The 144,179-nt window shown below is 41.3% G+C and overlaps 1 protein-coding gene across 1 annotated transcript; it reads right to left on the reverse strand.

Moving 5' to 3' along the window:
* Window positions 1-9,057: 9,057 nt before the first annotated feature.
* PTPN20 (protein tyrosine phosphatase non-receptor type 20) lies at window positions 9,058-109,910 on the reverse strand. The gene is made up of 10 exons (XM_008149139.3): window positions 109,807-109,910; window positions 74,058-74,161; window positions 69,492-69,589; window positions 62,827-62,936; window positions 58,810-58,958; window positions 54,740-54,830; window positions 23,152-23,486; window positions 19,257-19,472; window positions 10,200-10,262; window positions 9,058-9,379 (listed from the first exon to the last, which is right to left on the reverse strand). Exons 1-10 carry the CDS (start codon window positions 109,838-109,840, stop codon window positions 9,293-9,295), a joined length of 1,287 nt encoding a protein of 428 aa, XP_008147361.2. The 5' UTR covers window positions 109,841-109,910; the 3' UTR covers window positions 9,058-9,292.
* Between the last annotated feature and the right edge of the window lie 34,269 nt (window positions 109,911-144,179).

Below are 144,179 nucleotides of genomic sequence, written 5' to 3' on the forward strand. Positions count from 1 at the left end.
CAAAGCTGTGGATGTCACTGGCTGTCAGATTCATTTTGAAGACTAGTATTACAAGATTTACCTGCCTGTTGTATGGAAAAGCTCTTCATTTTATGGACATGGAAAGAAAACATGCAGATCAAGATTATCTGGGTAAATGTTTAGTCATGTCACACTGTCCGGGAGGCTCACCACCTGCTAACTAGGAGATTACATCCTCGCTCCGTTTCTAGCAGTGCGTGTCAAACTAAGCATTGGTAATGGGATTGTTTCCCCAGTAAATGAGTCTTGTAATCAAATAATTGGATGAATGTCTTACCTTTGGTTAAGTATTTAAATGTAAAATGTGTAATTAAAGCTGAGTGAAAGTTTATGTTGTTTAAGGGAGATGAGAGCAAGATGGAGATGGGGTAGGGGTATAATTGGAATTTGAAAGGATATTGCAACTAAAAAATGGAGAGTAATGATGAGAATAAAGAAGGAACAGTGTGGCAGTTAAAGGTAAAAAAATAAGAAGAAGAAATAAATAAAAGTGAGTCGACAGTGCACGGGAAAAATTCTTCCTCCTTGATCCAACCCAGACCTTGTTGTCTTCTTGCTGTTTGTACAATTAATCAGTTAAATGAAACAATGAAACTCACTTACTATCATTTTTATAAGAATTATGTTTTCAACACAATAGATTCCCCCATGACAACATTCAATGCCAAGAGAAAGTAAGTGGGACGATGACTACAAAACCTTCCAAATGAGAAAAGCATGACGGGAACTTTATGCTTAGCCAATATGTCATAAATGCACACAGGCGTTTTCAGATTTGCCAGAAAGCAAGGACTATAGCAGCGGTCACCAACCAGTGGTCCATGAGGCCTGAAAGGTTGGTGAGCACTGGCCTGTTGGACCCGGACATTCACCTGGAAAAGATTTTTTCCGAGGATGAACTCTAATCAGCCCAGTGGACTCTCTAGAGGCCCTCTAAAGACATAAAAAACAAGTTTGCTGTTACATTCAGATATTTAATTCACTCTCCCTTCTTCCCACAGTCACAGCTTCACACCAGAGGCTGAGAGTGTGATGGCATTTACACATGCAAGTTTTCCTTAGGGTCCTTCAACCGCTAATCTGCACTGGGAACTCTAAGGGCATGTGGAATGTCTTTGGGAAGTACATCCCAAACTTCTTTGGTCAAAGAGCCCTTCTCTTATTGACTCTCTCATGGGACTAGTTGCTGCAGAACATGCCTTAGCATTTCACGATAAAACCAATGCCCAGGGTACGAGAAATCTTCCAAAATATGGGTATTAGGTGGGGAGGAAGGAATCCCTTCTCCGTGCAGTCATTCTCCATTCTCCCTTCACTGAGGACCTCTCTGTCCGCATCCTGCCAGGGAAAAGCACTCAGAACAGAAAAAACACAGGTGAGCCTTTGACAGCGCACGGGGAAGTAAGGCATCATAATGACACGATGCTGTTTGCCTGGGAACATACACTCGCTGTGAACGTGTGTGTCACAAATGGGCACCTACTTCCTAACTTTACTCACATTTGCTGGGAGAGGGCCATGAGCGGAATATGACTCTGTGCTCGCGCCCTGCTCAGAAGGCAGGTGTGCGGTGGGGCGAGTGGAGAAGCATCAGGAGATGCACAGCTATGTGAATGTCCTTGGGTGTGGATATGAGCAAAAGGAGAGGGTGAGCGGGAGAAAAGGAGAGAGACTAGAAGCACATCTTTATGACTTACCAGGAGCAGAAGCCACAGGAAAAGGCAGACTGTAGCCAGAGCTCCTCAGCTCAGATCTGTGCGGGATCTCCCGCAGGCCTCCTGCTCTGCTTTCCCTAGAGTTCCACCCACACCCATGGAGCCATCCTGTCCTCCTCATTACAGTGATGAGCCGAGGATGCTTTTCCTCAGTTACACCACAGAGGAAGCCCAATAGGGCAGTTGCAGGCTATTTGTCCTTATGGTACTATTTTGCTTTGTTTTTCCAGTTTATCATTCCATCTACTCACCCTCAACTTGACACACTTTTCCTGGAGGTCTAGGAAAACACAGGCCTCCCTGCCTGACCCCTTCCTGCCCACCTCGGCAGTCTCTTCCCTCCCCGGGAGGGCTCTCCCCGACGCAACCTGACCTGAGACGTTAGGGGCCCGAATGCCATGGCGAGTAGTAGAGCGCCACTTGGCTCCAGTGGGCAGGCCCCGTCCTGTCATCAGTGCTAGGTTTCTGCCTGCGGGAAGCTCCCATGTGGCTCCCTGACGCTGACTGGCCGTGCTTCTTCCTAGGGGCTGGCTGCCCGTGACCAGGCACCTGGAGCCTGAGCACCGTGCTTCTTCCTAGGGGCTGGCTGCCCGTGACCAGGCACCTGGAGCCTGAGCACCTTTAAATATATATAAAGGTCATATATTTCCAGGAGGTGTATTTCCCAATTGGCCATTTCTGTTTGCGGTGCGAGGTATTTTCACACACGTCGGGTGTATGAGAGGATTGTTTCTGGATTGCTAACATCTCAGCAGTGATCCTGAGATGTTGGAAAGGATACTGACAGAAAATTCTCAGGGTGCTCTATGGGGTATGATTAACCAAATCTACTCTGTCCATAGCTGAGAAAAAGGTTAAGAGTTGGCACCAGTGAGGAAGACCTGCTCTCCTGCAGAAGGGGCACAGCCGTCTCCTGGGCAGCATCCACGCCTGGCTGGCAGTGGACTCAGCCCCTTCCGCTCCCACCCATTTTCCAGAAGTCAAGGCAGGCTTGACCGCAGAGGGGAACAGCTTCACTCTTCAGTGGCTGTCTGCTGTAAGTCTGCCCTACCTATCCACGAGCAGAGGAAGGCAATTCCCTTCTATTTCTAGTTTGCTAAGAACTTTCTATTCTTTTTCAAAATTAAGAGAGAATATTAAATTTTATAATAACTTTTTTCTGTATCTATTGAGCTATCCACAGGGTTTCCTCTTTAATCGATTAGTGTGATGAATTGCATTCATTGATTTATCAAACTGATTCCACATTCCTAGAAGAAACCCCAACTTGATCATGATATATCATTTTTAACTGGGGAAAAAAAAAAATTGTATAAAGCTTTGAACGGGACCAAAAGGATTACTTGGTATTCTTAATAGAAAACAAGGAATTTTCTCATTTTAGGTTTTCTGATTTTGTGGGAACTGTGCCTTTCATGGTCTTTGAGCTGTTTTACAATACTGTGAATTGTTGACAACTGGTAGCAATGCAAATGATCCCTGTCTGTGGATATGCAGTTAACTCTGCCCAGTGAAGGGACCATTAATTCTTCCTAAAATCCATGGTAAATGTCAGTTTATGATCTATTTTTAAATTTCAGGATTTATGTGTGGCTTTAAAATTTTTCCTGTGAACCAGTCACAGGTTTCCTCATTAACTGAGCAATTAAATAAAATATTTGGTGTGTGTGTGTTTAATACTGAGTCATAATGATACTTTAAAAATTATCTTCTGGCAGTTTATTTCTGGGTTCAATTTGCTGTGCCTTGTTTAGGATGTATGCATACATTTTAGAGTGAAACAGACCTGCCATGTTCTCACAGTTTCCATTTGAGGTTTTGGTATGAACTGTCTGCTAAGCTTTTTCATTTTTTTCCAAAGAATTATATAAGTTTGGAGTCCTAATTATTTTTTGGAACGTGCAGTGAAGCCACCTGAACTTGAAGTGTTTATTGTGGAATGGTTTGAATTACGAATTAGTTTCTTTGAACTTTTAGACCTATTATAGTTTTCTATTTCCATTGTGTGGTTTTGGTATTTTTTCTAGGAATCTGTCCATTTCAAATTTGTTGGCATAAACTTTTTCATAAACTCTTCCATTTTCTTTTTTTAAGTCTTCTGTAATGAAATAAGCTTTTTTCCCCCCTCATTCTGCTATTTATTTGTGACCTCTCTCAATCAGCCCCACTGGGTCCAGCTTTTTAAATATATATGTGTGTGTATATATACATATATATATATACACACACATACACACTCACACACACACACACACACACACACACATATATATATTTACTGATTTCAGAGAGGAAGGGAGAGGGAGAGAGATAGAAACATCAATGATGAGAGAGAATCATTGACTGGCTGCCTCCTGCAGGCCCCCTACTGGGGATCAAGCCGGAAACCCAGGCATGTGCCCTGACCAGGAATCGAACTGTGACCTCTTGGTTCATAGGTCGACACTAAACCCCTGAGCCACACAGCTACGCTGGAATCAGCTTTGATGAAGCCAAGTCTATTCTCCATATTGCATATTTGTTTTCTGTGTCATTGATTCCAATTTGAACGCTATTACTTCTTTGGTTTAATTTTTATATTATTTAACTTCTTGAGAGTGATGCTTCTTTAGCTAATGTTGTCCTTTTCTAATAATTATGGCTATACATTCCTCTCTATATACTGCTTTACTGTCTCAAAACATTTTTAAATGTACTACTATCATTATCAATTTAAAGCATTTCCATTTTTATTATATTTTTCCTTTGTCTCATTATTTAAGTTTCAAGGATATGGGGCTTTTCCAGCTATCATTCTGTTACTAATTTTTAGCATAATTGCACTTGATTTAGGAACCACACTGCATATTATTCCAATACTAGAGGCCTGATGCATGAAATTCGTGCAAGAGTAGGCCTTCCTTCCCCCGGCTGCTGGCACCAGCTTCCCTCTGGCACCTGGGACCCGGGCTTCCCTCGCAGCCCCGGCTTCATCCAGAAGGACGTCCGGTCTACCAGTAATTAGCATATTATGCTTTTATTATTATAGATTTTTGACATAATTTTAAATTTGCTTTATGGTCCCAAGTATGAGCACTTTGGTGTGTGGGGGCATCTGGATTGTGTGGGCATTTCCGTGTGTGTCAGGAGAGCTGGAAAGGGACACTCTGCAGTATCCCTCTGCGGTGTGTAGAGTGTTCTCTGTGTGCTCTTTGGTCAATTGGCACATGATGTTTTCCTGTCGTCTCATTATTTTATTTATTTTATATTTTATTTTACTTTCTTTGGCTTAAACAACAAACCCTTATTGTCTCACATATCTGGAGGCCAAGATCAAGTGTCAGCAGAGTTGGTTTCTACTGAGGCCTCTCTCCTTGGCGTGTGGACGGCCGTCTCTCCCTGTGCCTCACAGATTTCTGTCAGAGCTTTCTGTTAATAACTAAGAGAGATAGGTTAAAATCCCCAACTATTACTTTGTGCTTGTTTCTTTACATTTTTCAATTTTTATTTATATGTTTCATTTATTTTGTATATACGCCTTATATTTTTTAATATCTTATTGGGTGGACACAAATTCAGAAAGGTCATATATTTCCAGGGAACTTCTCTAATGATGTTTTTAGCCTGAATTCCATTTTGTCTAAAAGTAATGCACCACACCATCTTTGTTTAGGCTAGCGTTGGAATCCATCTTTAGACTCTTTCATATTCAGCCTTCTTGTGTTCTTGTTTTAGATTTCTTGATATTCTTCATTTACCTTGAGCACCTGATCCACTTACAATGTATTGTAATTACTGATATTTTGGGGCTTCAGTCTCTATGTGTTTTTACTTGTACCCTTCCTTATGTTTCTCTTTCTTTCTTGTCCTGCCCATATGTTTCCTTCTCTTAGTGGAAATTACACACTCTTTTACTATTCTTTTAGCAGCTATAATAGAAATTATAAGAAGCATTTTAAGGCTATTAAAACCTAATATTGATAAATGTACCCTTTTCTTAAATAACTCAAGGATCTTAGAGCATTTTAAGCACATTTACATCCCTCCTGACCAATGTGCCAGTTTATAATGTATTTTAAATCACTATGTGTATTTTATTTTTTAAATATTTTAATTAAAAAAAATTAACTTTATTTTTTATTGTAGACACTATTACAGATGTCCCCATTTTCTCCCCTCAATTTTCCCATCTCCATCCAGCCCCTGTCACCCTCTTCCCTCTGTCCAGCACTCATGTAGTCTGTGTCTGTTATGTATATGTTTCTTGGCTAATCCCTTCACCTTATTTCATCCTTCCAAGGGAATCTACTAGAAAACATGTTTGAGATATCAATGCTTAGAGAATTATTGACATAATGGTATTATATATATATATAATATATATAGTTTTATATAATGTTTTCTTACAAATATATGCATATAAAAGAGTTAAAAGGGATAAATTATAATATGCAAATGATTATATTACCTAACAAGGTAGATATAATCACTTAAAAATGGGGAAGAATGGTATAATCCAAGAAAAAAAAGTTTAAGTATTTTTGGTAGTTGGTAATTGGTCTTTTATATTTAAGTGCAGTGTACCAAATGCCACAAGATTAGTGGATTACAATAATAGAAATGTCTCATCTCACAGTTTCCTGAGTCAGGAGTCCAGGCACAGCTGGCTGGGCCCTCTGCCTGGGGTCTCACCAGGCTAAAATTGTGGTCAGCCTGCTGCATGGCCATCCAGGGCTCCTTCAAGGCTTGACAGAATCTTGGGCTTTGCATTTGCGACATTGAGGTTCCCGTTTCCTTCAGAGTTGTGAGCAGGAGCAAGAAATTGAAAACCTCTTTGAAAAAATCATGACAGAAAACTTCCCCTAAGTTTTAGACATACAAGTCCAGGAAGCACAGAGAGTCCCAAACAAGATGGCCCTAAAGATGCTCACTCCAAGACACATTATAATTAAAATGCTAAGGGTTAAAGACCAAGAGAAAATTTTAAAAGCAGTAAGAGAAAAGCAGTTAGTTACCTACAATGGAGGGCCCATACAACTGTCAGCTAATTTCTCAAAAGAAACTTTGCAGGCCAGAAAAGAGTGGCAAGAAATATTCAAAGTGATGAAAAGCAAGAATCTACAATAAAGATTACTCTACCCAGCAAAGCTGTCATTTAGAATTGAAGTTCAGATAAAGAGTTTCCCAGACAAGAAAAAGCTAAGGAGTTTATCACCAGTAAACCAGTATTACATGAAATGTTAAAAGATATTCTTTAAGAAAAAGGAAAAGATAAATAATATGAACATTAAAATGGCAATAAATACATATCTATCAACAATTGAGTCTAAAAATCAAAATAAACGAACAGGGATTCTAATGAAAAAAATAAACTGATGAATAAAATAGAACCAGAGGCATGAAAACATGGAACAGACTGAAGAATCTCAGAGAGGAAGGGTGAAGGAGGGTGGAAAGAGATTAATAACTTATGTGCATAACCCAGGGAAGATCCTGGTGGAGGGAGGCAATGGGGAGGAGAGGCAGAGACATCTGCAATACTCTCAATAATAAAGATTTTTTTTAAAAGGAAGGAAGGTGGAGAGGGAGAAAGGAAGAAAGAATGGAAGAAGAAAAGACAAAATGAATGAATAAATAATACATGGTGGGAAAAAAGAAAAATAAATTACTAGGACATAAGAAAATAAAGCCTACAATGTTTATATTTGAGAAGATTTGGTCCAATGCATAAGTCCATCAAGCACATAAAACTTTTAAAATATGTATTTAAAGTTGAAAGGTAATAGATGCATATATGATTATATTTAAATATTTTTTTAAATTTTCCCCAAATAAGCATTCATATACTCACAAAGATGTCAATGGGAGTTTTATATTCATATCGTAGGCAAAAATTGATTTATTGTTGGTATGAAACTTTACAAGAATATTTTAAGGCCAAAGTAATAAAACACAAGAGACAATACATAGTAAATATTTCCATTTAAATAACAGCATGAAATACTCAGGAATACTGTTGTACATTATGTCTATTATTATACAAAAACAGAGGGAAACATTAGGAATACAAATATTAAAGGCCAATCATCAAAATTAATGTTTAGCATAGACTACTACTTATATGAATAATATAAAGAGGTTGATTCATCTATTTGACTTAATATAAAATAGATTTCTGGCATATAATTATTTTAAAAATGAGAATTATCATTTTAATTCATCCAATTCAAGTATTCATTCAGCCAGGGGAACAATATAAACCTCTTAAAAATTCAAGATCTCCAGCTTAATATTAGAAATTTTCTTAATATAATACATAGAATATTCTGATCTTTACTGAATTACACTTTACAAAGATGTATATCAAGTGCTTTATAGCTTATAATAAAATCTAACTGGTCACTAAAATTCTTTGATAAAATTATCACTGTAATTGTATGAGGCAAAGTCCTATAATAAGATGAATGTAATAATGGCCACAATCTTTAGTTTTCATTTTTAGAGCTATGAATTTGGTTTTCCAAAATTTGGTTCCCAGAGCCAGTTTCTAAATGTTACAGCAGAGGTGGGGCGGGGGGGGAGGGGGGGGGGGGCGGGGGAAGGAGGGCGGTAATAAAAAGAAATTATTTAATGGAACTCTGAAGAAAGAAGTAACTACTCTAGATCTTAGTTTGAAAAATATATCTGGCATAAGTGATTCAAAATTACATAATAATGCTTATATCAAAGTTTATTGGTTAGCTAAAGGGCAAAAACTAAGAAGCAAGTAGAATGTAGTATTTGCTTCCAACAAAGCAGACTGAGTAATATGTTAAGTGTTAGGGTGGAATAGGAAAGAACTCAGGCCAGGGAAAATTTCCTCTTGGACCCTCTCTGTAAATACCTATTTTAGTTTTGGACTGTTCCTCAGTGTGCTCATTGGTGGAGGGAGGAAGTCTGCCCACCCACAAAAAGCTCCCAGACCAACAAGTCTTTGTCCACTGGTTCTAGAAAGGCAGCTGGTCCTCTGAGCTCCCTGGGGCTCCAGGGACTTGGACATATGGAATAATGGAATCCAATTTGCATAACACATTAAACCATCCTAATAGGAATCTTTAGTGAACTGAGTTGTTCAAATGCCAGCTAATAGTATAGATTGTAGCTAAAAACCGTGGATAAATATCTGTCTTAAAAATGCCTGTAAGAAGTCAGTTAACTGGTTCTAGGTCCTCCCAGAATCAAGGCTGCCTAAGGTCTGGGAAATCCTCAGCTCCCTTTAGCTGTCTTTCCAGATATAATCTTAATAAATATAGTTTAAGTCTTTTATTGGGCTCTGTAATCCCTTCAACCAAATAGACTGCAGTTGTTTTAAGAAACTTTTATTTCGTTGGAAAATGTGGGAGGGTATTTTGATATTATCTCAGTAAAATAAGTGGGTAAACACTATTCACCCCAAACTAAATGCTTCGGCCTTCAGGGAGTTGTCGGAAAGGAAATCAAATGATACACCAAGGAAGCACATTGTGCACGAAGCAGAGCCCTTCCTTCGGCACAACCTGTCATGCTCTTTCTGAGGAAGCTCCAGGCCACCTGGTATGTCAAGTGTGAGGCAGTCTTTCTAAATCCAAAGTCGCAAGCTTCTGAAGAACTTCAAGCACAATTTTATAACAAAACCAATACTGCTCCTGTAGACATACATATGAAAAACAACAGGCCGTTAAGCAACTGAATACCAATATCCACTTTCCGAGTACACATTTGTAATTTTCAGCCACAGAGAAAATTCCTAAAGAGCACACATTTAACTATGAACTTCTTTACATAAACATATTTTTTAAAATATCAGAAACATAAATGAACACAATATAGTTCTTGGTCTAGAACTAAAGGCTTAACTGAATAGAGGGGAAACTGACTCTCAAACTCATTCTGCTTATATTTTCCCTGGATGAATCACATTTAAAATTTTTTTAGATATAGCCTCAGGTCTCTCAGACAACAATAGTTCAAATAAATAAAATGCTCCATATTACTCAACGTTGGCCTAAAAACAGGTCAGCCTGAAGATTCAGGGGTACATGTTTTCATTATCCATACTTTCTTAACCCCCCAAAATGACTAATAATTAACCTGTGACAGAAATGATAGTTTTATGACATGCTAATGACGTTAATATTTTAGTGGCAAGTAAATATCCCAGAATTGCTATCCATAAATTTATGAAAATACATTGAGACATGTTACTCTAACAAAGCTTGCGTGTGGGCACCGGGAGACTCGGTCTCAGTCTCAGCTCTTTCACTTGCTAGCTACCAGAATAAAGTGACCTCATGGAAAAGACTGCATTGCTCTGAACTTGAAGTTCGCCATCAGTAATGTCTCCCTCAAAAGTGAGAACTCAGTGAGATCATGTGGGTGAAAGAGCTTTATAAATTGTAATATGCTATACAGTGAATCTTTATATTCATTATTCTTCAAATTAGAATTTATGACGTGAGAGCTTACCTTTGTTTGAACCATGCCATGACGTTGTGCTCTCATTTGGGCCACGATATCTCTGATGTTGAACTGCAACAGGATGACAGTAATTCTGTATTATCCATGTGGGGGAACAGAAACCTACAGGTTGCCAAATGAGCACCCCATACTGCTTTCCAGTGAAAAAGATGTCAAGATTTAACCAGAAAGGTCTCATTTTCAGTCCTAAGAAAATGCACTATTTTAACCTAGTCTAATGGATAAGCAAGACTTGTATAGTGGGTTTCCAGGAAAAAGCAGGAAGCAATCAAATAACAAGAAATGCTCTCCTAAAGAAATAACAACAAATTTTCCCTTGTGTATACTTTTCTGTTCTCCAAAGAGAGACTTTAACTCTCGGCACTATAACTCTGGAAAAGTCTTGTTCTGCATAGAAGACTTGTTCTGGCCACAATAGTAGCACAGCTGTTTCTCATAAAGAGAGTCCTCTCAACTCAAATGGAGACCCTGAGCAACAGCTGGCCCAACGCCAGATTCTACACGTGTGCATGGAGACCTGCTCTGCCCAGGGTAGTCGCTGCCTGGGGCAGGCCTGCAAAGGGCTGTTGCTGGGCCATAATGCGATGAGTCCAGAAATGAGCAGTAAGTTTTAGAACATGGCAGTCTGCCACTGGCACAGGCTAAGAGGTGCCATCAGTGGAACAGCACACAGGCCAGCTAGGGCGTGGGTGCATTTTCCTCGAGTCACATTTGGTATAAGCTGAGGACCAGTCATGTGCAGCAAGACCATGCTGACACCTGAAAATTCCAAGATTTGTCAACCATAACCCAAAAGAATGTAAAAATCAGAGAATATAAGCATTCCTTTACTTTTATAACTTGTCATTTTTATAATAATTTAAAATCTAACTTAGCCTTAAAATTTTTATATTGAAATAATTATATATGCAAAGTAGGTTGCAAAAAAAATGTATCGAGAAATCCTGTATATCCTTCACCCAGTTTCCCTAAGTTAAACCATGCAAGACAGCGGCAGTATAACATCAAAAACAGAAAACTGACATTGGTACAACCCACAAAGCTTATTCAGATTTTGCCAGTTTTATGTGTGATCATTTGTGATTGTGTGTGCTTGTGTATCTCTGGTTCTGTGCAACATTATCACATTTGAAAATTCATGTAACTGCAACCACAATCAAGATTTCTGACTGTTACACCACCAGATTTCCTTATGCTATCTGTTAGAACTACCATCTACCACAACCTCTAACCCTTGTCAACCAGGGAATCTGATCTCCATCTCTATAGCCTCTTCTTTCAAAAGGATTATATGAATGGAATAATGAAATAGCTAATCTTTTGAAAAGGACTTGTTTTCATGCAGCATAATTGCCTTGAGACCCATAAAAATTGTTTTGCATATTAATAGATCTTTCCTTCTTATTGCTAAAATTAGAAGCCTGGTGTACAAAATTCATGCATTGGGGAGTGTCCCTCAGCCGAGCCTACATCCTCTGCAATCTGGGACCCCTCGAGGGATGTCTGACTGCCAGTAGGATCAAGCCTAAATGGGCAGTTGGACACCCCTCACAATCCAGGACTGCTGGCTCTCAACCATTCGCCTGCCTGCCTGCCAGCCTGCCTGCCTGATTGCCCCTAACTGCTTCTGCCTGCCAGCCTGATCACCCCCTAATCACTCCCCTGCCATCCTGATCAACACCTAACTGCTCCCCTGTCGGCCCAATTGCATCCACTGTCATGCCTTGAAGGCCTGGTTGCCCCCAACTTCCCTCCCCTGCAGGCCTTGTTCCTCCCAGCTGCCCTCCCCTACAGGCATGGTCACCCCTAACTGCCCTCCCCTGCAAGCCTGGTCACCCCTAACTGCCTTCCCCTGCAGGCCTTGTCCCTCCCAACTGCCCTCCCCTGCCGGCCATCTTGTGGTGGCCATCTTGTGTCAACATGGGGGCAGCCATCTTTGACCATGGGGGCAGCCATCTTGTGTATTGGAGTGACAGTCAATTTGCATATTACTCTTTTATTAGACAGCAGAGTATGCTATGGTCTGGAAATGTACCAGGTTTTTAGCCATCAACTTGCTGAAGGACATCCAGGTTGATTCCAGTTTTGAGCTGTTATGAATAGATCTACAGTGAACATTTGTGTACAGGTTTCTGAGTGAATATGAGTTTTTATTTCCCTGGGATAAATACCCAAGAGTGCTATTGTTGGGGATATGCGGTTAAGTTTAGTTTAGATTTATAAAAAAACTGTAGCATTATTTTCCAGAATTGGTATACTGTTTTTCATATCCTATCTAATAAAAGAGTAATATGCAAATTAACCATCACTCCACTACACCCACAAGCCATTCCCACCAGCCAATCAGGAGCAAGTATGCAAATTAATCCAACCAAGATGGCTGTGGCCATGGAGCGAGCAGGAGGCTTGGGTTTCCCAGGCAATGGAGGAAGCCAAGCTTTGAGCACACCCTAGCCGGCCCAGGCCTCCACTCAAGGCTACAAAGTTTCAATTATAGAAGATAAATAAATCCCAACAAAAATGGCTGTGGCCACAGAGCAAGCAGGAGGCTTGGCTCTGCTCAAGGCTACAAAGTTTCAATTATAGAAGATAAATAAATCCCAACAAAAATGGCTGTGGCCACAGAGCAAGCAGGAGGCTTGGCTCTGCTCAAGGCTACAAAGTTTCAATTATAGAAGATAAATAAATCCCAGATACCAGCGCCTACACTTGGGTCACCGCAGTGGGGGAGGGGCATAGCTGGCCTACAAAACACCAGAGGCCCCTCACCCAGGCCGCCCCACACCCCAAGGGAACCTCCACCCTGATCTGAGACACCCTTCAGGGCAAACCAACTGGCTGCCACCATGCACCAGGACTCTATCCTATCTAATAAGAGAGTAATATTCAAATTTACCATCACTCCAACACACAAGATGGCTTCCCCCATGTAGTCAAAGATGGCTGCCCCCATGTGAACACAAGATGGCCAGCAGGGGAGGGCAGTTGGGAGGGACCAGGCCTGCAAGAGAGGGCAGTTGGGGGGACCCAGGCCTACAGGGGAGAGCAGTTGGGGAGGACCTGGCCTGCAGGGGAGGGCAGTTAGTGGTGACCGGGCCTGCAGGGGAGGGCCATTAGGGGTGAACAGGCCTGCAGGAGAGGGCAGTTAGCGGCAAACTGGCTGCCACAGGAGCAGTTAGGCATCAATCAGGCTGGCAGGGGAGTGCTTAGGGGGTGATCAGGCTGGCAGGCAGAAGCAGTTAGGGGCAATCAGGAAGGCAGGCAGGTGAGCAGTTGGGAACCAGCAGTCCTGGATTGTGAGAGGCATGTCCAACTGCCCGTTCAGGCCCAATCCTACTGGGATCTGGCCTAAATGGGCAGTCAGACATCCCTCGAGGGGTCCCAGATTGGAGAGGGTGCAGGCTGGGCTGAGGGACACCGTCCCCCCATGCACGAATTTCGTGCACCGGGCCTCTAGTACATATATATATTTCAGAGTGGAAGGGAGAGGGAGAGAGAGAGAGAAACATCAATAATGAGAGAGAATCATTGATTGGCTGCTTCCTGTATGTCCCCTATTGGGGACTGAGCCTACAACCCAGGCATGTGCTCTAACTAGGAATCTAACTGTGACCTTCTGGTTCATAGGTCGATGCTCAAGCACTAAACCACACCAGCTGGGCAGAATGGGTATACCATTTTACATTCCCATAACTAAGGTATGATCAATCCAGTTTCTTCAATTCTTCACCAACATTTATTTGGTGAAGATATTTTATATCACTATTTTTATATTTGTCTTTCTGATAGATGTCCAGTGATATTTCAGCATGGTTTTAATTTAATTTTCCTAAAGGCTAATGAAGCTGAGCATATTTTCATGTGCTTATTTGTCATCTATATACCTTCTTCAGTGAAATGTCTGTTCATGTCTTTTACCCACTTTATAACTAGATTGATATATATATATATATATATATATATATATATATATATTTTTTACAATTGAGTTTTGAGGGTTCTTTATATATTCTTGATGTAAGACCTTTGGTGGATATGTGACTTTCAGTTTTTTTAGGTCTGCATCTTGTCTTTTCATCATCTTCATAGGGTCTTTCAGAGAACAAATAATTTTAATTTGCCTTCCCCCCAATATCAGTGATGGCAAGATGTCTTCTCTCACCACCTACAGTCAACACAGCACTGGAATTTGTAGGTTGTGCAATAAGGCCAGAAAAAGAAATAAGAGGTATATGGATTAGAAAGAAAGAGATTAATCTGCCCCTATTTTTTAATATAATGACTGTCTATGTAGAAAATACCAAGGAATCTAAGGACAAAACAGAACCAAAAAAAAGCCTCTTAGAACTGAGTTCAACAAGATCACAAGATATAAGCTCTACACCCAAAAATCAATTGCACTTCTACATCATAGTAACAATGAACATATGGAAACTGATAGTAAAATCATAATCCTATATAATAAAAGCCTAATATGCTAAGTGTCTGGTCATCCAGTCATCTGTTCAAGCAATCAAAGCATGATATGCTAATGATATGCTAGGGCTGCTCAACCGCTGGCTATGACATGCACTGACCACCAGGGGACAGACAGTCGACTGGTCAACCAGTTGCTATGATGTGCACTGACCACAAAGGCACAGATGCTCCAACTGGTAGGTTAGCTTGTTGCGGGGTTCTAGCCAATCAGGACTGAACAAGAATGGGCTGGACATGCCCTGGAGCCCTCCTGCATTCCCTCCCCAGCTGACCAACCTCCCGCATCTCTCCCCAGCCCCAATCATGCACCGGTGGGGGTCCCTCAGCCTGGCCTGCACCCTCTCACAGTCTGGAAACCCTTGGGGGATGTCAGAGAGCCAGTTCTGGCCCAATCCAGCAGGCCAGGCCGAAGGACCCCACTGGTGCATGAATTCGTGCACTGGGCCTCTAGTACTCTAGTACTATTTATAATCACTCCAAAGAAAATGAAATAAAATAAGCTTAACAAAGCATGTACAGGATTTGTATGCTGAAAATGCCAAAATGCTAATGACAGAAATCAAAGAAGACCTAAATAAATTGAGCAATATACCATGTTCATAGATTAAAATATTCAACATAGTAAAGATGTCAATTCTCCCCAAACTGATCTAGATTTAAAGCAATTCCTATAAAAATCCCTGCAAGGTTTTCTGTAGACATAGAAAACTATTGTAAAATTTATATGGGAAGGCACAGATCCTATAATTGTTAAAACAATTTCGAAAAAGAAGAATAATGTGAGAGAAATCACTCTACCTGATGTTAGGGCCTACAATATAGCTACAATAATCCAAAGCATGGCATCGGTAAAAGGATAGACACATAGATCAAAGGAACAGAATACAGAACCAAAAATAGGCTCATATAAACATGTCCAATGATTTATGAGAAAGATGCAAAAGCAATTCAATAATGGAAGAATGGCCTTTTCTACAAAAAATCTATATATATAAAAGCCTAAGTGACCATTACGACTGAACAACTGGAACGACCGGAATGACCAGTTAACCAGTTGCTATGTTGCGTACTGACCACCAGGGGGCAGACACTGATGCAGGAACTGCATCCTGGTGGTCAGTGTGCTCCCACAGCCAACCTCCTGCACCTGGCCAACCTTTCCCAGTCCCTTCCTGTGGCCACCAACCTCCCGCAGTCCCTCCCCCTGGACAGCTGGCCAACCTCCCACAGTCCCTCCCCCAACCCTTCCCGTGGCTGGCAGGCCTTGATCAGCCAGGCCTAGAGACCCCATCCATGCACAAATTTTGTGCACCAGGCCTCTAGTGCTGGAATAATTGAACATCTGTAGGACAAAAATAAAAAGAAAGAAAGTCAACCTTGATCTAAACCTCCACCTTATACAAAAAATTAACCCAAAATAGATTATGGACTAAAATGTAAAACATAAAAGTATAGAACTTTCAAAATATAGCCGAGAACAAATTCTTTGGGACCTAGGCTGATGAGTACTTACACTTGGCACCAACAGCACGAAATCCTGTGGGGGGTTTTAAATTTATAATTTAAGGTTAGATAAACTATGAAAATAAATTTGTATTTAACCTAAACTACTGATGGCAGAACAAGCTTCTGGACTGGGCTGTCAGGAAAAGCACAGCTTTCTGAATGCAGCTGCGGTGACTGACCACGTGAGGGTCATGGAAGTGACGCAGAGAAACAAAGGCCACAAAAGCTCATGGTAATTTTACCTGGAATTATAATTCCTTACATACTTTAGGGAGTTTTATAGCCATTATGTATTGTGAATTGCTAAAACCACACTAGTGTTATTATTTATTAATCATTGTATTATTATTTATTAGTATTAACCTACTTTATAGTTAAAGTACCATTTTCTAATGACACCATACCTTAATAAGTTCAGGGATTGGTTATTGCTGTGCAGTAGTACTAATTTATGAAACAGAAGTAGCAAATCATTTACCATTGTAACTTAATAAACACATAGATAATGCTTACACAGTGATGCTTTCAGTATATGTGGTATTTGAACATGATGAGATACGAAGGAAGAAGAAGTCTTTCTTTTCTCAGTTTGATTACTGACAAACACAACTAGCTCTGCACTGTATAAAAACGCAAAGTACAACATCATCAACAAATGTTTCTTGGAGTGTAAGTTTTGTGAAGGATTATGTTCTGATAGTAGAGCTGCAATGACCAGAAAACAGTCGAAGGTAGTGACACAGATTAAGGAATTTATGCCAGAAGGCAAATCAACACACTGCTTCGTTAAGACAGTGTTGGTTAAAACAAAGAAACAAACAAAAACACCTGCCAGATTAACTCAGCTGTGTGCTTAGTGGTGCAGTGAGAATTTGGACTACTCACTTCCCTATGTGATTGATAGCTGGTGACTGCCTGTGAGTGGCTGCTACTGCTGCAGGTGGTGTGAGGGAAAGCTGTGTGCAGAATGTCTGAACTCAGAGCGACCTCAGTGTCTCCAGAGTTTCAGGGATTTTAAGAAGGCTTGATTAACAATGAAAATAGTCTAAAAATAACAATTAATGAAAAGAAATAGATAGTTACATATTCTTAGATGTTCATATTCTTTAGGATTATAGTAAGTTAATCCTAAATGTCAGAGGTCACACTTGACCAGCCACATGTGGCTGTATGCAGCCTGCAAAATGTAAGCTCCCCATGCGAATTCCCAGCACGCACATGGTCTGCACCTGCTCACGCAGCCAGCACACTGCTCATGCTCCTAGACCATTTAGCAATGCACCAAACTTCCCTGAGTGCTTCTAAAGCTTCCTCTCAATTCCTGTAAAGCAATTTCTGCAAATATCAAACATCCACAGACTGATGCTGGCCAAGGCCACACCTCCTGGAGCTCTGGTGGAAAGCATTTCTGAAGAGTAGAGAGGGGCATCAGTACGAATATTTGACAGCTCAAGGCTTTATGGAAAACCAATAAGGAAACAAGGGTTTCCTTATTGTTTTCCATAGAGGTTTTCCTATTTTTGAACCATTATATCTCATCAAATCCAAGGCATTCTTGATTGTAAAATGCATCATTTTATGCACACTGTCAATTAAACAGACAGATGACATTATAAAACACATTTAGGATTTAAAGAAGGTACAATGTGGGAAAAAGACAGTGCTCCTTAGGGTTATGAAATAGAATATTTACAGTTTTACAGTTTCTATAAGGGATATAAAATAAAGATAAACATAAAACTACTTAAGAAATTATGATGAAAAATATATAAAAGAAAAAGTATACTAATGCATTTTCTGCTAACAAGACAAAAGGTAACATCAGACTCACTTAGCATTTTTTAGAACATTTATCTTTTTTTTTGGCCAGCCAGTTTATATTCATTCTATGTGATAAAGCCCTAGTTTACTCTGGAAAACCATTCCTCTCCTATTCTCAACCTTAAGGCCTGGCACAGCCCTGACTGGCCTGCACTAACCAGCATCTCCCAGAGGGCTAGTTCTGGGAAGGGGCAGCCTCAATCGGAACTCAGTCGGAAACAGTGAAATGCTAGGAGGTACTGGGCTCAGATTCTGAAAAGAAGGAAAACTGCTTGTCCCTGTCCTTCAGGAGTGACCGGGAGAGGTCATTTTCCTATCCTCCCACATCATGCAGCCTGAGGCTGGTGAGGTCCAGGGCCCAGGCGGCATCTGCTGTCACTGTCGGGTACCACTACCCAGAGTCTGAGGAGAAGAGTCTGACACCTGCTCCGACAACGACCTAACTGCAGCACTGTCTGCCAGGCACGCCCACAGCCCGTCCATCTGGACTGAGCCGCAGGGTCACACTCCTGGGCTTGACTGTGGTCAGAGCCCCGCCTGCTCAGTGCATGCCTGCCCACCCTCACTGCTGCAGCACAGAACGCTCAGCGAGTGGCCTGTTAGGCCACAGATCTAAAGTCACATTCCCTCATCAGTGTAACCAATAATAAAGGCAATAGTATAATCACCACATGTCTAAATTAAGAGGAAAGCAAAAAATTGCTAATGAATAACTCAAACCCAACAATATTATTATCCATATTTTATAAATGAGCAAACTGGGTTTCGGAGAGGATGAACAATTTGCACAAAGTCACCAAAAGTCTACAGTATGTGGCAAAACTGGCAGTCACTCCCAGAGCCTCTCAATCGCTCTGAAGTCTGCATTGTTTTCAACGTGCTACATGCATGTCGTCTGTCCATTCCAAACAGGCACATGTCACCAACCTTCTCCAACAAGGCTGGGAAGATGCCCCTGGGGTGGAAGGCAGAGAAAGGACGATGAACTCACACTCAGTGTGCATGTACTATGTTCTAAGCCATTCGTTTCATTATGTATTTCAATCCTCACAACCACCTCCAGGAACCTGCAGCAGTTAAGGAGCAGGTATCCAAAGCTCATGTCTATTTACTAAGTTGCTCCTAGTGACTAAGTTGCTCTTCGTAGCTAACTAAACACTAGTCAGTCTTCAGCGTTAGAAGACTGTGGAAAGTGGAGTTTTACTGACTTGGGTTTATCTGCGTAAATCCCACACTCACTGCGAAGTTGTTCTCAATGGCGCAGAACACCACGTCCACACAGATGAACACCCCGGTGCGGCCCACTCCCGCACTGCAGTGAACCACGATGGGCCCTGTCAGGTGGTTGCTCCTCACGCAGCGGACATACTGTATGAAACCATCTGGTGGTGCAGGAGTGCCATGGTCTGGCCAGTTGGTGAACTGCAGCTGTTTTATAAAGTGGCTAGTTTTTGTCTGTTGAGAGAGGGAAAGGAGGTAGGAGAGAGGGAGAGAGAAGGAAGGGGAGAGATAAAGACAGATATATCAACCTCTTATATTAAAGATATCATTTTAATTTCTAATATACCAGAAATAATAATGATAATAATAATGGCTATAGGTACTACAATAATAAACATAAGAATACTACTAACAGGTAACATGAACTGGGCACTTGTTATGTTCCAGGTACTGTGCATTATTGCTTTTAATCCTCACATCAGTGTTTGGAGGTGGCACTATTTATCCTCATTTTAGAAATAAAGAAGTAAGGATTAGGTGACTGCTAGGTCTGAAGGCTCACAGGTCCAGAGCTGAGACTATCAAGTAGGCCTCCTGAATCCAAGTCTACTATCTTTCTTCTGCACCACGAGGATACAGAAAAAGCAGGAATTCAAAGATGGTCCCACCTGTTATGAATAATATAGAAGAGCATCTATCTCAGCTTAAATGTCAGTAAATTAATTAAAACAGGTCTGTGCTATCAGGTTGCTTGATGGTTCTCTGGCAACGAGGACACAGTGCTGAGCTCCTGGGTGTGGAGTCATGAAACTCCTCAAGACTGACAGGTTAAGCTTTGAGTTTTCTAATCGTCCCTTCCAAAGGGATCGCCCTCGTCCAGGGCCAGCCCTCTTTTTATTTCACTGGGGACCCACGTGGAAACTCAGGATGGGTTTCTCACTCTTCTCCTGCTGCCCTAGTGCATCATTTTTCTTAAATTCCAAATAGCTCGTTTGAATCATCAGTACCTAAAAGTCAGTGATGAAAACAATCCATGAAAATCCTGTGAAGGCTTGACGTTTAGGGTAACTCTCACCCTATCACATATTTCAAGGACTAAATCTCTCCTGCTGCTGTTGACCATGGAGAGTTGCTTTCCTGACTGACCCAGTGCTGTGAAGACAGGCCGCTGGTGCAGCTTCTCCAAATAGAACACATGGATCTGAGGCTTGTGGGCCCAGCCCAAAGGCCACCATCCTGTCCGCCCTTGCCAAGACTCAGTAAGTGGATCCCAGAACTTGAGTCCGTGCAGACAGACCATGCATCTGTGCCTCCCGCCTGGCCTACATTTTCCAAGCATGCTGCCCTCTCCTGCCATGGCAGGCATCACTCCCCATTTGGAACTGATGTGGCTGGTGTCTTCCTTCCATGCCAGCCTGCAAGTACTCTAAGACTTGAGACTGTGTTGCTTTATATCCCCAGCCCCTGACATGCTACCTGGTTAATAGGAAGGAATCAACGGATATCAGGGGAATGAGGGATCAGGAGAGTCCCCAGACACACAGGACAAGCTTGGTGCCCAGTACACAGCCAGCAAGCTCTGCATCCATGTCAGCCATTGTTATTCCTGACGCCTTGCTCCTCACTCTGGGCTTGGACCCTCCTCATTCTCAAATCTGCCTTTCCCATCCCTCCCTCCCTACTCCCCTCTCTCTCTCTCAACTTCTCCCTTTGCACTCAGGACCACCATCCCACAATAATATCTTAGAAACCCTAGTCACCTCCCTAAATGTTTCTTCCATTTTCTTGCCTTGCCTCGCCTCCCACAGGCATTTTCCTGTCTGTGGTGCTCTGATGGAGGCCACTGTCCTCCTGTGCCCCAGGTACCACAGAGACTAGGTTACATACAGCTTGCTGCCCACTCCCATTTCCAAGTCACTATTCCTTCTCCTTGAAAAAAAAAACCCTCTTCCTTTTGAGTTTCCAGACCTCCTAACTTCATCTTCTCATTGTTATAACCCAGTAGCTAGACCTCCTGCTTGATCTACATTCACGGCACATCCTGACTTCTCCCTACCACAGGTTCTGACACCATCCAGGGGACAATCAGGTCCCACAGTACCACCGACATTCTAACTCACAGCACCTTTATTTCTCTCTTGCAGAGGAGAGACTCCTTCCTCCTAGTCCTCACAGTGGTGAGCACTCCCTGGACTTCCTACCACCGCCTGCAATGTCAGGGGTCAAAAAGCTTCTAGTTCTTAAAATCCACTGTCACTGTCTGACCAGAAGCTTATATGCTAGCACCTCATTTGTGCTTCACTTCAATGCAACCAAATGCACTCTCCTGTCCCTTGTGTCCTCCACTTACTCCTAGTTGACTGGCCCCCGATTCCATTCATCTCCCTAAATTAAGACTTCATGACTAATTATCAGAATCATTCTCTTACAAACTGTCAACTCCTTTTATCATTTGAATCTTGCCACAGATTACAGACAGTATCCCACCCTGGGCCAGTCCCATAACTGGTGGACAGAAATCCCATAGTCTGGCTGTGGGGAAGAAAATAATCACATAGTTGCATATTTTATTGCAATTAAAAATATATAGCTTCCAACCTCAGCACCTCCAGAAACCCTTTTCCTAGTCATTACGCTCCAATCAAATCAACTTCTTTGGTGATGACTCCAAATCTCATCCCTTTTTTCAAGCTTCCTGTTTAACTCCCATCCCCTTCATTCTTGTGGAACACACGTATCACATACCTGATAATCAAATTTACTTAGAGAAGTTAACTCATCACTTTCTCCTATAAATCATTGCTTTTCTATTTTCCGAGTCTATTAAAGCAAGAAATCTGTGAATTACTCCAGACAACACTTTCCAACAGAACTTCCTCCAATGATGCAGATGTGCCTTATCTGTGCTGCCCAATATGGTGGCCTCTGGTAACATGTGACTACTGCAAGTGATAAATAAATTTGTTATTTTATGTAAGTTTAAATAATTTAAACTTAAACTTAAATAGCCACATGTGGCTACCATATTACACAGCATAATTTTGACCACTCCTGTCACTTATAAGTCAAAAGTCATAAGTCACATATAAGTCTGTCAATTTTATCTAAAAATCACCAAAGTCTCTGCTTTCCATCTCAATGCCAACTTCCCTAGATGACAATGGCACTTTCTTAGTAAAATTCTTCAATATCTCTCAATTATCTTCATAATAAAGTTTGGCTCCTTCGCTAAAATCCAAGAAATTTCATGTCTGGCTTGCCCCTGCTTACTTTCTATAGCCTCATCTCATCTCTCATTACTCCTTGGTACTGCAATTTTATGTCCCAGAAACATTTAACTACTTATATATCTTCATATATACCTCATTCCATTTTATATCTTGATCATCTGCTCCCTCTTTCCATCTTTCTCATTTGTGTAATTCTCAATTCAGATGCCACCACCTCCAGCAAACCTTCCCAAAACCACAAGTAATGCTAAGTACTTCCCTCCCAAGCTCCCAAACCCTCCACATGGATCTCAATATTACCACTGAGCACACCAAACTCTCCACCACTCAGTAAGCAGTGCCTGGCACATGACTAACATACCTTCACATGACTAACATACCTTAAGGACTCAATACACACCTGTCACCCTTGGCAGAAGCAGCCCAAGTACATCCCAGGATTAGGCTACTTCCAATACTCACTCTCTCACTCCATTCCCACTGCCATTCCTTCCTCTCTCCAGCCAGAGTTTGATTAAGCACAAGTAGAAGAGGGGGTCTTAGTTTCTAGTGCCAGAGAGAAGTAAAACTAAGTTATTTTAAAAGTATCCCAGTCTATATGCTACCCTATGCCTAACTTCTTGTCCTGACATGCATGTTTATATAATGAAATATGAATCTGATACTGATTTTTAAAAACTTACAGATTTCCTCACAACTTGAAATACTCGAATGGTGAAATATGGAAGGATCTGGTAGTTCTCCAGGAAGATACGACAGTGTTTCAGTTCCAAAGGCTTCTTCATAGAAACGGGCCAGTAATGGTGGCATTTGGCAACTCCACCTTCTATCTCTCTGGTTATCATGACAATAACATTAGAGTTATGTTCCAAAATCATTTGCCAAAAGTCATCTGTGGTACTTGGCAGTGGCCCTTGGGTAGCAATATAGGAATACTCTTCTCCACCATTGATTATCCTAATGTAACTAGCATTAATGTAGTCCTTGTTTTCTCCGAGAGGAACACGTGTTGAATCATCTATTACAAAACAGAAACATCTGGTAAATAAGGAAAAGCAGGAGATGCAATACACCCAGACTTCCTAAAAGCATTTAATGCAGATAAATCCATTGATCTCTTTGACCAATAGAGAAGAAGGTATATGTTTGAGTCCATAAATTTAAATTCTTCCCTCCCCAAAACCTACTGGCATGACCTAAGAAGTATACAATTAGGGAAGTTTTTTTTTTATTTTAAACTAGTGACCTGGTGCACGAAATTCATGCACATTAAAAGGGGATTGATTAGAGAAAATAATTTAATATTGCTATTTGCCCATTCTCTATAATAGAGGTGTCAGAGGTGAAAGAAAATGAGTAAAATGTATAAGAAAATCTTCCTCCTGTCAGAATCTGGGGTGCACCACAGGACCCAGAATCAAGTCCCTGCCCACCCACATGCGCCTCAAAATTGCATGAGACCCAGACCCGGCCAACTCCCGCCCCCATTGGGCTAGATCCAGACCTGGCCAGTCCCACCCTTGTCAAGCCCTGCTGGGCAGGGGATGTAGCCTCAGGGCCCCTGGCCTGGCGCCAGGACGGGGGGCGTGGCCTGAGGTCACCCAGCCCAGACCGGGGCCGGGGGCATGCCTTGAGGTACCCTGTCAAGCCTCACCAGGTGGGGGACATGGCCTGAGATCCCCTGTCAAGCCCCACTGGGTGAGGGGCACAGCCTCGGGTTCCCTGTCAAGCCCCACTGGCAGGGGGGTACAGCCTCAGGTCCCCCGTCAAGCCCCACTGGGCAGGGGGCAAGACCTGAGTTCCCCTTACCCAGCACTGGGGTTGTACCTTTAGGTCCCTTGTCAAGCCCTGCTGGGTGGTGAGCATGGCCTGAAGTCCCCTGTCAAGCCCCGCCAGGCGGGGGCATGGCCTCAGGTCCCCTGGCCTGGCACTGGGGTGGGGGGCATGGTCTGAGGTCCCACAGCCTGATGCCAGGGTGGGGGGCATGGCCTGAGGTCCCCTGTCAAGCCCTATGGGGACAGGGGAGGGTGTAGCCTCAGGTCCCTGCTGATTGCTCGTTAAGGCTCCTATGGGAACTTGGCCTCAGCTGTGGGTGCAGCCATCTTTGTGATGGAGTGATGGTCAATTAGCATATTCCCTCTTTATTAGATAGGATACTTTTCTACTAAACAGAGAAGGATGCCACCAGTATCCAGATACTGAGAAATTTCTGTTATGCAGGCACAGGTGGGATTAGGTCAAAAGAGGGGCCTACTAGTCTACAACAGAACACAGCCAAGGAGGAGCCCTCCAAGGGAGCCAGTGGAGAGCAGCCCCAGAAATCTGGGGAACCTGCAAGCCCAAAACAGCAGAGCCAGGGGAAAACTCAGCAACAACAACTGAGAACGGAGGTAGTTGACTAAATACAAACACTAGCATAACAGAATCCTATCAATGCCACAGACATGCAGCCAGCCCTCTGAATGTCCATCCTCAGTTTCACTGGTGAAGTGGCAATTGCTAATCAAAGCAGAGGGATTATGGGAAAAGGATGCTATGAAGGGCATTTTCTCCAAGCAACATGGGACTCGTCTGACATAAAGTATTACAACAAATATGAGAAGGAAAAGCAGTGACTTGACTCACTAACAAACTCCACCGGCCCAGGAGTGGAGTTACAGTAACACCTGGAGCTCTGGCTCTCCCATGACTCCTCACAGAGAGGATGAAACAAAGGAGGGGCCTGCCTGCCCAGCCAGGAGCCATCACACCAGCAGTCTGTCCCTATGACCCCAAGTCATTGGGACCTCTTATTTAGCAAATATGCTATGATAAGATAATTGCAAGGGGCTTACACAATTTCCAACAGAACCCTTCTCAAATTCCAACACAGCAAGCATAAACCATCCCTTCTAAATATGAATAATTAGGAAAAACAATCACTAGGTATATAAAAATATATAGTACTTCACAAAAGGACACCATTCTGAGAAATCACAGCAAATGTCCTCCTTTCTGCAAGGGAAGAATGCCTTAAAACTCCAATTTATATTTTATATATAAAGAACATATACAAGTCAACACCAACAAGACAAAAAAACAAATTTAAAAATGGGCAAAGGATATAAACAAACACTTCTCCAAAGAGGACATACAGATGGCCAATAGACATGAAAAGATGTTCAAAGTCACTAATCATCAGAGAAATGCAAATTAAAACCACAATGAGATATCACCTCACACCTGTCAGAATGGATGTCATCGATAAATCAACAACAAGTGCTGGCGAGGATGTGGAGAAAAGGGAACCCTGGCACTGTTGGTGGGAAAGCAGACTGGTGCAGCCACTGTGGAAAGCAGTATGGAGTTTCCTCAAAACATAAAAATGGAGCTGCCTTATGACTCAGTCATTCCACTTCAGGGGATATAACCAAAGAAACCTGAAACACTAATTCAAAAGAATATATGCACCCCTATGTTTATTGCAGCATTATTTACAATAGCCAAGATCTGGAAACAGCCCAAGTGCCCATCAGTAGATGAGTGGATAAAAAAACCTGTGGTACATTTACACTATGGAATGCTACTCAGGCTTTAAAAAGAAGGACCTCTTACCTATTGTGACAGCATGGATGGACCTGAAGATTATTATGCTAATAGAAATAAGCCAGCAGAGAAAGACAAATACCATATCATCTCACTTTGTAGACTATAATGAGCAAACTGACAAACCAAATAGAAACAGGTGCATGGATACATGGAACAGCTGACAGTTGCCAGAGGTGAAGAGGTGAATGAATGAAAAAAGGTGAAGGGATTAAGCAAAAAAACATTATATATATATATATATATATATATATATATATATATATATATATATATGACACATAGACAGAGACAACAGTGTGCTGATAGCCAGGGTGGGGAGAGGTGGGGTGGGAAAGGGGGAGGGGGAAGAAGGGAATGGAAAGAGACTTTGCGTGGGGGGATAGGCACACAATGCAATGTGCAGATGTTTTGTTGAGCTACACACTTGAAATCTGTATGGTTTTGTGAACCAATGTCACCCCAATAAATTCAATTTAAAAATATATAAAAATTAAAACTATTTGTATTTTAAATTGAATCCAAGACAATTTTATTATTTAAAAGGATAATATATTTATATGTAATGAGGTAAATATGCTACATCATTAAATTATAAAGGGGGTAATAAGAGCATTATCATGAGATCTTTCATCATATGCATGCATATCCTATCTAATAAAGAGGGAATATGCTAATTGACCCTCACGCCATCGCAAAGATGGTGGCGCCACAGCCAATAAGGAGGGAATATGTTAATTGACTGAACCACCCTCAAAGATGGCACCGTCCACAACCCATAAGAAGGGAATATGCTAATTGACTGACACGCCCTCAAAGATGGTGGTGTCACAGCCAATAAGGAGGGCATATGCTAACTGACTGCCATGCCCTCAAAGATGGCAGCGCCCACAGACACAAGATGGTGGCACCCAGTCCCCTCAGCCTTGCTGGGGCGGCAGGCACACAGCAAGGCCAGCCAGGTCTTGCCGCATACCTACCTCTGGAGTTCCTCAGTCCCCTCAGCCCCCCAGCCCGAGGCACAGGTAAGCCTTGGATGGCGGCTACCCAGCTGATGCCCAAGGCACAGGCAAGCCTCAGATGTTGGCTGTCCAGCCAATCAGGGCTGGCCCGAGGTTCAGGCAAGCCTCGGCTGTTAGCTGCCCAGCTGCCCAGGGCCACCCAAGGTGCAGGCAAGCTTCAGATGGCAGCTGCCCAGCCGCCCAGGGCCACCCAAGGCTCAGGTAACCAGGGCCAGCTGAGACTTGCGCTGACAGCAGGGGCAGCAGCAGAGGTGTGATGGGGTGTTGCTTTCCCCTGATCACTGGGCTGCCTCCCTCCCCTGAGGGCTCTTGGACTGTGAAAGGGTGCAGGCCGGGCTGAGGGACCCTCCCTCTAGTGCATGAATTTTCATGCTCTGGGCCTCTAATATATGTGTATAGTATGTTGATTATAAATATATAATAAACAAAAGAAGTCCTGACAAGTATTCATCAAAATGCTAGTAGTGGCTATTTAATTTTTATAGAAACTATGTACTACTTTATGATAAAAAAAAAAGCCTTTTTTAATTTTCAAAAGGGAGCTAACAATAATAAAAGCTTGCTTTTAGATAAAAACCACAATAACTCAGAGGGTGATGTCAGCATCATGGTGGAGTGAGAAGACTCTTTTATTTCTCTTCTTAAAATTACAAGTTAGACCATTATAACTCAACAAAGGACCCCCTGCTCAATACAAAAAGATACCTGACCTGAAAGAGCCACCTGTCAGAACATCTGAAGGTGGGCAGATTTGAATGAGCAGGAGGGGTGGACAGGGATGGAAGGGGGCATGCTGCAGATGCAGCCCAGCACACACCGAGGCTCCGGTGAGGGCAACAATGGAGGGCTGGCTGCAGGATTCACACTAGAGCCTGCAATGTAAGAGGGACAGAAGCAGTGGTCCCCCAAGAAAAGGCATCACCTTTCCCCTCTCCCCATTACAACAGACCCCTTGCAGAGATAGCTGGGAAGCTTAAAACAAGAGCAACTATGATAGCCATTACTGGAAGAGGGGTAGAGCCAAACATGCTTCCATAGCCTCACCCATCCTGACAGAGCCCGTAAAGAAAGCTGAGAAGACCTAGACAGGGCATTTTGCCCATGGCCACTACTGGCAGGAGGATGGACCTGCAGGAGTTCAACCTTACCACCCTAGCAGTGCCAGATAGAGAAAACTGAGATGCCTTAAATAGTTCAATGAGGCTGTGATATCATGAACTCACCCCTCGCCCCCCGCCCCCTACCAACCACACCTCCACCCTACTCATCTTGGCAGAGCTCGATAGAGGCAGTGGAGATGCCTTCAAAAACACAGCCCAGCCAGGACCATTAGTGAGAGCTCATAAAATCATTTTCCACCACCTACCATATACTCCCCTCAGGGTGGTAGTGCCCCATAACTAAGGTGAACGGGTGACAGAAGGAACACCTACCTTCCCACTGGACACACAGCATTAAAAATGAGGCTCAAATAGTGCAGGTAAGAGAAAACAAAACATGGACTATACACTATCTACTGGAAAACAAAAGAAAGTACCCTATATATTAGCCTGCTGAATTATTGAGAGCAAAAGAGTATCTAACAAAGAAAATGGGCCACTGCCTCAAATGTCCACACAGAGAAACAATCCATCAAATAACATGAACAAGCAAGGTAACACGGAAGCACAGAAAGAAAATGAAAAGTCTCCAGAAACCAAATTCAAAGTCCTAGAAGATTGTGACTAAAATGACAGTTTAAGATTACAGTTATGAAGGTGCTCGATGAGGTAAAAATAGAACTTAGAGAAAAGTTCATTGAACTCAGGAAGAAAACTAATGAACAAATGCAGTACTTTACCAAAGAAATTGTAAGTATAAAAGGAACCAAACAAACATTCTGGAGCTGAAAAATTCAATAAGTAAGATGAGGAATATATTGAAGAATATTTGAAACAGCTGAGACAGGTAACATAAAAAATAAAATGAAAAGAAAACAAGATTGCCCTAGCCAGTTTTTCTCAGTAGTTAGAGTGTCAACCTGTGGACTAAAGGGTCTTGGGTTTGATTCCGGTCAAGGGCATGTACCTTGGTTGTAGGCTCGATCCCCAGACCCAGTTGGGGCAATTGCAGGAGACAACCAGCCAATGTGTTTCTCTCACATCAACGTGGTGTGTTTTTTTCCTCTCTCTCTCTCACCCTTCCTTCCATTCTCTCTCTCTCAAAAATCCTACCTAATAAAATGGTAATATGTAAATTGCCATCACTCCGCTATGCCCACGATTGGGCCAGAGGAAGGTGCAGGGGGCGGGACTCAGGTGGCCGGGGTAGCCGATTGGGCCGGCAGGACGCTGAGCTCGCGTCGCCAGTGGCGGCGCGAGCTCAGCGTCTGTGCCATGGCTGTGCTGCGGAACAGAAGGGGCCTCTGGGGCAGCGAGCTCACGTCCTGCCATGGACCATCAAAAGCGGGGAAGCTGGGTGCCTGTCTGCTCAGGCACCACGCCTTTCAGAAGCCTCCGCCACGCTGGAGGCTTCTGAAAGGCCTGGTGCACCAGCAGACAGGCATCCAGCTCCACCACAATCGAAAGCGAAAGCATGTAGGGGACCCTACACGTGCATGATTCAATCATGCACTGGGCCTCTAGTAAATAAATAAATAAATAAATAAATAAATAAATAAATAGAAAAAATATCCTCAGGTGAGGATTAACAAAAAAACATAAATAAAAGAGAAAAAATTATACATGAACAAACAAAACTAAAAAAAGGCAGTCAGAAACAAAAGAAAATAAACAATGGAGACACAGAGCAATAAGAAAACAAAATAAAAAATGGCTCTAGTAAATCTTCAGATATCATTACACCCTAAATGCAAATAGACTGAACTCATGAATCAAGAGGCACAGAATAGCAGGATAGATTAAAAAACAAGACACAACTTGCTGCCTACAGGAGACCCATCTCAGCTCCAAAGATAAACACAGACTAAAAGTGAAGAGGTGGAATATGGTACGCCAAGCAAATGGCATCCAGAAAAAAGAGAATGTAGTTGGACTTTCATCAGACAAAATATATTTCAAGATAAAAAAGCTGACAAGAGACAAAAATGAACATTTATCAAGAAGACATAACACTCATTAATCTATATATATAAAAGCCTAAGTGACCATTGCAACCAAACAGATGACCGAACAGGCTGTGTGGGATGAGTAGGCCCTCTGGGGGGTTAGTGAGGGGTGACCAAATGATTGATCAGCAGGCTGCATGGGGCGACCAGGCCCATGGGGGGGGGCAGTTGGGTGCAACCAGGCTGGCACGGAGGGGGCAGTAAGGAGCGACCAGGCCAATGGGGGGGCAGTAAGGGGTGACCAGGCCAATGGGGGGGACAATTAGGGGTGAACAGGCTGGCAGGGGGGGCAGTAAGGGGCAAACAGGCCAGAGGGGGGGCAGTTGGGGACGACTAGGCTGGCAGGGGGGCAGTTGGGGGTGACCAGGCCAGCAGGGGAGGGCAGTTAGGGGCAATCAGATAGGCAGACAGGTGAGCAGTTAATAGCCAGTGGTCCCAAATTGTGAGAGGGATGTCTGACTGCTGGTTTAGGCCTGATCCCAGGGATCGGGCCTAAACCTGCAGTCAGACATCCCCCGAGGGGTTCCAGATTGGAGAAGGGTTGAGGCTGGGCTGAGGGGACCCCCCCATCCCCCGCAACATGCACAAATTTCATACACCGAGCCTCGAATTATATGTGTCTGTGTGTATGTGTGTGTGTGTGTGTGTGTGTGTGTGTGTATATATATATATATATATATCTCCAAACTTGGAGCTCCAAAATATATAAAGCAATTACTATCAGACCTAAATGGAGAAACTGACAAAAATCATAGTAGAGAACCTAAATGCCTCATTTACAGCAATGAATAAACCATCCAAACAGAAAATCAATAAGGAAATATTGACTTTAAATGACACATTAGAGCCTGGCCAGCATGGCTCAGTGGTTGAGCATTGACCTATGAACCAGAAGGTCACGGTTTGATTCCTGGTCAGGGCACATGCCCGGGTTGTGGTCTCGATCCCCAGTGGGGATGTGGGGGCATGCAAGAGGCAGCCGATCGATGATTCTATCTCGTCATTGATTGTTTCTCTCTCTCTCTCCCTCTCCCTTCCTCTCTGAAATATATATATATATATATATATATATATATATATATATATATATATATATATATAGAGAGAGAGAGAGAGAGAGAGAGAGAGATATATAGATATATAGATATATAGATATATAGATATATATACTGAGTGGCCAGATTATTATGACCCCCCCTCAGTACTTCCTTGGGCTACCTTTTGCCTTCAATACTGTGGCGATTCTTCTTGGCATTGACTCTACAAGATGTTGAAAGGTGATGCGAGGAATCTGACACCATGCCTGATGAATAGCACTGTCCAGTTCTGTGAGATTGGATGGTTGTGGAACCAGCTGCCTGATGGCTCTTTTAACTTCGTCCCACAAATGCTCAATTGGATTGAGATCTGGTGATTGTGGGGGCCACCTAAGCAAGGTAAAGTCTCCCTCATGTTCTTGAAACCACTCCTGCACAATACGAGCACCATGGCATGGCACATTGTCTTGTTGGAAGAAGCCATCTCCATTGGGATACGCCATCAACACGATAGGATGAACTTGATCAGCAACGATACTTAGGTATGTTGTGCTATTCAGACATTGTTCCACACGAATTAAAGGACCCAAATCATGCCAGGAAAACATGCCCCAAACCATAACACTGTCCCCACCAGCTTGAAGGGTATACTCATGCATGTGGGGTGCATGCTTTCATGCTGTTTCCGCGAAATTCTCACTCTGCCATCTGCATGATGCAACTGGAAACGTAATTCATCGGACCAAATAACTTTTTTCCAATGCTTGACTGTAAAATCCTTGTGTTCCTGTGCGAATTGGAGAGACGTTTTATCTTGGTAACTGCAGACAGCAAAGGTGTTCGAACAGGCCTTTGGCTTCCATATCCCATACAATGCAGTGTACGGCTAATTTGCCTACAAATGTCAGGTGGTCATAATAATCTGGCTACTCAATGTGTGTGTGTGTGTGTGTGTGTGTGTGTGTGTGTGTGTGTGTATAATGACACATTAGACCATGTGAATATAATCACTATTGTTAGAACTTTGCATCCACAAATGACAAACTATACATTCTCCTCATGTGCATACAAAATCATCTTAAGGATAGAGCATATGTTGAGGCACAATACATTTGAAATAAATTTACTGTGCCTCAATAAATTTGAAAAGGTTGAAATCACACCAAACATATTTTCTTACCACAATGGTATGAAACTGGAAATTAACTATAAGAAGAAAGGTAAGGGGAAATAAAGAAGGTGGAAAAACTACAAATTTGTGGAAATTAAACAGCATGCTACTGAAAAACTATTGGATCAAAGATAAAATAAGAGATCAAAACATCCTATCTAATAATAGACAAATATGCAAATTGACCATACCTCCGACACACCCACAAGCCACGCCCACCATCCAATCAGAGCGAGTTTGCAAATTAACTCAAACCAAGATGGCTACAGCCACAGAGAGCAAGGTTTCCTAGGTAACAGAGGAAGCCAAGCTTTCTGCCAGCCATTGCAGGCCTAAGCCTCCACTCAAGCTACAAAGTTTCAATTATAGAAGGTAAACAAATTCAAACAAATGGCGGCAGAATGGAGCTTGAGAGAGCAGGCCAGGGTTGCCGCCAGCAACAGGGGAAGCAAAGCTTTCCGCACACCCTGGCCGGGCCCACCCGCTTAAGGCAACAAAGTTTCAATTACAACCCCAACACAAATGGCTGCCAGCCTCGGAGGGAGCCCCAGGCTTGGCTCTGCTCCAGGCTACAAAGTTTCAATTGTAGAAGGAAAACAAATTCCAGATACCAGGGCCTCTGCTTGGGTTGCTAGGGGGCGTGGTCAGCCTGCAAACCACCACAGGCTCCTCGCTCAGGCCGCCCCACACCCCAAGGGAACCCCCACCTGATCTGGGACGCCCTTCAGGGCAAACCAGCTGGCCCCCACCCCTGTACCAGGCCTCTATCCTATCTAATAAAAGAGTAATATGCAGATTGATCATCACTGCAACACACAATATAGCTGCCCCCATGTGGTTAAAGATCCTGCCCCCATGTGGACACAAGATGGCCACCACAAGATGGCCAGCAGGAGAGGGCAGTTGGGAGGCACCCGGCCTGCAAGGGAGGGCAGTTGAGAAGGACCAGGCCTGCAAGGGAGGGCAGTTGAGAGGGACCAGGCCTGCAAGGGAGGGCAGTTGGAGGTGATCAACCCTGCAGGAGAGGGCAGTTAGGGGTGACCAGGCCGGCAGAGGAGGGAAGTTGGGGGCAAACAGGCTGGCAGCAGAATGGTTAGGGGGTGATCAGACTGGCAGGCAGAAGCGGTTAGGGGCAATCAGGAAGGCAGACAGGCAAGCAGTTGGGAGCCATCAGTCCTGGATTGTGAGAGGGATGTCCGACTGCCGGTTTAGGCCCGATGTGGTGGGATCGGGCCTAAACGGGCAGTCGGACATCCCTCAAGGGGTCTCATATTGGAGAGGGTACAGGCTGGGCTGAGGGACAACCCCCCTCTGTGCACGAATTTCGTGCACTGGGCCTCTAGTACATAGAAATAAATGAAAATGAAAATGATACATGCAAAAATTTTGGGGATGTGGCAAAAGCAGTACTAAGAGGGAAGTTTATAGTATTATAGGCCTAACTCAAGACAAGAAAAATCTCAAATAAATAATCTAACATTACACTTTAAAGAGAAAAAAAAAAGCACAAAATCAGTAGAAGGAAAAAATAACATAAATTAAAGCAGAAATAAATGAAATAGAAAACAAAAATACAATTAAAAATAATAAAACAGAGCTGATTATTTGAAAAGATTAACAAAATTGGAAAAACCTCTGGCTAGACTTATGAGGAGGAAAAAAGAAGACTCAAATAAATCAAGTCATAAATAAAAGGGAAAATGCTATCATTGACACTACAGAAATACAAAGATTTATATGAGAATACTATGAAAGTCTATACACCACCAAATTTGATAACTTAGTAGAAATGGACAAATTCTTATAAATATATATTTTCTAGACTGAACCATAAAGCATTGAAAAACCTAAATTGAAGCAATAATAAGAAACCTCCCCCAAAACAAAGTCCAAGGCCAGATGGCTTCACTGGTAAATCACACAAAATATTCACAGAAAATTTAATACCTATTCTTCTCAAACTATTCTAAAAAATTGAAGAGGAGGGAACAATTCCTAACTCATTTTATAAGGCCAACATTACCCTGATACCAAACCAAGCAAGGACAACAACAAAAAGAAAATTAGAAAAATGGCGACGGAATAGAGTCGGGTTTGGAGTCTGTTCCTGGGGTGGAGTGTAGGAGCAGCAGAGGCTCGCAGAGGGAGTGTATGTGGGCAAGCCAAGGGACAGCTAAACTCCAGGAGAAGGCGGGGGAGTGCTGGGCAGTGTCCCCCTGACCGCGCAGCATCCACAGGGGCTGAGAACCCTCCTGGAGCTGCGCGCTCACCAGGCGCCTCGCCATCTTGCAAGGAAAGGAGGATTTTATTGGAAACCTGACTTTCTGCGACAACTGAAAACACTGAACTGCTGCAATCACCAGACCACCGGTCCCCTATCAGCGCAAACATTCGGATTCAAAGAAACTCTTCACTGCACCACGGAAAGGTCAGATTTCGCCTGAAATAAGGAGTGGTTTCTAATCCCCGTGGTGGGTGAGGGAAGCGCTGGGTGAGGGAAGCGCGGCAGCCGCAGGACCTGCAGGAGCCGGGAGGTCTGTGCCTAGAAAAATCGGCGGCAGTTGGAACTGCCATGATCCATGAATGAGGAGGGGGGTCTTCTGAGCTGCTAACAGAAGTGACCTCTTGAAAGCAACTCATTTTAATCTGACGAGGAGGGTCAGACTAAGAATTTTCAAAGGAGTGCAGTATCCTCAGTCTGGCGCACAGACCCACTGTCCGCACACTTGGGCTCTTTCCGACTCTGTTTGCTAAGCCCAATACATAGAAAAACCCAGGTGGAGGGGCCCTGAAAGACTGCAGGGGGAAGGTGTTTTTTCGGAACCTGGGGACCAGAGCTGCGTGTGACCATCAAAGAGGCAGCTCTGAGGCGCACACCTCCACAAGCTCTGAGGCACACACCTCCACAAACCGGTAGTGAGTGCCATAGAGGGAAAAAAAAAAAAAAAGAGCTAGAGAGGCCCGGAAGTCAATTCAGAAACACTGCCACCCAGGGGCTGAAACGCTAATTGTCTCTGGTGTAATCAAAAATAAATACGAGAAATTAAGACACGGCTGGCTTAAAAAGCAGGACTGGCTTCCAACACTGAGGAGCCCTGGAATGAAGCTGAACTGAAATACCGCCCAGACTGGGAAGAAGGCGTACCAAACAGAATAATAGAGGAAGTGAATGACAGCCGCTACTGCACATTTTAGTCTTCCTATTTTTTAATTTTCAATTCTTTTTTCAAGTTTTTAAATTTTTTATTCTCATATTTTTTATTTTCATTTTTTGCATCTTTTACTTAAGAAACTAAATTTTTTTTTCTTTTTCCTCACTTGATTTTCACCTTTTTAATTAATACATTTTTATTTTCAATCAGCACTATTATTACTATTATTTTACTTTTTTTTTTTAATGTCATTTGATTTTCTCTTTCTTTTATTTTTGGATTAGTGTCCTACATTCGATTTGCATCTTTCCCTTACAATCGTTTTACCCTATCTCAAAGCTAACATTATGCCATCACTCTCCTCCTAACCTTTCCCCTTTTGGTCCCCAGTTTATCTTAACCCTTTCTGGCTTTAGATTTTTCCTACTTTTTCAGTTTACTGTCTGCTAAAACTTCACCCTACTTATATATCTAATTCCCAACCCCCTGCTCCAAATCCATACAAACCTCTCTCTACGCTACCTTAAAAAAATTATTTTTCTCTCTGGCCTTTTGTTGTTGTTAGCTTGAATGTTGATTAGATTGAATTTTTATGCTTTTTTATGAGATTGTTTTGATTATTCTTTTTGTTGGTTTGGTTGGTTCTTTTGTTTGCTTTGTTTTTGTTTGTTTTTTACTTTTGTTTTCCCTTGCCTCACTTGATATTAGCTGGTGTTGCAGTTTGTATTAATCTCCAGGCTCGTGTTGCTGGAATTTGCTGGGAATAGTGGTTGTTCTAGTGGAGTTTACTCCCCATATATATAGTTTGTTCCCCTTTTCTCTCTTAGTATCGTTCTTGTCTCTCTTACTTTTTTTTTCTTTTCTTTTTCTTTTCTTTTTTTTCTTTTTCTTTTCTTCCTTTCTGCTCTTTTCCCAAGTTCAGATTCACACTCTTTGTTGTTTTTTTGTTGTTGTTCTTTCTTTTTACTCTCCCTCTTCCACTCCTATTCCCTAATTTGTCTTATCTGGTGGTTACCTTTATTGGAGATTATTAATATCGTGAATACAATTCTGTTCAGTACCTTGTCTGTTGTGCCTGGTTGTGTTGTATTTTATACCTTTAAATCAACGCCAGAGAGAGAAATCTATATAACCAGACATCCGGAGAAGAGAGACCATGAGGAGACAAAGAAATAGCCCCCGGAAAGAGAAACAGGCATCACCAGAAAAGGAAGTAAACGATTTAGAGGCAAACAACCTATCAGAGAAAGAATTCAGAGAAAAGGTCATAAAGTGGCTGAAAAGGATGGAAGACAAATTCGACAATATGAGTAAGAACCAAGAAGAAATGAAGAAGAACCAAGAAGAAATGAAAAATGACATCGTTGCTGTAAAGAACTCAATAGAAAGCATCAAGAGTAGACTAGACGAAGCAGAGGACCGCATAAGTGAGCTAGAAGACAAGATGGAAAAAAATACCCAATTACAACAGCTTCTAGAAACAAAAATTAGAAAGATTGAGGAGAGCCTAAGGGAACTTCGGGACAACACAAAACAAAACAACATCAGGATAATAGGGGTGCCAGAAGGAAAGAAAACTGAGCAAGGAATAGAAAACCTGTTTGAAGAAATAATAACAGAAAACTTCCCTGATATAGGGAAGAAAAAACCCACACAAATCCAAGAAGCTCACAGAGTTCCAAGCAAAATGAACCCCAAAAGACCGACACCAAGGCACATTATAATTAAGTTGGCAAACACCAACGACAAAGTAAGAATCTTAAAAGCGGCCAGAGAGAGACAGACAGTTACATACAAAGGAACCCCCATCAGACTAGCAACTGATTTCTCAACAGAAACTCATCAGGCCAGAAGGGAATGGAATGAAATATACCAAGTCATGCAAAGAAAGGGTCTAAATCCAAGAATACTGTACCCAGCAAGGCTATCAATCAAAATTGAAGGTGAAATCAGGAGCTTCACAGACAAAAAAGGACTAAGGGAGTTTATCACCACCAAACCAGCCATGAAAGAAATGCTAAAGGGTCTGCTGTAAAAAAAAAAAAAAAGAGAGAGAGAAAGAAATAGGAAGCAAAGAAGGAACACAGGGGTATAGAATAAAAATGGCGTCAAATAAGTACCTATCAATAATAACTTTAAATGTAAATGGATTGAATGCCCCAATCAAAAGACACAGGGTAACAGACTGGATAAGAAAACAAAACCCAGATATCTGCTGTCTATAGGAAACCCACCTCAAAAAAAAGGATGCACACAGACTGAGAGTAAAGGGATGGAAAAAGGTTTTCCAAGTGAATGGAAATGAAAAAAAAGCTGGGGTAGCAATACTTATATCTGACAAATTAGATCTCAAAGTGAAGGACATAACAAGAGATAATGAAGGCCACTTCATAATACTAAAGGGAGAAGTCCAACAAGAAGAAATAACTCTGGTAAACATATATGCACCCAATACAGGAGCACCAAGATACATTAAAAAACTTCTGGAAGATATCAAAGGAGAGATTGACAGCAATACAATCATAGTAGGAGACTTCAATACCCCACTATTACCATTGGACAAATCCTCTAAAAAACAGCAAAGAAACATCAATCCTAAATGACTCACTAGAACAGATGGAATTCATCCACATCTTCAGAACATTTCACCCCAAAGCCACAGAATATACATTCTTCTCAAGTGCACATGGGTCATTTTCAAAGATAGACCATATGTTAGGACATAGGCAAAGTCTCTCCAAATTCAAGAAGACAGAAATCATATCAAGTATCTTCTCAGATCACAGTGGCATAAAACTGGAAATCAACTACAATAAAAACAACCCAAAGAAATCAAACACTTGGAGACTAAACAGCATGCTATTAAACCATGACTGGGTTACCAAAGACATCAAGGAAGAAATAAAAAACATCATGGCAACAAATGACAATGAAAACAGAACAATCCAAAATCTATGGGACACAGCGAAAGCAGTCTTGAGAGGGAAGTTCATAGCTTTACAAGCCTACTGCAAAAAAACAAGAAACAATGGTAATAAATTACCTAACCCAACAACTCAAAGAGTTAGAGAGAGAGCAACAAGATAAGACCAGTGTAAGCAGAAGGAAAGAAATAATAAAGATCAGAGTGGAGATAAACGACATAGAGACCAAAGAAACAATACAAAAGATCAACAAAACCAAGAGCTGGTTCTTTGAAAGGATAAACAAGATTGATGAACCTCTAGCCAGGCTCACCAAGAAGCCAAGAGAGAGGACCCAAATAAACAAAATCAGAAATGAAAGAGGTGAAATAACAACAGACCCCGACGAAATACAAAGGATTGTTACAAAATACTATGAACAACTCTATTCCAACAAACTGGACAACCTAGAGGAAATCGGCATATTCCTAGAAAAATACAACATTCCAAAACTCAATCAGGAAGAATCTAAGCAGCTCAACATGCCAGTAACTATGGAAAAAATTGAAGCAGTCATCAAAAAGCTTCCGGAAAACAAAAGCCCGGGGCCAGATGGCTTCACAGGAGAGTTTTACCAAACTTTCAAGGAAGAACTAAAACCTATCCTCCTCAGACTATTCCAAAAAATTCAAGAGGAAGGAACACTCCCAGGCTCCTTCTATGAAGCCAGCATCACCCTAATACCAAAACCAGATAAAGACAACTCAATGAAATAGAATTACAGGCCAATATCCCTCATGAACATAGATGCCAAAATCCTCAACAAAATTCTAGCAAATCGACTCCAGAAGTACATCAGAAAGATCATACACCATGACCAAGTAGGATTTATCCCAGGAATGCAAGGATGGTACAATATCTGCAAATCAATCAACGTGATACATCACATAAACAAACTGAGAGATAAAAATCACATAGTCCTATCAAAAGATGCAGAAAAAGCATTTGACAAAATCAAACACCCTTTCTTGATAAAAACTCTCAACAAGGTGGGAATAGAATGATAGGTATGATCCCTCAACATAATAAAAGCTATATATGATAAACCCACAGCAAACATCATACTCAATGGGCAAAAACTAAAACCATTTCCCCTAAGAACAGGAACAAGACAGGGATGCCCACTCTCACCACTCCTGTTTGACATAGTACTGGAAGTATTAGCTATCGCAATTAGGCAAGAAGAAGAAATAAGAGGCATCCAAATTGGAAAAAAAGAAGTGAAGCTGTCCTTATTTGCAGATGACATGATATTGTACATAAAAAACCCAAAAGATTCCATAAAAAAACTAATAGACTTAGTAAATGAATTTGGCAATGTAGCGGGATACAAAATTAACGCCAAGAAATCTATGGCTTTTCTATACACCAATAATGAACTTACAGAAAGAGAGACTAAAAAAGCAATCCCATTTACCATCGCACCAAAAAAATTAAGATACCTAGGAATAAACTTAACTAAGGAGGTAAAAGACCTATATGCAGAAAACTACAGGACACTGAAAAAAGAGATAGAGGAAGACGTAAACAGATGGAAGAACATACCATGTTCATGGATTGGTAGAATCAACATCATTAAAATGTCCATACTACCCAAAGCAATCTACAGATTCAATGCACTCCCCATCAAAATACCAACAGCATATTTCACAGACCTAGAAAGAACTCTCCAAAAATTCATCTGGAATAAAAAAAGACCCCGAATAGCCACAGCAATCCTGAGAAAGAAGAATAAAGTAGGTGGGATCTCAATACCAGATTTCAAGCTGTATTACAAAGCCACTGTTCTCAAAACAGCCTGGTACTGGCACAAGAACAGACATATTGATCAATGGAACAGAATAGAGAACCCAGATATCGACCCAAACCACTATGCTCAATTAATATTTGACAAAGGAGGCATCAACATACAATGGAGTCAAGACAGTCTCTTCAATAAATGGTGTTGGGAAAATTGGACAGATACATGCAAAAAAATGAAACTAGATCACCAACTTACACCATACACAAAAATAAACTCAAAATGGATACAGGACTTAAACATAAGACGGGAAACCATAAAAATACTAGAGGAATCCACAGGCAACAAAATCTCAGACATATGCCAAAAGAACTTCTTCACTGACACTGCCCCTAGGGCAATGGAAGCTAAAGAGAAAATTAACAAATGGGACTACATCAAAATAAAAAGCTTTTCTACAGCAAAAGAAACCATCAACAAAACAACAAGAAAGCCCACTGCATGGAAAAACATATTTGCAAATGCTATCACTGATAAAGGTTTAATCTCCAACATCTACAGGCAGCTTATGCAACTTAATAAGAGGAAGATAAATGATCCAATAAAAAAATGGGTAACAGACCTAAACAGAATATTTTCAAAAGAAGACAGAAGGAAGGCCAAGAGACACATGAAAACATGTTCAAAGTCACTTATTATCCGAGAGATGCAAATCAAAACAACAATGAGGTACCATCTCACACCTGTCAGAATGGCTATCATCAACAAACGACAAGTGTTGGCGAGGATGCGGAGAAAAAGGAACCCTCGTGCACTGCTGGTGGGAATGCAGACTGGTGCAGCCACTGTGGAGAACAGTATGGAGTTTCCTCAAAAAACTGAAAATGGAACTCCCATTTGACCCAGTAATCCCACTCCTGGGAATATATCCGAAGAAACTAGAAACACCAATCAGAAAGGATATATGCACCCCTATGTTCATAGCAGCACAATTTACAATAGCTAAGATTTGGAAACAGCCTAGGTGCCCATCAGCAGATGACTGGATCAGAAAACTGTGGTACATCTACACAATAGAATACTATGCTGCCATAAAAAAGAAGGAATTCTCATCATTTGCAGCAACCTGGATGGAATTGGAGAACATTATGCTAAGTGAAATAAGCCAGTCAATGAAAGAAAAATACCACATGATCTCACTCATTTAGGGATAGTAAAGATCATTATAAAGTGATGAACAAAAAGATAGATACAGAGACAGTAAAGCATCAAACAGACTTTCAAATTACAGGGGGAAAGTTAGGGAGAGGTGGGGGAGTTATGAAATCAAACGAAGGACTTGTATGCATGCATATAAGCATAAACAATGGACGCAAAATTCTGGGGGGGAGGGCATGTGTGGGTGTGGGGTGGGGGGTGTAATGGTAAGATGTGTACACATATAATACCTCAATGAAAAAATATAAAAAAAAAGAAAATTAAAGGCCAACATATCTGATCAACATAGATATGAAAATCCTAAACATATACTTGCAAAATAAATACAATAATGCATTAAAGGATCATACATCATGATCAAATGCGGCTCATTCCAGGATGCAAGGATGGCTCAATATCCACAAATCAATCATTGTGGTATACTACATTAACAAAATAATGGGTTAAAATGATAGGATAATATCAATAAATGCAGAAAAAGCATTTGGCAATATACAACACCCATTTATAATTAAAACACTCAATAAAATTAGTAGAGAAGGAAACTACTTCAACATAAAAAAGGCCATTAAGACAACCACTCAGCTAAATGATGAAAAACTGAAAGCTTTTTCTCTAGGATCAGGAACAAGACAAGGGTGTCTACTCTCACCAGTGTTATTCGACATAGTTCTGTAAGTCCTGGCCATAAAAATCAGGCAGAAAATAAAATAAAAAAATAAAAGACAGCCAAATTGGGAATGAACAACTAAAACTGTCACTCTTTACAGATGGCATGACTTTCTATATAGAAAACCCTAAAAACTCCAAAATACTACTAGAAACAAGTTGCAGGATACAAAGCTAATATCATTACAAAATCCATTACATTCCTATATACTAACAACAAAATATCAGAAAGAGCAACTAATGGGAAAACAATCCCAATTACAATTGCAACAAAAAGTATAAAATACCTAGGAATACACTTTTAAAAGGAAGTAAAAAACCTGTATACTGAAAACTACAAGACATTGTGTGGGGAAATTGAGAAAGACACAAAATTGAAAACATACTACACATTCATGAATTAAAAGAATTAACATTTTTAAATGGCCATATTACCTAAAACAATATACAGACATAATGCAATCTCCATCCAAATCCCAATGGCATTTTCCACAAAAATAAAACAAAAACAAAAAAAACCCTCACATTTACATGGAACCTATATAGCCAAAGAAATCCTAAGGGGAGAGAAGGGGATGGAAAAAGCCTGAGGTATTACACTCCCTGACTTATAACTATACTACAAAGCTACAGTAATCAAAACAGTAGGTATTTATAGGACATTTCATCCAAAAGCAGCAAAATATACATTATTTTCAAGTACACATGGAACATTGTCAAAGATAGACCATATGTTAGGACACAAAATAACCCTTAACAAATTAAAGAAGACTGAAATCTTATCAAGCATCTTCTCAGATCACAGTGGCATGAAACTAGAAATCAACCAGAATAAAAAACCTCAAAAGCATTCAAACACATGGAAGTTAAATAGCATGCTATTAAATAATGAATGGATTACTAATGAGACCAAGGAAAAAAATAAAAATCTTCCTGGAAATGAATAAAAATGAACACACAACAACCCAAAATCTATGAGGCACAGTGAGAGCCATCCTGAGAGGGAAGTTCAGAGCATTACAAGCCTACTTCAAAAAACAAGAAAAAGCTCAAATAATCTAATGCTACTAAGGAAAGAATCAGAAAAAGAATAATGAGTAAAGCCCAGAGTAAGTAGAAGGAAGGAAATAATAAAGATTAGACCAAAAATAAAAAACTTAGAGACTAAATAAACAATACAAAAGATCAATGAAACCAAGAGCTAGTTCTTTGAAAAGATAAGCAAGAGTGATGAACCTTTACCCAGACTCATAAATAAATAAATAAATAAATAAATAAATAAATAAATAAATCTTAAATGAAATAACAACTGATACCATCAAAATAGAAAGGATTGTAAGAAAATACTATGAACAACTATATGCCAACAAACTGGACAACCTGGACAAATTCCTAGAAAAATATAATCTTCCAAAACTTAATCAGGAAGAATCAGAAAACTTGAATAGGCTGATAGCAAGTAATGAAACTGAAGCAGCAATCAAAAATCTGCAAGGGGGGGATCCAAACAGCCGATGATGGCTGTAAGGGAGGGTGGAGGCAGCTGCCTCAGCTGCAAGGGAGGGATCAAGGCAGACGCCCTAATTGCAAAGGCCTACTCTTGTACGAATTTTGAGCATCGGGCCTCTAGTGAGTAATATAAAAGGGATACTGTCTTGCTGTATCTGTTTAAATAATATAAATAGACTTTGGTCACTGAGTCATTTTAATCGAGCAGTCTCAATTCTGTTTACCAGGCCAGTAACATAGGAAGAATCAGAAATAATATTGAGAGGCTCCTGGAAATCCTGAAACACAGCCTTGATAGCTTCTAAATCAATCCTTTGTACAGAAGTGTGTCTAGACTGGATGACTTGGTCTGAATTTACTGTCTGATAAGTAGCTTTGCCATTAGAGGAACTGTCAGTAAAAACAGTTAATGCTCCAGGAATAGGTTCCTGCCTAGTATTTTTTGGTATAATAATAGCAGTGTAATATAAAAACTGTAGTAATTTGTTTAAATAACAAATTACTACAGTTTTTATATTACACTGCTATTATTATACCAAAAAATATTATACCAACAAATTACTACTAGTTTTTATATTACACTGCTATATTTATAATACCAAAAAATATTATACCAACAAATTACTACTAGTTTTTATATTACACTGCTATTCTTAAGGCAATCTTTTTGTATTCCTACATTTTAAGGCCTAATACATTGATTTTCAATTATGTTTCCTAGAATTTTGAAGGCATTTCTCTCTGTATCTTTTCTGGAGAAATCTTTAAGCCCCATTTAGGGAGTTTCCTTTATAATTGGGTAAACAATGTTAAAGTCTGCTTTTCCTGTGGGCTTGCCATAAATTGCTACATTAAAGACTTTTACTTTCTTTCAAACAGAACAACCAACTTGATTGCCTTCCAGAAAAACAAGCAGGAGAGAGACCTGCTGGCCAATACTACAATGCATACATCTCAAGTAAGAGTAACTTTAATGGTGAGATTTAATGCTTGAATAATAACTTTAAGTTTACTCTGTAAATAGTAGTGTAGGGGATTTTTAAATTTCTCCTTTTTTAAGCTTAAATTTTCATCTAAACAACATTCTTTTTGGCTAGTGTTTATTTGCATATATATGCAATTTTTACTTTGAACTTTATTAGAACCAATTGCTCATAAAATATTGGTTTCTCATATAAATGAGTTTATATGAAACCTTGATTATATTGTGAAAATCTAACTTAAGTAATTAAAGTATGCACCTTTATTTAAAAAGCAAAATAAGCAAACTTATATATATGATACATGAAGTACAGATGCCACCCCACCCCCCCAGCCAATCTGAAGAGCAGCTGGGTGGGGGTGTGAGGCATTATGTATGCACCCGTTTTGAAATTCTGTTGCTGAATATTCTGGTTTCCTGTCAAGCTTAGAGGCTTAATCCTTTATAACATTTAAAATACATGTACATAAATAGAACACAGTTATTAATTTTTATTTGACAAAGCTTCCCACGTGATTTCAAGTATATTAGATCAGCCTAATTTAGTTCGAAAATATTTCTTTTAAGAAAAGAGAATAAATCCTTGAATCATTCCAGGGCCCTTGAAATGTCCCAAAGCTATCTCTTGGTTAAAGTCTTGAAATTTAAATTAATATTAAAAATTTGGTTTGGACCATAGAATTCTTTTTTTTTTTTAAATCAGGCCAATAACATATTATATCCTAGGTTGAAATTTTACCACACATAGTACACAGACACATATACACATAAAGTCTATAATATATTTTGAACTACTAATTTTTCCAGAGAGAAGGAAAGAATTATTTTCCTCAAAAATGAATTTCTATACTTTATATGCATTCTGTTATCACAACCATATAAATTCTCCCAACTTAGTTTGAACTTTTAACTTTTAGAAGCCTCCAATTTTTGGTGGTAAGTTAAATACTTAGGATTTTTCAGATTAGTAATATATTCATATTTTAAGAGATAGTGCAAATAAAATACAATAAATATTCAATTAATAGATTTAATTCATCCTCTAGATACTCCATATGAGGCAAACTCAGATTAATTAATGTTTCAGTATCCTGCCACTTCAAAATACCCAGATATTTAATAATTTTTATTATTTAATTCAGCAAACTCCAAAGTTTAAAGTTATCAAAGACTTTGGAAAACTATGTTTAGGGATATATAATTACCACTGAAAAAGATTTACCATATACCCTTTATTTTAGTTACATATATTTTGCCTTAATAACTTTGAGATCTAAAGCCAATTATTATTACCCAAGGCATTTTCCTTGGCAAATTCTGTAACAGAGATAACTCATTGGTTTTCAGTAGTTTAATGTTAAAGTACTTTTTTATTTTATTTTTCTTTATAAAAAGACAGGAGTGCCCCTGGGACCTGGGAGTCAACCTTGGTATGTTATTTATTTTATTAGTAAGTCCATTATTATTCAAGAACTTCCCATTATAATGAAAACATCAGCCTTGTTGCCCAAACCCAGTCTGTATATTTTCCTTTGTCATTTTCACCAGCTTCCAAAGAAAAACAGTCTTGAGCCTATTCTATAGCATACATGAAGAGATCAGGCTTAGGCCAAGAGGCCAACCAAAATAAGGTGGGGTGCACCTTCTCTTAAGCTACGCTTTTTCTCTTCATGGGTATAGAAGTCCCAGACGTGTCCCCAAATTGTGAGAAATGGCTCACTTATCCAAATTTCAAATGACAGAATAGGAAACAAAAACATGGAAAAAATAAGACTTTTAAGAATGCTCCTGAGAGCGGAAGCCCATTTTATCACAATAAAGGTGAGAGGCAAGAGACCTAGTAATTAATGGGCTGGGGCATTTTTTAGCTATCTTTACCTCCCTTTGTCTAGGGGAATTTTCCTAGGACCCGTGTTATCAGCCACGTGTACCGCTAATATTCCCTCTCCACCCTCACATCCTGTTTGCTCTGGAGAAATTCAGTAATGTCCTGGACACCTACTGTTTCTTTTCTATGAAGATAAATTAGAGGCGTGCTTCCTACAGGGGTGAAATGGGTGTAGGCATTTATTAACTTCAGAATAGTTCTGAGACAGTCTCTAAAATTTCTTGCTAATTTCTATCTTTTCTGGAATATTTTTTAAATGGACTAACAATAAGCAAATTAAACCAAAAAACAAAGATGTAAAACAACAATCAACAGACACTCTTATATATGACTACAGGCCCAGTGCACAAAATTCATGCACGGGGGCGGGGGTGTGTGACCCTCAGCCCAGCCTGCACCCTCTCCAATCTGGGACCCCTCGAGGGATGTCCGACTGCCCGTTTAGACCTGATCCCACTGGGCATCCCTCTCACAATCCAGGACTGCTGACTCCCAACTGTTCACCTGTCTGCCTTCCTGATTTCCCCTAACTGCTTCTGCCTGCCAGCCTGATCACTCCCTAACCACTCCAATGCCAGCCTGATTGATGTCTAACTGCTCCCCTGCCAGCCTGTTTGCCCCCAACTTCCCTCCTCTGCCAGCCTGGTCACCCCTAACTGCCCTCCCCTGCAGGTTTGATTGCCTCCAACTGCCCTCCCTTGCAGGCCTGGTGCCTCCCAACTGCCCCCCCCCTGCTGGCCATCTTGTGGTGGCCATCTTGTGTCCACATGGGGGCAGGATCTTTGACCACATGGGGGCAGCTATATTGTGTGTTGCAGTGATGATCAATCTGCATATTACTCTTTTATTAGATAGGATAGAGGCCTGGTACAGAGGTGGGGGCCAGCTGGTTTGCCCTGAAGGGTGTCCCAGATCAGGGTGGGGGTTCCCTTGGGGTGTGGGGCGGCCTGAGTGAGGGGCCTGTGGTGGTTTGCAGGCCATCCACGCCCCCTGGCAACCCAAGCAGAGGCCCTGGTATCTGGAATTTGTTTTCCTTCTACAATTGAAACTTTGTAGCCTGGAGTGGAGCCAAGCCTCCTGCTCGCTCCGTGGCCGGCAGCCGTTTCTGTTGTTGTTTGTGTATATCTTCTATAATTGAAACTTTGTAGCCTTATGCAGAGGCCTGGGCCGGCCAGGGTGTGCGGAAAGCAGGGGGCAACCCTAGCCTCCTGCTCTTTCCAGCTCTGTGGCTGCCGCCATTTCTGTTTGAATTTGTTTACCTTCTATAATTGAAACTTTGTAGCCTTGAGTGGAGGCTTAGGCCTGCAACTGCACGCGGAAAGCTTGGCTTCCTTTGTTACCAGGGAAACCCAAGTCTCCCTCCTGCTCTCTGTGGCTGTAGCCATCTTGGTTGGGTTTATTTGCATACTCGCTCTGATTGGCTGGTGGGCATGGCTGGTGGGCGTGGCTTGTGGATGTAGTGGAGTGGTGGTTAATTTGCATATTACTCTTTTATTAGGTAGGATATTTACAAGCACGCATAACATATAGGCAAGACTTAATAAATCGGAGTTCTTTTCATGGATCTTTCAGATGTTTTACATTGCCCATACCTACAGCCAGAATGTGGCCCAAAGGGCTCCCAGGTGGGGGTCCCAGTAAATACCCACAAAGAGCCTGTTGTTTACAGATATTATCATATTCTGTTCCCCATAGTATTTACTGGAGTCCAAAGTCATTTTAGCTACAATGTGTCAGTCCCAAGGCATCATATGGTAATTTTCAGACAAAGCATTAAGGAGTCCTTTTGTAAAACGGACTGTTAGCCCCATTTTCTCTAGTTGATTAGCTTTCCCACACTGGAGGCAGAGGATCATCAGCCTTAGGTATTACAGGTTTTACAGGCTCTACTTTTGGAGGAGGAGGGGGCGATGGCAAATCCTCCTGGCATTCTGTAGGCTTTTGATCCTCAATATGAAGTAAGCAATATACAGCTCAAACAAGAGCCCATAGTTAAAGATGACAAGGAAGTCAACCTTGGAATGTGGTCCATTATATACAGGCTAGGTTTGGGCAACAAGACTAATGTTTCCATGATAATGGGCAATTCTCATTTTCCTTGAGTGTGATTTCTCCTTAAATTCCTACCTACTTGTTCCCAGAGATAAAGTCTACAATAATGTTTTTGCCTTTTACTCGAATTCTTCCCCATTATAACCTGGCTGATTTCAGAAACGTCCCTGTCCACTTACAGTATGACTCTGAAGCTGGCACGGGCTTGTGCATTCGGCTGACTTCGACTTCCAATTTGTTTTCACTCAGGCGAACCTTCTCCTCAAGTCCCTGTTCCAGGCTCCACTTGCCACAACATGTGCAGCAGGTTCAGGATGACTTGCAGGAGGGCCAATGACACAATGAATACACTACACAAGAAATATGAATTTTGGAAGGCATGGGGGACCAGGTGGAAACCTCTTTCATTAAGAGGCTCACCAAGTCCAGTCCCGTCTGTTTTTATTCACTTTGAATACACATTTGCTCTTTAGCAATGCATACTGGCAGATCAAAGGTAAAGTTTGGTATACAATGTAAAGATTATCAGGTCAGGAAACTGTCTCGAGCCATTGCAATCATAGCAGGACAACTTGTGCTGATATTCAGCCCTGCTGAATATCAAAGTCAATTGGCCTTCCAATGTCTCTTTTGCACTTTTGTGCTAATTGCTGTTTGCTTTAGCCTCCAGCAGGTAATTAAAACAATTATGTGTAATCTGCAAAAAAAAGTCTTTATGCAGACATATGTTCCTATTTCTCTTAATAGACAGGAGTAGAACAGCTAAGTCATATGGTAGGTAGATGGTTAACTTAAACTCTTCTGTAGTGGGGGGTAATATATTATTCGAGTTTTAATTTGCATTTTCTTAATGATTAACCATGTTGAGCATCTTTTCACATATTTGTCACCTGTATACTTTCTTTGGTGAAGTGATAGCTCAAATAGTTTGCTCATTTATTATTGGGCTACTTGTCCTCTCATCAGGTGTAGGAATTTTTATGTATATAAATGCAAGCCCTTTGTCAAATAAATGTTGAGAATGTATTTTTCTTCAAGTCTGTTGCAAGCTCTTTAATTTTTATAACAGTGTGCTTTGGAGAGCCTTTTGTTTTCATTACATGAAGTCCAATTTGTTTTCTTCTTTTACAGTTTAGGGTTTCTGTGCCCTTTTTAGAAAAATTTTGCCAAACCCAAGGACACTAAATTTTTCTGTTAGGTTTCCTTTAGAAGTTTTATGGTTTTAACTCTTACCTTCAGGTCAATAATCTATTTTGAATTAATTTTTGTAAAAGGTAAGGGTCATAGTTCCTTTTTTTGGTATAATAATATGCAATTGTCCAGAACTATTTGTTGAAAGACACTGGCTCCCTCCTCCTCATGTGACTGTAGAAAAGCATTCAATGAGACATGTAAATGTCTCTGAAAAGTGAAAAACTCATAGAAATCTGTCACCATCATTATTAGTCAGTTCTCAGTAGGCCAGGAGTCAGACAACCTGACATGTGGTACGCACCCACTCTTTTATTAGCCTTTAAAATATATTTTAACCTCAGAGCTTATTCCCTCATCCATAAAACAAGAATAGCAATACCTGACTGTTTTACTTTAGAGGCATTTTACACAGATTATGCATTTTTAAAGTGCTTCATAACTTGTAAAGTGCTATAGAAATGCAAGATGTTGTCTTTACACTTGAAGATCCCTGGACAACATGATGAAGCCCATTCTCACTTTTCAGGAACATAAGTGACTGCAAACTGAAGCTGTGCAAGAAAATGCTAATAGTCAAGGGTACAAATTATGACTGCCTTCTGAACGTTAACATTCTCAGAACATTAGAAACCCTTTTACTGTTGGTTATAAATGTAAGGGAAGTGGAAAAACAGTAATAATAATTATTTAGAACACTGGAATTTAAAACATTAGAAAGACTGAAAATCAGGGCAATTATTTTGTGAAAATAACTTATCAAGAGTAGTTTGAACAGTGTTTGCCTCTTCTTTTTGTCACATGACTAAAAGCAGACTGAGCATTCCTACCCTTCGTGACCTGCCACACTGCGTCCCAGGCAGATCACATCCCCGCTTCATCCTCTGCACTTATGCTGCTGTGGAGCAGCACCAAGAATGCCTTTAGCCGAAACCGGTTTGGCTCAGTGGATAGAGCGTCGGTCTGCGGACTGGAGGGTCCCAGGTTCGATTCCGGTCAAGGGCATGTGCATTGGTTGCGGGCACATCCCCCGGTGGGGGGTGTGCAGGAGGCAGCTGGTCGATGTCTCTCTCTCATCGATGTTTCTAGCTCTCTATCCCTCTCCCTTCCTCTCTGTGAAGAATCAATAAAATATTTTTTTTTTAAAAAAAAGAATGCCTTTAATGTGAAGCTGTTTGCCAGCATCACTTCCTCTAGGACACGCCCATCCTTTCTGTCACACTCTCTTCATTTATGCCAATGAACTCCTCTAGACCAGTTCCTCTGGCTTCATATCTGGGCTGTCTTCAGTGGTGGCCATGTCAGCCTTTTCCTGGTCAGCCATTTCTTCTGTAACTATTTCCATTCTATTAGAATTTTACTGCCAGCATTACCACTTTTCCTTTTTCTGCCTCAGTGTCATCTTTGTTGGTCAATGTCATCTTTTGGTTATCCATATCCAGTAAAATGCTATGTCGGTTTATCATTGAAAGATGAGGAGGCAACACAACCACATGCTTTGCTGTCTATGCGTGAGCTGAGTGACCAGCACACAGTGACCAAATGCTGACATATTTAAGAGAAGTGACATGAGTCCTGGTCTGATGGCTCAGTTGGTTGGAGCACCATCCCATTCACCAAAAGGTTGTGGGTTTGATTCCCGGTCAGGGCAAATACCTAAGATTTCAGATTGGATCCCCAGTCGCGGTGTGTATGGGAGGCCGCCAATCAATGTCATTCTCTCACACTTATGTTTCTCTCTCTCTCTTTCTCCACCTGCCTCTCTTTCTAAAAATCAATAAAAAGCATTTTATTATAAAAGAAGTGACATGATTGGTCACTAATCAGGATGTGCATCTGTACTCACATAATGATCTGTGGACAGGAGAGACAGAAGTGACGTTTACACCTTAGGCAATTACTCATAGTTAATATAGCAACACTATTGAAATTTGAATCATGCTTTTGAGGGGTGGTTGTTACCTAATGAAACAACAGTAACTGAAATGTGTGCATCTTGGAGCCATGCAGAGTGAGGACCATCTTCACTTGCAGTGTCTCAGGATGCATGAGTTCCCCATTTAGCATTCACAGCATTTGAAGAGAAAGGAAGATGTTATTTTTTTGGCTTTCTTCATGTAATTCTTCATGGACCTTTTCTATTACTTCCAAAAAAGTATGGTGAAGAAATCAAATGATTGTCACTGTTAGGTCTGATCAAATAATTGAATCGATATTCCCTGGGAACTGACCTTTAGTCCACTTCACAAGGGACATTCCCTTTTGCTTAGACAACATTCCACTTCACTAAGACCTTATCCTTCCCCTCTAGACCTTCCTAGGATCCAGGCCTGCCCAAAGAATGCTCTGCCCAGAAAAAGCCCACCTGGAGTTCTTTAAAATCTCTGACTCCCCAACCCTGGTGCTGGCACCAGTTTGGGGCTCAGCCCATCTGGTTTTACAGATGACCTAATACAGTCATAACTCTTTACCTCTTTGGCCTCGTGCGTTCCCCCTTCAGCGATCCTAACAGTCACTTAAGTGTGCTTATTTTAAATTAAGTTACACTGTGGTAAGAGACTGAACTTCAAAATAGAACTTGATCGAATAACACCTGAATTTCTTTTCAGAGAAAGTAAAAAATTGTACATGATTTTCCTTAGTTTTAATCATTTAACTTCACTATTTCATATCTGTGCATCTCTTTGGTTGTCACTCTTCTTGTACCCAGAATAAAAGTTCAGTCAGATCAAATGTTAAATGTACCCCTAACCATGATGAGTTTCTGCTGCGATCCAGAGGCTCATTTAGGCCTGCAGGCACTCAGTCTCCTTGGGGTTAATGGCATGTAAAGGGTAGAAATTATAATACTGGACCTCTAACTTCTCAGAGTAATACCAAATTGTTGGCATTATCTCTTAAACTGTCTAACAATGGCTCATCATCCTGATTTTAGAAATATTTATCAATGCACTCTGCACTCTCCTTATAGAAGATAGAATAAATTATTTTTACTAACTTGGGAAGGTACTTATTACTTTTATAATCATAAAGTTATTTTATATCTGAATGAACCAACTAAACATGAAGATATTTACTCAAGGATGGCAGATGCTGTGTTCTATTCTGATTTTCATAACCACCTCAGGCCTAGTGAGAGAATCAAGGACATAAATAGTTAATTAAATCATAGTTTGGTAAGTGGGGAAGGGTAGTCACAAGATAGTAGAGACTTTTAGAAAATACCAAACCTAGCTTTGAGGAAAATAAGGAATGTCTGGCCGGGCTAGCTCTGAAAGACTGCAGGAATTACCTCAGCAAAGAAGGATGGATGGTTCTTACAAGAACCGCAGGTGCAAAGGCCTGGAGACAAGAGAAGGAGAATGATGAATTCTAGAAACTAAAAGAAGCTCCATGCTAAAGAACTTTGCCATGATAGGAACAGAGAGGCCAAGAGGTCTTAAAAAGAGAGTGCCCTGTTCTGATTTGCATTTCAGAAAAACTATTTCTGGAGTTACTGTGAATAGAGGGAGTGGGGGCAGTACAGAGAAGACCAGGTGGGATGCAACAGTCTCACTGGAAGCCAGCAGCCCTAGGAATCCAGAGATGGGAGAGGATTCTAGAGGTATTAACGAGGTAAAATCAAAGGAGAGTTGTGACTACTTTTGGATATTGCAGGTGACTTGAAATTTTCTGACAACTTGGTGGTTGCATTAAATCTTACCTTATAATAGACAAATATGCAAATTGACCGCACCTTCGCTACGCCCAAGCCACGCCCACCAACCAAGCCACGCCCATCAACCACGCCCCCAGGAAACCATTGAAGGGAAGCACCTGCTCCGATCACAGGAGCCAGCCGAACCCACTCCTGCGATTGGGTCGCAAGGACGCTGGGGTGCGGGTGGAGCCCAAGGCCCGGGAAGCCGCCCGGGGCTTTCCGGGCCTTGGGCGCCAGCCGGGTGCCTGCTCCGATCGCAGGAGTGAGCCGACCTGGGGGGTCGGCTCGCTCCTGCGATCGGGTCGCAGGGACGCTGGGGTGCGGGTGGAGCCCAAGGCCCGGGAAGCCGCCCGGGGCTTTCCGGGCCTTGGGCGCCAGCCGGGTGCCTGCTCCGATCGCAGGAGTGAGCCGACCTGGGGGGTCGGCTCGCTCCTGCGATCGGGTCGCAGGGACGCTGGGGTGCAGTTTTCACCTGCACTAGTTTTCTGCCGGCACCGGGACCCTGAAAGAAGGTAGAAGGCGGTGGCCACAGCCAAGGCCTGGGTCCCCGGTGCCGGCAGAAAACTGGTGCAGGCAGCCAGGTGAATGAAGGTCTATTGCACGAATCTTCGTGCAAACGGGCTACTAGTACAATATATAATAAAGGAAGATTAAACTGAAAGGAAATATGATAATTTAATTTTAAAAATATTGACTTTGAAAGGAATGTAAGGCATAGAATGAGTTTGCCTGTGTGTTTTTCTGCTCTTTGCATGGCCTAAGACAGATAAATCCTGTGAGGAACCAGCCGGGTGGGGAGGGATGTGGCACTACATTCACCCAGCACAGGGAAACAATGCGCAGGGCCCTTTGGAGATAATCAAAGGGCAGCCTCCTATCGGCAACTTTATTTTCCAGGATTAAGGCTATATATAGCCCCATTTATTTGTGTGTCTGAACAAAATGGCTAGGGAGCCTGGTCAGCGCTTCTTGTACCAAAAGCGACAGGTGTCTTAAACTATTAAACTATGTTTTAGATGGTTCGTAGCCTGAAAAATAACAATAAAGGCATAAGAACAGGCTGAAGGACTTCTGTGAATAACCCTGTGGCTGTGGCTGGAAGAAGTGCCTGGATTGAAAGACTTGAACTTTACCATGTTCTTGCATATCCAAAAAATATGCCCAGGCCACCAACTACTCACTCCTCATTATGGTCACAGATCAAATTGCCTAAAAGCCATACAACCCACTTTTTATCTTTTCCCAAATGTAAACAGGAAAATAATCAAAAGCATTTTTAGCTCACATGGAAGGATGTCTCGATATCTGTTTTTGTCTCTGTTGCATGGTTCATTCCCACAGTTGAACTCACAATGCGGATTCTTATGGTCCAAAGCCTTTGGAGGTAAGAAGTATAAGTCATGTATTTACTATAACAAAAAACATCTGCCTTTGTCTACTGTTCATGACCCTTAACACTCTATATGACATGACCTGATATTAAATGTGTTTTATGAATAATGGAGAAATCGAACCCTCTTTAAAAAGTTCTATAGGAAATATCTCAAACTTCAGATGTCAATAAACAAGTGGCTTTATAAGGAAATTTTAAATCTAAGAGATTCTTCTTTTGCTGGAACTTCAATACCTTTCAATTTTCCTTTAAAAAAAGATTATATAGAACTAGAGGCCCGGTGCACAAAATTTGTGCACGGCAGGGGGGGGGTGTCCCTCAGCCCAGCCTGCACCCTCTCCAATCTGGGACCCCTCGAGGGATGTCCGACTGCCCATTTAGACCCGATCCCAGGACTGCTGGCTCCCAACTGCTCACCTGATTGCCTTCCTGATTGCCCCTAACCGCTTCTGCCTGCCAGCCTGATTGATGTCTAACTGCTCCCCTGCCAGCCTGTTTGCCCCCAACTTCCCTCCTCTGTCGGCCTGGTCACCTTAACTGCCCTCCCCTGCAGGGTTGATCATCCCCAACTGCCCTCCCTTGCAGGCCTGGTGCCTCCCAACTGCCCTCCCCTGCTGGCCATCTTGTGGTGGCCATCTTATGTCCACATGGGGGCAGGATCTTTGACCACATGAAGGCAGCCATCTTGTGTGTTGGAGTGATGGTCAATCTGCATATTACTCTTTTATTAGATAGGATAGAGGCCTGGTGCATGGGTGGGGGCCAGCTGGTTTGCCCTGAAGTGTGCCCCGGATCAGGGTGGGGGTTCCCTTGGGGTGTGGGGCGGCCTGGGCAAGGGTCCTGTGTTGGTTTCCAGGCCAGCCACACCCCCCAGCGACCCAAGCAGAGGCCCTGGTATCTGGAATTTATTTATCTTCTACAATTGAAACTTTGTAGCCTAGAGCAGAGCCAAGCCTCCTGCTCACTCCTTGGTGGCAGCCATTTCTGTTGGAATTTATGTATCTTCTATAATTGAAACTTTGTAGCCTGGAGTGAAGGCCTGAGCCGGCCAGGGCTGCAGAAGCTTGGCTTCCTCCATCGCCCGGGGCAACCCTAGCCTCCTGCTCTTCCAGCTCAGTGGCTGCCGCCATTTCTGTTGGAATTTATTTACCTTCTATAATTGAAACTTTGTACCCTTGAGTGGAGGCCTGGCCCACCAGGGTGTGTGGAAAGCTTGGCTTCCTCCATCGCCAGGGAAACCCAAGCCTCCCTCCTGCTCTTTGTGGCCTCAGCCATCTTGGTTGGGGTTAATTTGCATATCACTCTGATTGGCTGGTGGGTGTGGCTGGTGGGCATGGCTGGTGGGCGTGGCTGGTGGGTGTAGCAGAGTGATGGTTAATTTGCATATCACTCTTTTATTAGATAGGATAATCACTTCCTAGGACCTACCCAAAATCTATCATTTTATAGACAAAAATAACAGCAACAAAAATATATAAGCATATAAACAAAAAGTATAAATAGTCTCACAATTTACTCCTTGCCCTGCAAAGAAATTACAGTTGGGACACTAATGATAAAATTCTTCCTATCATAATAATTTATTTACCAAGTATAAATCTAACAAACATTTATTGTATACTTAGAATGTATTTGCACTGTTCTAAATTTTAGAGTACAAAGATGAATCTGAATATGAATATGGCTTCATCCTACATGAGTTACAGGAGAAGTTGAAGAAGACGACGGACATGTGAACATGTAAAAAGACACCAGTATGATTGACAGCACTAGACATTACCTAAAGGTATGGGGTTGGTGGGGAAGACATACAACATGTACAAACACACCAGTATGAATGAAACCACTGGGCTCTACCTGAAGGTATTCAGTTGGAGGGCAGACATGCGAACAAGTACAAAGACACCAATATGATTGAGCATTAGACTTTATCTGAAGATATGGGGTTAGGAGGGTGCACATGTGAACATGTACATCAACACTGGAATGAATGACAGCACTGAAGGTATGGGACAGAAAGCTCTAGAAAGTAATGAATACTTGAACTAAGTCTTCCTGAGTCATTGGAAGTTACTCACATGAAAGTCTGTGTGTGTGTGGAAGAAAAGAAGAACAGAGTGAGTGGCTATCATTCCAGATAGGAGGACAAGAATAAAGGCATTGAGGTATATATGTCCTCTCAGGGAAATAGTAGGTAGTACCCAACAAGAGCACAGAGCACATGATATAGCCCAATGGGAAACTGAAACTACCAGGAAGGCCTTGTTCATATACAAAAGAAATCAAGATACAGCTAGTCCTGTTCTATTAGAATATTGGTGAATAAAAACCTATACTTTTAAAAGCTTTTCAGTAACTCCTGGGTGGCCAACTTGGTACCACCAGTCCTTAAATAGGTGTTGGCAACTCCTGAGGTGCAGTGAAGGTGTTAAGCAGCAGGATAATATAATCAGATTATCCTTTTAATCTTTTGCAAACCCATTTTAAATTTAACTTAGAAAAAAATCTGTAGGAAGAACCAGAGCAATTTTGTAAAGTAAGAGTAATAAGGGAAGACTAGTCTTAACAGATGGTAAAAATACTATCCAGTCATGCTAATTAAAGGAGTGGAGAACTTATGGATATGGACAAAGGTGGGGTGATTGCAAGGGGTTAGGGGTGGAGCTGGAAGAGGGCATAGAGAGGATACATAGTGATGGAAAAAAATAAAAATAAATAAATAAAATAGTTTGATACCAGTATATTAATAGACAAATCACTGGAAAAAGTCCAAGAATAAATTAAAGTGCATGTGGGGCTTCAGTATACGGTAAGGTGGCATTTTATATCACTGAAGAGAAGTTTCCACATAATATTGAGACACCTGGATAGCTATATAATGCTGGGTGCCTACAAAATACCTTCTAATAAATTAAATTCTAGCTGGATCAAAGATTTAGATTTGAAAAATTATCAAATTATTAGAAAAAAATCATGAAATAATTATTATGATCCTAGAGTGGAAGGGGAATTCTTAAAAGACACAGAAATTCCTGAAGTCCAAAATGAAAAGCTCACCATATTTGTCTACTGAAAATACCTGTATTTTCTTAGTCGATGTGTGTAACATAACAACAAAGTAGAAAATTTACCATCTATCACACATACAAAAGGGATCATTTCTTCATTATTGGAAACTTATTAATGGACTAGAGGCCCGGTGCACGAAATTCATGCACGGGGGTTGGGAGGTATTCCTCAGCCCAGCCTGAACCCTCTACAATCTGGGACCCCCCAGTGGGATCAGGCCTAAACAAACAGTTGGACATCCCTCTCACAATCCAGGACTGCTGGCTCCCAACCGCTCGCCTGCCTGACTGCCTGATTGCCCCCAACCGCTTCTGCCTACCAGCCTGATCACTCCCTAACCACTCCCCTGCCAGCCTGATTGCCCCTAATTTCCCTCCCCTGCCTGTCTGGTCACCCCCAACTGCACTCCCCTGCAGGCCTGGTTGCCCCCAACTGCCCTCCCCTGCTTCAAGTGGTTACTTACCTGAATAAAGGGATGGCAGTTCGGAGGGACCAGGCCTGAAAGAATGAGCTGGAGCTATATGTGCTGATATTATATTTGGGAATTATATCTTCCATGGGAAATTATTTTCAAAGGAAAAGAAGGATGAATAGTAAGTAAAGTACAAGCTAACAATTTTTCTGGAAGTCTGTATGAGAAGCTTAGCTAGTGGAAAGGGGGCCTAAGAAATAAAGGGAGAACAAGAAGGAGACTTTATCCATTTTATAAGCTTTTATACTGTTTGACTTTTTACTCTGTACCCCTGTGACTTCAAAAATAAATTTAATATTTAAAGACAAAAACAATGTACTCAATATTTTTTAAAAGAAAAAGAAAGAAAAATGAAAACAATTCTGGTAGTGATGTGGAAAATAAATCACATATAGACTTCTGTTAAGACAAAAATATTTACCATATACTCCTGGATGATTTCATGTTCTTCTACCCTTTTCTTAAGTACTTGAAAATAATTCTTGATGTCTGATTGCTCGTGAAAACTGAATCTTAATGGCCGAATCTGAGCCAACTGAACTAAATCCCTTTCAGAAATAATCTGTATACCTAAGGGAGAGAGAAATTCACACCTGTAACTTACTTGTATGTATGTGAAAGGATATTTTATTGTTGTTGTTTTCTCTTAAGTAAATACACCAGCCACTTAAAGATAATGGAAGTTTATATTTTCAGAAGTGATGAGTCTATTTGAAAGGAAGTATCCTTGTTTTGGAAAAATCATGACTATATACTTTGAAATTACACCAAACCCACTGCTCTTGGAGGAAACTGTAAGTGCAATAAATGTAACAGATGCAGCAGACCTAGAAGTGTTCTGATTCATAATGTGAACTGGGTGTATGTACCGACAGTTATTCCAGGCAAGCACGTACAAGGCCTGGGTGGGGAAAACAGAGAACTGCCCCCTCCCTGGGGCCAAATGTTCGGAAGTCCCTGGACTCTGAGATGAGAGGATGTGGAGTCCAACACATTTCTTATTAAAATGGATCAAGTGCACAGACGTGCGTGTACATGTGCACGCGCAACACACACACACACACACACAAGAATAATATATGATATAGTCAATAAAACTAAAAAATAGATGTATTATAAATACACATAATTGACAGGTACTAAATAGTTATACACTTTAACAGAAGAGGTTACTTTCTATATAATAGTACATATGGAATCTTTTACCACATAGACAATAATCTAGGCCAAAACTCAAAACTTAATAAATTAAAAGGCATTCATGTACATATGACCATAATGAGATTAAACCTTCCAAATCAATATTTTCAATACCACATCTGGAAGATCAATAACACATCTGGAAAATCCTCAAATGTGTGGGAAGTAAAAAGCATACTCTAGGTGCATGCAAGACAGCTGCAGCCACGGACTGGACTTATAGCAGAACTACAGAGCAATCCACCTGAAAAACCCAGACAGGTGTAGCTGCTCCGAAATATTATGTCTTCGGAGCGCTGGAGCAGCCACTGGGAGACGGGTACCCGGAGGAATGCACAGAAAGGGAAAGACCTCTCCAGCAGGCTATGGTTGAGGGGCAAAGCTCCCTTCCTCCAGGAGCCTGGGGTCTCAATGCCCCACAGAAATCCCCAACCCAGAGCAACACAGGCTGGAGGAGAAGCCCAGGTAACACCCTGCAGGAGGAACCAGCGGATTTTGTCCCCATGAGAGCCTGGGACTGCAGGTCCCAGCGAAGCAGCCTGGGTGGCTGGAGAGGCAGCACAGCTGTGTTTGGGTCCAGCCCAGGGGTCTGTGGCTGCTCCCAGCAGTGACTTTAAGGGACCCTCTACTTTCTGTTCTGGAAAGGCACTGGGCAGAGCTCCACCAGTGACTAACCTGTGTGGCTAGGGAAACAGGATCAGTCTCTCCCACCTGGAGTGCAGGGTCAGAGCCCTCCGCAGGTCTGGTCTTGCTGGGACAGCACAGGGGAGAGAGCAGGGTGCTGCTGGGAAGGCACAGGGGAGAGAGCACGGTGTGTTCCTGGGAAGGCACAGGGGAGCAGTGCAGGTCTGGCATTGGGGGCTGGCAGAGCTGGGAATTTCGGCCCTGCTTTGCTGAGAACAGCAGTTCCACACAGGGCTGTTTTCTGCCCCATCCTGCTTAGTTTGGTGGCTCAAGGACACGGGTGCTGAGGAAGAGCTGGATTTTGGAACTGTGTCTCCCAGGGAGCCATTGAGGGAGAGACAGTACACAGTGACTGCATGGTGGGGAAACAGAGCTGAACTCCTTGGGAGTTCCAAGCACAGCCCGTGAAGGAGAGGTGGTGCCCATCCTTCCTCACCCTCCCCCTGCCCCAGCAGGCTGTGGGCACCACCCCAACAGGAGTCTGGTTCATCCATGTGAAGTCCCGGATACCCCCACTAGGCGCAGTTCCTGGGGGCCAGGGGGCATCTCAGAGCAGAGTGAGACCTCAGATGGCACTATGGGGGACTCAGAGGCTTAGCCCTCCTGGGGGCTGGGCCAGCAGCATCCTCAGTGAGAGACTCAGTGATTCCTGAACGCAGGGCATCTGAGCCTGCTCCTCCTAGACAGCTGGCCATACCCACCCTGAACCTGCAGCAACTCCCTGAGGGGGAACTAGCCTTGGGACTGGCAGAGACGGAGGGCTTTGGCTTTGAAGCAGGGACTTACTTTCCCCCACTGAGTGCCTGATGGTATAATCCCCAGGCGGGGCCCACTAGGAGCTAGGCTAGCTTGGGCAACCCTACTGACTCTCTTCAGAAGCTCTGGAGGAAGAGCATGCAAGGTCAGCCAGAAGGCAAAGTGGCTCACAGGTGGAGGCCGGCCCAAGGGAGCCCCAAGGAGACAGCCCACAGATCTGGCCCCAGCTCTGAGCTGGAGGAGCTAACCCATTTACACAGACTGGCCCCTCCCATGCACACACAGGTCTAGCAGATGCAGACACAAACACTGAACCGAGTAGTAGCTATAGAGTGGTAGCTCAAGCCAGTTACACACAAGGTCTGAGAGTGACCTGCATCTGAAACCCATCTAACAAGACCCAGCACCAAAACAACCAGCTTCTTCTCTTGTGCTAACTGCTTGGCTCTTGCTGTGGTGGGTTCACACCACACCAGAGCTGGACCCAACTGGCCACACAAACGGCACATGAAAGGGGATCCCGACAGGCTCCAGCCCCTCTGGGAACCACCCACCTCAGGGGGCAGCGTCTGTGCAGCGTCTCACACCTGGTACTCAAGGTTTGCCTCTATAGAAACCCAGGAGGAGGGTTAACAACTGTGTCACTGAGCCCAACAGAACGTGAATGTTGTAGTGCTTTTATCCATAACTGCCAAAACCTGACACCAACCCAAATGTCCTTCCACTGGTGAGAGGCTAATAAAACTGGTGTGGTCATGGAGTGGAATGTTATTCAGCAGAGAAAAAAAATAAATTCTGATAAATGCAAAGGCATGGATGAATATCAACAATACTATGCAAAGTGAAAAAAAGTAGACTCAAAAGGCAACATATATGTATGCTTCCAGTTATATGACTCTGAAAGAAACCAAAGGAAATAGAATGAAAGCATTGCTGGCTGCGGTGCTGGTGGCCGGCTGCGGGAGAGCGGAGACCTGCAGCAAGAACAGCCTCTGCCCGGGGTGCGGCAGACCTCTGTCCAACCTCAGAGAACTGTGTGCCGAAAGGCTGAGTTTTGCTCTCTGTAAATGAATTTTCAATATTTTAAAACTATTTTCTTATCAACTATTTTTGTGAGACTTGTGTTTTAATAATTGTAGTGTGATATTGCCTTAATTAGATTTGACATTTTAAAAATAAAAAGTCATTAGAGAAGGTAATCTGGCACTTGATGGGAGATTGAAATGAGTGATCTCTAAACTCCTCTCAAACTCCAAAGTATGCATGTGACCCTCTAACTTCACACCCAAAAGTTTTATATGTGTATAATGAATATACCATTCATGGTTTTATGTAGGTTTATATTATATATACTTAAATATATACATATAAAGAAAATATTTGGGATATTTTTCAGTATTATTATTTTATTATACATACTTATATTTTCTTTATTCTCCACAATATGTGATTACGTGTAATCCAAAATTATTATTTTATTTACAAAGTACATACTATGCAACAAATTAACATTAAGTGAATGAGGTCATATTCAAGTCTATACAAATCTATAATTCCTAGTTTAAGAAAATATAAAATAGCTCATTTTAATGTCATGCTTTATATATTAAAATATTTAAAGGGTAGAAATTCGCCCTTATAAATGTGGAGTGTGCAGCAAGAAAATCCCCAAAAATATTTTTTCCCATTTTAAAAAGTCTGCCTTGCTCTCTCCTGCATCTGTGTTAGAAAAGCCTTTGTGCACGGCTCTGAAACCAGCCTGCTCAAGAACCTTCAACAGAACAGGGAGCAGTCATACCGTGCACACGCGGGGAGACAGCCCGCGACGGCCCTGCAAGCTCATCCTCGTTGATCCATTTGTCTCTGAGGTAGGCGTCATTGGCTGTCCACATACTGTGTTCACTCTCACTAGAAAATAAATGCACGTATTTGTTCATGGTATCAAAGAATTTATGCATTTAAGAACCTCTGATAATCTACAGTAATTATTAATTGACATTCACCGGCATTTCTGTTCCACCACCTACTTCCATTGTCAGCACCTGGAACTGGCCCACTTCCCAAGAGATAATTCCGAAATCCCAGTGTCAGATCACAAACCCCATTTCCTCCAACTTTTACCTGCAAACCAGCCACCTTGGACCTATCCACCTTCCACCTTCTCTGTTCCTTTTCCTAGGTTGTGGGAGAGCAGTACTAGGGTCACTTGGTGTTCTCATATCAACAGAGAGCCCTTTGGAAAACACTGATTTTCTCTACCATCCCTTCACTGCAGCTAGTTCCGATCTTAACCCTCTGCTGTAGTAAAAATGCAGCCACTTCTAGAAAATGCAGGCCAGAAAACCAGAACTCTTTCAACTTACTTTTAAAATGTGTACTGCCCTGACCGGTTTGGCTCAGTGGATAGAGCATTAGCCTGCGGACTGAAGGGTCCCGGGTTCGATTCTGGTCAAGGGCAGGTACCTTGGTTATGGGCACATCCCCAGTGGGGGGGTGTGCAGGAGGCAGCTGATTGATGTTTCTCTCTCATCGATGTTTCTGGCTTTCTATCCCTCTCCTTTCCTCTCTGTAAAAAACCAATAAAATATATATTTAAAAATGTGTACTTAGATGCATCAACATTCTTCATTACTCCTTACTTTCTTCCTGTTCAAAATTCATCCTTCCACATTCTCAACTACAATGCCTCTATCTCCTGAGACACTTTTCTAAAATTTCATATATATATGTTTTATATATATAAAATCTCTCCCTACCTACCAATTCTTTAATATTATAAGGATACTTTATTCACCCTCATTGTAAAGATAGAAAACCCTTCAAACTTTCTCTCAATCTAACTCCTGCTCTATTTCTAACAGACTTTTCAAATACAAATCCACACTCATTTCTGTTTGCTTTCCAACTTCTCACTGTGACTCGGTTTCTTCTCTTGTGCTATCTGCTTGGCTCTTGCTGTACTTTCACTTACAACCCACTTAACAGAAGCCTCCTATTATTTGACTTCTGGGTCTAATCTTTAATGTCTAGAAAAAAATTCCCACTAAAATTCAAATTTTATCATACCTGTCTACCAACTTCAGAATAAGCGAAGGCTCCTTCCTGGACACATAACTTTAGTATGTTGCCAATGTGGTCCCTGCCTCTCTTTTTTTTTAATTAAGTTATTTATTTATTTTTTATTCTTTATTGTTGAAAGTATTACATATGTCCCTGTTTTCCCCCATTGACCTCTCCCAGCCTGCCCATACCCCCTAGCCCAGGCCTCCATCCCCCTATCGTCTATGTCAATTGGTTCTGCATATATATATTCATGTTCATTAGTTGATTCTTCCCAACCACCCACCTTCCCCTCTGAGGCATTCCCTCTGAGGTTTGACAGTCTGTCAATGCTTCTATGTCTCTGGATCTATTTTTGTTCATCGGTTTACATTTTTCATTACTGTATATCCCACACTAGAGGCCTGATTGTGCACCAGTGGGGTCCCTCAGCCAGGCCTGTGGGATCGGGCTGAAACCGGCTCTCCAACATCCCCTGAGGGGTCCCGGATTGTGAGAGGGTGCAGACCAGGCCGAGGGACCCCACTGGTGCACAATCAAGGCTGGGGAGGGACGCAGAAGGTTGGCCTTAATAATTTGTGGGAGGGCTCCAGGGTGTGTCTGGCTCACCTCACTCAGTCCCGATCGGCCCAGCAGTAAGCTAACCTACCGGTTGAAGCATCTGCCCCCTGGTTGTCTGTGCACGTCATAGTGAGTGGTTGAGCAGCCTTAGCACATCATTAGCATAATACACTTTGATTGGTTGAATGGAGGACTGGAAGACCAGACACTTAACATATTAGGCCTTTATTAGAGGATACTAGTGAGATCATGTGGTAGTTACCTTTCTCCAACTGGCTTCTTTCACTTAGCATAATGTTCTCCAGATCCATCCATGCTGTTGCAAATGGTAAAAGTTCCTTCTTTTTTATAGTGGCGTAGTATTCCATTGTGTAGATGTACCACCGTTTTTTAATCCACTCATCTGCTGATGGGCACTTAGGATATTTCCAAATCTTAGCTATTGTAAATTGTGCTGCTATGAACATATATTCTTTCTGATTGGTGTTAAATGTTTTGGGGTTAAATGTTCTGAAGATATCAATTAGTTCCATGTGATCTAGTGTGTGATTTAGGATTCTGTTTCCTTATTGATATTTTGTCTAGAAGATATATCCAGTGATGTCAATGGGGTATTAAAGTCCTATACTATGATTGCATTGCTATATCTCCCTTGATTACTTCCCAAAGTCTTTTAATGTATTTGGGTGCTCTTGTATTGGGTACATATATGTTTGCCAGAGTTATAGCCTCTTATTGTATTGATCCCTTTAGTATTATGAAGTGGTCACCATTACCTCTTGTTATGGCCTTCATTTTGACGTTTAGTTTGTCAGATACAAGTATTGCTACCCCAGCTTTTTTTTTTTCATTTGCCTGAAATTTTTTTTCATGCCTTCACATTCAGTCTGTGTGAGTCCTTTGTTCTGAGGTGGGCCTCTTGTAGATAGAATAAGTATGGGTCATGTTTTTTCTTTTTAATATATTTTATTGATTTTTTTATAGAGAGGAAAGGAGAGGGATAGAGAGTTAGAAACATCGATGAGAGAGAAACATTGATCAGCTGCCTCCTGCACCCCCCCCCACCGGGATGTGCCCGCAACCAAGGTACCTGCCCCTGACCGGAATCGAACCTGGGACCTTTCAGTCCGCAGGTTGACGCTCTATCCACTGAGCCAAACCGGTTTTGGCAAGGGTCATGTTTTCTTAACCTTTTCACTATCCTGTCTTTTTATTGGAACATTTAATTCATTTATTTTTAAGGCTTTATAGATAGGTACTTGTTTATTGCCATTTTTATTCTTTATGGCTGTGTTTCTCCCTCTCTTTCTATTATTCCTTCTTAAAGCAGTCTCTTTAGGATTTCTTGCATTGCTGTTTTGATGGTAATAAACTTCGTTAGCCTTTGTGACGTTCCTGATTTCTCCTTCAATTTTGAATGGTAGTCTTGCTGGATAGAGTGTCTTGGATTCAGTCCCTTGCTTTTCTTTACTTTGTATACTTCCTGCCACTCCCTTCTGTCCTGATGTGTTTCTGTTGAGAAATCACCTGATAGCCTAATGGGATATCCCTTATAGGTAACTTTCTGTCTCTGTCTTGCAGCCTTAGATTCTTTCTTTGTCTTTAATACATTGCAATTTAATTATGATGTGTCTTGGTGTGGGTCTTTTTGAGTTCATCTTGACTGGGACTATCTGTGCTTCTTGGACTTGTATGACTTTTTTCTTCCCCAAGTCAGGGAAGTTTTCTGTCATTATTTCTTCAAACATACTTTCTATTCTTTGTTCTGCTTCTTCTCCTTCTGGCACCCCTATTATGCAGATGTTGCTTCATTTCCTGTTGTCCCTAAACTTTTCTAAACTCTCCTCCTGGTTTTTAATTTTTTTCTCCAATTGCTGCTCTGATTGTATGTTTTTCTCTACCTTATCTTCTAACTCTTTGATTTGGTCCTCAGCTTCTTCTAGTCTACTGTTGAAACCTTCCACTGTGTTATTTATTGCAGACATGTCATTCTTCATTTCCTCTTGATTCCATCCATGTTGGTGTATTTTTTACTCAGCTCCTTATAATTCTCATTGAGCTGCTTGTAATTAGTAGTCAGATGTTTGAGCATCCTTAAACCATTACTTTGAATTCTTTATCTGACAAATCATTTGCCTCCATTTCCTTTTCTGGCAATTCCTCCTTTTCTTTCTTTGTTTCCCCATTTTTGCTGTCCCTTTGTATTTGTTTCTTGTTGCTAAGCCACCTAGCTTTTTTTTTTGGGGGGGGGGGAGGGGTCAACCTATACAGACAGTGTTTTGTGAGACCCAGTGGTGCAGTCTCTCAGATCTCCTTGGCTGGGTGTCCTAGGAAAACCCCTTACTTGAGTTATTAGGATTCTCCTGATGTATTTGGGTCTTGAATGTTATTGTCCCATGCTATGTGTCTCAGCCTCGAACTCATGGTGCAAGTTGTGGATGTGCTGCTTGCTGTTCCAGGTGACCCACTGATCCGCCACTTGTGTCTGTCTTCACAGACTGTGGCCACAAGCAGGAGGGGCAATTTGCCCTCTAAGGTATGCCTGTCAGGCCCATGAGGCTCAGGGCTGGTTCAGACAAGTTCTGCCGGCTCCCTGGGCTTCGCCTCTGCCCTCCTTTGCCTGTCAGTCAGCTGTCAATCTTAATCACTCAAAAATCTGTTTCTGACAGGGCTTTAGGAAGAAGAGGTGATGGTTAGCTTTCAGAAAATATGATGTATGTGTTTTCCTATCCCACTTGATTGTTGGTGTCCTATTGGTAGGAAGGATTTCTTCTCTGACTTGCTACCAGTGGGACTGGAACTCACTGGATTTTGCTCTGATGTTGAATCTGGTCCCTTGGTATCTATCCTAGGTCTCCTAGAAGCTGCTCTAGTGCAGGAGAATATGAGTCACTGTTGGTTCTTTCCCCTGTGCAACTTGATTGAGATCCGAGAGGCTGAAGCCCCTAGCAGTCCAGTGGTCATGGAGTCCTTAGCCCAGAGGCTGGGTCTACCTTGAGTCTCATGCCTTAATTGTCTCTGTTCTGAGTTGTACTCCCTTCCCTCACTGATCTGGTCCCTCAGGTCACCTGCAGATGGCAGGATGGCATGCACACTGTCCTTTTAGTGTGCACTAATTGCATGGTCCCAGAGTCTGGGCAGGGTGGTGCACGATGTCCCTCTGGTGTGTACTCACTGCGTGGTCCTGGAGCCCACTCACTGTGGGGGTCCTCGATTCTGCAACAGTGGTCTCTTGCGAGTTCCCACTGACCAGCGGCTCACTGTGTGGGTCCGAGGTGGTGTCCAAAGCCAGTCTGGTGATGGTGAGGCTGTGCTCCTAGCCACCACTGCTGCTCCCTTCAAGATGGCATGGTTTCTGTGTTAGAGCCACGCCTGCCCAAGGAGTGCCTGTAGCAGTAGCAGGGGTTCTTTGTCCAGGAGAGCCTGATCTACCATCCCCCGAGACTCCTGTGAGATGTAACTGTCCCTCACTGACACACACAAATACACACACACCACACACGTCCACACACACCCCTGTCACTCCCTTACTCACTCAAACTCTCTCCCTCACTGCAGTCCTGCTCCCTGTCTACATTTTCATTATCATCTCTACTACTTTCTTTTTTTAAAAAAATATATATTTTATTGATTTTTTACAGAGGAAGAGAGAGGGATAGAGAGTTAGAAACATCGATGAGAGAGAAACATCGATCAGCTGCCTCCTGCACACTCCCCACCGGGATGTGCCCGCAACCAAGGTACATGCCCCTGACCGGAATCGAACCCGGGACCCTTGAGTCCACAGGCCGACACTCTATCCACTGAGCAAAACCGGTTTTCGACTCTACTACTTTCCTTCATGTATTTCAACCTTTAACTTTAACAAAATAAATGCTTTCTTCTTTTGCTTCTGTGGGTAATTTCAGATTTCTTACTTTTTCTCCTTTTCTATTCCTTGTCAGCTATCTTCAAAAATCTTTTCTTCACAGAGCTGGTTAGGAATGCCCCCTCCATAGTTCTCTATCTTATATATGCAGAGTCCTTGGGCATTGGCACTATTATTTACCACATTGTATTTAAATTTGTCTTTTTATGTGTTTCCCTAATTAAACTGTAAACTGCATTATTTTGTATTTTTAAACACTGCTTAGTATATAATTAGTACCTACTGCTTAGTACATACTATTAGCATATATCTTTTTCATTTAATGTACTTCTGAAAGTTGAACATAGAAGATTTATACTGTACACATTATTATGAATATTATCCCAGTGACTATAGGTAATATTACTTAGCAATCTCTATGGAAGTATGACTCAATAAAACACTTCCTTATTTGGTATGGTTTTGCATATAACACCTAAATCTGAACTTTTTATGAGCATAAGAGCTGCTACCAGTGTTTCTTTATTTTTCTTGATGTAAATTTACTTTTCTCTTGGTTCTTTTAATTTTTTTTCATATGAAGTACAAAGAATTCACCAAGCTGAGTCCCATTGTTTCTAGCATATTATTTTCTTTATAGAATGAGCCATAATTTCTAATAAAATGCCACTGTGTACCAAGCTTTACCTTATCTTAGGAGCTCCAGACACATTTACAAAAGCTTGGGAAGCATGGAATTGCTGAGATGGCAGAGAAATGAAATTCTGTAGGCATAGCTTTTTCTTGTGTTAATACCATATTTATGAGATCGTAAGTACATTCTATTTCTAGCTAAATCAGTTTGTATTTATTACAAAGAGCTGTATCTTGAAATATACTAAACAGTTGAGGGCTATCATTCACTATCTCCACTCAGAGGAGGTATAGCTATTAACAGGAATAAACAGAAAACTAAATAAGTTATTTAGTCATACCTTTCTGTAGGTTCTTGAAAAAGGTCCACAAAATCACTATGTTTGAAATCCGAAAAAGAGAATATTACCTTATCTAAGTTAACTTGATGTGTAAAAGCCTATAGGAATAAGAAAGAATAGAAAATTATGGCTAATATTTCAGAAACATGTAGTTTCAAAATATGACTTCTGTAGCTTCTTAAAATACAACCAGAAGTACAAATTGACTGTTATATGAACAGTCAGGAATGCAAAGTCTAGCATCAGATATACAGTCAATAATACAGTAATAACTAATGCATGGTGTCAGATGGGTACTAGATTTATCAGTGTGATCACTTTGTAAGGTATATAAATGTCTAATCACTATGTTGTACACCTGAAAACTAATTTAATATTGTATGTTAACTATAATTTGAAAAATTTTAAATATTTTTTAAACTAAGGAGTGCCTGTGGCAGTAGCAGGGGTTCTTAACAGAATTAAAACCATAATCACATGATTTTTACTTCTAGAAAATCACTTGAAATGTGTTTCTCTCTAGTAAATATTTTCCAATCTGTCAAGACAGACTGTAGAGTACTATGCATATACAGGTGATTTTTATTGAATCACCCAAGTTATTTTCCAAAGTAAATAAAAAATAAGTTCATATTTCTATTCTTTCTTTTTAAAAAGTATGTTTTCATTGATTTTTTAGAGAGAGAGAGAAAGGGAGAGAGAGAAACCATGATGAGAGAGAAACATCGATTGGCTGCCTCCTGCACAACACCGCCCACAACCTGGGCATGTGCCCTGATGAGGAATTAAACCAGCAACCTCTGGGTTAACGGGGTGACACTCAACCAACTGAGCCACACTAGCAAGGTTAAGCTTCATTAAAAAAAAAAAAAAAGATTATGACTTCAGCCCAGAAATTTTTACAATGAGTGTTGAGTTTATTGTAAATATAAAATTCCCAACATTATATTTATCTTTATTTTAGAACTTGCATAATCTAGTAATTCTAAGTATGTCTCTGCCATGAGAATTTGTACTGCCTGATGGTCTTCAGGCCACTTTGTAGCTTTCGCAGCCTTCCGGTACTACCTAGCCCACCAGTAAACAGAACTGAATATAAAGAAAGAGGAAAAGTCATTAAATTAAGATTCAGTAATCAATATTTTGGCCCTCAATTCTGTTTCAATGAATCTATTCATTTGACAATTCTTTTCTGGGGGCCTATGATGTGAATACACTGTTCTAAATGCTCCCAATGAAATACTGAACAAGAGAGGCTTGTGTCCTGCCCTGTGGAGCTACATATTCCCATGGGGAGAGAGGAAATACATAAGCAAGCATGTAAAATTACAGCTGGCGATTAGTGTTAATGCAGAAACAGAGTATGGTGATACATAATAGCCATGTACCTAAAAAATACCAGGAAGGACTATGCAAAGAAGCATCCTGAGCAGAAGGAGCAAGCCTAGCATCTGGGCAGCCTTCCCTGATGCAGACACCGCCTAATTTCCCACCCTCACCTCATGTCTCTCTATTTCTCATGCAGCATATCCAGCCACAGCCTGTGTCCTGCCTTTTCATCTCTTTAAAGTGTTATTTGATGACTTTTATTTTTTTAAAACATATTAATTTTTCCCCTCTTGCAGGTATATGTGTTTTGGTTGATTCCATAAAACTTCCTAGTCCTGGAATACCTCTTGTGGGCATGTATACAGCCATCATTCCAGAACATGAACCCAACCAAAGAGATTTTAACACTAAGCGCATTAATGGAAAGATATAAACAACTTCCCAGCAGTCCCACCACATACACACTTTTCCTTCTTTACCTAATATTGTCTTACTTAATCTTGGTGTTACCTTTTTCCAAGCTTTTAGATCAGCCAATCAAATCACATGCGCACACACAAACACACAACACAAGCTTTGAAATTATGAAACTATTGTTGTTTAAATTGAGGATAACTATTATCTTTATTATATTAAGTCTTATTATTCATTAATATGATATAGCTATTATAATATTTTTATGATATTCTCAATAGCAGTTCACACCTTTTCTTATATTTACTCCTATATACTTACTAGCTGGTACCATTGTAAATGTAATGATATAGATTATACCATTGTATTTGCTAACCACTGCATAATGAATGAGCAAACAAGTTTTCATATATAATTTTGTATTTATTCTATTATAAATATTTTATAAAATATTTCTTTGTAATTTCTTCTTTGACACACGAGTTTAGAAGTATGTGTCTTTAAATTTTAAATGTACATTTTACCCTTTTGTGATTGACTTATTACTGAGTCTCTTTATGTCAGAGACTACAGTCAGTATTATAAGATTATTTGACATTTGCTGAGAGATATTTTGACTTGATATCTGATAAATTTTTATAAATGACCCATGTATGCTTAAAAAGAATCTCTATTCTTTAATTTTAAAAGCAAGTTCTATTTATGTTTATTATACCTAGCTTGCTAATTGATTTTTGGTAATTTCTACTGTCTAATCTATTGATATGATATATTTTTAAATGTTATACTATCATAGTAAAGTTATTAATTATCCCTCCTTGTAGTTCTGTCATTTATGAATTTATATATTCTGAAGCTGTAATTGGGTGTTTATAAATATAGAATTTTATGTCTTCCTTGTGAACTAACCCTTCCAGTATTACATAGTGAACTCTTAATGCCTAATACTTTTTGCTTTTGTCTCTTTGTCTGCTATTACTATAGTTACAACAGCTCTCTTTTCTTAGTGCTGCTTTGTGTATTTTCCTTATTTTACTTTAAAATGTCAAGGAAAAATGTTTCCCAAGGATTTCTTTTCATTAAACTATATGGGTGACTAATAAATTAAATGAGTTCTATAGAGTTAACCTAGTCCTGAAAACTAGTTTATTAACAGTAGTTCGTAAAACAAATCCCTAAAAATCAATTTCCAAATAATTAAAACAGAAATGTGAAGATTGTGAATGTGACAAGATAGACAAGTGAGGTGGTGCTATCACATCAACAGGATCCCTCCCGTCTCCAGCACAGCACATTTAAAAAAGCATTTGCGTACAACTCATTTACTCAAGGAAGTGACATCACCTGAGTAAGAAGTCCTAGCACAATTTAAACCCAAGACTTGCTGTATTTCAAATCATGCTTCAAAGTCAACCTGAGTACATTTATCAAAGAAGCAAACTGCTCTAGGTGGCTGCAGTTCAGACTGAAGGCTCATTAGGGCTCTAATACGTCTGATGAATGACATGTGACTTGGCTAACAACGTCAAGAAGGCACAAGATGCCAGATCTTCTCATAGATTGTTTACCAAATCAAATTAATGTCAAATTAGAGAAAAGGCTGGATAAATGTTTCTGACCAGACTAAGTTAGCTTTTCTGCACTGCATATGCCAAGGATTTTATGAAAACAAGATAATTATATAAGATAGTAGCCTGGTTTCTAGGCTTTTCTCCATAATGAAGAGCTGTATGTCACCGATGACTCATTTCACTTCTCTCTAGGACTTAGTTTTTTCACTCTAAAATAAATGAAAAAACTTAGTCTACCTTTCAAATTTAACATCTACATGTCTATGCATCTAGACAATTCTTAGGAACATCATCACAACTGAAAGGCCATCAAGTGGCTATTTAATCAGCAAATTCTGATTTTAAAAAATCAGCTGACTTTCCCAACATACTCTAAAAGCCATGCAGAAGTATACTAAGATACTCTTTTCTAAAATTAACTTTAAAGTATATCAAAACTCACTTTAGATAAGTAAAAATAAATAAATAAACAAACAAACAAATAGTACTCAGTTGTAGATTGCAGTTATACAAAGGATATTCTGTGAAATTATTCACTTCCAAATTGCCATTCAGATCAGAGACAAGTATCAACAGTGGGCTGAGAGCCCAACAGCACACTAAGAGTCAGACACTGCTGGTCAGAGATGCACTGGTGCCGTTGATAAGGCCACCTGACATGTCACACAAAAATCTACCAATCTTCAAAGTTGTTTTTCAAAGAAGCAGCACAACTGTCATCCCTGAGGGGAGGTGGCAGCCAAATTGGAAAGTAAGGGAAGCAGTGCTTATTCTTGATACTAATTTTTATCTCTATTAATGCTGGAATTTACAGGAAGTGACTATGAGGACCGCAACATGATGGAAGTCCTAAAGCTCCAGTAGATGAGATGAGAGAATAATGCAAGGCACCCACAAGATGAAAATTTCCCTTTTTTTACTCTAAACCTGGTGGTATCTCCACAAGGAAGGTAATATATCAAGGTCAGAGTTTTTGCCCCAGATTTTTTTTACAACCATAGTTTGGAGACACTGTGCCACTTTCTCTATCAACTAAAAATGTCATCAGCAATATATTTAAGTTGCTTCAAATTTTATTTTGTGTCAAAATGAAAGATACCCAAATAAATAAAATTTCCAGAATTTATTAAAGAGTTTTCTTTAGAGTTTCAAAAAGTCTCATTCTTTCAAACCCATTTCCTAGTGAGCTTAGTCAGTGATTTGGGTACTAGCCACAGTTAATTATCAGAGATGCCTCTTTTTCTAGTTTTACCTCACTAGGCACTGATCTATGTGTCGGTTCCTGACTCGATGAAGGCAAATGCGACCAGGAATTCAGGTTTTGCGTGGTAGAGTCATCTTCCTGCTTATCTTTTCCTGAACAAAGAGAAGGAAAGAATTGATCAAATGCAAAGGGTTACACAGAAGGGAAAACTGAGTCTGAATGAGAAAAATCAAGCTGTGTGAAGGGAATTTACACCTACCTTCCTTATTTTACATTTATATCATCTTTATCTCCTAGGTTATAATCACTTTTCTTCCTACTTTGAAAAACTAACATAGCAAACATAACCCTTCTTCTAGGATAATCCTCCGGAAATTTATTTTTGAGGAGTCCCTTTGTTTCTACTTCTATATTATTCAAGACAGTGTTCTTTAGGTAAGTCCTAAATATACACAACCTACAGCATGTATGCATTGAAATCTATTGAAGAATTCTGTTTCAGAATCTACTTCTTAGATAAAAAATGTTACATACGTTTCACATAGTTAAATAATGCTTTGTATTATTACCAATGAATAAATTAGCAATATGTAAATGTATATAGAAAGCTGGAATAGTCTTTATTGAAAAGCATAATATGAGTCATCCCTACAAAACCCATTGATGGTTTTATTACAATAGTGTTGCCAATTACCCTAATTCTTCTGCATAGAATCTTCCAGATAGAAGCCCAGAGAGAGATTTTTCCCTGATCTTAGAATTGAGCATTCAGAGTACTGTTTCCCATATCATGGCAGCCTTAAATATTATAATTTAGAAATGTTGTAACAGCATATTACAAAATCAATAAAAATATAGTAAACAAATACTTTGAACACTCAAAAGTACATTATTGAATGTGTTTAAAGGGAAATCAAATAGAAATTATAAACTATTATAACATATACATTTGTATAAGTATATATATTAAGAAATGTCAATGAAAGGCTATAGTACTGAAGGTTGGAAGTCCAAAATCAAGGTGCCAGGAGGGTTGCTTTCTCCTGGGGAATTTATCCTAGGCTTTTACTTATTTTTTTAATTATAGTTCTTTATTGTTTAAAGTATTAGATATGTCTCCTTTTTCCACCATTGATCTCTCCCCGGCCACTCCTAACTCCCAGGACAGGCCCTCACCGCCCGCCCCCCACTATTGTCTGTGTCCATTGGTTATGCTTATATGCCTGCATACAAGTCCTTTGGTTGATCTCTTACCACCATCCTTCCACCCTCCCCTTCCTTCCCTCTGAGGTTTGACAGTCTGCTCGATACTTCTGTGTCTCTGGATCTATTTTTGTTCGTCAGTTTATGTTGTTTATCTTATTCCACAAATGAGTAAGATCAAGTGATATTTATCTTTCTTCAACTGGCTTATTTCGCTTAGCTTAATGCTCTCCAGGTTCATCCATGTTGATGCTAATGCTTAGAGTTCTTTCCTTTTTACAGCAGGTAGTATCAGGCCTAAATGGGCAGTCGGACATCCCTCTCACAATCCAGGACTGCTGGCTCCCAACCGCTCACCTGCCTGCCTGCCTGCCCCTAACCACTTATGCCTGCCAGCCTGATAACCCCCTAACCACTCCCCTGCCAGCCTAATCGACACCTAACAGCTTCCCTGCTGGCCTGGTCACCCTAACTGCCCTCTCCTGCCAGCATGGTCGTCCCGAACTGTCCTCCCCTGCAGGCCTGGTCACCCCAACTGCCCTCCCCTGCAGGCCTGGTCCCCCTCAACTATCCTCCCTTGCAGGCCTGGTCCCTCCCAACTGCCAACCCCTGCAGGCCTGCCCCCCCCCGCCCCGTCCCACCAACTGTCCTCCCTTGCAGGCCTGGTCCCTCCCAACTGCCCTCCCCTGCAGGCCTGGGTTCCCCTCCCAACTTCCCTCCCCTGCAAGCCTGGTCCCCTCCAACTATCCTCCCTTGCAGGCCTGGTCCCTCCCAACTGCCCTCCCCTGCAGGCCTGGGTACACCCCCCCCAATTGCCCTCCCCTGCAGGCCTGGGTCCTCCCCCAACTGCCCTCCCCTGCAGGCCATCTTGTGGTGGCCATCTTGTGTCCACATGGGGGCAGCCATCTTTAACCACATGGGGGTGGCCATCTTGTGTGTTGGAATGACTGTCAATTTGCATATTACTCTTTTATTAGATAGGATGACATTTATTGATTTGTGGATATTGTGCCAGCCTTGCATCCCCAGAATAAACCCCACTTGGTCATGATGTATGATCTTTCTAATATAATGCTGGGTCCAATTTGCTAGAATTTTGTTGAGGATTTTAGCATCTATGTTCATCATGGATATTGGCCTGTAATTCTCTTTCTTTGTAAAGTCTTTATCTGGTTTCGGATTAGGGTAATGCTGGCTTCATAGAAAGAGCTTGGAAGTGTACCTTCCTCTTGAATTTTTTTGAATAGTCTGAGAATAGGTTTTAGTTTTTTGAATGTTTGATAAAACTCTCCTGTGTTGGCTTTTAGATGGCTGCTTCTCATGTGGTCTTTCCCCTGTGCATGCACACCCTTCCTGTCTTTTCCTCTTCTTATAAGGACACTAGTCGTATTAGATTAGGGCCCTTCCATTAATAAGTTATTTATCCTTAATAACCTCTTTAAAGGTAGTCACATTGAGATTAGGACTTCATATGAATTTGGGAAGAACATATTTCCATTCATAACAACTATTTCGATACCAGTATCAAAGATACTAGAAGAAAACTACAGATCAACATTCTCTCATGGATAAACATGCAAAAATCCTTTAAAATTGTCAGCAAACTAAATCCATAAATATATGAAAATGACGGTACATCATGACCAAATAGGGTTCACCCAAGAATGTGAAGTTGGTTAAGACTTGAAGGGTAATAAGTGTTACTGGATTGCAAGAGGGCACTTAAAATTAACATATAATATATATAATCATCTCAACTGATGGCAAAAATGACAAAATGCAATTCCCATTTAAAACAAACAAACAAACAAAAAAAAAACCTCTGCAAACTAAAGAGAATCCTCTCCTGTAGACATCTACATGAAACCTATGACTAACAACATATTTAAGAATGAAAAGCTGAATTATTTCCCCTGAAGGTCTGGAACAAGTTAAACATGTCTGCTCTTACCACACTTCCAACATTTCACTAAGATAATATTAGCCAGTAATGTCAAGCAAGAATGAAAAGAAAAAATTATTGCTAAAAAAAAGTATAAAAATCTTAATTTATTTCTGTGTGTTATTAGGGAACAATCTAAAATTAAAATTTAATAATTTAATAATGCATAAAGCCTAAATACTTGTAAATAAACCTAAAATCTAAATTAAAATTTTAATAATGCAAAAAAACCTAACACTGAAAATTAGAAAGGATTGCTGTAGTGATTGTGAAGAGATGGAAGAGGGTATGAGGGGAATAAATGGTGATGAGGAAAAATAAATTAAAATAAAGAAAAATTTTAATTTTAAAAATTAAAAAATAAAGTACCTGGAAAAAAAAGAGAAAGAAAAAGAATACCTAAATAAAGGGAGAGTTACATATTGTCTTTATATTGGAAGGCTTAATATATATAAAAGCCTAAGTGGCTGGCTGACCATTTGACTGGCTGACCGGTAGCTATGATGCACACTGACCGGGGGCAGACGACCAACGCAGGAGTGAAAACCACAGGTATGGAAACATGGAACATACAGATGAATCTCATAGGGAAGCGGGGAGGGGGGAGGGCAAGGCTGGGAAGAGATTAAGCAAAGACCTTATATGCATACTAGAGGCCTGGTGCACAGATTCATGCACGGGTGCAGTCCCTCAGCCTGGCCTGCAGGGATTAGGCCAAAACCAGCTCTCTGACATCCCCTGAGGGGTACTGGATTGCAAGAGGGCATAGGTCAGGCCTAGGGACCCCATCCGTGCACTGGGCCTCTGGTATTGTTAGAATGTCAAATCTCCCCACATTGATCTATAGATTCAATGCAATCTTAATAAAAATTCCTTCAGGATTTATTTGTAGAAACTAATAAGCTAGTTCTAAAATGTATATTGACTGAAAAAAGGCCTATAATAGCAACAATTTTGTAAAAAAATAACACTGGGGGCTTACACCACTTGAGTTCTAGACTTATTACAGAGATATATTAATCAAGATGCTATGACACTGGAATAAGAATAGATGTATAGATCAATGGAACAGAATAATTTTTCCAGATATAATTCTACACATATTTATTCAATTGATTTTAGAAAAGATGTCTAGATTATTTAATAAAGTATAGATGTTTGACAAAGTAATGCTAGAATAACTAGATATCCACATGAAATAAAAAGAACCTCGATCATTATATTCACACCATTAAAAAAAAGAAACAAAATAAATCACAGATCTGAATATAATACTCAAAGCTAGAAAATTGTAAAAATAAACAGTAGAAAATATTTGTAATTTGAAGTTATGCAAATACATCTTAGTACACAAAAAGCATGAAGGATAATTCAGTCTCCTTAAAATTTACTGTTTGATTAATTCGAACAATTTTTCTGAAGCTTTCTCTTGGATTTTAGACATAATCATTTCCAGTAGTCATACTGTAATTTCATACTTTCATTTCACCTCTTCGATGGCAGTTCTGTCATTTATGTGTGGCATGGTGTTGTTTAAGTTCCCTATCTCTCTATGTCTCACTTTCATCATCTATAGAAAAGAAATACTAATGGTGCTTATGATACAAGGATGTTACTATTAAATGGGGTATTAAACGTAAAGCTGTGGGGAAGCATGGGACTTGGATGTAATGTCTGTAAGGAGGATTCTCTGAAAGGTCAGAGGCATCTGAGGGACCTTGCCAAAGGTGGAAGACCCTGCCTTGACTTTTCCAAACAAGTCTGAACCCCCAGGTGTTTTACTAAAATCTTTATGTTTAGACTTCAAACAGTCCTTCTTTGAAAGACACTACAGATGCAGGTGCTTTCTCAAAAATACTTACCCTGCTGATTGTATCTAGAGGTTAATTTTAGTTCAAGCTGTTGTTCCAATAAAAGCCTAAGGAGGCAGGTAAACAGGGTTATTTGCTCCTAAAGCAAAACAGCCCCTTAGCCTCTCTGTCACAAGAAACATTTGTCAGAGTAATCATTCATCTGTTACTCAGTGTCTGCTGGTCAGCCCCGGCATAAAGCATTCAGTGCAGTGCTTGAGACAGGGTCAGCATTTAATGTGCTGGTTATTTCTGTTAGTTCCAGAATTCATTATCTTCTCTCATAATTTTAAAGGAATATTGATTCCATTAAACTATGTGATTACTTTTCAACCTATTAAAAAGAAATATCCAAAGCCTAGAAGCAATAAAACTATAATATAAAAAAAATGCCCAATACCCAGATCTTGGTTTCTAAATACTATTTTTCAATAAAAGAAAACAAAGCCCTTTAGAGAAATGGCTGAACCTAAGGGTGGGGCAGGAAAAATGCAACATAAGCCTGGGGTATCTTGTAATACAATAAAATAATGTAGTGCTGAAAGAAACAAAAGGATGGGGTATGTCAAAGGAGTCAATCTTAAAGAGCTCCCAACATTAAATGAATTTATCAATCTTCTTTTCTTGTACCTTATATCCAAGGAAAAATTCACAGGACAAAATAAATTAATTCAAAATTAATAATCACTTTGGCAGGCACACTTGTTATCCCAATGTTTCATTCTCTTCAGAATTTTATTAAGCTGTGCACATGGCTATCTAGAGTAAAGAAAATATTCCCAGCTTTCCTTGCACTTAAGAATGGCTATGTAACTAATATCTGGCCAATGGGATAGAAGTAGAAATATCATATAACAGCTTCAAGGAAGGTTCCTTTATGTTATCCTATCTAATAAAAGAGTAATATGCAAATTGACCATCACTCCAACACAAAAGATGGCTGCCCCCATGTGGACACAAGATGGCCACCACAAGATGGCCGGAAGGAGAGGGCAGTTGTGGGCAATCAAGCCAGCAGGGGAGGGCAGTTGGGAGGGACCAGGCCTGCAAGGGAGGGCAGTTGGGGGCAATCAGGCCTGCAGGGGAGGGCAGTTGGGGGGAGACCCAGGCCTGCAGGGGATGGCAGTTGGGGGGAACCAGACCTGCAGGGGAGGGCAGTTAGGGGTGACCGGGTTGGCAGGGAAGGGCAGTTGGGGGGGACCAGGCCTGCAGGGGAGGGCATTTGGGGAGAATCAGGCCTGCAGGGGAGGGCAGTTGGGAGAGACCAGGCCTGCAGGGGAGGGCAGTTGGGGAGAACCAGGCCTGCAGGGGAGGGCAGTTGGGGGAGACCAGGGCTGCAGGGAAGGGCAGTTGGGGGTGACCAGGCCTGCAGGGGAGGGCAGTTAGGGGCGACCAGGCTTGCAAAGGAGGGCAGTTAGGGGTGATCAGGCTGGCAGGGGAGGGCAGTTAGGGGCAATTGGGCTGGCAGGGGAGCAGTTGGGCATCGATCAGGTTGGCAAGGGAGTGGTTAGGGGCAATCAGGCAGGCGAGCAATTGGGAGCCAGCAGTCCTGGATTGTGAGAGGGATGTCCCAGATTGGAGAGGGAGCAGGCTGGGCTGAGGGACACACACCCCTGTGCACGAATTTCGTGCACCGGGCCTCTAGTAAAGTAAACAATATAACAATTAAATTACAATACAAAGTATAAGATAAATATATATGAGTTCACACAATGATTGAGTAAGTAAATTAGTAGGGGAGAAGAGAGAAATATTCTTTATTGAATAACCCCAAATAGTGTATATATATTCCATCTTCTAGAAGGTAGAGCTTAATTTTGCCTCCCTTCCCCACATATGAGAGTGAACTATACTTAGTGACTCACTTCCAAAGATAAGAGTAAGGAAAGGGAAACAAAGTAAGTTTACAGCAGAAAAACAAACATTGGCAAACAACACCTTAACCAAGTGATGAAGGCTAATCCTATATAATAAAAACCTAATATGCTAAGTATCCGGTCGTCCAGTTGGCCATTCAACTAATCAAAGAGTTATATGCTGATGATATGCTAAGGCCGCTCAACTTCTTGCTATGACATGCACTGACCACCAGGGGACAGGTGCTCTGACCAGTAGGTTAGCTTGCTGATGGGGTCCAGCCAATTGGGAATGGGTAAGATAAATTAAAATAATTTACTTCACTTCTGTGATATTCCTCCTCAAACCCCGTAACTCCAGGCTAATTGTAAGAAAAACATCAGACAAACCTACATTGATGGGCCAGACATGTCCTGGAGCCCTCTTTCAGTCCCTCCCCAGCTGGCCAATCTCCCACGTCCCTCCCCGGCTCCAGTAGTGCATCGGTGGGGTCACGGCTGGCGAGCACAGTGGCAGTGGCAGGAGCCTCTCCCACCTCTGCCACAGCTCTAAGGATGTCCAACTGCCAGCTGAGGCCTGCTTCCCATGGGGAGTGGGCCTAAGCCGGCAGTCAGACATCCCCTGAGGGCTCTTGGACTGTGAGAGGGTGCAGGCCAGGCTGAGGGACTCCCCCCCAAGTGCATGAATTTTGTTCCCTGGGCCTCTAGTATTATCATAGGTCCCTTGACATATGACCAGAGGGTACTTCACTTCTGTGATATTCCTCCTCAAACCCCGTAACTCCAGGCTAATTGTAAGAAAAACATCAGACAAACCTAGATTGAGATCCATTCTATAGGATATCTGGACACTTCTCAACTTGTCAAGATCAAGAAAAACAAAGAGACTGAGAACTGTCACAGACCAGAAGATACAGGGAATACATACAAACTAAATGCAATATAATATCCTGGACTGGATTCTGAAACAGAAAGAGAACATAAATACGGGGGGAAATGGTGAACTTCAAATAAAATATGAAAAAAAAAATGTTAACAATAAGGGATACAGTTAGTTCATTTATTTTCTTTCTTATTTATTAGTAAAAGCATTTAAGAATACAGATGTACCACTGAGTATTCCTTAAACTATAGCACATATGTAGGGTTCATATTTTCATTATTTTGAAAATTGTTTAGGGTACTTTACCTACCTACTTAATACATGGATGAATTTTATTTTATTTATTTTATTTTATTTTATACTAGAGGCCCGTTGTAGGAAGATTCCTGCAAGAATAGGGCTTCCTGCGGCCTGAGCGAAGCAGAGAAGGGAGTGAAGCCCGCTGAGGTGGGCTTCCCTCCCACCGCCGCTGCCACCCCCCACCCCCGTGCTTTCCCTCCCGCTGCCACCCCGGTTTCCACTTTCCCTCCCTCTTCCTTCTATGCTGTCTTCAGTCTTCGCTCCTCTCGCCTGTGTATGCAAATTAACTGCCATCTTCGTTGGGTTAATTTGCATACTTGCTCTGATTGGCTGGTGGGCATAGCAGATTGATGGTCAATTTGCATGTTTCTCTTTTATTAGTGAAGATTTCATTTTATTATTTTATTTTATGTTTATTTCCAAGGGGTCAGTTTTTATTTCCTTGGTCTTGGTGTTTATTTGTTTACTTTAACCCAGTGGTCAGGAAACTCATTAGTCAACAGAGCCAAATATCAACAGTACAATGATTGAAATTTCTTTTGAGAGCCAAATTTTTTAAACTTAAACTTCTTCTAACGCCACTTCTTCAAAATAGACTCGCCCAGGCCGTGGTATTTTATAAAAGAGCCACACTCAAGGAGCCAAAGAGCCGCATGTGGCTCGCGAGCCGCAGTTTGCCAACCATGGCTTTAACCTGAAGCAAATTAATTACCCTGCTTCTTTTCATTACCCACTTGGCCAAACCTCAATATTGAATGAATTTATCAACCTGCTTTTCTTGTACCTTGTACCAAGCAAAAATTTACAGGACAAAATAAATTCATTCAAAATTAATAATCACTTTGGCAGGCACAACTTGTTATCCCAATATATCATTCTATTCAGAGTTTTATTTAGGATGCACATGGCTATCTAGAATAAAAAAAATATTCCCAGCTTTCCTTGCACTTAAGAATGTCCATGTGACTAATCTCTGACCAATGGTATAGAAGTAGAAATATCATATATCAGTTTCCAGGAAGTTTCCTTAAAAGAACTTTTATACCCTTTAATCCTTCTTGCCCTCTGCTTCTATAATTTTGCTTGAAATTGTAAATGGCTACTGCCACATTGGAACCATGGGGACAACACTTTGAGGGTTGTTAAGTGGAAAACTGTTAGTCTGAGTCCTAAAACTTCTTGGGGGAATACGAAAGATGTTATTTAAGGGTACCAACTTGCAATAAGTAGTAAATAAACCACAGAGATCTCATGCACAGTATAATAAATATAGACAACAATATTATACTACTAGTGGCCCAGTGCACAAAATTTGTGCTCGGGGCAGGGGGTGAGTGTTCTCTCATCCCAGCCTGCACCCTATCCAATTGGGGACTATTTGGGGGATGTCTGGCTGCCAGTTTAGACCTGATCCCTGGGATTGGGCCTAAACTGGCAGTTGGACATCCCTCTCACAATGTGGGACCACTGGCTCCTAACCGCTCACCTGCCTGCCTGCCTGCCTGAACACCCCTAAAAACCTCTGCCTGCCCGATCGTCCCTAACTGCCTCTGCCTGCCTGATAACCCCTAACTTCCATCCTCTGCCAGCCAATTTGGTTCTGATAGGTCAGTTTCTCTGACAGTCAGAGTCAAAAAGCTCTGCCTCCTAGGCAGCCATTGGCTCCTCACAGTTCACCCAGATTTGGTTCTGATTGGTTGGTTTCTATGCCAGTCAGCATCTCTGGGCCTATCTCCAGGCCTGATCAGAGAGGTGGGGCTGATTAGCAGCCCCCATGGAGGTCAGGAGAGAAACCGAGGCATGGCTGCTGGTGAAGCCTGGAGAGAAAGAGAGAGGCAATGGCTGGTCAACAGCTGCCACAGAGGCTGTGGATCAGACCCTACCTCTCTCTCCGGGCCTGTCTCCGGGCCTGATCCTCAGCCATCTCGGCAGTCAGTGCTGGGTTACTGTGCCCACACCCATGGCAGTCAGTGCTGGGTCGCCACAGCAACCCAGCACTGACTGCAGGACTGACTTCTGGTGTTCGGTCGAGCCTTCGGTCGGTCATTACGAATCCTGGGTTTTTATATATTAGGATAATCATCAAACTTGCTAGGAGACTACTAGACCTTAATTATTCTAACCACTAAAAAAATAATAATTATGTAATGTGATAGAGGTGCTAAATATCACTACAATGGTAATCATATTGTAGTGATTTGGTACAATGATATCAATGTACCAAATTAACATGCTATACACCCTAAATTTACTCAATGTTATATGTCAAATAAATGCAATAAAAAACAAACAATAAACACTTCTTGGAGCAGAGCCATGATTCTAGGCCTGGACTACCTACCATTACCTCAGACTTTTACATAGGTGATAAATAAACTTACAGCTTTTAAATCCATTAATGTTTTAGTTTTTTTGCTATTCACAACTGAACCTAGTCCTGACCAATATACATCAACTTCTAATATCTGTGGATGTGGTTTAGTGGATTTGGGTTTTTAAATTACTGTCCTACACCTCCTGAAGTTTATATCAACTCTTCCCTATTCTCCTAAACCTCTAACATTTCCATCTGCATCTCACTCTCACTCAGCTGATGACTGGCCTGCACTGCACAGAATAATTAAAGCCATCAGGTAGAATTCTCTTGTCTTCTTGTTGTATAACAGACCAATCCACCACTTCTGCATACCTGATGTTCTTCTCATAGTGTGGTAACAAGGAGCCATTCCTTCCATTTAGGCTTTAGATCCCTAGCCCTACCTTGCCCTTTTTCTTTCTCATCTATTCAACTTCTCCCTCTTACACATTTTAGAAAATATTCCTTCATCCTCACAACTTGCTCCATACACCACCCACTTCTCTCTCCTAAGAATTTATTGAAAGAGTTGTCTCCACTATTTACTGTCTTCTTTTTATCACCTCCCACTTTACTCTTCATCCCACTCAAATGTGAATTCTGGCCACAACCCAACAATAAAATGTTTCTCTCCAAAGTTACCAATGATTTCAGTGTCACTAAATCCAACTTGATTTTTTAAATGTCTTATTTTCCTTATACAGTGAAGTTTGGTTCTCTAACTAAATTTGTTTCAGAGGCTGCTCTAGAAGCTGTTTTTTTTAAAAAAAAATCATTTTTCCAATTAAAAATAATGTAAATTGAATTAATCATTCCAAACCCCCCAAATTATTCCATTTTATCTTTTCTCAATTGCCTGTGATTGTTGTTTAGTGAGTACTTTCACACCCTTCACAATATCTCACCTTGATTATTCGTTATGTTTTTAAATTGTGCTAATCATGGATTTCACCATGCCGTACTCGGTAGCCAGATCAGACAAAGATACACCTCTATCATACTTAGCAATTATTTATTTTTAAGCTCTATCATTGTTCTGACAACTTTCCTTTTCTTGTTGCTGCTATCAATAACCTTCATAGGACCCATAGTGACTTACTGTATGTATTTAATAATAAGAAGAAGCAACAAAAGCAAAAAAAAAAAAATATTCATATCACCATTTTCTGAGATGTTAACAATGCAAGGTTTAGTAGTAAACTGGCTCAAACATGAGCATTCTCTCCTTTTTCTCCTGACAGACTCATGACTGATGATATAGGTACAGTATCAGCATGTAAGGTCGAGAACCAAAGTTTTGTTCAACAACTGAGACATTTGTTCTGTGAACAACTTGGTGGAGAACCAAATTGTTCAAGATGGGAGATGTTTGAGAACCAAGGTTTGACTGTAGATCTCTCAGAAGCATGTCAAGTTGTTGATCATCACCTCCCTATTGAAAGTCTCATCTTGGCTTCCAGGGGACACCACTCCTTTTTCTCCTATCATCCCATATTCATTCTTATCACCTTTGACAGATCTTCTTCCTCTACCTAAATATTAAATGTTTTAATTCTAAGAATTATTCTCTCCTCAAGATGTACAATATTTCCCTAGATAATATAATCCATACCCAAGTCTTCAAATATATTTACTAGTATACACAAATAAATCAGAAATGTATAACTCTGACAAACATATGTTGACTATTTCTTGCAAGAAAACTTACTACATAGCTCCACTTAGATATTTCACAATTCATCTTACTACATAGCTCCACTTAGATCTCTCACAATTATCTCAACTTTATTATAACCAAATTTGAGCTAATACCTTTCATGATATTTCCTAAACAATTACTCATCTCCACCACCAAAAACTGAAACTTTTCAACTGTTCTTTCTTCAGTGAAAGATAATGCCACAAATATGTAGTTATGCAGTCTGAGAAATTAATCATCCTATATAATAAATAGATAATATGCAAATTGACCGTCACTCCAACACACAAGATGGCGGCCCCCATGTGGTCAAAGATGGCCACCCCCGTGTGGACATAAGATGGCTGCCAAACGATGGCCAGCAGGGGAAGGCAGTTATGGGCAATCAGACCAGCAGGGAGGGACCAGTTAGGAGGGACCAGACCAGCAAAGGAGGGCAGTTAGGGGCGACCAGGCCAGCAAGGGAGGGAAGTTAGAGGTGACTGGGCCAGAAGGAGAGGGCAGTTGGGGGTGACCAGGCCTGCAGGGGAGGGCAGTTGGGGGCAACCAGGCTGGCAGGGGAGCAGTCAGGCATTGATCAGGCTGGCAGTGGAGTGGTTAGGGTGTGATCAGGCTGGCTGGCAGAAGTGGTTAGGGGCAATCAGGCAGGCAGGCAGGCGAGTGGTGGGAGCCAGCAGTCCTGGGTTGTGAGAGGGATGTCCGACTGCCCATTTAGGCCCAACCCGAGTAGGAGTTGGGCCTAAACGGGCAGTCAGACATCCTTCGAGGGGTCCCAGATTGAGGAGGGTGCAGGCTAGCCTGAGGTACACACCTCCCCCCATGCACAAATTTCATGCACCGGGCCTCTAGTCTTTACATATATCTCACTTGTCTCTGAAGTGTGCTCATCATCAACCTTCCTATTCTGACCCTTCACTTTCTAGTGCCATCACCTCTTAAGCCTATTTCCACTCTTACTATTGATCAATCCAATATATTATCAACACTGAAGCCAGAGAACTAACAGATAATAAAAACAGATAGAAAGTAGTTCCAGATACTGACATTAACAATTAAAGACTCTAAAAGTTCTATGGTTAAGGCATAAAAGACAAATTGAAAACTTTAGGAACTAAATGAAAAAAATTTCTATTTTTGAAAAGGAACCCAATATTAAAGATAATATTTTAAAATTAACAACTGAAAGTAAGACATCAATGGTGTGTTCAATAGCAAACTGCATACAGCTAAAAAAAAAAGTTAACTGGAAAAAAAGTCAGAAGGAACATGAAGTGACAAGAAATGGAAAACAAATAAGAGAGGGGAAAAAATAAAAACATAATAAGAAAGTCCAACATAGATAAAACTTGAATCTCAGGAGAGAGACAAGACAGAAATAACATGTGAGAGGGGCGGGAAGACCAGGCTCTCTTGGACAAGGAGAGACTACCACTGCCGTGGGCACTCCCTGGACTGCGGGACTCAGGCAGGAGCCCAGGCTATCTTGAAGGGGACAAAGGCCTTTTCTAGGAACTCATCAGCACCACCACCCAGACAGGACCTTGACACTGCCTGCGACCCAGCAGCCACTACAGCCAAAATCCAGCTACCCCGAGGACCCTGGGACCTCCACCTCCAAATGTGCACCATTCCCGCAGCAGTAGGTGCATCTTCCCTCTCCCCAGAAGCAGAACTCTGGACACCACAATTGAGCGTTTCCAGTGTGCAGGCATCCAGGGCACACCACTCCATAGGCAGCACCTGAGAGCCACTGTGAGCCCCTGCTGGGTGTGATTCTGTACAGACAAGGTGTATTGCCCCGCAGTAGAAATTCTGAATTTTCTCTTCCTGAATAACTGCCCACAGACACCCTAGTTGCATACCTTCAGCACCAGGGCCTCTCAAAGTACGTCAGAGCTCTGCGCCAGCAAAAGCACCACCACAGTTGCATGCATTTCCAATGGGCAGGCACCCTGAGCCCATCTATCCACAGGGCACTTATGGGAGCTGCTGTGAGTCCTTGCTGGCTGTGATCTTGGACAAATAGGGACGCACTCCCCCTGGCAGTAGAAATTCTGAATTCACTCATCCTGGATACCTGCCCACAAACGCCTCAATTACGCAGCTCCAGGGCCCTTCAGAGTGCTTCAGTACTCCTCACTGGCAAATGCACCGTGGGTGCCCCTGTGAGCCGTCACTGGGAGCATGCGCCTATCTACCACAGATGCAGCAGCAAAAGCTGAGTCTGCCCACCCCACAACTACAGAACTCTGACACCACAGTCACACCTTTCCAGAGCACAGGCTTCCTGAGACCCATCATGCCAACAGATGGTTCCTGGGCCACTGTGAGTCCCGCTGGGCAAGCGCGATTTCAATCAAGGGCACAAGACAGCAAAAATTGGGACACCCCCCTCCACAGCTGCTGACTTCTAGACACCGCAGTTGTACCTTGTTGTACCTTTCCAGCTTACAGGCCTACATCAAGAGAACCCAAATAGCTCAAGTAGGGAGCTACACTAGATTACCAAGCTCAGGAAACCTGAGAGATCACACCAGTAGCACCATCCCCAAAAGAACCTGGGTATCAAACCAATTGGCCCTACAATTAAAATGTTACAGCAAAACATGGGAAGACAAAAAAGCAATCCCCAAAGGAAAGAAAAAGAGGAATCACCAGAAAGGGAGTTAAATAAAATTGAGACTAGCAGTATATCAGAGAAAGAATTCAGAGTAATGGTTATAAGTATGTTTAAATGGCTGGATGACAAATACACACAACTCAATGACAAATACACACAACTAAATGAGAATTATAAGGAGCTGAATGAGAATGTCACCAACATGAAAAGGAACCAAGAGGAGATGAAGAATGACATAGCTGCAATAAAGAACACAATGGAAGGCTTAAACAGTAGACTAGAAGAGGCTGAGGACTGCATCAGCGAATTAGAAGACAAGGTAGGAAAAAACACACAAACACAGCAGCAACTGTAAAGAAGACTTAAAAAGCAAGAGGATAGCCTGAGAGCTTTGGGACAACACAAAACAAAACAACATTTGCACAATAGGAGTACCAGAAGGAGAGAAAGAGAAGCAAGGAATAGAAAACCTGTTTGAAGAAATAATGACAGAAAACTTCCCTGATATTGGCAAGAAAAATCTATGCAAGTCCAAGAAGTAAATAAAGTCCCAAACACTCATCCTGGATACCTGCCCACAAACGCCTCAATTACGCAGCTTGGCAGGTATCCAAGATGAACCCCAAAATTCCAACACCAAGACACATCATAATTAAATTGGCAAACACCAATGACAAAGTAAGAATCTTAAAGGCTGCCAGAGAGAGACAGAAAGTTACCTACAAGGGATCTTCTATTAGAATATCAGCCCTGACTGGTTTGGCTCAGTGGATAGAGCATCGGCCTGCAGACTGAAGGGTCTCAGGTTCGATTCCAGTCAAGGGCATGGAGCTTGGTTGCAGGCACATCCCCAGTAGGGGCTATGCAGGAGGCAGTTGATCGATGTTTCTCTCTCATCGATGTTTCTAACTCTATCCCTCTCCCTTCCTCTCTGTAAAAATATCAATAAAATATATTTTTAAAAGTAGAATATCAACTGATTTCTCAACAGAAACACACCAGGCCAGAAGGGAAAGGAATGAAATATACAAAGTGATGCAAAGCAAGGGACTGAATCCAAGAATACTATACCCAGCAAGGCTATCATTCAAAATTGAAGAAGGAATCAGGAGCTTCACAGACAAAAAAGGGCTGCCCACAGTCTTTATTACTACCAAGCCAGCAATGCAAGAAATGCTAAAGGAACTGCTGTAAAAAGAAGAAACAGAAAGGCAAGAAGAACCACAAACAGTAAGAACAAAAATGACAACAAATAAGTACTTATCAATAATAATATTAAACGTAAATGGATTAAATGTACCATTCAAAAGACACAGGGTAGCTGAATGGATAAGAAAACTTGACCCATATATTTGCTGTCTGCAAGAGACCCTCCTCAGAACAAAGGATTCATACAGACTGAGAGTGAAGGGATGGAAAAACATTTTACAGGAAAATGGAAAGGAGAAAAAAGCTGGGGTTGTGATACTTATATCTGATAAAATAGACCTCAAAGTAAAGGCCATAACAAGAGATAATGAAGGCCACTACATAATACTAAAGGGAGCAATTCAACAAGAAGTTATAACTCTTGTAAATATATATGCACTCAATACAGGAGTACCCAAATACATTAAAAAAAACTTTTGGAAGATATCAAGGGAGAAATCAATAGCAATACATAGTAGGGGACTTTAATACCCCCACTGACACTACGGGATAAATCCTCTAAACAAAAAAATCAGCAAAGAAACAGCAATCCTAAATGACCCACTAGATCAGATGGACTTAATTGATATCTTCAGAACATTTCACCCCAAAGCTACAGAATATACATTCTTCTCTAGTGCACATGGAACATTTTCAAAGATAGACCACATATTAGGAAACAGGCAAAGTCTCTTCAAATTCAAGAAGATAGAAATCATAACAACCATCTTCTCAGACCATAATGGCATAAAACTAGAAATCAACTACAACAAAAACAATGAAAAAAAATCAAACACTTGGATGCTAAATAGCATGCTATTAAACAATGATTGGGTTACCAAAGAGATCAAAGAACAAATTAAAAGCATCCTGGGAACAAATGACAATGAAAACACAACAATCCAAAATCTATGGGACACAATGAAAGCAGTCATAACTCTACAGGCCTACCTCAAAAAAACAAGAAAAAAAATAGTAATAAATTATCTAACCTTGCAACTTAAAGAACTAGAAAGAGAGCAACAAGAAAAGCCCACAGTAACCAGAAGGAAGGACATAAGAGAATATCTTCATGACCATGAAAAAAATAAATATTTCTTAAATAAACTTTAGCCATAAAAGAAAATATTGAAAAACTGGACTCGATTAAAATTAAGAACTTTTGTTCATCAAAAAATACTCAAAGAACATACATACATAGCCCATAGACACAGACAATAGTGTGGTGAGGGAAGAAGGAAAGTAGGGAAGAAGGTTGGGGTTAAGGTGACCAAATAGAGGGAGATAGGGATGACATCTGCAATAGTGTCAACAATAAAAAATTAAATTTTTAAAAAAGCTGTTATTAAGAAAGTAAAGTAAAAAGGCAAACCTAAGAAAGGAAAAAGACATTTGCAATACATATACCCTATAATAGACTCATATGAAGGACATAAAAAATCTTCTTCAATGAAAATCAATGACTCAATAGAAAAATATTTGAAAAAATTAAACAACACAGATCAAATAACAGATTAGGGAGGACATCCAAGTACATAATACCATATCAAATTCACTATTTAATATGGAAATCAAAATTAAAACCACAATGTGAGATTCCAAGATGATGGCAGAGTAGGACTGACATTCTCCCAGGATCAAACTGGATTTACTACTAAAATATAGAAAAATCATCTTGACTAACCAACTGAAGACTAGTTGTATAGAACCCTTATGACCAAGGACATAAAAAGGAAGCCACATAAAGCCTGGTAGGAAACGTGGAGGCATGAGATGGTTAGCCAGGCTCCCACAAGCAGCAATTGAAGAAATCAACACGGAAAAAGAGACCTTAAATGACACCCTAGATCAGATGGAAAAAAATTGACATTTACTGGAACATTTCACCCTAAAGCTACAGAATACACTCTTTTCAAGTGTACATGAGTCATTCTCAAAGACAGACCACATATTAGGACACAAACTAAGTCCCTACAATTTCAAGAACATTGATATGTTATCAGGCAACTTCTTAGATCAAAATGGCATGAAACTAGAAATCCACTACAATAAAAACACTCAAAAATATTCAAACACATGGAGACTAAATAGGATGTTATTAAACAGTGAATGGGTTACTAATGAGAACAATGAAGAAATAAAAAGCTTCTTGAAAACAAATGAAAATCAACACACAACAACCTACACTCTATGGAACACAGCGAAAGAAGTCCTGAGAGGTAAGTTCATAACACAGGCCTACCTCAAAAAAAAAGAAAATTTTCTAATAAACTATCTAACCCTACCACTTAAATAATTAGAAAGAGAACAACAAGGAAAGCCCAGAGTAAGTAGAAGGAATGAAATAATAAAGATCAGAATGAAAATGAATGAAATAGAGATTAAAAAATATATACAACTTCAATGAAACCAAGAGCTGGTTCTTTAAAACAATAAACAAGATTAATAAACCTGTAGCCAGACAAAAAAAAAAAAAACACAAAAAAACAAAAATAAAAAACAAAAGGGCCCAAATAAATAAAATCAGAAATGAAAGAGGCAATATAACAACTGACACCATGGAAATATAAAGAACTGTAAGAAAATTTATGAAAAATGAGCAACTATATGCCAACAAGCTGGATAATGTGGATGAAATGGACAAATCCCTAAAAAATACAATATCCCAAAATTGAATCAGGAAAAATCAGAAAACCTGAGTAAGCTAATAACAACTAATGAAATTGAATCAGTAATAAAAAAATTGCCAATGAACAAAAGTCTAGAACCAGACGGATTTACAGGAAAGTTTTAGCAAACATTCGAAGAAGAATTAATACCTACTCTTCTCAAACTATTCCAGAAAAGTCAAGATTCCCAAGCTCTTTTTCTGAGGCCAGCATTATCCTAATTCCCAAACCAGATAAAGACACTACAAAGAAAGAGAATTACAGGCCAGTATCGCTGATGAACATAGATGCTAAAATTCTCAACAAAATAATAGCAAATCGGATCCAGCAATACATTAAAAAGATCATACAACATTATTAGTGGGATTTATTCCAGGGATGCAAGCTTAGTACAATATCCACAAATTAATTGTGATATATCAGATAAACAAAATGAAAGACAAAAATCACATGATCATATCAATAGATGCAGAAAAGCCATTCAACAAAATCCAGCACCTATTTTTGATAAAAGCTCTCAGAAAAAAGGGAAACATATCTCAACAAAATAGAGGCCATATATGACAAACCAAAGCCAACATCATACTCAATGGACAGAAACTAAAAACATTTATCTTAAGAACAAGAACAAGAAAGGGCTGTCCACTTTCACCACTCTTATTCAACATAGTTCTGAAAGTCATAGTCACACCAAACAGACAACAAGAAGAAATGGCATAATATAATAAATGAATTTGGCAAAGTAGCAGGTTACAAAATTAATATTCAAAAATTGATGGCATTTTTATACACCAATAATAATAACTATCACAAAGAGTAACTGATAAAATACTCTGAACCACTATTGCAACAATAACAAAAAAGTAAGGTATCTAGAAATAAATTTTACCAAGTAGGTGAAAGACTTATACTCAAAAAACTATAGGACATTTAAAAAAGGAATTGAGGGAGATACAAATAAGTGGAAGCATATACCATGTTCATAGATTGGAAGAATTAACATCATTATCATCATTAAAATTAACATCATTAAAATTTCCATACTACACAAAGCAATCAATAGATTCAACACGATTCCTATTAAAATACCAATGGCATATTTTACAGATCTAGAACAAATATTCCAAAAATTTATATGAAACCAAAAACACCCCAAATAGCCTCAGCAATCTTGAGAAAGAACGAAATTGGAGGGATCACAATACTGGATATCACACTATACTACAAGATCATTGTAATCAAAATGGCATAAGAACAGGCAGATAGCCCTAACTGGCTTGGCTCAGTGGATAGAGCATCGGCTTGTGGACTGAAAGGTCCCAGGTTCGATTCTTGTCAAGGACATGTACATTGGTTGGGGACACATCCCCAGTAGGAGGTGTGCAGGAGGTGTCTCATCGATGTTTCTCTCTCATCGATGTTTCTACCTCTCTATCCCTCTCCCTTCCACTCTGTGAAAAAAAAATCAATAAAATATATTTTTTTAAAAAAGAACAAGCAGAAAGATCAATGGAACAGAACAGAGAGTCCAGAAATCAACCACTTCTCTATGGTCAATTAATATTTGACAAAGGAGGCAAGAGCACACAATAAAGAAAAGATAATCTCTTCAATAAAAGATGTTGGTAAAATTAGACTTATACATGCACAAAAATAAAACTAGACCACCAACTTATAGCACACACAAGAATAAACTCAAAATGGATAAAAGACTATTAAATACAAGTTGCAAAACCATAAAAAAATCCTAGAGAAAATCATAGGCAGTAAAATCTCAGACATCTCTCATAGCAATATTGTTTGCTGATATATCTCCTATGGTGAGGGAAACAAAGAAAAATATAAAAAATGGGACTACATCAAACTAATAAGCTTCTGCATAGCACAGGAACCTATCAAAAAAAAAAATGAAAAGGACACCCACGGTATGGAATAACATATCTGCCAATGATACATCTGAAAAAGAGTTAATTTCCAAAATATATAAAGAAGTTATACAACTCAACACCCAGAACACAAACAATCCAAGTAAAAATGGGCAAAGGACGTGAATAGTCACTTCTCTGAAGAGGACATACAGATGATATAGAAAAAAGTGCTCAAAGTCACTAATCATCAGAGAAATGCAAATTAAAGTCACAACGAAATATTACCTCAGACCTATCAGAATGGCTACTATCAATAAATCAACAAACAAGAACTGGCAAAGATGTGGAGAAAAATGAACCCTCATGCACTGTTGGTGGAAATGCATAATGGTGCAGCCACTGTTGAAAACAGTATGAGGTTTCCTCAAAACATTAAAAGTGGAACTGCCTTTTGACCAATGATTCCAATTCTGAGAATATATTCTAAGACTCCGAAATACCAATCAGAAAGAACATATACACCCCTATGTTCATAACAACATTATTTACAATAACCAAGACCTGGAAACAGCCCAAGTGCCCATTAGAGATGAGTAGATTTAAAAAGTTATAGCACATTTACACAGTGGAATACTATATGGTGGTAAAAAAAAAAAGGAAGGAAATCAATCTTTTGTGACAGCATAGCTAGACCTGGAGATTATTATGCTAAGCTAAATAAGCCATCACAAAAGGATACATACCATATGATTTCACTTATGTGCGAAATCTAATGAACAAAATACACTGATAAACAAAATAGAACCAGAGGCATGGAAACATAGAACAAACTGACAGTGGCTAGAGGGGTGGGGGATAGGGGAACTGGATTAAAGAAGGTGATGAGATCCAAAGAACATATATGCATAGCCCATGACCACAGATAACAGTGTGGTGAAGATCAGGGGAGGGGGTGATGGGGGCTGGGTGGAGGTGAGTAAAGGGAGGAAATGGAGGATACCTATAATAGTGTCAAGAATAAATAATAAGTAAATAAATAATAAAACTATAGGTTATGCCTCTTCTAAAATAAAATGGATAACATTCACTCTCATGTGGGTTTAGAGAAATAGATTAAAGGCAGTGTAAACTGAGTTCCAGTCAAGATGATGAAGTAGGTAGACACTATGCTTGCCTCCTCCCATAACCACATCAAAATTAGAAATAAATTATACAACAATCAACATGAAGAACCATTAAAACTGGCTGAACAGAAGTCCTATAACTAAGAATTGGTAGAAGGGGTGGAGATTCAAAACAGGCTGGTACCACACTCACATGTGATGATGAGAATTAGGGGAGATATATCAGCTGCAGAGGTTCCAGGAAGAGAGAGGGGTCCCAACACAATGATGAGCTCTCCAGCCCAGGGCACCAGTGCCAGGAAGAGAAGTCCCCACAACATCTGAATATGAAAATCAGCAGGGAATCCATCCAACCTCATGAAAAAGAAGGCTGCTAGAAACCCAAATGTCCTCTTAAAGGGCCTATGCACTCACCTGCAGGTGCTCACGAGGAGAAACAGCCACTCAGGGGGCACTGTAAATTTACAGGGAGAAACTGAGTTTTGTGGCTTCAAGACGAGGGCTGGAGGGACAGCTACTATTATCCCTATATTGAGCCCTCCTCCCACATGGCCTGCAGTCAGGCACCATTTTCCTGTATTGAGCCCTCCCCAAACACAGCCAAATTTTAACCTGCATTTACATGGTGAAGACCATTCAAACTACCCTGGTGACTCCCTGAGACATCCCATCTCACCCAATTCACATACTACCAGAAGCGATTCCTAGGGCTAAGCTCTATAGGCAGCTGGCAGGCATCTCAGGGTGTCCTTTGGCTGAGCTTGTCCAGGACATTATTAAAATGTCCATACTACAAACCAGCCTTGGTTGATAGCATAGCCTCTCCCATGCATCTTCAGGCCCAGGACAGGCAGATAACACAGATTACTTAGTAGCTGCTACCAGGAAACCCTAGGCAGGACACAGGCAGCAGCTGACCTTCACCTGAACCAGATTTCCTCCCAAGAGAACCACAACTAATAAACCTGGTGGTTGGTTTCAGATCGCAACAGAGCACCACCAGATTAGCTCCACAAGTAGCACATACAAAGGGTGGTCTCAGTAGGCACTAGAGCCTGCTAGAGCAAATTCCACTCTATGTGGTAAGCCTCTGTACAGTAGCTTGTACATTGTGGTCATGGACAATATGTATAGCCAATCGACCACACCCACTGACGTACTAACAACAGGAGCTGCACACAACTCATACAAGGACACTCCTGAAACACATGGCTCAGGTGATCAGGGAGAGTGCACCAATGAGCCCTACAAGACACCTACTACATAAGGCAACCTTCCAAGATGGAGAAACATGGCAGATCTACCTAACACATAGAAACAAACAAAAAGAGGCAGCCAAAATGAAGAGAAAAAACATACATCCCAAATGAAAGAACAGAAGAAAACTCCAGAAAAAGAACTAAACAATAGAGGCAAGCAATCTATCAGATATAGTGTTCAAAATACTGTTTATAAGAATGCTCAAGAAATGTAGTGAGAACTTCAATAAACAGATACTAAACATAAAAAATAGAAAACATAAAAAAGAACAAGTCAGAAATGAAGAATACACCAGAAGGAATTAACAGCAGACTAGAAGAAGCAAAGAATCAAATCAGTGATTTGGGAGACAAGGTAGCAGAAAACACCCACTCAAAACAGCAAAAAGAATAAATTTTAAAAGGAGAACAGGGGAGACAAAATGACAGTGGAATAGATGGATGTCTCCCAAGCCTTGTCCTGAAGCAGATAGAACAAGCAACTAAATCGAATAACATCCACCCCAAATTGGCGAAGTAGACAGAGCTGGTGAGAGAATTCACAGCCAAGAAGGGCAGAGGACGCCTGGAGAATGGTAAAATCAGGGATCTGGATGGAAAGAACTGCAAGACCTCCGAGCCCAGAGGGTCAGAGGGAAACTGCACAGCACCAAGGCTGTGTCCCTTGGGACAGGCATAGCGTCTGACTGTGGAAAGGAGGTCCTCAGGACTGCAGGTGGCAGAGGATTCTAGATCTAGGTCCACAGTCACGAAAGACTGAGCCTAGAGGGGGCATTCTGGACGGCTGTCCAGGCCATGCTATGCCAGGGGGAGAGGGGCTCACAGTGGCGCAGCTCCTTCCCCTCTTTTTAGTCATTGCTTTTGTTCACTGAACCTAGTTCATAGGACCTTTCAAATATAGACTCTCACCCGTGGCTGAGGTGCAGGTGGAGGTATAGACTTGTGGAGTCTGGGGAGAGGAGAGAGTCGGGGAGGAGTAGCTGTGAGTCTGGTGCTGAGTCATACCTGACATGCGGACCTAGGCAGCCATTTTCTCCTGAAGGATAGCCACTTCCTGCAGTCTCCAGACAACCAATACAGCCACACCCACACTACACCGAGTGGCACAAAGGATATAAAAAAAAAATAAGAAAATAATCTGAATAGTCCCTGAGACTCAGGGACTGGCCTAAAGAGAGGCCTTCAGTCCCAGCAATAGAAAACTGAGAAGTGGCAGACAGTACAGAAGAGTAGGATCTTAAACCAGCCAAAGAAATGACACTTCACCTTTTCATTTTTATTTTTATTATATTTTATTATTATTTTGTTACATCTTTTTTTCATTTTTCTTTATTTTCATTTTTTATTTTCTATTTCTTTTCACATTATTTTTATTTTATCCTATTTTTTATTAATTAATTAATTTATTTATTTTTTCTTCTCTTTCTCTTCTTATCCACTCATGCTTTCTACTTCCTCTATATTGAACTGAGGTCCTCCTCATATTCATTCATCCAATTTCTTAACCTTACTTTCTGTATATAAGATTCTTCTCCCCACCCTCTTTACAATGTATTTGGTGTTTGTATGTTTTGGTCTATCTGTTTCTTCTCTGGTGTTTTCTCCCTACATATTTTTTTTTCCTTTTTCTTCTTTTTCTTTTCTCTTATACCATGTTTTCTCTCTTTGATATCATTTGTGCTCTCTTTTCTCTCCACTAATTCTCTTTTCTCGGGTGGTCACTTATGTTGAGGTTATTGGTGCCGTGAGTACATTTGTGTCTTGTCTTTGTGTCATGTCTTGTTGAGGTGAATTTTATCCTGTTTGGCCAATGTGGTAGAGAGTGAGCCACATAAGCAGACACCCAGAGAGGAGACTCCATCCACAAATGAGTCAATAACACTCCAGATCCAACTACAGAGGCAGGAAGAAGGCAGCAGTGAGGGAGAGAGCATGAATGAGTGAGGGAGCAAAAAAGGAATGTGTGGACATGTGTGTGTGGGGGTGTGAGTGAGGCACAGTTAGATCCTGCGGGACATTCGGGGGCAGGCTGACCTGGCTTACCTAACCAGGCAGCCTCTGTTACCAATGCAAACAATCCTGAAGCAGCTGGCTCTTCTGGAGAAGCCACACTTCTTTGAAGGGGAGAGCTGCTGTGACTGGGGTCCAACCTCATCTCCACCCAGTTTGCCCTCAGATAACACCCGGTACTCTATAGCCCACCTGCTGCTTCGTCTGAGGTCCCACAGTCACCGAGACTCCAGCCAACCCAGGCGCTGGCTCCTGTGAGTTCTGAAGCATGCTCCCCTCTGGCCAGACCAACGCTTAATTCCAGGGCACTGCAACCACACAAGCAGCAGCCTCTCAAGTAGCCTGCCCCAGTCCAAGGAGTGGCAGCCTCATGCAGCCTTCCCCCATCAGAGGAGCAGCAGCTGTGCAAGCTGCCTGCCCACATCTGAGGAACAGCAACTCTGCGAGTGACCTGTCCCCCTTTCTGAGGAGCAGCAGCCTCGTGCACAGCCCACTGCTGTTGGAGGAGCAGCAGCCTTACAAGTAGCCTGCCCATGTCCAAGGAGCAGCAACCATGTGAGCATCCCGCCCCCATCCAATGAGCAGCAGCTGCACAAGCAGCCCACCCCCTTCCTAGAAGCAGCAGCTGCATGAGTGGCCAGCCCCCATTGAGGAGCAGCAGCTCTGTGAGCAGCCCACCCCCATTCATGGAGCGGCAGCCCCACAAGCAGCCTGCCCCCGTCCGAGGAGCAGCAGTCTTGCGAGGAGCCCACCCACATCTGAGGAACAGCAGCTGCCCAAGCAGCCTGCCCCCATCCAAGGAGTGGTGGCCTCACGAGCAGCCCACCCCTGTCTAAGGAGCAGCAGTTCCACAAGCAGCCTGCTCCCATCCCAAGAGCAGCAGCTGCATGAGCAGCCTGCCCCTGTCCGAGGAGCAGCAGCTGCATAAGCAGCCTGCCCCTGCCAGCCAGAAGAACCACCACTGCTGAGCAGCACCCACCAGAGGAGCCACCACCAGCTGAAGAGCATTCACTGCAGTAACCACCCGAGGAGCAGCCCCTGCACAACTTGATACCTAGATCCTTCAGTGAGAGCAAAAATGGGGAGACAAAGAAATCCCCAAAGGAAAGAAAAGAAGGAATCACCAGAAAAGCAGCTAGTGAAATGGAGGCATGCAATATGTCAGAAAAAGAATTCAGAATAAGGGTCATATAGTTCATAAACCGGATGGATGAAAAAATCAACAACTTATGTAAGAATCAAGAAGAAATAAAGAGTGATATAGCTGCAATAAAAAACACCATGGAAAGTTACAATAGTAGACTAGGAGAAGTGGAGGACCAAATTTGCAAAAAAGAAGACAAGGAAGCAAAACACACCCAAGCTGAACTGCAATTGGAGAAAAAAATTAAAAAACAGGAGGAGAGCCTAAGGGAGCTTTGGGACAAAATGAAACGAAGCAACATACAAATAATAGGGGTTCCAAAATAATTGGAAGAGGAACAAGAGTTAGAAAACCTATTTGAAGAAATAATGTCAAAAAACTGAACTGATGTGGGGAAGAAAAAAGTGACACAAGCACAGAGAGTCCCAAAGAAAATGAACCCAAAAAGATCCACACCAAGACACATAATAATTATGATGGCAAATATTCAGGACAAAGAGAGAATCTTAAAAGCTGCAAGAGAGAGACAGAAAGTTATGTACAAGGAATCTCTGGTTCGATTATCAAATGATTTCTCAAGAGAAACACAACAGGCCATAAAGGAATGGAAGGGAATTTACAAAGTGATGCAAAGCAAGGGACGGAATCCAAGAACACTCTATCCAGCAAGGGTATCATTCAAAATTGAAGGGGAAATAAGGAGCTTCACAGATTTTTTTTTTAAAGGCTAAGGGAGTTTATCACTACCAAGCCAGCAATGCAAGAAATGCTAAAGGGACTGGTATAAAAAGAATAAATAAAAAGGGAAGAAGGAACACAGGCACAAAGAATAAAAATGTCTAGAAACAAGTACCTTATCAATAATAAATTTAAACATAAATGGACTAAATGCTCCAATCAAAAGACATCAAGTGGCTGAATGAATAAAAAAACATGACCCACATATATGCTGTCTATAAGAGATCCACCTCAGAAAAAGGGACTCACACAGATTGAAAGTGAAGGGATAAAAAAATATCTTTCAGCCCTAGCTGATTTGGCTCAGTGGATAGAGCATCAGCCTGCAGACTGAAGAGTCCCAGGTTCGATTCCGTCAAGGGCACATGCCTGAATTGCGGGCTTGATCCCCATTGGGGGATGTGCAGAAGGCAGCCAATCAACGATTCTCATCATTGATGTTTCTATCTCTCTTTCCCTCTCCCTTCTTCTCTGAAATCAATAAAGATATATTTTAAAAAGAAAGAAAGAAAAATATTTTTCAGGCAAATGGAAATGAAAAAAAAAAGCTGGTGTTGCAATACTTATATCTGATAAAATAGACCTCAAAGTGAAGGCCATAACAAGAGATAAGGAAGGCCACTTCATAATATTAAAGGGATGGATACAATAAGAGAATACAATCCTGGTAAACATATATGCACCCAATGCAGGAGCCAAGTAGATTTTTTTAAAATCCTGGAAGATAACAAGGGAGAGATTGACACCAATACAGTCATAGTAGAGGACTTGAATACCCCCTGGATAAATCCTCTAGACAAAAAAAAAAAAAAAAAAAAAAAAAAAAAAATCAGCAAGAAAGCAGCAATCCTAAATGACAAACTAGATCAGATAGACATAATTGACATCTTCAGAACATTTCACCCCCAAGCCACGGAATATATGTTCTTCGCAAGTGCACATGGGACATTTTCAAAGGTAGACCACATATTGGGAAACAGGCAAAGTCTCTCCAAATTCAAGAAGATTGAAATCATATTAAGCATCTTCTCAGATCACAATGGCATAATATTAGAAATAAACTACAATAAAAACAATCAAAACAATTCAAACACTTGGAAGCTGAATAGCATTCTATTAAACAATGATTTGGTTATCAAAGAGATCATATGTAATACCTTAATCAATAAAGAAATTTTTAAAAATATTTAAAAAACAAACAAAGAAGAAATTAAAAAAACATCATGGAAACAAATAACAATGAAAACACAACAATCCAAAATCTATGGGACACAGTGAAAGCAGTCCTCAGAGGGAAGTTTATAGCTCTACAGGCCTACCTCAAAAAACAAGAAAAAATGGTAATAAATCATCTAACTCTACAATTTAAAGAATTAGAAAGATAGCAACAAGAAAAGCCCAGAGTGAGCATAAGGAATTAGATAATAAAGACCAGAGCAGAAATAAGTGACATAGAGACCAAAAAAAAAAAAAAAGGTCAATGAAACCAAGAGCTGGTTCTTTGAAAGGATAAACAAGATTGATGAACCTCTAGCCAGGCTCACCAAGGAGCAACGAGAGAGGACCAAAGTAAACAAAATCAGAAATGAAAGAGACGAAATAACAGACCCCACAGAAATTCAAAGGATTGTTTAAAAATACTATGAACAACTCTATTCCAACAAACTAGCCAACCTAGAGGAAATGGACATATTCCTAGAAAAACATGACCTTCCAAAACTCAATCAGGAAGAATCTAAAAATCTCAACAGGCCGATAACTATGGAGGAAATTGAAGCAGTCATCAAAAAACTTCCAGCAAACAAAAGCCCAGGGTCAGAAGGCCTCACAGGGGAGTTGTACCAAACATTCAAGGAAGAACTAAAACCTATCTTCCTCAGACTATTCAAAGAAATTCAAGAGGAAGATACACTTCCAAGCTCATTCTATGAAGCCAGCATCACCCTAATACCAAAACCAGATAAAGACAACACAATGAAAGAGAATTACAGGCCAATATCCCTCATGAACATAGATGCCAAAATCCTCAACAAGGTTCTAGCAAATCCGATCCAGCATTACATCAGAAGGATCATATGCTATGACCAAGTAGGATTTATCCCTGGGATGCAAGAATGGTACAATATTCACAAATCAATAAACGTGATACATAACATGAACAAACTGAGATATAAATATAACATAGTCATACCAATTGACACAGAAAAAGCATTTGACAAAATCTAACACTCTTTCTTGGCAAAAACCCTTAGCAAAATGGCAATAGAGGGATCATACCTCAACATAATAAAAGCCTTATAGGACAAACCTACAGCCAACATCATACTCAATGGGCAAAAATAAAACCATTCCACATATGAACAGGAACAAGATAGGGATGCCCACTTTCACCACTCCTGTTCGACATAGTTCTGGAAGTGCTAGCAATTAGACAAGAAGAAGAAATAAGAGGTATCCAAATTGGAAAAGAAAATGTAAAACTGTCATTATTCACAGATTACATGATACTGTACATAGAAAACTCTAAGGACCCATGAAAAATTATTAGATTTAATAAATGAATTCGGCAATGTAGCAGGATAAAAATTAATGCCAAGAAATTTATGGAATTTTTATACACCAACAGTGAACTTACAGAAAGAGAGATTTTAAAAAATCCCATTTACCACTGCACCAAAAATATTAAGATACCTAGGAATAAACTTAACTAAGGTGGTAAAAGAGCTGCACTTGAAAACTACAGGACACTGAAAAAAGAGATAGAAGAAGACATAAACAGATGGAAGCACATACTGTGTTCATGGATTGGTAGAATCAACATCATTCAAATGTCCATACTACCCAAAGCAATCTGTAGATTTAATGCACTCCCCATTAAAATACCAATGGCATATTTCACAGTCCTAGAAAAAACTCTCCAAAAACTCATCTCAAATTAAAAAAAAAAGACCCCAAACAGCCACAGCAATCCTGAGAAAGAAGAACAAAGTTGGAGGGATCACAATACCAGATATCAAGTTATACTGCCAAGCCACTGTTCTCAAAACTGCCTGGTACTGGCACAAGAACAGACATATAGACCAATGAAACAGAACAGAGAACCCAGAAATCGACCCAAGCCATTATGCTCAATTAATATTTGACAAAGAAGGCAAGAGCATACAATGGAGTCAAAACAGTCTCTTTAATAAATGGTGCTGGGAAATTTGGTCAGATACATGCAAAAAAATGAAACTAGATCACCAACTTACACTATATACAAAAACAAACTCAAAATGGCTAAAGGACTTAAATGTAAATAAAAATCCTACACGAGTCCATAGGCAGCAAAATAGCAAACATATGTCATAGCAATATCTTTAAAGACACAGCTCCTAGGGCAATGGAGATTAAGGAGAATATAAACAAATGGGACTACATCAAAATAAAAAGCTTCTGCACAACAAAAGAAACAATCAACAAAACAACAGGAAAGCCCACTGCATGGGAGAACATATTTTCCAATGATATTTCAGAAAAGTGTTTAATCTCCAAAATTTGTAGAGAACTCATACAACTTAACAAAAGGAAGATAAACAATCCAATAAAAAAAATGGGCAAAGGATCTAAATAGACACTTTTCGAAAGAAGACATACCTTGGAATATAAATCTGAGAATTGAGTGGCAGAAAGAAGATAGTTGAGGTGAAGGAGGCAGGGGGAGTCATTATGCTAAGTGCAAACTTTCAATGACTTCCCTGTTTTCAGTCTAGCATCCCACTCCAATTCCAAGCTCAGCCAACCTCCAACCCAAAAGAACTCCTCCACCTTCACTTCTCTATAGAGCAAGCCTACCACCTACTGTTAAAGTTAGAATAGTTATCCTGCTGCACAGGCTGAGAGAAGGGATCTAAGAGTCTAAAAATGCTAATACAGACTTTAAACCAATCCTCCTATTTTTAGCTCCACTTTCTTTTAACTCCTGAGTATTTCATAGTTCTAACATGAAAATCTGGTAGTCTCTCATTGACTGCTTCCTCTCCCCATTCCTTTGCCCTGCTAAAGTCACTGTCCATCTGATGCCCATAGTCTGAAATAGTAAGCCCTTTTCCTCTGCTATTACTTCCTCTCCTAAGATGCTCTGTGGGTTTACATCTTTTCATCCCTTTACTGTTGCTCCAGTAGGATTTCTGCTGAGATTACTTTACTACAGCCATTTCCCCATATGCTTATATTATAGGATTACTGTTTATATTACAATTTACCTGCATACAAACTTCCACAGTATATTGGTCTCCTTAGAGAGACCATGCTTTATCTACTTCTCTATTTCTAACCCAAATACAGTGCCCAGCCAGAACATTCATGAGATAAATGTCTATAAAATAATGAATTTTTAAATCAATTTTCATTGTATGATTCATTTTATTATATGTTTCTCTAAAACAAGAACACTTTCCCCAGGCTTGAACAAATGCAAGGTGCTGGGCAATGGGAAAAGTTTTTCTGTATGGTCATGGGCATGTGGCCTTACATCATTGATTCTAGATTGGTAGACTAGAATGAACAAGGTATAATTTTCAAAATCATGATAATCACTTGGCCGGAAGAGTCCAAACCAGAATCAAAGAAGGAACGGAAGAGGTCAAAGCTAGAGAAGGGGTGCTAAGAATCAGTTTGAAGAGCGAAATATAAAGGGTATAAGGCCATAAATTAATGCGGTCCCTGAAAAATAAAAATACACTAGGCCCCAATTTATATGTGTTCATATGTGGCTTAGGGGCTACAGATATGAAAGTCTAAAAATACCAGGCCTTCACCTTGGCCAGATGGCGCAATTAGTTGGAGTGTCATCCTATACACCAAAAAGGTTGCGTGTTCAATTCCCAGTCAGGGCACATACCTAGACATACCTAGGTTGTGGTTCTGTCCCTGGTCAGGGTGGTACATATGGGACTACTTATCCATCTCTCTCTCTTCCTCTCTCTCTCTCTCTAAAATAAATAAAAATATATCCTCTGGTGAGGATTCAAAAATAAAATAAAGTAAGTAAAAGCACCAGGCTTTTAAACACCTACTTCCCCATTCTATTCATTCCTAGATTCTCTGGCCTTGACATAAGGCAAGGATGTTTCTTCTTCACACAGCTGAGACCCTGTCCCTAGGAAAGTCTATTTGAGCCTCAGCTTCTTATAAGCTGCTCTGGTGTCCAGGCTTTCTCCTGGCTAGGGCTTGGAGCAGGCCTGTGGTAGGGTCTATTTGTGGAGCATATCCTGAAAGTCCTGGCTGCATGGCAATGCCCCATGGGCTGCGTATGGTCACAAGAGATTGTAAGGAACACTGAGAGACAGGAATAATGTGAATGGAAATAATGATCATAGAAGGGGGGTAACTTTATAATTTCAGTGACTCAGGAAGAACTAGAATGCAGCTTTCCAGTTTCTTAAAGTGTAAGGTGATAGAGAGTTCATAGTGGTTGAATGTGTCTCAGTTGCCTATGGAATGGTTTCTGCTGGTGTGCAATAGTGTATCCGTTGACGTGTCGTAGCAGCTCCTGGTGTTGTATCCTATATATTTTTCTAGTGGATTGAGACTCCTGGTCAAAGCCAGAGTGAGGACGGCTACAGAGATACAGAACTAGGAGTGAAGGATGTAACAACTATGACTTAAATATCTGTTGGGTATTAGGACAGTATGTGGGCACCACGTAGCCTGTCATTTTATGCATACAGAGCACAGCATCAGAAGTACTTTCCAGTGACTCCTTTAAATACTCCATCTGGCTTATTAGTAGGTGCACATGAACTTAGAAGGCCTTAAAAAGTACAAGGTATAAACATGGCCCTCTCTCAGACACATCCTTGGAAAGGTCAGAAATAAATAGCTCTTAAGAAAAAGTGGGGCTGACTAGAGAAACTATAGACAAACTAGCACAAAGAACCAGAACCTAGTCATCTGTTTTATCATTAACATTTACTACAATGAAATTCAAAGGATATGCAGGGATTGACAAAGAAGCATAACCCTGGGCCAGCTAGCTTGGGTCCTAGATAGTTCTGTATAATTTAAATATTGAACTGATGCAATAAAATCACCAGAAATTTCCGGCCATCTTGGTTAAGTTTTATTTTTATTTTTTTGGAGTTTTATTTTTATTTATTTATTTTTCTTTATTGATGAAGGTATTACATATATGTCCTTATCGCCCATTGCCCCCCCACCCCTCCACTCATGCCTTCACCCCCTGGTGTCTTATATGCCCTCACCCCCTGGTTAGGCTTATATGCATGCATACAAGTCCTTTGGTTTATCTCTCCCCCTTACCCCCACCCTCCCCTACCTTCCCTCTGAGGTTTGACAGTCTGATCAATGCTTCTGTGTCTCTGGATCTGTTTTTTTCATCGGTTTATGTTGTTCATTATATTCCATAAATGAGTGAGATCATGTGATATTTATCTTTCTCAGGCTGGCTTATTTCGTGGTTAAGTTTCAAAGGAACCTGAAGCATGAAGAAGGCTGAGAATGTTCACATAGACTTTGTCAATGGGACATCTAAGTGGCTAGCAAACTAGTTAAACTATTGAATTAATCATAAAAGGGTCATTTCTGATTTCAGCAAGCACCTATTTGTTTGTCCTTGCAATAGGGTTCCAGAGAAACGTTAGGGTGACCAGGTACCCCAAGCAAAGAATCCCCTTGGTCTGGTGGTTGGGTCGTCCTAATCTTAGCGTGGCCAGAAAGAAGAGTACCTGTGCATCAGAACGAAGGGTTTCCTCTTGATCCAAGGCTGCTCTAGACTAGTTAGAGGCTGGGTCAACCTGTCTTATTCTGAGTGAAAGGCAGTCTGTTCTTAAAGATCACTTCATTTTTTTACTAAAGGCTCACAAACTAGTTGGTAATAAAATCTGTCGTAAAACAAAATTGCTAATCTGTCCTTTCACAAAGGACAGTATATTGCAGAAACTACAGATTAGTACATGCTTTTTCTGTTCTCTGCTTTCTTCCACCACTGAGAGCACCTCTGAGATAATGGTCAACTCAACAAACACTAATTAAACATCTACAATATACAAACATCTTCCTTGAGCAAAGAAGAAAAAGACCACCTTAAACCTTAAGGAGTGTGTACTTCAATAGGGGAATATAAAAATAAGTATAAGACAATGAATAAGCATTCTAGTAAAGATATAAATAAAGACTTATGGGAGCCCAGAAAAGATAATCCCAGCTGGAATTCTATGAAAACTAAATGCTTTAGTGATTTTGGGACTGTAGCTAAAAATTTTAATTAACTTAAAGTAATTTGGTTTTCTCTCTCTTTCTCTGATTTTATCTGTCTTTCTCTCTTACGCTGGACTTTAAATTCATCTCTATACTAACATTTCAATTTTATAAACCATTCTCTTTCTTGATTAAAGAGAACTAACTAAATGGCAATAAAGAACAAATCTATAAACTATCAGAACATAAGTAGCACTTTTTGAATATAAAAAAATATGTTTAGAATCTAAAATGTTTTGCCAATAAATTATAAGGATTGCTACTTCCACTGTAATTTCTTTAAAGGAATCCACCCATTGTGGCCACTTGCCTAGTGATTTGCAAATGTCTGAAGTAAATAGGTGCCTCAATTCTTCTTTGTCAAAGAAGCTAAAATTAAGTAATAGAGTATTAAAAACATAAAATAGAAGTTGAGTCAAAATTATATTTTAAAAGACTCCAGTAAAATTTAGAATTTCATCAGACGCTTGAGAAGAAATCAGAAGATAATTAACTGATAGAACTGTTACTGCACAAGTAAATTCAAAATAAAAAAAGGATCAAAAGAATTTTTTAAAAATCTGATTACACAGCCCTGGCCAGGTAGCTCAGTTGGTTAGAGCATTGTTCCGATATGCCAAGGTTGCAGGTTCGATCCTGTCGGGGCACATACACCAATGAATACATAAATAAATGCAAAAATGAATCTCTCTTTCTCTCTCTCTCTCTCTCTCTCTCTCTCTCTCTCTCTCTCACACACACACACACACACACACACACACACACACACACACACCCTTTCTCTTCCTCTCTGTATCTAAAGTCAATTTTTGACATTCTGGTTACACAAAAGAAAATAAATAATCATGGACAGTAATAGAGAAATGTAAATTAAGGAAGCTCAAGGCATCATTTCATAACAATTAAATTAGGAACATTTCTTCTTCTTGTGATAATACCAAGTGTGGTGAGGTTACAATATAACTGGCAACCTGCTGATAACATGCTTAAACTCTTCTGGAAAATATTATGGCAATAGATTGTAAAAGTAATACAAAATTCAGACTCACTAGCTCAAGAAACCCAACCTTGAGAATTTATCCTAAATAATTCAACCAAAGAATAAAATCTATTAATATGAACAAATTGTCAATAGTAATGTCAATAACAGAAGGGGAAAAAAACTGAAAACAACGTACGTGCTATGGACCAGTAATATCACAATTAGAAAGCAAGCTGTCTCCAGGTCTGTAGAGTGGAAATAGGACCAGAGGACTCTGGAGTTGGAGCTACAGGGCCAAGGAGCAGCTCCATGCACGGCATGAGCTGAAACCTGCAGTGAGCAACGGCTGACAACAAGAAGGGCAGAGTAGGAGGTGGAACAAGAGCTGAGCTGAACAGAAGAAATGAAGAAAGGTAAGAGAGGATGAAAATGAAAGCAAGCTACTCCTGCTGAGGCTAGACAATGGCAATATGAGTCCGCTGGGAAAGAGTTGGCATCTAATTAAAACTGCATTAGTATTGTGTATCAAGAGCTTTCTTCTTTATGGTTTTGTTCCTCTTGGTACTTCCCTAATTCTCCACAGTAAATATATGTATAATCAGAAAAAAAAAATATTTTTAAAGAGAAAATAAAACACAAAATCTAATCCTTGCTACTCTAAGTATATAGCCTTTCTACAAATTCAGACTCTTAGGCCCCACCACAGACCCAGTGAATCAGAATCCGAGGTTAACAAATCCACAGGTTAACAATTAACCCATGTGTAGGTTTTCATGCATTTTTATAGTCTGGGAAGTGTTCCTCTGGTCCCCACATATCCAAAGTGTGTGCTGTGTGAGAACCTACCGGGCTTTCCTGTAGCCTTTCTGGGTGAAGACATGTCCCCGTAGGCAGATGAGATGAACAAAAGGCTTCTTATGTCCTGAGACTCAGCAGAAGGTTTAACTAGTATCCTGAGGCCAGCACACAATCGTTCACCTGGTCAAACACACAATGCAAAGGATTTTCTCTTAGGCCACTGAAGTTTTCACAGCCTCAAAATATTGCTCATTTATTCGGTCACTGTCCCTCAGTGGCTTAGTTCTCTTAATGCCCTACTATGCTGGAATGAGTGCTTAGGAATACAGTATTAAATGGATATAAGAATTAACCAGAGTGTCTTCAAGGAGTTCATGTTCAAGCTAAAAGTCCTCACATAGGACAAGCATTGTTTCTTTTCTAATCCTTCCCATAAAGACCTGTGAAATCATGGTGCATTCCCTGCTTTGGTTAAAACCTAGAGTATATTTTGTCCAGTGACCTTTCAATTAGCTACCTCCAAATGAAATGGGATTGCTATAATCTAAATTTAAAAATTAATATTTTGAAACATATATATTTAAAAACTTGTAGATATAGGATGTTAAGAAAGGTTATTTAAAACATGGAAGGCAAAGAGATAGGTGGCATGTCCTCTTGATGCTACATAAGGACATTGGATAACAGGACCTCTTAAGGATTATTTAATTACTAGAGGCCCGGTGCACGAAATTCATGCACGGGGGCGGGGTATCCCTCAGCCCAGTCTGCACCCTCTCCAATCTGGGACCCTTCAAGGGATGTCCTACTGCCCGTTTAGGCCTGATCCCAGTAGGATCGGGCCTAACATCCCTCTCAAATCCAGGACTGCTGGCTCCCAACTGCTCGCCTGCCTGCCTTCCTGATTGCCCCTAACCGCTTCTACCTGCCAGCCTGATCACCCCCTAATCACTCCCCTGCCAGCCTGATTGATGCCTGACTGCTCCCCTGCCAGCCTGATTGCCCCTAACTTCCCTCCCCTGCAGGCCTGGTCACCCCTAAATGCCTTCCCTTGCAGGCCTGGTCACCCCTACCTGCCCTCCCCTGCAGGCCTCGGTCCCCCCCAAACTGCTCTCCCCTGCAGGCCTCGCCCCCCCCCAACTGCTCTCCCCTGCAGGCCTGGGTCCCCCCCAACTGCCCTTCCCTGCAGGCCCGCTCGCCCCCAACTTCCCTCTTCTGCCAGCCTGGTCACCCATAACTGCCCTCCCCTGCAGGCTTGATCGCAACCAACTGCCCTACCTTGCAGGTCTGGTCCCTCCCAACTGCCCTCCCCTGCTGGCCTGATCCCTCCCAACTGCCCTCTCCTGCTGGCCATCTTGTGGTGGCTATCTTGTGTCCACATGGGGGCAGCCATCTTGTGTGTTAGAGTGATGGTCAATTTGCATATTACGCTTTTATTAGATAGGACTAGAGGCCCAGTGCACAGATTTGTACACCGATGGGGTCCCTTGGCCTGGCCTTCGGGGATCTGGCCAAAATTGGCTCTCCAACATCCCCCTAGGGGTCCCAGATTGCAAGAGGGCACAAATCCATGCACCAGGCCTCTGGTATGCATATAAGATCTTTGGTTAATCTCTTTCAACCCTCCCCGCTTCCCCCTTCCCTCTGAGATTCATGAGTCTTTCCATGTTTCCATGCCTGTGCATTGAGCATCTGCCCCCTGTGCATCGTAAGCTACTGGTTGAATGATTGGACACTAGGCATATTAGGCTTTTATATATGTAGATGTAGATAACACATAATTACTTATATATTATTGTACTTTGTTCAAATCATTGCTTACTATTGATTAAGTCCTAGATTTAGTCAATTACATGTTATCTTAGATTTTTGCTCAGTAGTAATACAAATAATTTCTATGTGACAGAAAACACCAAAGATTATAATTTATTGTCCTATCAGACAATAATTTATGAACCATCTTAATGGTAACTTTACTTTCTATATAAATATAAGTTTTCTTTATAATTAGAAAAAGCATTGCATTATAAAAAACTAAACTAAAAACAATTTAAAAAAGGTATAAAACATGCTAAATAATAATAGTCCAAGAAGCTCATACTGGGAATTTGATTGCAGGAAGCACAGATTTCACAGGAGGGAACTCTTATCCCTGAGGTGGCTTCAGGTAGGGCAGCAAAATTACTCAGTCCTGGGCATTTGGGGTTTCCCTTATTCCCTTCTCTCCAGGCCAGTCTAGGTCTCAGAGAGTGGGACATGATAGAATTTTTTAAATATTTGAGGGTAGCCTCAGGTTAAAATTCTATATTTTGGCATCTTGTATTCAACCTGAAAAGAAAAATGGTCTTTGCTAGCATCCACTTTAGTTTTAAGAGAGTTTGAGATCAAACACTTTGCCCCATGTTGGAGCTTTCTTCTTCCATCCTTAATGCTGTATTACAAAAGAGGAACACTTTTTCAGGTTCCTCTATCGACTGCCATGACTTTCCAGAATTCTTGACATGATTATGCAGATTGCTTAGTGATATATCCATACTTACATGGAATTACAGAGATAACTCTTTTTATTGCACTTTGCTTTGTTGTGCTTCACATTTAATTGCTTTTTTTTTACAAACTGGAGGTTTGTAGCAACCCTATGTCACCATTTTTCTAATAGGTTTAGATTATGCATTGTTTAGCAATAAAGTATGTTTAATTATATATATATATATATATATATATATATATATATATATATATATATATATATATTAGAAGTAACGCTCTTCCCCAGTACATATTGTACTGGGGAACCAAAACAATGCTTGTAACCTGCTTTATTAAGATACTTGCTTTATTGGGTAGTCTGAAACTGAAACCACAATATCTCTGAGGTCTGCCTCATTAGTTAAATCATCAAACATTTCTTTAGTGTCTAAAATGTGCTAGTCACTAAAGATCCAAAAATGAAAAAGTTATAGTATTTGCCCCCTGAGATGCTTATGGTCCAATGAGATGAGTCCAGAAATCATTATAAAAAACAAAGTATAGGAGAAGCATGGTGGAGACTTACTCTGACAAGCATGGGGATAGGGGGTAATACAGATTTTTAAAGAAATAAAAATTGCTATTTTTTATTTCTTAAATAAAAATTATTTCTTAAATAAAAGTTGCTATTTTTTTTCTAATTATAAAGAAAACCAAGAAAGTAAAGTTACCATTAGAAAATTTCATTTTGATCAGTACTTTGTTAATCATTCTCTGTAATTAATGTGTGTGTGTGTGTGAGTGTGTGTGTGAGTGTGTGTGTGTGTGTGTGTGTGTGTAAGGGTTGGGGACTGTGAAGAAGGGAGAAATAAAGTGCTAAAGTGGTACTTCAATAGCCACTGGCAGTTCCAGCCAGCACAATCAGGCAAGAAAAAGAAATAAAGGTATTCAGATTGGGAAAGATAAAATAAAGCTGTCCTTATTCACAAGATTTGGGTTTTTATATATAACTAGAGGCCCGGTGCACAAAATTCGTGCATGGGGTGTGTGTGTCCCTCAGCCTAGCCTGCACCCTATCCAATCTGGGACCCCTCGAGGGATGTCCGACTGCCTGTTTAGGCCCGATCCATCGGGCTTAAACCGGCAGTCGGACATCCCTCTCACAATCCAGGACTACTGGCTCCCAACCACTTGCCTGCCTGCCTGCCTGATTGTCCCTAACCACTTCTGCCTGCCAGCCTGATCACCCCCTAACCACTCCCCTGCCAGCCTGATTGATGCCTAACTGCTCCCCTGCTGGCCTGATTGCCCCTTACGGCCCTCCCCTACTGGCCTGGTCACCCTTAACTGCCTCCCCTGCTGGCCTGGTCACCCCTAACTGCCATCCTCTGCAGGCCTGGTTGCCCCCAACTTCCCTCCCGTGCTGGCCATCTTGTGGTAGCCATCTTATATCCACATGGGGGTGGCCATCTTTGATCACATTGGGGCGGCCATCTTGTGTGTTGCAGTGATGGTCAATTTGCATATTACCTCTTTATTATATAGAATTATACCTTAGTAAAATTGATTTTTAAAAAGCCAGAAAAGATCATCTACTTCAATAAGACTAAAGTAAAATATCTATATATATAAAAGCCCAGCAACCAGAATGATGGAACAACAGAAAGACCAGAACTACAGGTTGCTATGACGCGCACTGCAGCAGCCAACCAGTTTGATCAGGGCCCCAATCACTCCCCCACAACCTCCAGTGGCCCCTCCCCCTGGCTGGCCCAGCCCCCCAATCACTCCAGATCAGGGGTGGGGCCAGCTGGCCTACTGCCTGTGTCCCCTCCCCTCGGTGGCCCAGCCTGATGGCCCCCATTGGGATGGGCCAGCCAGACCCCACCTGTGCATGAATTCATGCACCAGGTCCCTAATATAAAAATAATTATGTAAAAGAAATTTTAAAAATCAGCTTATTGATGAATGTTTAAGCATTAAAAATGTTTGTTATCCTCTGTGGGAACCATGCCAATGAGAGCACATAAGTCTTGTTATTCATATACTGGTATGTTCAAGGCCACTTTGACATGAGCCTAATCAAGGTGCCCAAGACCAAGACACCATAAGTGGGTGCAAGGACACGCAGTACACTCTGCCCTTCTGTAACCCAAATGAATGATGTCACTGTTGGCAACTAGCCTTCTTGTTTCTGGGGTGATATACAGGTTACTGACCATAGAGAGAGGGCAGCGAGAGCATATGGGCAGAGCAAGTATGTGAAAAAGAGAGGCTAGAGAGCTCAGACAGAGCTGAAAGCTGGGACTGCTATGATGTAAGGCTAAGATCTCAAAGAGAGCTCACATATAGCTACCATGTTAACCAACCAGTGTGCTGGGCAGGGGAGACAGAAGAAGCTGCTGAGCCAGAGAGCTGAGATACAGCTACGATGTAAGGCGATGAGTTTAGAGGCAGCGTGCCATTGCTCAGATAATAGCTGTGGGTACAGAGACTAATGCTGCTTTGTGGGAAAGATGTACATGTTAACCAGCCGGTGTCCTGCTGCCTGCCTATATGGACTTTGCTGTGAAGAATTGTCTTGTCTGATGGCTATATGGCCACTGGCTTATGCAATAAAGACTCATTGTTATATACCCACAACCTCTCATGGCCTCTCCATCTGCCATGCCATCGAGAATCAACCTGTGTCTCTGACACTTGCTGGAGTAAGTTCCCAATAGTTAGTACAGTGGGCAGGGTTCCAGAAGAACCTCCCTGGTGTAGTCGGGAAGAATTGAGAACACATGGATCAGAGCCACTCAGAGCAGCAGGGCTGAGCAGGGCTGAGCAGGGCTCCGGTTGGCTCTGACACCCTCCAATCATAGAAATAAAAAAATAACTGTCACCCTTCATGGGTCCTTATTAACCTGTTTGTATTAAAAATGTTGGAACCCTATGTCAACACTGCTTAGTCACTAGGGACTGACAGTTACCATAAACCACACTTGAGCAAATACTTTTCAATTATTTGAATGACATTAGTAAAAGTAACTATTCTCTAAGAACATCATTTAAAAATGATTTAATGACTTCAGTCAAGAATTGGTAAACACTGTGCTGGTCATCTCCCACAACCACATCAAACTTATCACTAAATTACAGATCATGGAGAATTACTGAAGACTAGCTGAAGAGAATTCATATAAATGAGGACATAAAGAAGCCACAGTGAAACTGGTAAGAGGGGTGCAGACGTGGAACAGACAGGTCCCATGTTAATTAAGAATCCAGAGGAATATTTCAGCTGTGGGGTTCCCCCCTAATAAGTGAGGGGTCCCATCCCAGGCTGCCAGTGCTAGGAAGAGGAGTCCCCATAATACCTTCCTGAAACACTGGGAATTGTGTCAGAGAAAGACAAGAGACTGCTAGAGACCTAGGCACTGCAGGTCTTAAAGGGAGTGAGCACAGATCACTTACTAACTCACTTGCTCTGAGTTCTAGCACCAGGATAGCAGCAAAAAAAGCTCCAGGTACATACAGGGAGAAACTAATTAACTAGCTTCAGAATGAGGGCTGAGGGGAAGGCGTTAGAGCAGCTCTCTTCATGATGGAAGTTCAAGCAAATGTCAGTGTCCCTTTGTTGAACCTTCTCCCTACCCAGCGGGCAGATGCAGACAGGCACCTGGTTAACCATTAACCTTGCTAACATTGTCCACCCCACCCTGATGATTCCCTGAGAACCTCATGCTTATAACCAACTCAAGCCATAGCCAACTCATCTCATAGCCCAACCTCTTTCAGTAGCATCCTATCTAATAAAAGAGTAATATTCAAATTAACTGTCACTCCACAACAAAAAATGGTGGCACCCATAGACACAAGATGGCGGCGCCCAGTCCTCTCAGGTCCAGGGAGGGCTGCCACTGAGAGCAGGCAGCATGAGGCTCCGGCTATTGGCCTGGGAGGCGCCTTCGCACCCCCGGTGGGATCTGCTCCTCGCCTCGACCCGGGCAGTGGCCTGGAAGGCGGCCGCACACCCCAGGTGTGATCAGCTCCCAGCTGCGACCTGGGCTGTAGGCCTGGGAGGCAGCACGTACCTTCAGTGCGATCAGCTCCCAGTCACAACCTGGGCCTTAGGCCTGGGAGGTGGCGCACACCCCCCGCGCGATCAGCTCCCACTGTAACCTGGGCCGTAGGCCTAGAAGGTGGCCGCACAAGCCCTGCACGATCTGCTCCCAGCTGTGACCTGGGCTGTCAGCCTAGAAGGTGGCGCACCGCACCCCTCCGAGATCCGCTTCCTGCCGCGATCTGGGCCGTAGGCCTGGGAGGCGGCGCACACCCTGGGGCGATCAGGACCCAGTGGCGACCTGGGCAGTGGCCTGGGAGGTGGCCGTGCACCCCTGGCGTGATCAGCTCCCAGCTGCAACCTGGGCCATAGGCCTGGGAGGCGGCGCGTACCCCCTGCACGATCCGCTCCCAGTGGTGACCCTAGCCATGGCCTGGGCGGCGGCCGCGCTCTCCCCCGCCCACCCCCTTATCCCCACGGGATCTGCTCCTAGCCTCTGCCTGGGCTGTGGGCCTGGGAGGCGCCCGCAACTGCCTATCCCCTCCCTCCCCGACCCCCGCCCCCCCCCCCCCGCCAGCAATCAGCTCCCATCCACAGCCAGGGGGGTGTAGGCCTGGGAGGCAGCTCTGCCCCCAAGAGCTATCCCTTCCCTGGGGCAGCCTGGGTGTCAGCCTCCAAACGGCCTGCGCCCCCATGGAGTGATCCCCACACACACACCTATAGCCTTGGAATTTCCCTTGCCCCCAGCAGAGTGATTAGAGACAGAAAAAGAATAAAAGGAGAAAAGAAAGAAAGGACAAAAGATGAAACATCAAGAAAAAGAGAGAGAAGGAAAAAAGGAAGAAACAACCACATGATATCACCTTTCTAAGTTCTCATGAAATTCCTGTTTAATGAGTTTATTTTATGACACTTTTAGTTTGGGTTTACATTTTTACTGGTTTGTCAACACCACAGCAGGCACACTGTCCAATATGTTAAAGAAAAAACCCTATCTAATAAAGAGGGAATATGCAGGGGAGGGCATTTGGGGGTGACTGGGCTGTCAGGAGAGGGCAGTTGGGGACTATCGGGCTGGCAGGGGAACAGTTAGGCGTCAATTAGGCTGGCAGAGGATTGGTTAGGGGGTGATCAGGCTGGCAGGCAGAAGTGGTTAGGGGCAATCAGGCAGGCAGGCGAGCAATTGGGAGCCAGCAGTCCTGGATTGTGAAAGGGATGTCCGACTGCCTGTTATGGGATCAGGCCTAAACAGGCAGTCGGACATCCCCCAAGGGGTCCCAGATTGGAGAGGGTGCAGGTTGGGCTGAGGGACACTCCCCTCCCCCCGCCCAGTCACGAATTTCGTACACCGGGCCTCTAGTTTCTACATAAGCAGCCTGCTTTGGTTCATGCTGTTTACTTTCCTACTACACAAATCCCAAACAAACAGCAGCTGGTCTCAAAATGCACTGTAGCTCTTGCTAAGTGGTCCCAAGCAGAGCACTATTGGCAGCTAGCCTCAGTTCACAGCATAGCCTCTTCCATGTACCTAAGCCCAGCACAGGTGGCAACCAACCACAGATTGTTAGTGCCCTGAGCCAGTCACAGGCAGTGGCTGACATTGGCCTACACTGGTCCCTATAAATAGTCCCCAGGACCAACACACCAGGAGGCAGCTTCAGACAACACCAGAGCATCACCAAATTAGCTCCGTAAATGACAAACAAAAAAAAGAAAGAAAACACAGTTTTGGCAGCCACCAGATCCCCACTAAAGCAAAATCCACTCCATGGAGTCAGCCCTCACACAACAGCTCATACACTGTCACAAACAGCCCTCAAAGCCAGTCAGCCTGAGGATCTATCAATCCCACCAATGTGCTGACAGCAAGAAAGGCTCAACTCAACCAGAAGGCACACCCACAACCCACACAAGAGACATCCATGGAGCACCTGGATCAGATGACCAAGAAGAATGTGCCACTGAGCCCCAGAGGGAGACCTACTAAATAAGGCCACCTGTAAGACTTGGAGATAAAGCAGATCTACCTAACATATAAATATACACAGGGAGGCAACCACAATGAGGGCACAAAGAAACATGACAAAAATCCATAAAAAGAACTAAACAAAATGTTGACAAACAATCTACCAGATATGAAGTTCAAAACATTGGTTATAGGAATGCTCAATGAACATAAGGAAAGAATAGATAAAATCCATGAGAACTTCCACAAAGAGATAGAGACCATAAAAATAGAAATAAAGGGGGTGGGTAAGTAGGTTTATAGTTGTGAGTATACAAAAATTTATTCTTATATTATTATTTATTTATTATTGTATTATTTATTTGTATTACAACCACAAATCTACTTTTTTCAACCCTGTACAATAACTGAAATGAAGAAAATATTAAAGGGAATTAAATACAGATTAGATGAAGCAGAGGATCAAATCAGTAATATGGTAGACAAAGTAGTGGAAAACATCCAAAATAAGCAGAAATAAAATAAAATAGGATAGTCTTGGACAATACCAAGTGTACCAACAATCTCATCCTAGGTACTAGAAGGAAATAAGAAAAAGAGAGAGAGAGAGAGAAAGAAAAAAAGAAAGAGGAGAGGAAAGGAGAGGAGAAGAGAGGAGAGGAGAGGAGAGGAGAGGAGAGGAGAGGAGAGGAGAGGAGAGGAGGGGAGGGGAGGGGAGGGGAGGGGAGGGGAGGGGAGGGGAGGGGAGGGGAGGGGAGGGGAGGGGAGGGGAGGGGAGGGGAGGGGAGGGGAGGGGAGGGGAGGGGAAAGGTAAAGGGAAAGAGAAAGAGAAAGGGAAAGGGAAAGGAAAAGGAAAAAGGAAAAGGAAAAGGGAAGGGAGGGAAGGGAGGGATTGAACATCTATTTGAAGAAAAGTGACTGAAAACTTCCCTAATTAGTGAATGAAATAGACACACAAGTCCAGAAAGTGTAATGAACCCAAATTACTCACAGAAAGACACATCATAAGTAAAAAGCTAATGGTCAAAGACAAAAATAAAAATCTTAAGAGCATCAAGAAAAAAGCAGTTAGTTACATAGAAGGGCGCTCCCATAAAATTATCAATTTATTTCACAACAGAAACTTTGCAGGCTAGAAGGGATTGAAGAAATATTTAAAGTGATAAAGAGCTAAGACCTATAACCAAGATTGCTCTACCTAGCAAGGATATCATTTAGAAGTGAAGGAGAGATAAGGAGTGTCCTAGAAAGAAAAACCTAAAGGAATTCATTATCATTAAACTAGTATTACAAGAAATGTTTTTTAAAAAACTTCTATAATAAAAAGGAAAATATCAAAATGATAAATAAGGAAATATGAAATGGTAAAAAATTCTCACTGAAAAGGCAAACAATAAAAGCAGTGAATTAACCAACAATAAGGCTGGTACAAAAATTAAAAAGCAAAGGTAGATATCTGGCCAGTGTGGCTCCGTGGTTGAGCTTCAACCCATGAACCAAGAGGTCAGTTTCAATTCTTAGTCATGGCTCGATTCCCAGAGAGGGGAGGGGTGCAGGAGGCAGTCAATCAATAATGTTTCTTTCTCATCGAAGCTTCTATCTCTCTATCCCTCACCCTTCCTCTCTCTAAAAAATAAAAATAAATAAATAAATCAATAACGTAATTTTAAAAACACCTCATAACATAACTTGTTTTCTAAGCCCATTTCTTTTAGGAATTACTTTTTCTATCTTTGTAATTTATCCAATAAATGTTCATAAAAAAAAAACAACTATCTCATAAAAAATAATAATAAAAGGCAAAAGTAGGAAGATCATGTGAAATTACAATAATAAATTAAGGGGCAAACACACAAAAAGTGAAAACTAATAACAAAAACATAAACATGGAGTGAGTAAAAACTATAGTGATTTTAGAATGTGTTCCAAATTAAGTGACCATCAACTTAAAGTAGACTGCTACAGAAATAGCTTGTTATATATGAGGCACACAGTAACCAAAAACCAAAAATCTACTAGTGATAAGCAAAAAATGAAAGGAGTCCAAACACAAAACTACAGAAGTCATCAACATACAAGAGAAAAGAATAAGAAAGAAACAGAGAATGATAAAAAGAATCAGAAAACAATTAATAAAATGGCAACAACTATATACTTATCAATAATTACTTTAAATGTATATGGACTAAATGCTCCTATCAAAATGCTTCCAACAAGAGACCCACTTCAGATTGAAAGATGAACAAAAACAAAAACTAAATGTATGGGAAAAGATATTAAATGCAAATAAAAAAATTTTTAAAGCTGAGATAGCACTACTTATATCAGACAAAAAGACTTTAAAACAAAGGCTATAACAAATGACAAAAAAGGACATTTCATAATGATGAAGAGTTCAATCAAACAAGAGAATATAATTCTTCTAAACATTTATTCATCCAATGTAGAATATAACTCTTCTAAACATTTATTCATCTAAATATATAAAGCAAATATTGACAAACATAAAGGGAGAGATTGACAGTATTAATACAGTAACAGAAGGAGGAATAACACCCCTTGACATCAATGAACAGACATAGAGACAGAAAATAAACAAGGAAACACTGGCCTTAAAGGCCAAATGGACAACATGGACTTAATTGATATTTTTAGAGCGTTTCAAACAAAGGAAGAAGAATCTATATTCTTTTCAAGTGCACATGAACATTATCAAATAGAGCACATGTTAGGTCATAAAATGTCTCAATAAATGTAATAAAATTGAAATCATATCAAGCATATTCTCTAATCACAATGGTATGAAACTAGAAATCAATTCCAAGAAAAAGACACAAACACATGGGGGCTAAACAACATGCCACTAAACAATGAATTGGCTAGCAATGAGGTCAAGGAAGAAATCAAAAGATACCTTGAGATAAATGAAAGTGAAATACAAATGACCCAAAATCTAGTAGAAACAACCAGAGTAGTTCTCAAAGTAGTTCTAAAATTCATAGCAATACAGGCCTACTTCTGCCCAGCCATTGTGACTCAGTGGTAAATGTCAACACATTTATCAGGAGGTCACTGGTTTGATTCCCAGCTGGAGCACATGCCCAGATTGTAGGCTTGATCCCCAGTAGGGAGTGTGCAGGAGGCAGCCAATCAATGATTCCCTCTCATCATTGATGTTTCTCTCTCTCTCCTTCTCCCTTCCTCTCTAAAATAAATAAAAATATATTTTAAAAATATATATGTAGGTCAATTAACTTGAATAACCAACTCAAGACTAGCTGAAAAGAAGTCTTATAACCAAGAATTTAAAAAAGAACACACATCAAAACTGGTAGGAAGAACGGAGATGCAAAAAGGGGTGGTTTCGCTCCCACGTGGTGGCTAGGATTCTGAAGAGATATCTCAGCTGCAGAGGCTCCCCTGAGAAGCATGGGTCTAAAACTCAAGTGAGGAGCACCAAAATCAGGAAGAGACACACACATATATGGCTGTGAAAATCAGTGGAAATTCTGTCTGTCAGAGAGCTAAAAGTGTCTGCTAGAGACACAAGCACCCTCTTAAAGAGCTAATGCACAAAATCTCATTCACAGCCACTCACCATAGGCTCTCGTGGAGGGAGGGTGGAGTGGACTATAGTCACAAGAGGAAAGACTGGGGTTTGTGGCTCTGGGGAGAGAGCTGAAGGGACAGGAGCCAAGATCCCTGTGGAGAGTCCCTATCCCACACTGCAGACACCATCTTATTTGGATGGAACATTCGCCTCCATATGGCAGTGCCTGAGGGAAAGCAATAACTCTTCTGGACTCTCTGTAGCCCCACCCTACAGAGCTTGTGCCCTGCAGAGTCAGCTAGTTTGCCAGCATGCAGAGGTTTGGGCAGACTCAGAAGGTGTCAGTGACTGAGTTGTGTGGTTTGGGAGTGTGGCCATTCCCACCACTTTACCCTGAACCTGACTGGTGCTTTCCCATCACAGAAGATCTGCTAGCCCCACTCTCTGGGCTCCCAGTGGCCCCACTCTCCCAACTCCTTGTGTCTCTGTCCTGTGGACATCTGGGCAGAATCAGGGACAGACTGAGTTGAGTGGCTCTAAGATGGGGGCTTTTTTCCTTTGTACACATACACACACAACTGGTGCAGAACCCTCCTTTCACATAGCCAAATCTTGGTCTGTTTGGGCCAGATTAACTCTGATGGACTCGCCCTGATAACTCCTTGAGACACCACCGCACCACAAAAAAAGGCAGCTAGAATTGATATACCCTGGGACATTTGCTGAGTGGCCTCAGACCCAACACTGGCCCTGAGTTTGAACCTGTATCAATCTGGCAAAAACCAGTCACCCATACCTGGCGACTCACGGAGAACCTACCACACAACTTGAGTATTGCCAGAGAATCCTTCATCCACTGTGACTAACAAGTAGCCAATAGGCAGACGAAGGCAAAGGTGGATCTTGGGGTTCCTGGGACTCTTGCTGACCTGTCCACAACCAAGATGGTAAACGCTGACCTTGGTGCAGAGCTTGATTCTTCCTGTGCAGATGTAGGCACAGCAGAGGCAGGCAAAAACTGTGGATCACTTTGTAGCCACTCCAAACAGGCAGTGGCTGACATTGGCCTGCACCAGACTCCCTCCCAAGGGCCCAACACCAAAACATTCAGTGGCCAACTTAAGACAACATCAGAGCAGGATCTAATTAACTTCACAAGCAGCATATACAGAGATCTCAGCAGGCACCAGATGCTGATGAAGCAAATTCTGCTTCCTGTGGTTAGCACCCAAACAGCAGCTTGTACACTGACATACCGATCAATCCCCAGAGTAAGCCAGTCTGAGATTCAATACCAGGTATGAACTGGCCAATAAAAATAAAGACTCAATTACAACGGGAAGCCCATAAAACCCAAATAAGGGACATTCCTGGAGCACCAGCTAAGGTGATCAAGGAGACTGTGCCACTGGGTCCCATAGGACACCTATTATATAAGGCCATCCTACTAAGACTGGAAGTCATAGCAGATCTACATAATACATAGAAACAAATACAAAGAGGCAGCCAAAATGAGAGACAAAGAAACATGTCCCAAATGAAAGAATAGGAGAAACCTCCAGAAAAAGAGGTAAATGAAATAGAGGCAAGCAATTTACCAGACATAGAGTTTTAAAAAAGGGTTATAAGGATGCTCAAAAATCTTAGTGACAATTAGAGCAAAAGATAGTAAGAACCCATCATAAATTAAGACTACAATATCTGAAACGAATAATACACTAGAAGAAATAAGCCATTTGGAAAAGGTAGCAGAAAATACCCAATCAGAGCAGCAAAAAGAAAAAATAATTTTTTAAAAATTAGGATAGTATTAGGGGCCTTTGGGACACCATGAATCATAACATCTGCATCATAGGGGTACTAGAAGGAGAAAAGACAGAGTAAAAAATCAATAACCTATCTGAAGAAACAACCACTGAAAACTTTGCTAACCTTGTGAAAGAAAATGACACACAAGTCCATGAAGCACAGAGAGTCCTAAATAAAATGAATGCAAAGAGGCCCGCACCAAAACACATCATAATTAAAATGACAAAGATTAAAGACAAAGAGAGAATCTTTTATAATATTTTTTATTGATTTCAGAGAGGAAGGAGAGGGAGAGAGATAGAAACATCAATGATGAGAGAGAATCACTGATCAGCCTCCTCACATACGCCCCACCAGGGATTGAGTACACAGTCCAGGCACATGTCCTGAGTGGGAATCGAACTGTGACCTCCTGGTTCATAGGTCAACGTTCAACCACTGAGCCACAAACATACAAGGGAGCTCCCATTAAGACTGTCAGCTCATTTCTCAACAGAAACATTTCAGGCAAGAAAGGATTGGCATGAAATATTCAAAGTGATAAAAAGCAAGCACCTACAAACAAAACTACTCTACCCAGCAAGGCTATCATTTAAATTTGAAGAAGAAATAAAGAGCTTCCCAGACAAAATAAAGCTAAAGGAGTTCCTTATCAAAAAATCAATATTACAAGAAATGCTAAATGCTCCTCTTTAAGAAGAACATAAAAAAGGAACATAGTTAAAAGAATAAAATGGCAATAATATTTACCTATCAATAATCACTTTAAATTTAAAAGGTTTAAATGCTCCAATCAAAAGACATATGGTTGTTGCATGGATAAGAAAACAAGACCCATTTATATGCTATCTACAAGAGACCCACCTCAGAATGAAAGATACACACAGACTAGAGTGAATTGATAGAAAAAGAGATTTCATACAACAGGAATGAAAAAATAGACTTTAAAACAAAGGACACTACACAATGATAAAGGGAGTAACCCAACAATAGGCTATAACCCTTATAAACATTTATGTACCCAGCATAGAAGAACCTAAATATGTAAAGCAAATCTTAAAGAAAATAAAGGGAGAGATTGACAGTAACATAGTGAAGGTAGAGAATTTTAACATACCATTGACATCAATGGATAGATCTTCCAGATGGAAAATGAACAAGGAAACAGCAGCCTTAGATGACACACTAGGTGGGATCTAATTGATATTTCACAGCATTTCACCCCAAAGCAGCATGATATACATTTCTTTCAAGTGCACATGGAACATTTTCTAGGATAAGACCACATGTTAGGACACAAACAAGTCTTAAAATATTTCAGAAGACTGAAATTATATCAACCATTTTCTCTGACCATAATGGTATGAAACTACAAATTAATAACAAGAAAAAAAAACAGAAGGGAAAAAAAACAAAGACATTGGGGCTAAATAACATGTTACTAAACAATGAATAAGTTAAAACAAGATCAAGGACAAAATCAAAAGATACCTTGAAGTAAATAAAAATGAGAACCAACAACTCAAAATATATAGAACAAAGAGAAAGCAGTCCTAAGAGGGAAATTCATAGCATATAGGCCTACCTCAAGAAACAAGAAAAAGCTCAAATAAACTTGAAAAGGAAAAACAAACAAAGCCCAAAGTTAGTAGAAGGAAAGAAATAATAAAAGTCAGAGAACAAATACATGAAATAGAGTATAAGAAAAAAAAATACAAAAGAACAATGAAACCAAGAGCTGGTTCTTTTAAAAGATAAACAGTATTGACAAACCTTTAACCAGACTTATCAGGAGAAAAAGAAACAAAAAAGACTCAAATAAATAAAATCAGAAATGAAAAACCTGACCAGTTTGGCTCTGTGGATAGAGCGTCAGCCTGCAGACTGGAAGGTCCCAGGTTCGATTCCTATCAAGGGCATGTACCTTGGTTGCAGGCACATCCCCAGGGGGAGGTGTGCAGGAGGCAGCTGATGGATGTTTCTCTCTCATTGATGTTTCTGGCTTTCTATCCCTATCCCTTCCTCTCTGTAAAAAACCAATAAAAAATATATATTTTTTTAATTTTAAAAAAGAAACAAGAAAAAGCTCAAATAAACTTGAAAAGGAAAAACAAACAAAGCCCAAAGTTAGTAGAAGGAATAATAAAAGTCAGAGAACAAATACATGAAATAGAGTCTAAGAAAAGAAAAACAATAGAAAAGAACAATGAAACCTAGAGCTGGTTCTTTTAAAAGATAAACAGTATTGACAAACCTTTAACCAGACTTATCAGGAGAAAAAGAAACAAATTAGACTCAATTAGACTCAAATAAATAAAATCAGAAATGAAAGAGAAGTAACCATGGACACCACAGAAAGACAAAGGATTATAAGAAAATATCATGAACAACTATAGGCCAACAAATTGAACAACCTAGACAAAATGAATAAATTCCTAGAAACATACAATCTTCCAAAACTGAATCAGGAAGAATCAGTACATATTACAATGAATGAAAGTGAAGCAAATATTAAAAATAAACTCCCAACAGACAAAAGTCCTGGACCAAATGGCTTCAAAAGTGAATTTTACCAAATATTCAAAGAAGAACTAACACCTATTCTTCTCAAACCATTCCAAAATTTTCAAGAGAAGCTCATTTTATGAGGCCAGCATTATCCTAACTCCCAAACCAGATGAAGACAGTACAAAGAAAGAAAATTATAGTTCAATATCCCTGATGAGCATAAATGCTAAAATCCTCAAAAAATATTAGCAGACCTGATCCAGCAATACATTAAATAATCACACATCATGACAAAGTGGGATTTACTCCAGGGATGCAAGGTTAGTATAATATCCGCAAATCAATAAATGTGATATACCACATAAACAAAATGTAGGATAAAAACCATATGTTCATATCAATCGGCTCCAGCAATACATCAGAAAGATCATACACCATGACCAAGTAGGATTTATCCCAGGAATGCAAGGATGGTACAATATCCGCAAATCAATAAATGTGATACATCACATAAACAAATTGAGAGATAAAAATCACATAGTCATATCAATAGATGCAGAAAAAGCATTTGACAAAATCCAACACCCTTTCTTGATAAAAACTCTCAACAAGGTGGGAATAGAAGGATCATACCTCAACATAATAAAAGCTATATATGATAAGCCTACAGCAAACATCATACTCAATGGGCAAAAACTAAAACCATTTCCCCTAAGAACAGGAACAAGACAGGGATGCCCACTCTCACCACTCCTATTTGACATAGTACTGGAAGTATTAGCTATCGCAATTAGGCAAGAAGAAGAAATAAGAGGCATCCAAATTGGAAAAGAAGAAGTGAAGCTGTCCTTATTTGCAGATGACATGATATTGTACATAAAAAAACCCAAAAGATTCCATCAAAAAACTAATAGACTTAATAAATGAATTCAGCAATGTAGCGGGATACAAAATTATCACCAAGAAATCTATGGCATTTCTATACACCAATAGTGAACTTACAGAAAGAGAGACTAAAAAAGCAATCCCATTTACCATCGCACCAAAAAATTAAGATACCTAGGAATAAACTTAACTAAGGAGGTAAAAGACCTTTACGCGGAAAACTACAGGACACTGAAAAAAGAGATAGATGAAGACGTAAACAGACGGAAGAACATACCATGTTCATGGATTGGTAGAATCAACATCATTAAAATGTCCATACTACCCAAAGCAATCTACAGATTCAATGCACTCCCCATCAAAATACCAACAGCATATTTCATAGACCTAGAAAGAACTTTCCAAAAATTCACGTGGAATAAAAAAAAAGACCCCGAATAGCCACAGCAATCCTGATAAAGAAGAATAAAGTAGGAGGGATCTCAATACCAGATTTCAAGCTGTATTACAAAGCCACTGTTCTCAAAACAGCCTGGTACTGGCACAAGAACAGACATATAGATCAATGGAACAGAACAGAGAATCCAGATATCGACCCAAACCACTATGATCAATTAATATTTGACAAAGGAGGCATGAACATATAATGGAGTCAAGACAGTCTCTTCAATAAATGGTGTTGGGAAAATTGGATAGCTACATGCAAAAAAATGAAACTAGATTACAAACTTACACCATACACAAAAATAAACTCAAAATGGATACAGGACTTAAACATAAGACGGGAAACCATAAAAATACTAGAGCAATCCACAGGTAGCAAAATCTCAGACATATGTCAAAAGAAATTCTTCACTGACACTGCCCCTAGGGCAATGGAAGCTAAAGAGAAAATTAACAAATGGGACTACATCAAAATAAAAAGCTTTTTCACAGCAAAAGAAACCATTAACAAAACAACAAGAAGGCCTACTGCATGGGAGAACATATTTGCAAATGGCATCACTGATAAAGGTTTGATCTCCAACATCTACATGCAGCTTATACAACTTAATAAAAGGAAGATAAATGATCCAATAAAGAAATGGGCAACAGACCTAAATAGAAGCTTTTCAAAAGAAGACAGAAGGAAGGCCAAGAGACACACGAAAACATGCTCAACGTCACTAATTATCCGAGAGATGCAAATCAAAACAACAATGCGGTACCATCTCACACCTGTCAGAATGGCTATCATCAACAAATCAACAAACGACAAGTGTTGGCGAGGATGCGGAGAAAAAGGAACCCTCGTGCACTGCTGGTGGGAATGCAGACTGGTGCAGCCACTGTGGAGAACAGTATGGAGCTTCCTCAAAAAACTGAAAATGGAACTCCCATTTGACCCAGTAATCCCACTCCTGGGAATATATCCGAAGAAACTAGAAACACCAATTAGAAAGGATATATGCACCCCTATGTTCATAGAAGCACAATTCACCATAGCTAAGATTTGGAAACAGCCTAGGTGCCCGTCAGCAGATGACTGGATCAGAAAACTGTGGTACATCTACACAATGGAATACTATGCTGCCATAAAAAAGAAGGAATTCTCATCATTTGCAGCAACCTGGATGGAATTGGAGAACATTATGTTAAGTGAAATAAGTCAGTCAATGAAAGAAAAATATCACATGATCTCACTCATTTATGGGTAATAAAGAACATTATAAACTTGAACAAAAAGATAGATACAGAGACAGTAAAGCATCAAACAGACTGTCAAATTACAGCAGGAAGGTTAGGGAGAGGTGGGGGAGATAAAAGATCAATCAAAGGACTTGTATGCATGCATATAAGCATAACCAATGGATGCAAAACTCTGGGGGGTGAGGGCATATATGGGAGTGGGGTGGGGGGTGGCAATGGTAAAATATGTACACATATAATACCTTAATAAAAAAAATTGGAAAAAAAAATGGGCAACGGACCTAAACAGAATATTTTCAAAAGAAGACAGAAGGAAGGCCAAGAGACACATGAAAACATGCTCAAAATCACTTATTATCCGAGAGATGCAAATCAAAACAACAATGTGGTACCATCTCACACCTGTCAGAATGGCTATCATCAACAAATCAACAAACAACAAGTGTTGGCGAGGATGCAGAGAAAAAGGAACCCTCGTGCACTGCTGGTGGGAATACAGACTGGTGCAGCCACTGTGGAGAACCGTATGGAGTTTCCTCAAAAAACTGAAAATGGAACTCCCATTTGACCCAGTCATCCCACTTCTAGGAATATATCCTAAGAAACTAGAAACACCAATCAGAAAGGATATATGCACCCCTATGTTCATAGCAGCACAATTCACCATAGCTAAGATTTGGAAACAGCCTAGGTGCCCGTCAGCAGATGATTGGATCAGAAAACTGTGGTACATCTACACAATGGAATACTATGCTGCCATAAAAAAGAAGGAATTCTCATCATTTGGAGCAACCTGGATAGAATTGGAGAACATTATGCTAAGTGAAATAAGCCAGTCAATGAAAGAAAAATACCACATGATCTCACTCATTTATGGATAATAAAGAACATTATAAACTGATGAACAAAAAAATAGATACAGAGACAGTAACGCATCAAAGAGACTGTCAAATTAGAGGGGGAAGGTTAGGGAGAGGTGGGGAAGATAAGAAATCAAATGAAGGACTTGTATGCATGCATATAAGCATAACCAATGGACGCAAAACTCTGGGGGTGAGGGCATGTATGGGTGGGGGGTGGGGGAGGCAATGGTAAGATATGTACACATATAATACCTCAATAAAAAAATTTTAAAAAAAGTTTATTCCTAAGTTTCTTAATTTTTTGATACAATGGTAAGTGGGATTGTTTGTTTAGTTTCTCTTTCTGAGAATTCATTATTGGTGTATAAAAAAAAGCCATAGATTATGGGTGTTCATGTTGTATTCTGCTACACTGCCAAATGCCAAATTCATTTATGAAATCTAGTAGTTTTTTGTTGTTGAAGTCTTTAGGGTTTCCTATTTACAATATCATATCATCTATGAATAATGAAGTTTTACTTCCTACATTCTAATTTGAATGCATTTTATTTCTTCTTCTTGTCTGATCACTATGGCTAGGACTTCCAGTACTATGTTGAATAAGAGTGGTAAAAACAGACATTCTTGTCTTGTTCCTGTTCTGAGGGGAAATGGTTTTAGTTTTTTGCCTCTGAGTATGATGTTCGCTGTAGGTTTGTCATATATGGCCTTTATCATGTTGAGATATGCTCCTTCTATTCCCACTTTCCTGAGAGTTTTTATCAAAAAATAGGTGATGGATTTTGTCGAATGCTTTTTCTGAATCTATTGACATGATCGTGTGGTTTTTGTCTTTAAATTTGTTTATATGTTGTATCACATTTATTGATTTTTAAATATTGTACCAGCCTTGCATTCCTGGAATAAACCCTACTTGGTTATGGTTTATGATCTTTTCAATGTATTGCTGGATTTTATTTTCTAATATTTTGTTGAGTATTTTAGCATCTATGTTTATAAGGAATAGTGGCCTGTAATTCTCTTCCTTTGTAGTACCTATCTGGTTTTGGAATTAGAGTAATGCTGGCCTCATAAAAAGAGCTTAGAAGTGCTCCTTCCTCCTGGATTTTTTGGAATAGTTTGAGAAGTATAGGTGTTAGTTCTTCTTTGAATGTTTGGAAAAACTCCCCAGTGAAGCCATCCAGACCCGGGCTTTTGTTTGCTGAGAGTGTTTTCAATACAGCTTCTATTTCCTCTGTTGTTATTGGCCTATTCAAGTTTTCTGACTCTTCTGATTCAGTTTTGGGAGATTGTATTTTTCTAGGAATTTTTCCATTTCATCCACATTGTTCAGTTTATTGGCAATATAGTTGTTCATAGTATTTTCTTACAATCCTTTGTATTTCTGTGGTGTCAGTTGTAACTTCACTCTTTTTGTTTCTGATTTTATTTATTTGGGTCCTCTCTCTTTATTTCTTGATGAGTGTGGCTAATAAATCATCAATCTTGTTTATTTTTTCAAAGAACCAGATCTTGGTTTCATTTATCTTTTACATTATTTTTTTAGTCTCTATGTCACTTATTTCTGTTCTGATCTTTATTTCCATCCTTCTACTTACTCTGGGTATTTCTCATTGTTCTCATTCTAATTCTTTAAGTTGTGGGGTTAAATACTTTATTTTTGATTTTCTGAGTTTTTGAGGTAGGCCTTTAATGCTATGAAGTTCCCTCTCAGGACTGCTTTTGCTGTGTTCCAGAGACTGTGGGTTGTTGTGTGTTCATTTTCATTTGTTTCCAGGAAGTGTTTTATTTATTTCTTGATCTCATAGGTAAGCCATTCTTTGTTTAATAACATGCTATTTAGCCTCCATGTGTTTGAGTGTTTTTACTGTAGTTAATTTCTAATATCATTCCATTGTGATCTGAGAAGATGCTTGATATGACTTCAATCTTTAACTTGTAGAGCAAGAATATCAAACTCATGGCCCACACATGTTAGCCTTTGAGTTTAACATGCTTGTTGTAGAGACTTTTTTTGTGTCCCAACATGTCATTTAACTTTGTGAATGACCCATGTGTACTTGAGAAGAATGTATATTCTGCAGCTTTGGGGTGAAATTATCTAAAAATGTCAATTAAATCCATCTGATACAGTATGTCATTTAGAGTCACTGTTTCCTTGTTAATTTTTTTCTGGAAGATATCCAGTGAGGTTAGCATGGTGGGAATGCCGCCTACTATGACTGCATTGTTGTTGATCTCTCACTTAACGTCCTCTAGAAGTTTGTTGTTGTTTTTTGTATACTTAGGTACTCCTTTATTGGGTGCATATATGTTTACCAGGGTTATAGTCTCTTGTTGGTTGATCCTTTTAGTATTATGTAGTGACCTTTTTTGTCTCTTGTGATGGCCTTTATTTTGAAGTTTATTTTATCATATATGAGTATTAATTCCCAGCTTTTTCTTTTCACTTTTATTTGCATGGAAAATTTGTCCCAATCCTTCACTCTCATCCTGTGTGTCTTTTGGTCTGAGGTGGGTGTCTTGTAGACATATATAGTTGGGTCATGTTTTTGTAGCCATTCAGCTACACGATGTCTTTTGATTGGAGCATTAATCCATTTACATTCAAGGTTATTATTGATATGTATTTATTTATTGCTATTGTAATTTTGTATGCCTACCCTTCTCTCTATATATTCTCCTTGCTCTCATTACACCAGTCCCTTTAGCATTTCTTAGTTCTCATTTGGTAGTGATAAAAGTACTTTAGCCTTTTTTTCTTTTTGGTCAGGGAAGCTCTTTATTTCACCATCTATTTTTAATGATAGCCTTGCTGTATATAGTAATCTTGGTTTCAGATCCTTGTTTTTCATTACCTTGAGTATTTCATGCCATTTCCTTCCAGCCTGCAGAGTTTCTGATAAGAAATTAGCTGACAGCCTTATGAGAGCTCCTTTGTAGGTAACAAATTGCTTTTCTCTTGCTGCCTTTAAGATTGTTTTGGGTTTTTTTTTTATTTTCGGCATTTTAATTATGATGTGTCTGGGCATGGGCCTGTTTGGGTTCTTGTTTGGTCTTGTCTGTGCCTCCTGGACTTATGTGACTTTTTCGTTCACCATGGAAGGTATCTGCCTCTACTTCTTCAAACACATTCTCTATCCCTTGCTCAATTTCTTCTCTTTCTTTCACATCTGTTATGTGAATACTAGGGGTCCAGTGCACGAATTTGTGCACCTTGAAAGGAACTGTGGGCTGCAAGGCTGCGGTAGGCACAGGGGTGGGTCTCAGCCCATCCTCCACAACCCCACCCAGCTCCTCTCACCGCAGCCCTGGTCCCGTCTGCCAGCAGCCCCACTCCTGCTGCTGCCACTCCCACATGCTTAGGCAGCATGGAGCATTTAGGGCCAGTGCCAGCAGCGGGTGAGAGCGGGACCAGCACTGTCAGTGGGTGTGAGCAGTGACTGCTGCCCTGATCACCCCTCAGGAGCAGAGGGAGGTGGAGAAGCTTTCAGGGGCAATCAGGGCCGGCAGCCACCACTCACACTCACTGATGGCACTGAGTGATTGGAACTGGCACTGGGCACTGGCAGCGGGTGTAAGCAGCAGCGCAGCAGCTCCAGTGCCAGCTGCAGGTGTGAGTGGGGCCAACGCTGACAGTGGGTGAGAGTGGTGGCTTTGTCGCTGGCAGCAGGTGTTAGCAGGGCCAGTGCCAGCAGCAGGTGCAAGTGCCAGGCAGGACCACAGCACATGGGAGCAAAGAATTTTCAGTAACCACCAGAGACTCGCCCTGATGACAGTGACTGGCGCACCGCCTTGACTTGACATCCCACTCACCTGCTCCACCATCCAGCTACAATCAACACCTGCCATTTTCGGCACACGCCCCCTGCTGGTCAGCACACATAATAGTGACCAATTGTTCGGTTGTTTGGTTGTTTCACCATTCAGTCTATTTGCATATTAGCCTTTTATTATATAGGACTGTAACAGTTTATGTTGTCCCACAACTCCCTTAACCCTTTGCACTCACTTGCTTTTTTCTCGATTCCTTTATTCTACTCGGTATTTAATTTTTTAAATACACCAGATTTTACAAAGCACGGCAGTAGAATAAAAAACTGGAGTTTCTTTTCATACCAACTTATTTATTTGGATTTTTTATATTTCAAATTATTGATACATTCAAAGAGTAATTTTAATCTCTATAATTTTTCATGATGTGATATTTTTTGAAACATTCACCCACATGAAAACCTGTTTTACATTCACATGTTTCGCAAATATAAATCGTCTCTCTTCTTCCTCCTTTGATTTTTCTGTTAGAACAAACAACACAATCTTTGTGTTTTTTGTTAGGGTGAGGTGTGATTATATGGAGCTTTCCAACTAAACATTGCTCTAAGTTAGTGGATAATAATCTACCCCTGGAAGTTAGTGTACCATCTCTGAATTCTCCAACAAGATCATGTACTAGTTTCCTAATAAATTTCACATGCATTATCGTTTTTCATTTTTTCTCTTTTAGCATCAGTTGAGACGGCATTTACATTTTACTTGTCCTTTCATGCTAATGAAAACAAGAAAAGATACTGGAAAAATAAACAAAAATCCCCCTTCCCCCCGTGGTGAAACTACGTGTTGAGTGTAGCTCGACATACGAGCTGCTACCGATGCTAACCGTGTCGAGTCACACTCGACATCCGAGTGCAAAAGTTAAGCTTTCCTCCTGTTTTTTAGTTGTTTTTTTCTTTTTGGTTCCCTGACTTTTTCTACGCTATCTTCTAATGTACTGATCTGTTCCTAGGCTTCCCCTAATCTGCTGTGTATTCCTTCCACTGTATTATTAGTGCTATGTTATTCTTCATAGTTACTATATCTTTTCTCATGCTATTGAGCATCTTTGCCATCATTATTCTGAACTCTATGTCTGAAAAATTTCTTATCTCCATTTCATGTAGCTCTTCTTCTGGAGAATTCTCGTTATTTCATTTTGGGATTTTTTTTACCTCCCCATTTTGGCTGCTGGTTTGGGTTTATGACTATGTATTATATAAATCTACTATGCCTCTACTGCAGGACAGTGACTAATGCTCTTTCTAATTAGATCAGGCAAGGACTCAAAGATTCCAAAGACGTTTCTCTGCCTGTAGACTGGTTACATTAAGCCTTGAGTAGCCTCAGACAATTGTCCACATGTGGGGCAAGAGGTTTACCAATAGGGTGGGGCAACTGTTTCTGCCTGAAGGCTAATTGTTTTTCTCAGTCTCTTAGTGGGCCTCAGAAACTCCACAGGGTGGAGCAACTATCTTTTCCCGAGGCAAAAACCACCTGGATAGCAAAGGTCTGCCTGAGAAAGATATCCTCCAAAGCATGAGGGAATGACTCAGCACAGGAAACTGTGCAGTCTGCCTTCTGAGCTCTATCCCAAAACTTGGCTTCTGCTTAAGTAGCTCCAGTGCACTTTGTCTTCCATCTGCTAGAGCCCAAGGTGAGTGGCTTCATACAAAATTTTATGCATTGTCCTTTTAAGAGGATACCTGCATTTACAGATGTCTCTCCCTGGCAAAAGCAACCCTGATGCTTTTCACAGCCATATGTTATGTGGGCACCTTTCTCAGTTCTGGTGCTCTCTGCCAGGGGGTGGGGGACAGCTTGGGGTTTAGACCCCAGCATTCTAAACCCCACACAGCTGAGATATCTCTCCAGAACTTCAGCTGCTGTCTGTGAAAGCCCTGCCAGCCCTTTCTTGGCTCTGCCCTTCCTAACAGTCTCTATGCTGTCTCAATTCCCATACTTGGTTATCATGGTTCTCTCCGGCTAGTCTTCAGTTTATTATGCAGGATGTTGTTTTTGTATTTTAGTTTTCTTTCCAGTTTGGTCCTTGGAATGTGTATGTGTGGCATCCACTTACTCAACCACCATTTGTAATCTCCCCTGCTTTATTTCTTTTTTTAATTATTTAGTATTACATGTCTTTTTTTCCCCAACTGACCACCCCCCTTGGCCACTCCCACCTCCAAGGGCAAGCACCCACCACCTCGTGTCTGTGTCCATTGGTTATGCTAATATGCAAGAATACAAGTCTTTTCATTGATCTGTAACACCCCCTCCCCTGCCTTCTCTCTGAGGCTGGATGATCTGTTCAGTGCTCCCTTGTCACTGAATCTATTTTTGTTCATCAGTTTATGTTGCTCATTCTATCCCACATATGAGTGAGATCATGTGGTATTTATCTTTCTCCAATTGGCTTATTTTGCTTAGCATAATGCTCTCCAGTTCCATCAATGCTGTTGCGTATGGTAAAAGATCCTTCTTTTGTATAGCAGCATAATATTACATTGTGTAGATGTACCGCCGTTTTTTAATCCATTAATCTGCTGATGGGCACTTAGGCTGTTTCCAAATCGTAGCTATTGTAAATTGTGCTATTATGAACATAGGGGTGTATATATCCTTTCAGATTGGTGTTTCTGGTTTCTTGGGATATAGTCCTAAGACTGGGATTACTGGGTCAAATGGGAGTTCCATTTTTAATTTTTTGAGTAAACTTCATACTGTTTTTCACAGAGGCTGCACCAGTCTGCATTCCCACCAGCAGTGCACCAGGGTTCCTTTTTCTCCACATCCTCACCAGCACTTGTCGTTTGTTGATTTGTTGATGATAGCCATTCTGACAGGTGTGAGATGGTACCTCATTATTGTTTTGATTTGCATCTCTTGGAAGATTAGTGATAGTGACTTAGAGCATGTTTTCACATATCTCTCGGCCTTTGTATGTCCTCTTTCAAAAAGTATCTATTGAGGTCCTTTGCCCATTTTTTTGATTGGATTGTTTATTTTCCTTTAGTTAAGTTATATGAGTTCCCTGTAAATTTTGGAGATTAAAATTTTATCTGAAATAGCATTGACAAATATGTCCTCCCATCCAGTGGGCTTTCTTGTTGTTTTGCTGATTTCTTTTGTTGTGCAGAAGCTTTTTATTTTGATGTAGTCTCATTTGTTTATTTTCTCCTTAGTTTTCATTGCCCTAGGAGCTGTATCAGTAAAGATATTGTAAGGACATATGCCTGATATTTTACTGCCTATGGAGTCTTCAAAGATTTTTATGGTTTCCCATATTACATTTAAGTCCTTTAACTATTTTGAATTTGTTTTTTGTGTATGGTATAAGTTGATGATCTAGTTTCTTTTTTCTTTTCTTTTCTTTCTTTTTTTTTTTTTTTGTATCTGACCAAATTTCCCAGCACCATTTATTAAAGATACTGTCTTGACTCCATTGTATGCTCTTGCCTCCTTTGTCAAGTATTAGTTGAGCATAATGTCTTGGGTCGATTTCTGGGCTTTCTGTTCTGTTCCATTGGTCTATATGTCTGTTCATGTACCAGTACCAAGCAGTTTTGAGAACTGTGGCTTGGTAATATAGCTTGGTATTGTGATCCCTCCAACTTTGTTCTTCTTTCTCAGGATTTCTGTGGCTATTCAGGGTCTTTTTTTATTCCAGATGAATTTTTGGACAGTTTGTTTTAGGTCTGTGAAATATGCCATTGGTGTTTTAATGGGGATTGCATTGAATCTATAAATTGCTTTGGGTAGTATGGACATTTTAATGATGTTGATTCTATCAATCAATAAATACAGTATGTTCTTCCATCTGTTTATGTCTTCCTCTATCTCTTTTTTCACAAAAAGGTCTTTTACTTCCTTAGTTTAGTTTATTCCTAGGTATCTTAATTTTTTTGGTGCAATGGTAAACAGGATTGATTTTATAGTTAATCTTTCTGTGAGTTCATTGTTGGTGTATAAAAAAAACAAATATTTCTAGGTGTTAATTTTGTATTCTGCTACATTGTCAAATTCATTTTTTAAGTCTAGTCGTTTTTTGATGGAGTCTTTGGGGTTTTCTATGTACAGTATCATGTCATCTGTGAATAATGACAATTTTACTTCTTCTTTCCAATTTGGATGCCTTTTATTTATTCTTCTTTTCTGATCGCTATGGCTAGCACTTCCAGTACTATCTCGAACAGGAGTGGTGAAAGTGGGCATCTCTGTCTTGACCCTGTTCTTAGGGGAAATGGTTTTAGTTTTGCCCATTGAGTATGATGTTGGCTCATATGATGATGTTGGTTTTGTCATCGTTCTATTCCCCCTTTGCTGAGAGTTTTTATCATGAAAGGGTGTTGGATTCTGTCAAATGCTTTTTCTGCATCAATTGATATGATTATGTGATTTTTCTTTCTCAATTTAATGTGATGTATCACATTTATTGATTTGTGGATATTGTACCATCCTTGCATCTCTGGAATAAATACCACTTGGTCCTGGTGCATGATCTTTCTAATGTAATGCTAGATCTAATTAGCTAAAATTTTGTTGAGGATTTTAGCATCTATGTTCATCAAGGATATTGGCCTTTAGTTTCTTTCTTTGTGGTGTCTTTATCAGGTTTTAGAATTAGGGTAATGTTGGCTTCATAGAAATAGCTTGGAAGTGTGCCTTCCTCCTGAAATTTTTGCAATAGACTGAGGATGATAGGTTTTTAGTTATTCTTTGAATGCTTGGTAGAACTCCCCTCTAACGCCATCTGGATGAGGGTTTTTATTTGCTGGAAGATTTTTTTTATTACTGCTTCAATTTCTTCAGTAGTTATCAGCCTATTCAGGTTTAATTCTTGAGTTTTGGAAGCTTGTATTTTTCCAAAAATATGTCCATTTCATCTAGGTTGTCCAGTTTGTTGGAATATAGTTGTTCATAATATTTTTTCATAATCCTTTGTATTTCTGTGGGGTCTGTTGTACTTCACCTCTTTCATTTCTGATTTTGTTTATTTGGGTCCTCTCTCTCTGCTTCTTGGTGAGCCTGGCTAGAGGTTCATCAATCTTGTTTATCCTTTCAAAGAACAAGCTCTTGGTTTTATTGATCTTTTGTATCGGGTTTTTTTGTTTGTTTGTTTTACTCTTTGTCCTTTATTTCCACTCCAGCCTTTATTATTTCCTTTCTTCTGCTTACTCTGAGGTTTTCTTGTTGCTCTCTTTCCAATTCTTTGAGATGTAGGATTAGATAATTTATTGCCATTTTTTCTTGTGTTGTGTGTGTGTGTTTGAGGTAGGCCTGTAGAGCTATGAACTTCCCTCTCAAGACTGCTTTCACTGTGTCCCATAGAATTTGGATTGTTGTGTTTTCATTGTCGTTTACTAACAGGATGCTTTTTATTTCTTCTTTGATCTCTTTGGAAACCCAATCATTGTTTAACCCTACCAGACCTGAGGCCCTGAACCTAACTGTCCCCTATACCTGGCCTCCTGAGCATTAAAGAGAAAAAATCAACATGATATAGAAAAATGTTAGTTACATGCAAACAAGTGGTTAGAATAAGATAGAACTTGGAGACACTGTAGAAAATAGGTCTACCTTTCATCTAGCACCAATATTCCACCTTTGTGTGCCAATCCACCCAGCAGGATGAGCCTTGTTTCACACAGAGGTACTTCTTGCAAAGTAAGCACCAGATGTTGCTCTTAACCTTCTTGCATGGATTGTCTTCGTAAGACACTCCAGGATTTTGCTTGTTGTACCTGGAGTGCTTTTCCATGCACACAACACAGATATGATTAAATGATGTCCCAGGGGGAATCTCTGGAAAATGATTGCGTGGGGTCATCCGTTGAGGGCAGGGTTCCTTTTGTGGGTGGCGGTGGGCTGATGTCCTGTATCCACCAATAAGTTGCAGGCACAGTTTCTGAATATATCTGGTGAAATAAACTGGCTTTTTTGAAGCAGTTTGCTGCTTTGAAGCATACAAGATATAAGAATTATAACTGGCTCACATAAAAAATTTTATGAAAAGCCCCCGGGGCCAGCAGTAGTGACGACGAGACCGGTGAAGGCGGATCATCTGGTTATTTTGTCACAGCCACCCATATATTTATTATAGTCCTTCACCAGCTGTGGCATCTGTATTTCTTGCACACTGCCATCTTTATTTCTTCTGTTTATTACTACATTTTGGGCTGGATTGTGGTAGTTCGAAATAAATGTGATGGGCTTTCTATCCTGCCAAACTAAAAATGTTACACTTTCTTGACATAGATAGTGACTGTCACCCCTAGCAAGTTTTTTTACACTTTTCAGCGACTTAGGAAACTGCTTCCTGTTTTGCTGCAGGGTTCCCACAATTCCTGTAATTCTGACAGTGCATATTTAGCAAGGGTTACAGAGTTGTAGAACCGGTCCATGACAAGCACATGAGATTTATTTTCCATTGCACATGAGGTCAGGAGACGAACGACTGTATTTCCTACTGCGCCCAAGTCTTCTTATAGGCATTGGTGCAGCACCAGTGTAGATTTCTGCATTCAAAATGTAGCCAGTCTCACCTTCACAGAGAAGGAAAGACTTGATGCCTCACTTTGTGGGCTTATCCTTGATATACTGCTTGATGGCCAAGCGTTTTTTGTCGGGATCATCCCCTCATCTAGGCTCAAATGTTGCTTTGGCAGATAGAAGTGGAGAAACTTGGGGAGCAGACTTTCCAAGAAAGGCCTAACTTTATATATTCTATCTGTCTTATTGATATCTGTGTCTTCCTCATCAATTATGTGTAAAAAACTCCAAAGGGCCAAGAATCTGTCTCGAGTCATAACATTTCAAAATCCGGGAGTAAACCCAACAAAGTCAGAGCCCTCATTTGTCCAATAATCCCGATAGCTGGGCTTTATACATAAGTATTCCATATAGATCCTCAGTCCAAGAAAAGCCTTCATTTCTTCCACTGTGGCATCCTTGAAATTTTTGGCATTGTAGGAGTTGGGCTTTGTTTTATGCCCGGAGGTTGGTTTTCTCTGTCAAATTTTGCCAGAAAGTATCATCCAAAAACAAGGATAAAAAGTCAATCGGTTCACTCTCCTTTGCGATAGATCCAGGAATGTTCACTGGGCCTTTTCCATCCTCATTGAGATTCAGATCTGTATTTGGTGATACAAAATTCCTTGTCCAACCTTCATCACCACCTAGATCTCCCCATCAGCTGTTTGAGGGACACACCCCCCTTCCCTTACTATCAATCTAGCTCTAGATCTACAAGGTTCAAGATTCTCCTCATCACTCGAGCTCTCACTGTCTGTGTCACTTGAACTGGAAACATATTCTTGATGAAATTCTGACTCCTCAGAGTCTGAATCAACCAAAGTATCGATCACCTGTTGGACTGTGATAAGCCTAGACTTACTTCGCTTTCCTGTTGAAGTGCTTGGTTCATCAGCTGCTCGCTTCATTGTGAATTTTCAGAATTTTTTTTTTTTTTTTTTTTTTTAAATTTCTTTATTGATTAAGGTGTCACATATTTGTCCTCATCCCCCCATTCCCATCCCACCCCTCTCCCCACGCATGCCCCAATCCCCTGTTGAACTTAACCGTTGGATAGGCTAATATGCATGCATACAGGTCCTTTGGTTGAACTCTCCCCCTCCCCCCACCCTTCCCCTACCCTCCCCTATCCTCTCTCTGAGGCCCGATAGTCCGATCGATGCCTCCTTGCTTCTGGTTCTGTTCTTGTTCCTCAGTCTATGTTGTTCATCATTTCCCCTAGATGAGCGAGATCATATGTCACTAGATATATACTAATAAGAACTGAATGTGAGACGAGCAATAATAGTTATGCTGACAGGCAAATGAATCAATCTGTAGCGAGCTTCCCCCTGGACCAACAGTTCTTTTGAGACCCAATTTCAATGTCCAGTAGTTCCTTATGTGTACATGTCAGCACTGACCCTTCAGCTCTGGATGGTGGACAAATGGTGGTAATGGAGGTCCGACTCCCTCTGGTTTGGTCTCGGCCGAACCCAGGGGCACGGCGTCACCCGGACTAAGGGGCACGTGGCCTCCCCATACCCAAGGGGCGCGTAGTCTCACCCGGGCCTGGGACCCAGCCTCACCCGGATGGATCCAGGGGCGCACGGCCTCACCTGGACCCAGGATCTGGCTTCACCCGTACCCAGGGACGCTTGGCCTCTCCCAGACCCAGGGCCACTTGGGCTCACCCGGGCCTAGGTGTACGAGGCCTCACCCGGATCCAGGGACACATGGTCTCACCCGGACCCAGGGACGCTTGGCCTCTCCCAGACCCAGGGCCACTTGGGCTCACCCGGGCCTAGGTGCACGAGGCCTCATCCGGATCAAGGGACACATGGTCTCACCCGGACCGAGGGACGCTTGGCCTCTCCCAGACCCAGGGCCATTTGGGCTCACCCGGGCCTAGGTGCACGAGGCCTCACCCGGATCCAGGGACACATGGTCTCACCCGGACCCAGGGACGCTTGGCCTCTCCCAGACCCAGGGCCACTTGGGCTCACCCGGGCCTAGGTGCACGAGGCCTCACCCAGATCCAGGGACACATGGTCTCACCCGGACCCAGGGACGCTTGGCCTCTTCCAGACCCAGGGCCACTTGGGCTCACCCGGGCCTAGGTGCACGAGGCCTCATCCGTATCCAGGGACACATGGTCGCACCCGGACCCAGGGACGCTTGGCCTCTCCCAGACCCAGGGCCAATTGGGCTCACCCGGGTCTAGGTGCACGCGGCCTCACCCGGATCCAGGGACACATGGTCTCACCCGGATCCAGGGACGCTTGGCCTCTCCCAGACCCAGGGCCACTTGGGCTCACCCGGGTCTAGGTGCACGCGGCCTCACCCGGATCCAGGGACACATGGTCTCACCCGGACCCAGGGACGCTTGGCCTCTCAGACCCCGGGGCACGTGACCTCACCCATGCCTAGGTGCACGAGGTCTCACCCGGATCCAGGGACACACGGTCTCACCCGGACCCAGGGACGCCTTGCCTCTCCCAGACCCAGGGGCACGTGGCCTCACCCGGGCCTAGGCGCACGAGGCCTCACCCGGATCCTGGGACACATGGTCTCACCCGGACCCAGGGACGCTTGGCCTCTCCCAGACCCAGGGCCAATTGGGCTCACCCGGGCCTAGGTGTACGAGGCCTCACCCGGATCCAGGGACACATGGTCTCACCCGGACCCAGGGACGCTTGGCCTCTCCCAGACCCAGGGCCACTTGGGCTCACCCGGGCCTAGGTGCACGAGGCCTCACCCGGATCCAGGGACACATGGTCTCACCCGGACCGAGGGACGCTTTGCCTCTCCCAGACCCAGGGCCACTTGGGCTCACCCGGGCCTAGGTGCACGAGGCCTCACCCGGATCCAGGGACACATGGTCTCACCCAGATCCAGGGACGCTTGGCCTCTCCCAGACCCAGGGCCACTTGGGCTCACCCGGGCCTAGGTGCACGAGGCCTCACCCGGATCCTGGGACACATGGTCTCACCCGGACCCAGGGACGCTTGGCCTCTCCCAGACCCAGGGCCACTTGGGCTCACCCGGGCCTAGGTGCACGAGGCCTCATCCGGATCCAGGGACGCATGGTCTCACCCGGACCCAGGGACGCTTGGCCTCTCCCAGACCCAGGGCCACTTGGGCTCACCCGGGCCTAGGTGCACGAGGCCTCACCCGGATCCAGGGACACATGGTCTCACCCGGACCCAGGGACGCTTGACCTCTTCCAGACCCAGGGCAACTTGGGCTCACCCGGGCCTAGGTGCACGCGGCCTCACCCGGATCCAGGGACACATGGTCTCACCCGGACCCAGGGACGCTTGGCCTCTCCCAGACCCAGGGCCACTTGGGCTCACCCGGGCCTAGGTGCACGAGGCCTCATCCGGATCCAGGGACACATGGTCGCACCCGGACCCAGGGACGCTTGGCCTCTCAGACCCTGGGGCACGTGACCTCACCCATGCCTAGGTGCACGAGGTCTCACCCGGATCCAGGGACACACGGTCTCACCCGGACCCAGGGACGCCTGGCCTCTCCCAGACCCAGGGGCACGTGGCCTCACCCGGGCCTAGGCGCACGAGGCCTCACCCGGATCCAGGGACACATGGTCTCACCCGGACCCAGGGACGCTTGGCCTCCCCCAGACCCAGGGGCACGTGGTCTCACCCGGGCCTAGGCGCACGAGGCCTCACCCGGATCCAGGGACACACGGTCTCACCCGGACCCAGGGACGCCTGGCCTCCCCCAGACCCAAGGGCACGCGGCCCCACCCGGGCCTAGGTGCATGAGGCCCCACCCGGATCCAGGGACACATGGTCTCGCCCGGACCCAGGGGTGCGTGGCCTCTCTCAGACCCAGGGGCACGTGGCCTCACCTGGACCTAGGTGCACGAAGCCACCCGGACCCAGGGGCGCGTTACCTCTCTCAGATCCCTGGTCGCGTGGTCTCACCCGGATCCAGGGGCTCACGGTCTCACCTTTACTCGGGACCCAGCCTTACCCGGTTCCAGGGGCCCACGGCCTCACCCGGACCCAGGGTTCAGATTCGCCCAGACCCAGAGGCACATGGCCTCACCCGAACCCGGGATCCAGACCCAGGGGCGTGAGGCCTCACCTAGACCCAGAGGCGTGTGACCACATCTGAGCCCAGAGGCTCGCAGGCTCGCCTGGACTCGGGTCTCAGCGGGGTTTCGTCTTCTTGATCCCAATTCCTGCTGGTCAGTTCCCTCTCAGCAATTCCTTCGGTCATTTTCTCAGAGCTCCAGGGCGGCTGCCGCAGAACTCGTTGGGCGGCGGGCTCGGCAAGGCT

The sequence above is a fragment of the Eptesicus fuscus genome, chromosome 17 (genome assembly GCF_027574615.1).
Source record: "Eptesicus fuscus isolate TK198812 chromosome 17, DD_ASM_mEF_20220401, whole genome shotgun sequence".
Classification (NCBI taxonomy): Eukaryota; Metazoa; Chordata; class Mammalia; order Chiroptera; family Vespertilionidae; genus Eptesicus; species Eptesicus fuscus.

What these genes read in the sequence shown, in the direction of transcription:
- PTPN20 (XM_008149139.3), bottom strand. Translation starts at nt 109,840, where the DNA reads ATGTCTTCACCCAGAAAGGCTACAGGAAAGCCCG. An exon ending in ATATCGAGACATCCTTCCAT is followed by an intron (nt 23,487 to 54,739) that starts GTGAGCTAAAAA and finishes GTTTTGTAATAG; the next exon opens with ATGATTCAACACGTGTTCCT. An exon ending in TTCAAGTTGTGAGGAAATCT is followed by an intron (nt 19,473 to 23,151) that starts GTAAGTTTTTAA and finishes CTCTCTCAACAG; the next exon opens with ACAAAAACTAGCCACTTTAT.